This window comes from Calypte anna, chromosome 2, assembly GCF_003957555.1.
Source record: "Calypte anna isolate BGI_N300 chromosome 2, bCalAnn1_v1.p, whole genome shotgun sequence".
Taxonomy (NCBI): domain Eukaryota; kingdom Metazoa; phylum Chordata; class Aves; order Apodiformes; family Trochilidae; genus Calypte; species Calypte anna.
The window spans coordinates 67,853,058-67,984,964 of NC_044245.1; the positions used below are offsets into that span (position 1 = coordinate 67,853,058).

The window sequence follows — 131,907 nt, forward strand, 5'->3', positions numbered from 1 at the left end:
GGCTGGGGCAAGGGCTGCCTGAGAAACACCTCGATGTGAGGCAAATACAGGGAAGAAAGAGAGAGGGACCGGTAGCTAACAGCTGAACAGTTAATTTCTTAGCAAGTAATTTGCCATAAGCCACGCTGGATCTTTAGGAAACCCTCCGGTTTCAAATGCTTACCTTTGAATGGAGCTCGACCTTGTCTAAAGTCTCCTGAAGGGAGCTGAATATCTGCTGCTTGCGTCTAAAGAGTCTTTCCCAGGAACTGCTGAAAAGCTAGACCTGAAATTTCTCCCTCATCCTCCAGTAATGAAGCTGTTTATTTTAGAAATCAACATTTCACATTGTTGTTGTTTTTTTTCTTCCAGTCTCAGCAAGTTCTATACAGAAGATATACTCGAACCTCTCTCTCTCACACACACACCCTTTAAAAACGTGAATTTATCTGAAGATAAAGCAGTTGGTAGGCTTCTTTCCTCTATTGCTAATAATCTGTTTTCCTTGAATTGGATTTTAAAATGGCTTCCTTTGAAGCTTCAAGCTGTTAGGAATGAGCTTAACGTGGGTATAGAGGATGTGTAAAGTCAGCAACCCCCTTTTGTGCTGAAATATCAATAGTTCTTCTAATAAATAACTAAAATGCACGGTACAATATGCATAATTCTTAAAAATCATAGTAGCGAGCATTCACAGGACCTGTATTTCGCACCAGCTCTGCTGTAACCGAGTTTTGCTGCAACAGTGTTTTCAGGAGCACGCTCACCGCAGCCATGGAAAACACTGGTAATACTTTGAATCATGACCTGAAGCGGTCAGTGGCCCACTGGAGTTGCTAATCTGCAAGTTATTTTAAAACAGGTAATTCTAGATATAGATGGTAATTGTGCAGTTCACGTGCCACAAAAAATGTTCGCTTGGAATTGTAGTTACATATTGTTTGCGAAGCATGCTCAGCCAAGTAATTAAATTGCTCCTGGCTTAGACCAGTAAGAACAGATTTTACAGGGAGCACAAATTATGGGATCTGTTCTTCTCAAGGTCCCTATAGAAAAGACAGTCCCGAGAGTGTAATTTCCAGCATCCCCTTTTGGAGCCCGTAAGGCGAACAAAAGAAAGATGTGGATGCTTTGGCATATCAATCAGGCGAAACCGGGTTGGTTCTGCAGATTGCCTTGGAAGAATGCGAAAACAGGTCTAGAGCAATCCACAGGCAGCGTTATCGAGCTACAGAAACGAGGTTGGAAAGATTAGGCGGATCGGCACGTGGATAAAACAAAGGAAAGAGTATATTGAAGAAAAGCGACCTGGAAACGGTGATGAACTTCTACCTGTGCCTCTAGAATAGCTTCTTATAATAGCGGGTCACTGAACCGGGGTTTAGCGGGGTACCGCCCGCCGCGCTTGCGGGGCTTGGGGCAGACTCTCGGGGCAGCCGCGCCCCCCTATCCCCGCGCACACGCTCACACACCCCGCGGTATGAAGCAGGCGGTACCGAGGAGGAGCCGACACGGTACCTTCTGTCAGCACCGAAGGGCCCCGGGCGCGGCGCGGACCTTGCCATCCTTCCCTGCTCTTCCTCCCCCCACGACCTCCTCCTCCTCAGTGGAGTGGGCATGTGCCCTGCCCGCCGCCTCTGCGGCTCTTGTAACAACCACGGTACCGAGCTGCTGGAAATAAGCCGGGGAAACCATCTCTGGCGTGCACATGTTCAACCCTCCCTTGCCCACCCAGCTGCCCTTTTCAGCTCCTCGCCTGTCTTCATCCCTCACCACGTGTAAATCCGCAACGAGGCTACAAAGTGCTGCGAGTCTGCAAGACCTGACTGCTGCAGCGCTCAGGGGAAAAAAAAACCCTTCTCTTCCACCCCCGCCCCTCAAGCCCCCGGGCTCTGTGCATCAGCACCCGCCTTGTCTATTGTCTGGCCGAGGGTCGCCAGTGACCGCGGCGGGACGAGTGGACAGCAGGGAGACGTTCCCCTTGCGAGGAAGTGGTGCCGGGCGTAGCTGCGGGAGCTAAATCCGACCTTTTTAGGCGGGGAAGGAAAATCTGAGCTCGGCACCGCTGGAGCGGCGGGCAAGGATGGCTCGGGGGACACTGGGCACGCAGCAGGGTGGGCGGGGGAGAGGTGACACCATGCAGCCCGTGCGAGAGTGAATGAACGGGGAGTCGGGGCGCGGGGATCCCGCTCGCCGGGGCGGGCATGTGCGGACAGAGGGGGCGGCAGTCACCGGCGTTTGGTTGTGCCCCGGCGGGAAGGGAAAGCTCCCGCCGACGCCGTGAGAACGGAGGCACTGGTGAGGGGCGGGGGCAGCCGGCGGGCTCCCCTCTCCCCGCGGCAACGCCCGCTGCTGCGGCAGGGAAAGCTGCTCGCCTCGGCGAACAAAAGGCTGCGGCGGGAGGGCGGAGGGACGGCGGCCGCCAGCAGCGCGGCGGCGGGGCCGGTTCACACACGGGCGGCCAACAAAGGCGAGGGATGGGCGGGGCCCGTGGCGTGGAAAGAATCTCCGGAGTCGATCCCCGGGTCTTGGGCGGCCGCCCCAACACCCCGCTCCGAGCCTTTGTCCCCGCTGTCAGCGGCGAACCGGGGCGGTGGCGGCACCGGTACCCGGCGGCCGCTCCCGGATAAGCCCCGCCCCTCCCCCTCCTGCCACGCCCCGTGACCCGCGCCCCGCCCACCCGCGGCGGGAGACAATGCCGCAGCCACGCACCGCCCCCGCGCCCCCATTGGCAGCTCGCCGCTCCCGCATGATGTCACCGGCGGGGAGGGGAGCGGCGCCCGATTTAAGGCGCGGAGCCGGGGCGCGGCCGCTGCGGGTGGAGAAGGCGGCGGCCGTGGTAGCAGCAGCACCGGTACCAGCAGCGACGACAGCATCAAAGGGGCAGCCTCGAACACCAGCACCATGCGTGAGATCGTGCACATCCAAGCCGGGCAGTGCGGCAACCAGATCGGTGCCAAGGTACGGGCCGGTGCCCTGCTCGGTGTACAGGGTCAGAGTTCGGGTTGGTGCCCGCTCAGCCGGGCTTCATGCTTCCCGGGAGAACCTGCCTTCCCGTCGGGGAGCGCTACTGCCGCCGGAGGGTCCTTGCGGGGTGGCTCCTGGCTGTCGCCTTGTAGGGGAAAGCGCGGGGCGTCCGCGGAGTGAACGTGTTGAGCGGTGGGGGGGTGGTGGGAGGAAGGGATGCAGCCATGCCATCTATCCGCTCACGCAGGCTCTGGGGGTCCCGGGCATTCAGAGGAAAGGAGCTTTGGCCAGTGCCACACCCCTCGTGGCCAAGGGAGGGGTGAGGGGCGCGGTGGCCGTCGCGTCTGGTGGGGGCCGCCCCCACGCGCGGCGAATCCTCGCTCGCCACGTCGCGGGGCTTTAGCCAAGGGGGGTGGGCGGGGCGTGGCGGCGCTGACCCTCTCCTCTCGTCCCCGCAGTTCTGGGAGGTGATCAGCGACGAGCACGGTATTGACCCCACGGGCAGCTACCACGGGGACAGCGACCTGCAGCTGGAGAGGATCAATGTCTACTACAATGAAGCCACCGGTAACGCCTCTCTGTAACGAGCTCCGTGCCCCGGTGCCGCCCGGGGGACAGGCAGCATGTCCCCAGAGCATCCTGCCCTGGTGGGTGTGTCCCAGCTCCCTCCCCCCCCGCAGCGGTAACATCGTGGCACAGCTTTAACAGCTGCTTTGCATCCCCTTGCATCCCCATCCCAACCACCTCTCTCCAAATTCCCTCGCTCCCTGCATCCCAGGCAGCAAATCGCGGGGAAGTGGACAGGAGCCATGCTGTGCTCCTGTGACACTGGTTCTGCAAGGCTGTAACTCTGGTGCTGGTTCCTCCTGCAGGTAACAAATATGTCCCCCGGGCCATCCTGGTGGACCTGGAGCCTGGCACAATGGACTCTGTTCGCTCCGGCCCCTTTGGACAGATCTTCCGTCCTGACAACTTTGTCTTTGGTGAGTGAGTGAGTGAGTGAGGGGTGGAGGTGTCCTGCAGTGGGAGCTCCTTGCACAGGAAAGGTTGGCAAGCAAGCATGCCAGCGACCCGTGGGACCTGAATCCCAACAGCTCAGTGGGGATGGAAGCGAGGGGTGAAGCCATGGGGCGGGAGGAGTGGGAGGAGCTGTGTTCCTTCCTCCCCGTGATGCTAACGTGGCCCCTCACTTCTGGTCTGCCCTCTAGGTCAGAGCGGGGCTGGCAACAACTGGGCCAAGGGGCACTACACGGAAGGTGCCGAGCTGGTGGACTCTGTCCTGGATGTGGTGAGGAAGGAGTCGGAGAGCTGCGACTGCCTGCAGGGCTTCCAGCTGACCCACTCGTTGGGCGGCGGCACGGGCTCCGGGATGGGCACCCTCCTCATCAGCAAGATCCGCGAGGAGTACCCCGACCGCATCATGAACACCTTCAGCGTCATGCCCTCCCCCAAGGTGTCGGACACGGTGGTGGAGCCCTACAACGCCACCCTCTCTGTGCACCAGCTGGTGGAGAACACGGATGAGACCTACTGCATCGACAACGAGGCCCTGTACGACATTTGCTTCCGCACCCTGAAGCTGACCACTCCCACGTACGGAGACCTCAACCACCTGGTGTCGGCCACCATGAGCGGCGTCACCACCTGCCTTCGCTTCCCCGGCCAGCTGAACGCCGACCTGCGCAAGCTGGCGGTCAACATGGTGCCTTTCCCCCGGCTGCACTTCTTCATGCCGGGCTTCGCCCCCCTCACCAGCCGCGGCAGCCAGCAGTACCGGGCCCTGACCGTGCCCGAGCTGACGCAGCAGATGTTCGACTCCAAGAACATGATGGCCGCCTGCGACCCCCGCCACGGTCGCTACCTGACGGTGGCTGCCATCTTCCGGGGCCGCATGTCCATGAAGGAGGTGGACGAGCAGATGCTCAACGTGCAGAACAAGAACAGCAGCTACTTTGTGGAGTGGATCCCCAACAACGTGAAGACGGCCGTCTGCGACATCCCTCCGCGGGGCCTCAAGATGTCCGCCACCTTCATTGGCAACAGCACAGCCATCCAGGAGCTCTTCAAGAGGATCTCGGAGCAGTTCACGGCCATGTTCCGGCGCAAGGCTTTCTTGCACTGGTACACCGGCGAGGGCATGGATGAAATGGAGTTCACGGAGGCCGAGAGCAACATGAATGACCTGGTCTCTGAATACCAGCAGTACCAGGATGCCACTGCTGATGAGCAGGGGGAATTTGAAGAAGAAGGAGAGGAGGATGAGGCGTAAAGTTGAAATTAGTAGGAGTTAAGTATAGTCTGAGCAGGCAAGTGTTCATTGAGAGGAGGAATCTGTGCAGTTGTGCTGAAGCATGCATTTTTTCATTTGGTGCTCTCCACTGTTGCTTCTGTCAGCAGTTTTGTATCCTTGACTGTCCAATGTAACAGTAGTTGCAAAAATACTTCAGAGTCTTCTGTTGAAATGGTTAACTTCTCAAACATAAAGGCTTTTTGTGTCCTAAACTGTCTCCTCTGCCTCATTTCTCTCTAGATAAAGTTTTCTCTCTAGTATTCTTCTAGTTTCTGTAGCTTCACTTCTCAGTTTAATCCTTAACATCAGAGAGGTTAAACTCAATAAAACAAGTTTTCTCATGCCATGAATTTGGCATCATGGGTAAACTGCAGTTGCTCGGCTTTAGATGTATGAATTTATAGATTTATGATATATGAAAACTGGGGGTTCACTGTTAGACACTCCTGTGTTTAACAGCTCATCTGTTGCTGGGGGTGGGAAAGCTGCCTTAACTGATAGCAGCAAGACCCTGTACTTGAGAACCCTGCAACTCCTGATTGTGGACATACATGGTAGTGAGGTCTGTGAGAAGGTATTGTTACAGTTTATAGTAGAAATAAAATAATATTGGTTGTAAAATTTTAAAAGTGGACAAATTAAGAGTTAGAAGGGGCTCGGGTAGACTAAAACTCTGGAAATAAGTAACTAGTTAAGAATGAGCTAATCCTTACAAGAACAATAATCAAAGGAAAATAAGGAGTGTGTCGACCCCATCGAAAATAAGGAGTGTGTCGACCCCATCAGCAAAAACATTAATCAAAGGAGAATAGTTAGGTAAGCTGATACAATCTACCAAAGAACAAGGTGAAAATTGTATCCAGGTGGTGGGCCAGGTGGTAATGACAGCTGAAATGGTAAACCGTGGATTTACAGTTTAAGATATGACTATCTATTGTTATTTGTAAGATCTATGTGACTGTTTGTCTATTGTTATCTGCATGATCTATGTGACTGTTTGTGACTAAAATTTATGTAACTCTGTACGTGGCCTGTAATGAAAAAAGTATAAAAGCTGAACCAAAAATGAGAGTCTTCGGAACCCTGACTTTGGACGCTAGTCCTCAGGCTTCCCGGGCCCTGAATAAAGCACCGCATAAACTGACTCTGTTGGTTTGTGTTTTGGTTACGGGCAACAGTTTTCTGGCGACCCAGATGGGACTCCGGAGGCGGCTGGGGCGGTTCACGTGCTGATTCACTCCAAGCCGGCACCAGGTGATTCCTGGAGGAGACATCAACCCGTGCCCGACCCCGCGCCTGACGGACAACCATGAGGTAAGCCCGAAGGTGCTTTATTCCTTATAGAAATAAGTTAGTATTAGGTTAGTATTAGGATTGGTTGGTTGGAAGCCTAGGCGCTGGTCGTAAGACACAGCAAGTAGAAAGCTGTGCGGATCCAGCACTTGCCACTCGCGGCGACGAGTATAGGCAAGTTTGGTATTTGGTATTGGGCGCTGGTCGTAATACACGGCAAGTAGAAAGCTGTGCAGATCCAGCACTTGCCACTCGCGGCGACGAGAATTGGCAAGTTTGGTATTTGGTATTGGTAATCGGCCGAATATTGGTTTTGTGTGTGCGTGTGTGTGTGTGTGTAAGAGCGCGCAAATATAAGTGTCAGCATGCTGCCTTTTAAGACCTTTAGAGCTCTGTCTTGTAATAGCAAGGATATCCCTGAGGATTCATCTCGGTTGTCTGTTAAAACATTGGAAAGAGGGTAATTTTGGGCAGGAATTGCGGAGGAAAACCTTGGTTGATTACTGTAATCATGTGTGGCCTGAATATGAAACGGGGGGAATGCAGTGGCCACGAAATGGTACATTAACTCCTGAAATATTAAGCCCTATGATGAGTTCCTTGCGGGAAACTGAGAAAAAAAAAAAAAAAAAAAAAAAAAAAAAAGAGAATGAGAAAAAAAAGAAAAAAAAAGAGAAAAAAAAAGAAAAAGAGAAAAAACAAGGAAAAAAGAGAAAGAAAAAGCATGTGGATTGTTGGAAGTAGAATGTGATAAATGTCCTGGTTGTAAAGAGCGTAAGATACGATTTTCGGAGGAATAGGAGGATGTGTCTTTGTTGGTCTCCCCGAGCGCGCCGCCGCTCCTACCTCCTGAGGCTCCCCTGGTAAATACGGCTAGGGTCCCTCTTCCTTCCTCATCCGAGGAGGGGATAGAGCAGGAAGGATTGGGTTAATCAGCCGAGAACGCCGCTTGCGGAGCGGACTCGGAGAGGGAGGCTGGAGAAAGGAGGCGGTTTTTCGCAGCCTCAGTTGATGGCTCCGCTGCGAGGGGCAGTGGGAGCGGATGGAGGGAAGGCGATGAGAAAGGTTCCTTTTTCACAGAATGATTCAATAATATGGAAACAATCGGCGGGGGCGTACAGGGAAAATCCTGAGAAAGTGGCTCGGGTTGTGAAAATGGTAATAAAAACTTAGAATCTTGATTGGAATGATTTGCAAATGTTGCTGGACACTATAGAAAAGGAGAAAGGGCGCCGGCGGCGTCGGGGGGAGGAGGCGCGGGCCTCTCCCCCGGCCACCTTGCACGGGCGGGCGGCTGTCTGCGTCGGGCGGAGCTCGTCCCGCTCGGGTCGCCAGGATTGACGTCGGGGCCGGTGGGGCCCGGCGCGGCGGCCAGGGAGGTCCCTGAAGGAGAGGTGACGCTGGATTGGGGAAAGGCTTCGGGGGTTTGGGAAACAGGGACCCCAGGTAAATCAAAAGCGGCAGTACCAGTAGTAGTGGAGTTAAAGGAAGGGGCCCAACCAGTAAGGGTACGGCAATACCCCATCAGTCTGGAAGCTAGGAAGGGAATAGCCCCCATGTTAACTCAATTCTGAAATTTAGGAATTTTGCAGGAGTATGAATCTGAATTCAACACTCCTATCTTCCCGGTCAAAAAGCCTAATGGTAATTACAGGTTAGTACAGGACTTAAGGGCAATTAATTCAATCACCAAAGATATACATCCTGTAGTGGCAAATCCGTACACATTGTTAACATCTGTTTCTGAGAAATTTCAATGGTTTACAGTAATTGATTTAAAAGATGCCTTCTTCTGCATACCCCTGGCACCTGAAAGCAGAAATATCTTTACATTCAAATGGGAGAACCCCGACACAGGACGGAAGCACCAGCTCACATGGACCAGGCTTCCCCAAGGATTTAAATCCTTGCCCACCATATTCGGTAACCAGCTGGCCAAGGAAACTGAGGAATGGAAGAATACCCAGGTAAAAGATTCGCCTTTTTCATATGTGGTATTGCAATATGTGGATGATATTTTCCTGGGTACCACAGAACAGGGTCTCTGCCTCAAATTAACCATTGGACTATTGAATATGCTGGGACAGGCTGGATACCAGGTATCCAGAGAAAAGGCACAGCTGGTCAAACAAAAGGTCATCTATTTAGGATGTGAAATTTCGCAGGGGGTTCGTCGTTTGGGAGTAAATCGCATACAAGCCATATGTGCAATTCCAGTACCCTGTAATAATCAGGAACTAAGATCTTTTCTAGGAATGATCGGCTGGTGTTGACTGTGGATCCCCGACTTTGGGCTGACAGCCAAACCACTGTATGAGGTTGTGAAGGAACCGAGATTTAAGTGGGGACCCACGGAAGATAAAGCATTTCGGGAGTTAAAACAGGCCCTCAAGGAAGCACCTGCCCTGGGTCTGCCGGATCTAACCAAGGACTTTCAATTGTATGTACATGAAAGGCAAAAGTTAGCCTTGGGGGTGCTCACTCAGAAACTGGGGTCTTGGAAAAGGCCGGTTGGGTACTTTTCTAAACAATTGGACTCAGTAAGTGGGGGATGGCCAGGATGCCTAAGAGCAGTGGCAGCCACAGTAATCCTGATCCAAGAAGCACGTAAGCTAACATTGGGCAAGCACATGACAGTTTATGTGCCTCATATGGTCATCACAGTATTGGAACAAAAGGGGGGCCATTGGCTCTTGTCGAGCAGGATGCTCCAATACCAGGCCCAATTGAGGGAACAGGATGATGTGGAGCTGAAAATAACAAATCACCTTAACCCAGCAGAATTCCTCAGGTCCACCCAGGAAGAAGGAGAGCTGGAACATGACTGTGTGGAGGTAATTGAACAAGTGTATGCCAGCCGGAAGGACCTGAAGGATGAGCCACTGCCGGACCCTGATTGGGAACTGTTTACGGACGGGTCCAGTCCAGCTTTGTGGAACGAGAAGCTGGCTCGGATGTTGCAGGCACGAAAGAACATCAAGGGTTGGTGTGTGACCCCAACAGGACAGGTGATCCTGCCGGTGAGGATCATGAAGATAGTACTGGAAACAGAACACAATAAGTGTCACTGGGGTGCGGAGGCAATGGTAAAATTTTTGAAAAATGAAATATTCTCAAACCAGATGTTAACATTGGCAAAAAGAGTAAATGCAATGTGTCCGGTGTGTATCAAAAACAACCCAGTGGTAAGAAGGCAGGTACAAATGGGTAAGTTACAGGTAGGTCCCCAACCAGGAGATTATTGGCAAATAGACTTCCCTGAGTTATCAAAAGCCCAAGCATACAAACATCTGTTGGTGTATGTGTGCACATTTTCGGGATGGCCAGAAGCTTTCCCTTGCAGGACCAATCAGGCAAAGGAAGTGGTAAAAACACTCTTGAAAGAGATCATCCCTAGATTTGGGGTGCCGTTGGGGCTATCATCTGATAGGGGTCCTCATTTCACTGCAGGGATTGTGCAGGAGATTTCTGTAATACTAGGGATAACTTGGAATCTGCACACGCCCTGGAGACCCCAATCAAGTGGTAAGGTAGAGCGGATGAATCAAACATTGAAAAAACCAAAGTAAGAAAATTTGTCAAGAAGCAAAAATCCAGTGGCCGCAGGCATTGCCTTTAGCTCTGTTAAGAGTTAGGATTAAACCAAGGGAAAGGATAGGGGTAAGTCCGTACGAAATTTTGTACAGCAAACCATACCATGCTGTTACTTACCAAGGGGACCCTCATCTGGTAGGGGATCAGGTGATATTAAATTATGTATTGTCTCTGAATAAGACCCTTACAGCACTCAGAGGAGCGTTGCAGTGGAACCGACTGTTACCCCTGGAAAATCCGGTCCACGACATCCTTCCAGGAGACCAAGTCTACATCAGGAACTGGTCAGTGGAACCACTGAAGGCTATAACCCGGAAGGAGGTAATATCTCCAGAAGAAGGGACGCCTGCACCTGCTTATCAAGAGGCTTAAAGGTTGAGCATCCTTGCGAAGGAATAATCGAAGGATGCTCAAAAGGGGGGAGTTGTTACAGTTTATAGTAGAAATAAAATAATATTGGTTGTAAAATTTTAAAAGTGGACAAATTAAGAGTTAGAAGGGGCTCGGGTAGACTAAAACTCTGGAAATAAGTAACTAGTTAAGAATGAGCTAATCCTTACAAGAACAATAATCAAAGGAAAATAAGGAGTGTGTCGACCCCATCGAAAATAAGGAGTGTGTCGACCCCATCAGCAAAAACATTAATCAAAGGAGAATAGTTAGGTAAGCTGATACAATCTACCAAAGAACAAGGTGAAAATTGTATCCAGGTGGTGGGCCAGGTGGTAATGACAGCTGAAATGGTAAACCGTGGATTTACAGTTTAAGATATGACTATCTATTGTTATTTGTAAGATCTATGTGACTGTTTGTCTATTGTTATCTGCATGATCTATGTGACTGTTTGTGACTAAAATTTATGTAACTCTGTACGTGGCCTGTAATGAAAAAAGTATAAAAGCTGAACCAAAAATGAGAGTCTTCGGAACCCTGACTTTGGACGCTAGTCCTCAGGCTTCCCGGGCCCTGAATAAAGCACCGCATAAACTGACTCTGTTGGTTTGTGTTTTGGTTACGGGCAACAGTATTGAATTCCACATTACAAACTGTCAAAACTGATTTGACAGGAAAGCTGCAGGCTTTGTCACTGCCATTCAGCAGTCCTTATTTAACTGTTTTCTAGGATATGGAGTACATCCATATGGGTGGCTGCCTGTGATTTGACTTGGTCCTGAGACCTCCTCTGTCCACCAATCATCCTCTCAAAATATGAAAAGTCTGTGCAAAGGAACATGGGTCTTTACTAACAGACAACTTGAACTTGAGACCAAACTTTTTCTTCAGGATTCAAATTCCTGAGTTTTCCCCCAAAACAGCTATTAAGCTGCCCTTAACCGTGAAGGGATTGACTCTTCAGGGCAAAAAAATTACCTTTAGGCTTCAAGAAGTGACAGCAGATTTCTAGATAAATGCTCTGTCCAGAGCATGCATCCAGTCTTGGAGTCGTCAGGTAGGTACTCTGACTAAACAGCTGTCTCCCACATTAAAGTTATGCATTTACAGGGCTGTTGTTTGATGCTCTTGGTCCCTGCAGAAGGAAATGCATCTCTGTCCGGGCAGGTGAGAGCAGTGCAGCAGCACCCTGTCATGCATCTTTGTGAAGGTAAGTGTGGGATTCTTCTGGTGAGGGCGGGGGGATTTGTGTTGCTGTATTTAAAGGATGCAATAATCCTGAACGATTTTACAAGGCAGTTGTAGTTATAAGATCTATAGGAGTTTTCTTACTCCTACAAAAAGAGTAAAATCCCTGCCAGAGTATAGTAACTATGCTGTGTGTTATATTGGTCCTTAGTTCATCCAAACAACACTTAAGGGAGTGCTCCTGTACTAAAAAAAAGTACTGCTTTGAGAACTGCTACCAATGTTACAATTACTGTGGCCCTTGCTGCTCTGAAAGAGCTGCTATCCACATGTGTGCCACCTCTTTTGTGATCCTTTAGTGAAATGTTTGCAAGGCATTACTGGAATAAAGACTTAAAAGGGAGCTACTGTGCGTGACTAATCTTGCCCTGTTTTTGCTCTGTTAATTGACCACTGCCTGCAGACACTGCTCTGTGTCTACCCTGGTCCTTTGCTGATGGGCTTGTTATCCTACCTGGAGTTCTACTATGGTGTGTAGGAAAATGGACACTTGCTAGAGCTTTTCTTCCATCTATATGCTTCATTTCTGGTGCACACCCTTGTAAAGACAAGTGAGAAGCCTGAGCTGTCAGTAAACAAATACAACTGTATATGCCCAAAATAGTACCTGAATTTCTTAACACTTGAGCAGTTCTAGGATTAAGTATTAAACAGATCAAGGTTGTTTTGGTAACTGAGTTACTATGTGCAGCCCCAGGCCCTCTGGAGAAATAACAGCTTATCTGGTTGCCAAAGCAACCTTCCCTTGAGATTACCTGGCTGCATTGCACTTGAAACTGTTTAACATATAGTGACCTGAGAAGGATACTCAGCAAACAGATTTCAACAAAGTTTTACCCCAAAGATGAGAATCCAGTCTTTGATAGTAAAGCTCTTCCTTTCTGTCATGGGACAGTAGCAGGTTTCACTAGTGTTTAGCATGTCTATCTTCTAATTCTTGGTGTAATTACCCTTGTCTAGCCCTTAAATATAGCCATCCAAGTGACACATTTCAGTGCAACTCCCTTACTAGAAAGTAGGATACCCTCCTACATTGCTTGCCCTTGTTTGTATTCTGTGTTTCTCAAGAGGGGAAGAAACTATAAACAGAGATATTCTAGGCAGAGAAACATGTCCTTTCATAAATCCTACACAGCTAATTTGCCAGACATAATCACTAGAAAAAAAATAATATCCAAACCATCATTTCAGTAGGAGGTCAGGGAAATACACAGAATGGTGATACTGGAAGATACAGAGGGGACGTTTAAAATTCCTTTTTAGGAACAGTGAGTAAATTACAAGGAAGGATGAGTCCTGTACTGGGCCTGGGGGCTGCAGTATCAGTTTTGTTTCCATTGGATCTCTCAATTATGGCTGTATCTATCACCCAGGGAACCATACACTATAAAAACTGGATACTGACTGCTGTATGCCAAGTGGAAAAAAAAAAAAGTCTTTAAGTGCTCATGGTTGCACTGTTTCTGTTTCACAGAGAAAGCAGAACCACAGAAATTATTTCAGATTTGGTAATTTGACTGCCTTAGCCTCTATTGGGTGTTGATTGGTATTTTTCTATATGATGAACAACATGTGTAAGACTATATGTCTTGCATGAGGCATCTTATCTGGAAGAAATGAGGTTAGATAATTCACAACCTTAGTGAGGTGCAGTTTAAGCCACTTACAATGATTAATTTGTGTTCTGATAGAAGATACTAATATCAAGCAATATATTTTTGTTTCTATATATCAATAGTGTCCTGCAGGGAAGAGTTCTCCTTTGTTGCCCATTAAAACTGATGTCATTGGGAAAGGGAGTAACCACTTTTTTAGTTCCTTTTCTTTAGTGTGTGGCATTTTTAAGCACATTAGCAGAGTGATTTGGCCAAGGCAAACAACTCCAGCAATGTTTATGCACTGGTAGATGCAAGATGGTAAAGCTAAATAAGGCTGTAAAATCAGATAGGTACTATGTTTAGCTTAAATAGAATTGAAGTGAGCTGCGGTAGCACTGAGATACCCTCTCTCTCTATTTCCCTTCCCTGTTTAGTTCTAGGACCTTCATCTAAGCCATTGTACCAACAGTGCGGTGCAAGTATAGTCCAATATGTGGTCTGTTTCTTCAAAACACTTTAGTATCTGTTGAACATAGAACCTATATATTTTTTCCAACAGATGTTTTCTAATCTGCCAAGTGAGAGCAGTAACAATTCTCTTCTTCCCAACGTATGTCAGGTGCCCATATATATCAAATTTGGTTGCATTAAATGTTTGATAGTCCTGGTGATGTAATAATCTAAAAACAAAACCTAAGGCCCATCCTTTTGACAGATGTATCTTTCCAGAAGGTAGGAGGTGAAGAACACAGTAAATCAAAGTTAGCAGTAGGATTTATAACCTGAAGAAAGAAGGGACTTCCAGAATTCTCTTCAAAAGCAGGCAAAACCCTAATCTTATGTGCAGAGAAATCTTCTCATGGGTGATGATATCACATGCTGCATACTTCAAAAAGGTATAGCACTAGTAAGTCCTTCTAGGTATCTGTGCAAACACTATGTGCTTAAAGAAACTTGTAAAGGCCTGACACAGTCCTTATGGGATACTGCAAAACACAGCTCTGATGCCCAGAGGGTCTGGGGTACAAGAGGGACAAGTTTTCCTATCTGACCAGAAACAGCTGGGGCATCTAGCTATACTTTTGGCAGTAGGAGTAGTTCTCCCCTTGCTTTCTTTATCTTTTGCCCTTTTCCTGTAAGGTCCATGACAAAGTTATGTGTAAAATCAGGATGAACCCTGGTACTGGCTTGGAAGAGGGCAAGTTTCACAGTTGTTCTACTGAAAATATTTTTCAAAAGAAAGCCCCTAGAAAAACATGCCTCCTTGTCTTATTATATTTTTAAAGAAACTCTATTATAGTATGTTAAAATCTGCTTCTCAGTGGGAGGTGCCTCAATTATTGCTTTCTGTTTAATGAGGCCTAATATTTTTGCTTGCTAAAGTTAAGAGGAAGCAAAATCCTTTCTGGAGAAATAATATGACTACCCCTTATTTGGTACACATGCTTTCTCCTGAAGGATCATAGAATCATGAAATATGCTGAGTTGGAAGGGACTTCTCCTTTCCAAGTTAAAGCACAAGGAACATATACTTAGAGATCATTCAGCTGTGGTGCCTAGGAGCTATGGGTAATGTTTTCCCCTGAATTTGCTCTCTGTAGCAGGGAGGCACTGTGTTCTCAATGAGAAATAATCCCTTTCTCAGTTTTCCTGTGTATCTTTCAGTTGCTTCTGCAATTCCACAGAACAAAGCTCATGAGTCCCTTGATGTGCTATGTGTGCCTGAGATAATCCAAGTAAGGTTATTCCCCCCCATCCCTTTCTTCCATTCAAAACAAACCTTTGTAAATAAGTATTAGGAGCTAATCTTGCATGTGACTAAGTTGTTTTTTGTCTTTTTTTTGAGAATTTTCCCCTTTCTAATCTAAATTCATCCACGCTAAGCACCTGCCTTTATATATTCCAGCAAGCACCTGTCCTGGGCTGATTGCTGCTTTTTATTTTTTATTAAGAAGGGAAAGAGCAGAGTATGGGATCTCAGATACTTCCATCTTGGGTGGTTGTTATCTTTAGCTTGCCTACATGAAAATTCAAAATGGAAGCAGCTGGTCACAGGAAAAGTGCCTGAGGCCACGGTGCCTTTTGGAAAAAGACATTTCTTGCCCTGACTCTACTGAATACTTATCCATTTGGAGCCTTCTGAGCATTAGGATCTTAGGCACAGGGAGGGTATGGGGGGGTGGGGATGGTGAAGATGTGAAAGCTATCCCTGCAGCCATTCTGTCAGCGAAGGACACGGTGCAGGTGAGAACTCTTTTTCCTTTCCCTGAACAGTTTAACAAGAAGTGAACTGTTTCCTTGCTTCTAGCTTCAGTCCTATTTCAAGTCTTATTTGTGACTCTGCCAGAAAGAAAAACTGTCTTTTTGAAGTGTATGTGTGTATGAAAAGGCTATTTACTTACAGTATCTAAGCAAAAAAGCAATAATTTAAGAGTAGGTCATTCCTTCCTTTCCTTTCAAAGTCATTTTTCCCTTACAGGCAGAATTCCACTCAGAAGGGAGGAGGAAATCAAATTACCTTTGTTAAATTCTTGTTTATGAATGTTTGATTCTTGTACAGTAGAGATTTTCCAACTGGTCTCAATTTATCCATATGTCATCTTCTATAATCAGATTAATCTTCTGATTTTGCCTCCTTGATAACTTTAAGGCATATTTTCTTTTTGGTAAATAGAAATGTTAGTAGTAACCCAGATTTAGCAGAATGTGAAAACACTTGCTACAGAGGATGAAATGGCTACCCTGGCAAAGGTTGTGAGGCTTGTTCAGTAAACAGTTCTCTGTTTTGCACTGAAAAATGTTTCCACATTTTCTATGAATGTAATAGAAAGATAATACCTGCCTTCATAGTAATTAATTAAGCAGGGTTTTCAAGCAGAATTCAAATGGTCTCACAACAACCTTTACAAGCACTAGATTAAATTCAAGCATTGCCTTCTTGCAGTCTGCTTCTCTGCATCCAGCATAATCCTGGGTTTTATAATTAATAAATGTATGGCTGTTTTTTGGCAATTTCTGCTGCAAATACAGCTCCACCCTAGCAGGCAGGAAGAAATGATGACTGTGGGTTAGAGATTTCTAGGGCCCTGAGAAAAATGGCCCCACCAGAATTGTGTAGCTCTGTGGGCTGGGCTGATTCAATATCCTACAGCTGTTAACAAGGATGGTCCTGTTTCTCTCACCCTGCCTCAGATGTTACCTTTATTATTTTCTTTAGGCAGTTGCAGGGCATGTCTGACCCCTCTACCAGCTAGTTCTGTTCCCTAAACTCCGCTGTCAGGAACAGTGAACTGGGGCTGGGAAAAAAAGCTTTTTCTTGGATTAGGGAGTGTGCCAGAGAGAGAACTGGTGCAAAGGAGAAGGAAAGGACAGGCAGCTGGAAACAGGAGAGAGCAAAGAAAGATGTTTGGTCAGTTCAGCCATGTAGTGTGACAACATCCTGAACTCTCCCTTAAGGAACCCATATTATTTCAAACAGTGTATGCTGAATGCCACCACAAACTACTGCAGCTTGTAGCAAACATCACAAGATGCAATTTAGAGCTTGCTCGGTGCCAGCTTGAGTTACAAGTAACTATCAGATTGCAAGATAAAGTAAGGAGGCTAAGGAACAAAAGAAACAGTGACTAGCAGATCAAAGTCACTATCTGTGCCTCCTTTCTTGATGACCTGCAGGAAATAAGCTACCCTGGAAAACATGATATTGACATTTCATTTATATTGATGCTGGAATCTTAGTCATCTCATGACTGGAGGACCCAGTTTGTAGAGATAGCAGATGTATTTCATCTACTGAGCCATCTTAAAAGGTAGATGCAGCCTGGATGGGGGCAGGAGCCATCTGGCTGCTACTCATCACGTCTGGTGTGCCAAGTGGAAATAATGAGAGACTGCATTGTTTTGCCTTTCTTCTCAGTAAATTGCTGCCTGATGATGATCAACACATTTTTTCCCGTTCTGAAGTCATTTTGTGACATGTGATCATGTTTATTATGGTAGTTGGAAGACGGATGAGTGGGGTTCTGTTTGCTGTGTCCTGTACAACCATGTTCACAGAAATCCTGGGCTCTCAGAAGTTTAAGTTCACTTAAAGCTATAGGGTATGGAAGAAACACACTGGGTTCATGAGGAAAATTCCTTCAAGAGGAGCAAGGGTCATTTTAGAATTGACAGTGCCATAACTGCTCTGTAATGAGAGGTTCTCTCAAAGATCATCCTCTCCCCTCTTTTGTTCTTGGCCAAACACACTTCCCCAGGTACAATAAACACAAGCACAGAGAAATCAACAATGAAACTGCTTTTGCTCATTCATGAAAACATGCTCAGCATTGTAGTACTTAATTGCTTCTAGTGTCTGTAGTGGGTTGTAATTTTGAAACAAAAATAGATTTTCCTTTTGTGGTATTTTATGACTAGAATTAAAAATATGATCGTGATTATTCCACCTTCTTGCTGGCAGAAATATTCTTCTGTCTTGGTGAAATCAGACAGTCCTCATCTGGTGGGAATACTGTAGTCACCAAGTAGAAGGCAAACAATAAGCTAATAAGCAGAGCCTGCTCATCTGAGTACCAACAAAGATTCAAAAAGTCATGTAGCCTTTGGAACACATGCCTGAGGAACACATGACATCACCCATCACAAGTATGTGACAATAAAGCCATAGGCAGACATTTTGTATGCCCAAGAGGCTTTCACATTTGTACACTTGTGATTCTTTTGTGAACAATAGGATATTACTGACTGCCATGAAAATGTGGGATCCCTGCTTCCTCCCTCCTGCATCCATCGCCTTAGCTCTGCTGTTGCCTTGACAACAGGCAAGGCAGGGTTGATGCAGGCAGTGAGCAGGCTGTGGGGCTGCTCAGTTTTGGCTGCTGAGGAGTACAGGGGCACTCCTGGGTACATGCACTACCCTTTGTATGAGTGGGAGAGTTTTGACTTTCATTTACAATTTGGACTCTTAGAATTTATGAAGTTAAAAAAATACAAATAGGGAATTCCCGTATCAGCTAAAATAGTATTGGTAGCTAGGACTTGCTGAAGTCCTTGCCAAAAAGCAGGGCTCCAAACTGACACTGAAGTAATCAATGTTTGAATTGCTTCAGTATGTGTTCATGGATTCAGCTTTGCTGTAGATGGGGGAGTTTACACATACCTCCCTAAGGCTACTCAGTTTTAAAACCTGGAGCTACATCCCTCCCAAAACAATGAGGATCTACAAAGAGATGAGTGCTATAGCAGCTAGGAATTAGTTTCTTAATAAAAGCTCCAAATCCTCAGTGGAATGATGATAAAATTATAGAAGGCCACTATGTGCATGTGGGAATAAGACAGTTCAGGGAATGTCCAGTTGCCTTCAGGAGGGGAATCGGGATCCTTCAAGATGGTTCTTTGTAGATTGTCAAGAATACTTTGACACCTGAAAAGCTCTTCAAAGGCTGTGTGGTTCCCACAGAGATACAGTTCTGTGGCCATTCCACCAGTATTGAGACGACGTAGCCAAACCCAAAAGGATGCATCTAGAAATGCATAGGCATGAGTTGCTTGAGCAAGAACAAAGACTGCCAGTGATTAAGAATTACAGAAATATGTCATTTCCCTGACCCTTGTTCAGGACAATCAGTCCTACCTCTCAGTCTGTCCTCACATGACAGATGCTTGGGTTCCTTAACCACCTTTGTGGCTATTCATTTGAGCCCCTCCAGTATGTCCACCTCCTTCTTGTACTGGGGAGCCCAGAATCATGTGCAAAACTCCACATGTGTCTCACCACAACAGATCCTCTTTCACAACCTGCTGATAACTCTCTTCCTAATACAGCCTAGGTTACTATTGGACACCCAATTTGGTGTCCATCAGGACCCCAGGTTCTTTTTTTGCCAATCTGTTTTCCATCTGGGTAGCACCCAGGCTGTACTGGAGCCTGGAGTTGTTCTTCCCCAGGTGCAGGACTTTGTTGCTCCACTTGTTGAACTGTATGGGTTTCTGTCAGCCAGTTTCTCTAGTCTGACAGGATCCCTCTGAATGGCAGCAGGATGCTCTGGACTATTGGCTGCTCTTCATAGTTTTGTGTCATCATCAGACTTGCTGAGGGTGCACTTTGTTACCATATGTCATTACTGAACATATTAACAGTGTTGGGATCAGTCACTGGGGAACACCACTGTCCTTGTTTCACTGGGGTAGAATTGCTGGCCAGCCATGGATGGAAGGCCATCAGTAGCTCTGAGTCAGCTGGGAGCTTAAGTCAGGGCAGCTGACACCAACTGACTAACAGGTGTATCCCATGGCTTACCTCATGCTCATTATAAAAGGGGGAAGTATGCTGAGAACAGAGGTTTCTATTTTCTGGGGTCCTCTCTCTTGGTCTCCTGTTCCTTCTGCTGCTCCTGGGGGCTAGGCTGAGTGTAAGCTTTATATACTTAATGTTTGTCTTAGTTTTGTTATTTTATTAAATCTGTTTCTATTTCAGTCCATGAGACTTCTCTTCCTGACTGCTAGTGTCAACTCTGTGTCTGGTAAGATCATGGAGCAGATCCTCCTGGAGGCACTTCTGAAGCAGAAGATTAATGAAGAGGTGATTTGGTGTAATCAAGACGTCTTCACCAAGGGCAAACTGTGCCTGACAAACCTTACGGCCTTCGATGAAAATGTCACAACATCAATAGACAAGGGAAGAGAAACCAACATCATTTACCCAGACCTGAGCAAAGCCTTTGACATCCTGGTGTCCTAGCTGGTAAAATATGGGTTTGATGACTGGACCACTTGGTGGATAAAGAACTGGCTTGATGGCTGCACCCAAAGGGTGGCTGTCAATGGGTCCATGTCCAAGTGGAGGCCAGTGATAAATGGAGTCCCTCAAGGGTCAGTACGGGGATAGGTCCTGTTTAACATCTTTATTGGTAACATGGATGGTGGCATTAAGTGCACCCTCACTGATGACCCCAAGCTGTGTGGTGCAGCTGACACGCTGGAGGGAAGGGATGCCATCCAGCGGGACCTTGACAGGCTGGAGAGCTGGGCCCGTGGCAACCTCATGAAGTTCAACAAGACCAAGTGCAAGGTCCTGCATCTGGTTCGAGGCAATCCCAAACACTGATGTGGGCTGGGCCGTGACTGGATGGAGAACAGCCTTGAGAAAAAGGACTTGGGGGTGATGATGGATGAGAAGCTCAACACAAGCACTCAGTGTACACTTGCAGCCCAGAAAGCCACCTGGATCCTTGGCTGCATCAAGAGAAGCATGGCCAGCCGGTTGAGGGAGGTGATTCTCCCCCGCTACTCTGCTCTCATGAGACCCCACCTGCAGTACTGTGTCCAGTTTTGGAGCCCCTATTACAGGAGGGCCATGGAAGTGATGGAGCATGTCCAGAGAAGGGCCATGAGGATGATCAGAGGGCTGGAGCACCTCTCCTGTGAAACAGACTGAGAGAGTTGGGATTGTTCAGACTGAAGATGAGAAAGCTCTGGGGAGACCTAATTGTAGCCTTCCAGTATCTGAAGGGGGTCTACAAGAAAGCTGGTGAGGAATATTTTAGGATTTCAAGTAGTGATAGGAGTATAGGGAATTGATTCAAACTAGAGGAGGGTAGATTTAGCTTAGATGTTAGGAAGTTCTCCACCATGGGTGTGCTAAGACACAGGAACAGGTTGCCCAGAGGTGGTGGAAGCCCCATCCCAGGAAGTTTTTAAGGCCAGGCTGGACAGGGCTCTGAGCAAGCTGACCCAGTGGGAGATGTCCCTGCCCATGACAGGAGGGTTGAAGCTAGATGATCTTAAAGGTTTCTTCCAACCGTGAAAATTCTGTGGTTTTATGATTCTGATTCCCTGTCTCACCTGGGAAGGGATCATGGGGTGAGAGAGTAAACTGCTTCAGTTTAGGCCAGATACAGGCTAAATGAAGAAAACCACCAGTGGCTAGCTTCTGAACTTCGTGCTGCTGATCTCAAGCTCTCAGCCTAGCAGTTCAGTGAGTTTTCACTCCCTCTTGCTGTCCATTTTTCTAGAACATACCTCATCATTTTGCTTACAGGGATGTTATAGGAGTAATTTCAAAAGCCTCTACAAAATAAGCAATGTTAACTGCTCTTTGCTCATCTACCAAGCCAGTCACTTTGTTGTAGGAGGCCGTTGAGTTCGTAAGGCATGACTGCCCCTTCATAAATCCATAATAATTAGTCCCAGTCACCTTCTTAACCTTAATATGTTCAGAATTAGGTTTTGGAAGAACTCATCCCATCATCTTTCTAGGAACTGAGGTGAAGCTTGCTAGCCCAGAGATCCCCCTTCTTGCCTTTGAAGTTAGAGTAATGCTTTTTTGTATTCCAAGTCACTGAAAACCTCACAGATTGGCCTGATTTTTCAAAGATTATCAAGAATGTTTCCACAATGGTATCTGCCAGCTCACTTGTCACTCAGAGTTGCATTTCATCAAGACCTATGGCCCTTTGTATGTTCAGTTTATTTAGATGTTCCCCAAAATGATCTTTCTCTACCAAGAGTAAGTCTTCATTGCCCCAGACTTCCCAGCAGGTCTCAAAAGACTTTGATTTGTAAGGGGGGGATATCTTAGTAGTGCAAAACAAGATGAAGAAGACACTGAGCTACCTCAGTTTTTTCCATGTTCTTTTGTTACTGAGTAATGTCCTCTTCCATATTCAGTAGTGGGTCCATACTTTCTTTTGCTGAAGACACATATACAGAAGCTCTCCTCACTGTCCTTCACATCCTTTGCTTTTACTTTCATAACCTTGTACATTAGGACAGTGACTCTGTGTTACTCCAGGATACACCTGAGTCTACTTCCAGATCCTGAAAGCTTCCTTTTTATGTCTGTGATTACTCAGGAGCTCCTTGTTCATCTACACAGCTGTGTAGATGCTGCCACTTTTGTTTGAATTTCTTGCTTGTTGGCATGAACCATTCTTGAGGCTGAAGGAGGTGATCCCTGAAAGTCAACCAGCTCTCCTGGACTCTTCTGTCCAGGATCATCTCCCATAGAATTCTTCCAGACGGATGTCTGGGAAGGCTAAAATCTGCTCTCCTGCTGATGGCCTGGGAAAAGTGCAAGAGCTTGCCCTGATGTGTTGTCCACTCAGCATTTGTGTATTGAGAACTCACTAGAGCTCTGGTGTACTGAATATGAGGTACCTTGTTTCTTTATCAGCCCACTCCAAAGCTTCCTCATTTGAAGGTGGGTTGTCATCTCCCCTAGTCCTAGCTTAAAGGTGTCCTTGCTAGTTTGGTCAGCTGAGTAGCATTTCTCCCTAATGAAAAGTTTACAGCAGTGATTTGATTAACATTTTATAGTCAAATTCAGTAGTTTATGCACCATCCATTACAGATACTACTGAAATGTATTTCAGATATTCTCCTTGGCACTAGTGTGTGGGGGTGCAGATGTGTATCTGAGTTCAAATACATTGCTGCCATTGTTGATCTTAACCTGTCCTTCCTCCCTCAGTCATCTGCCACGTACTTACAGCTCAGTTTATTTCTACGTGGGAACGAGCAGAGATTCTGGGGGGAGGAGGATCCAAAATCTTCCAAAACTAGGTGTATGGTAGGTGTCTGGTAAGACAGAACATAATTTCACTTATACCAAAGAAGATGCCCCACTCCTAGAAGCATTCAAACTGCTGTCACGTCCAGAAAAAAAGCCATTCTTCAGCAGCAGCATGAAGTTTCACTCCAGTCCTCTGTGTTCCTGAAATTATTGCCCCACATACAGGTTTGGCAGCATAATCTGAGAGGGGGTCTGCGCTGCTTGAAAGGGGCTGTGACCTCTCTCGTCGCCACTCAGTCCCGTCTTGTTTCAGGTGCGTGAGCTACAGGCAGAGGATGCTTGCACTTTAAATCTACTGAAACGCCATTTGAGAGTCCGGAGGTAGAAACATGGGCTTGGGGGTGCTAATAAATCGGCGCAGTGCACGCTGCGCTGCTGTGGAACAGAAGTCAGGGACTGAACTCCCACAGGTTGTGGCAGGAGGAGTGAGCCTGGGAGGTCTCATCATTATATTTCCAGCCCGGGACGCGCCTCTACCGCCTCACCTTCCCGCCGGCTGCAGGTGGGCCCTTCCAGCCCATTGAACCCGGACCGGGACCCGGACCCAGGTTCAGACAATGCCGCAGCCCCGCCCCCCGCCCCATTGGCCGCGAGCTGTTCCCCCCACGACGTCACCGGCGGGGAGGGGATCGGCGCCCGATTTAAGGCGCGGAACCGGGGCGCGGCCGCCGCTACGGGCGGAGGAAAGGGCGGCGGTAACAGCACCGGCACCAGCGGAGACGTCGTCAGAGCGGCAGCCTCGGGCACCGGCACCATGCGTGAGATCGTGCACATCCAGGCCGGGCAGTGCGGCAACCAGATCGGCGCCAAGGTACGGGCCGGTGCGGGGAGGGGGGTGGGCGCTTCCCGGTGCCGGGCCCCGGGGTCGCACGCAGCTCCATCCCGGTATGAGAAACGGCCCGTGGCTTGCTAAGCTATCGCGCCTCCGGCTCCCCTCTCCCTGCCTCCGGGCGCTGGCCGGTATGTGCCTGAGCTCCGGTTCGTCGCTGCCCCACCTTCCTTGCGGGCAGCCCCCGCAGTACCCACCTCGCTGCCTCGCCCCTCTGCAGCCACGGCGCCGGCTCCAGAGGGAGGGAACGAGCGATGTTTCAGTGCTACGGAGAACCCTCCCCAGGGTTCTGGAGGTGCTGCCATCTTCTTGTAGAGGATATAGGGTCGTAAGCCCCAGCTAGACAATGGGAGGCCACCAAATTGAGATACCTGGGGACCACTATCCTTTGGATACACGCTATAAAATACTTAACATGAAATTCGGTTCTTCAGATGCCTGTCACCCCTCTGCTAATTCAGCTGCTGCGGCCAGGGAAGTCCCTCTGCCCTGCCTCACCTTCCTCCCAGGCAGCTGCTCTGCCATGCCTGGGAGTGGCCGGGGGCCCGGCATGCACAGGCGGCGCTGGGGTGTGTGATTGGCACTGGCCAGCTGTGGTTAATGATTGCCCTTTTCCAAAAACTTCCTCTAGTTCTGGGAGGTGATCAGCGATGAGCACGGCATCGACCCCACGGGCAGCTACCACGGGGACAGCGACCTGCAGCTGGAGAGGATCAATGTCTACTACAATGAAGCTGCAGGTAAGTGTGTCTGTGTCCTCAGACGTCCTTAAATAAATAGGGCAGACTTGCCACTTCATTGAGACTGGAAAAATCCCTCAGCAAGAGCTGTCATCTGCCAGTGATGCCTCTGAGAGAGCTTTGTTCTCAGAATGGCTCTGATAACACAGCAGTCTCGATAGAGACAGCACGTCTCTCCAGTGAAATGCGGGGAGGCGGGTGGGAGCCGTGCTGTGCTCCTGTGGCACTGATTCTGCAGGGCTCTAACTCTGGTGCTGGTTCCTCCTGCAGGTAACAAATATGTCCCCCGGGCAATCTTGGTGGACCTGGAGCCTGGCACAATGGACTCTGTTCGCTCCGGCCCCTTTGGACAGATCTTCCGTCCTGACAACTTTGTCTTTGGTGAGTGAGTGAGTGAGGGGTGGAGGTGTCCTGCAGTGGGAGCTCCGTGCACAGGAAAGGTTGGCAAGCAAGCGTTCCAGTGACCCGTGGGACCTGAATCCCAACAGCTCAGTGGGGATGGAAGCGAAGGGTGAAGGGATGGAAGGGTGAAGCCATGGGGCGGGATGAGCTGTGTTCCTTCCTCCCCGTGATGCTAACGTGGCCCCTCCCTTCTGGTCTGCCCTCTAGGTCAGAGCGGGGCTGGCAACAACTGGGCCAAGGGGCACTACACGGAAGGTGCCGAGCTGGTGGACTCTGTCCTGGATGTGGTGAGGAAGGAGTCGGAGAGCTGCGACTGCCTGCAGGGCTTCCAGCTGACCCACTCGTTGGGCGGCGGCACGGGCTCTGGGATGGGCACCCTCCTCATCAGCAAGATCCGCGAGGAGTACCCCGACCGCATCATGAACACCTTCAGCGTCATGCCCTCCCCCAAGGTGTCGGACACGGTGGTGGAGCCCTACAACGCCACCCTCTCTGTGCACCAGCTGGTGGAGAACACGGATGAGACCTACTGCATCGACAACGAGGCCCTGTACGACATTTGCTTCCGCACCCTGAAGCTGACCACTCCCACGTACGGAGACCTCAACCACCTGGTGTCGGCCACCATGAGCGGCGTCACCACCTGCCTTCGCTTCCCCGGCCAGCTGAACGCCGACCTGCGCAAGCTGGCGGTCAACATGGTGCCTTTCCCCCGGCTGCACTTCTTCATGCCGGGCTTCGCCCCCCTCACCAGCCGCGGCAGCCAGCAGTACCGGGCCCTGACCGTGCCCGAGCTGACGCAGCAGATGTTCGACTCCAAGAACATGATGGCCGCCTGCGACCCCCGCCACGGTCGCTACCTGACGGTGGCTGCCATCTTCCGGGGCCGCATGTCCATGAAGGAGGTGGACGAGCAGATGCTCAACGTGCAGAACAAGAACAGCAGCTACTTCGTGGAGTGGATCCCCAACAACGTGAAGACGGCCGTCTGCGACATCCCTCCGCGGGGCCTCAAGATGTCCGCCACCTTCATTGGCAACAGCACAGCCATCCAGGAGCTCTTCAAGAGGATCTCGGAGCAGTTCACGGCCATGTTCCGGCGCAAGGCTTTCTTGCACTGGTACACCGGCGAGGGCATGGATGAAATGGAGTTCACGGAGGCCGAGAGCAACATGAATGACCTGGTCTCTGAATACCAGCAGTACCAGGATGCCACTGCTGATGAGCAGGGGGAATTTGAAGAAGAAGGAGAGGAGGATGAGGCGTAAAGTCCCCTGGTATCAAAAGAACTTTTGTAAAGCAGGCATGTGTACTGGATGACTTCTGACAGTGGTGGTGAAGCATGTTTTCTAGAAACCGTGTGCCCAGTTATCCTCTCAGCATTTGTAACTTTGATGGATTTCTCAGTGTAACGGTTCTGAATCCCAGTTATTCCAATGTTTTTGTTTATTGTTAAGAGCACATAAAGGCATGTATTCTAGATCATGTTTTCTGTCTTTCTTAACACCTCTACTGGACATAGGACATGTATTTGGTCCATGTGGCAAGATGTAAATTTAAAGACATATCCTGCAGCACAGGAGTGCACCCTGATGCACCGACACTTACATATTCACAAAGTTCATGCTTCTCATGCAAATATTTTTCATGTTTTTTTTCTTACACAGCTCAAACCTACCTCTAACTTGAATGAAAATGGAAAGTCAATTAGAATTCCCAAACCAGGCAAGGTCAAACTCCTCTAACTTTTTTTTACAGTTTAAGTCAGCGTAGGAATTCTTCCACTTGTCTGTTGAAGTCTTCTGCAAAACGCAGGTGTAGGTTATGCTTTGCTTTTGGCATCAGAAGCAACCTGAAAAGAGGGAAAAAAAAATCATCAGACACTGATTATGTATTCTGTGAGTATAAGTAATTAAAATACTTGTTGCCTTTTTCTTGCTCTTGGTTACCCAAGTGCAGAACCAAAGTAACTTAAGTACTATCCCTACGTATGTAATTCTGAATATGAACCAGAGACACAGTTGAAGCAACAAGCATACTAAATGAACCGCTTTGGGCAGGATAAACTAAGCTCAGAACAAACTTTCATGTCTTTCTTCTTTTGGTGGTGACCAGTCTTGGGAAACCAGCTGTAGGGTGTGAACATACCCAGTTCTTCTAGCACTTCTGTGAATTTTATTAAGTTTGTTTCTTCAAAGACCAAGCAGCACACAGGTGCAGAAACCTATAGGACTGTGAATGCTGTTAGCTACTGCTGTTTGGCCAGTGTAATGCTAGCTAGCTCTACCCAGGCCATGCAAATACAGAATTTGCTCACTATGAGACAAACAAGCAATGTATCTGCAGTAAAATCAGTAAAAGCTTTTTCTACTTTGCAACTCGATAAGACATGGAACAAGCTTCTTCACATTTTATTGCATAGCAACTTCTAACACTGTTTTCTCCTTTGCTTGTTTTCCAAAGAGAAGCTAACAGATTCTGTGAGGACTTGCCTAAGTCAGCATCAGGAGAGTTTCAGAGCTCAGCAAAACCTAAAAGGATGATGGGTATTCTGAGCAGGGCATGTAACTATCAGAAATGGAATAAAACACCTGCATGTGATTGTCAGGAAGTTCTCTTGTCCTCATCTTTCCTGTGGTATAGTGCATTTCTAAGAAGAGCTGGAGCTGACTTTGAGGTAAATATATCACTCATTTTTTTTCACAAAGATGACACCAATGGAACAGTTCCCCACACTCTGCATTCATAAAAATGGGCTTAGTTCTCTCCATTTTTTTATTAAGTGTTAATCAGCACAGTCTGTTATTAAGTAGTAATAAAGCTCTAATTTGTGTTAGTCTATGAAGAAAATTCAGGTGGTGAAATTCTAGCTTTTTATTGGAAGCATTTCTGGAGATACCAGATGAAGCATATGGTGCCCCAAGATTTTTCTTGTTTATAAAGAAATATCTCTGAGCATAGTTGTACATTTTTTCTCATTCTGCTTTTCTTAAAAACACTGAAAATTCACTCAACAGTTGGAAAAGCAAAATCATTGATGTGATTGTTCACATCAACAAGGTGAGTCAAGCAAACATTGGTGTATCTTGTGCTTTCTGAGAACTGAGAATCTCCATTCACAGCCCACAAACTCACTATCAAATGGGACGTCTCTCATAAGACAGAAATGAGTCTTATGTAATGGCTATTAGAAAGAAAAAAATTGCTTGCTTCTGTAAATGTTAGGGAATGGTTCTGTCCATGAATTAGAAAGTGGAAAAGGACCATGCTTGGTTTCTCTTGGAGAACTTTTAGGAAGGAGTTTATGAAAATATTTATACTTTTTATTTTGCAAGAAAGGCCCAGCTAAACCTTTTGCATTGTAACTTGCTAGGGACGTTTAGAATAGCTCTGTCTGTGGCAGGGAAAACTTATCCAAATATATATATATATATATATATATATATATATATATTTTTTTACTGTGGGTTTAAACCATTTCTTCAACAATGGTTTATAAATAGTACATCACATAACTTACCGAGAGCCTTTGATATGCTTGTGAATGTATTCTGCGTGAGCTTGGGGAACCAAAGGGTCTTTCTCACCGTGAATTATAAATGTGGGACATCTAATATCTGGCAGCAACTCTTGGCAGATACTACCTAGGGAGAAAATTAATGAAGGTCACATTTCATTTTACAATAATATGAAAGACTGAAACTGCTTTTGTAAAGGTCTGTGAACTTCACGGGGATCTAGCTATTGCCTCTCCTTGTGGATGTTACTTCACTGAAATTTGCTTCATTATTTAGCACAAATGAACAGAGCAAATGAAGTACTTCTGTCCCACATTTCCACCAGGCTTTGTTAGTTCAAAGCAAACACATCTCTTTCCTGGCTTTGATTACAGCTTAGATGCTTGTGTCCTTCACATTTATGCTACATTTTGTTACACTGGTTACAAGGCCAAGTTGAAAGATTTGCTACTTTTAGCAACAAGTGTATTTAGGTTATATTCATGCCCTTCCAACTTTGCAACCCTTCGCTGCCTGCATGGAATAAGCACTAATTACAATTTATACTAGACCTGTTTAGATGTTATTCTCCCTGCCCATTCACCTTATAAAAACTGAAGACTAATTTTACGCTCATCAGTTTTAATTTCAGTAGAAGGAATTTTAATGCTTTTTCTTAGAGAATCTTCCCTTTCCCCCCTTCTTTTTTTCCTCAGCCCTTGGTAAACCAGTTTACAAACTCTTTGCCCAACATCCCATGTAAGAGATTCTGTGTGCAAAATATACTCATACACATATATGAGCTTTATGTTCCATGTATGTTTGAGCATGTATCCTTACAGCTACCAGCAGCCATACAGCTAACACTCACACCTTATAATCACACCAATAAAGCACATTGTTTCACAGTCTTTTCCAATTGTTTGGTTCTTTATACAGTCTTGGTTTGCTGTTCTGCCAGCTAAATATCTTCATTTAGAACATTTAAAACTTGCATTGTTTTTCAGAAAAAATAACAAATTTAAGTTACTTACCTACAGACATATTTGGCAGTCAAACTATTATTTCCTACTTTCCAGGTCTTAAAACTGTTTTGTACCATAACCACAAGATTATATTTACTCCAACAACACAGAACAGATAAAAGAATCTTCATGGTTTCAGCATCCTGTAGCTTATTCAGTTTCACTGAGTGTTGGCATCTTCTGAAAATACAGTTCTTATAGGTTTTCACACTAAAAGCTGTCCCATTTAGGGCAAATAATCTTATTTCTCAAAAAAACTTGAGTTGTTTTTAACCAATAGATGTTTTGCTGTCCTCCTTTCACCTCTGATGGCTTTTATTAGCCCATTTACTTGCTTTTGACATTAATATTTTTTTGCAGAGTGTTTAATTCAAAGGAGGTCTTCTTGTGTTCAACATTGCCCCTCTTGACCTACTCCTGGGAAAGAACTGCAGTCTGGTGCAGCTCATCTTTTTAGGAAATGTTAGGCTTCTCCCAATATCTGACCCTGTTAAAGCATTTAAGAATAATTCAGTTCCTTGTTACATGTCTCCAAGTGTGTTCTTTTTCACAGTCACTCCACTTCATGGTGTGTGCATGTAGTAAAAGGATGTAACAGCAGAGTTTCACCAGCCTGAGCTTTGGGCTTAAGAATAAATTAGTTTTAAGGAGGTGTAATCTAGGAAGGGTAAAATAAAATCAGATCATAAGTTGTTACATCTCTCTACTGTAAGAAATTCTAGTACCATATTGCTGGTATTTTATGGGAGAAATACAAAATGAAAGAGTATTTTCCTTGTAGTACCTGCTGCATCCTAACACATTTAATCTTCTGTCTTCTATTATGAGAGCTACAGGAAAATGTATGTAAGAGAACTGCAGACTCCTCATTTCATACACTATATGTTTATTTAGGACTTAATGTGTTCAGGTTAATTAAAAGCAATTTTCCTCTGAACTTAAACAGAACTTCAGGTTATTATTCAATGTATCCTTGGTGTCAGAAGTCTTTGTAGTACAAATTAACCTTTGTAGGTTAATTGAAGAAATCCTCTGAGATAAACATTTAATAATTATTACATTGTCTAGTTAAATTATCATTTTTGGATTTTAAACACCCAGGCTATGTCAATATTGTTTTTAAACATGTTTTGTTACTTATGAGTTCCTAAAATCTGAACTTCCTTTTTTTATTAAAAAACCCCACCCCATTATATGCTGCTAGTTTTGAAATAATGCTTCAGCTGCCATTTGCAGAAACTAGAATGAATACACCTCACTTTGGGTATATCTTAAAAATGTCACCAAGAGGTAATCTTTTGACACTGAGATAAGAGAAAAAAACTTGATCTAAATCCCTCCTTTTTATTCAGCACAAAAGCAATGATTTAATAATGCTTTGTGGTGGAACAAGAGGAGGAACTCATCAGCTAATGCTTCACATAGATGTGTTTTCCTCCTGTACCTTGGTGGTTCTGTGAACCATCTGCAAAGTAATTGCTTTAATCATGAGTGAGTCAGACCCAGCTTTTATGCAGAGTCCTTCCTTTACTGGCTGCTAGGAGTACTGTTTATATCCAGAACTGTCTGCTACTATAATTGCTTCAGTTTAACATTGCAAAAGCCTTACCATCTGATTTTTCAGCAAAACGAGATATTCCATCTACCCAAGCCTCACAGGTTTTTGCAAAGTACTTATGCCCATACATCTCTTCCAGTGGTTTCTTGACCTTTTCACTCCATTTCGAAACATCTCGGATGCCTGCATGAAATAACAGTGAACTATGTTATGCCCTTTCCAGCAACAAGATAAAACCCTGTACTGTCAACACCTAATAGGAGTAAGTTTTCAAACCAGACCACAGATAAGTATTTCAAACTTGAAACTGCACTGAATGGTTTTAAACAATTCTTAGCATGGAAAGGACATAAAAAAAGGTAGTTTTATGGTCTCTGCCGGGGTCTTTCCAAATTGCAGAAGACCATCGTGTTATTAGGGTCACAAGGAACAACAGAAGAAAAATAATAACCCAAGGACACAGTTCTAAAAGTTTTGGTATTTCTTTCTGAAGGGCTTGCAGAAGAGGAGCTCAAGAAGGTACCTGGTATATAAAAAGAGGACTGTTTTACAATAGTGTGCCAGAACTGGCAATTCTTTTTCAGATCCTTCAGCCTTTTGCTTTGGCTCATGGATGGAAGTTCTTCCATGGCTCCTACTGGTATTTTGAGGAAGGAAGCTCTTACTAAGGCATTCCAGCAGGCTGACATCATGGTACATTTGCCACAGTCTTACAGAAAAACAAACAACTCTATTTAGTAGAGCCAGGTGACTCATGGCAGACAGGCTAAAGCTGTACAAATAATCTGACATTCTCGTTATTTACTTATAAAATGTACCTTTTTATTTTCCCCTAAAGTTTTCCGTATTGCTCACAAACCAGATACCCACAAGGTGACTTTCACTAAATTATATTTCAGCTGTACAGCTTTGTATTGACAGCCCAAAACAATGTTAGTGCAGCAGAAGAACCTGAGACATCATTAAACAGCAATATATACCACTAGAAAAGCTTTTAATTAGTTTGAAATGAGAATTAAGGGAAGAAAGGAATGAGGTATTAATTAACAGACAGAACCTGCCCAACCAAATAAGCAAGGCTCCCTAAGCATGAAAGTCTTCTTAACACCATCTGATTTAAAATGAGTTTGCTCACCCCAGGTTAGTTGTCATTGAACAGCTGTTGCCCTTACAGAATCTACTGCTTTATCTTTGTGGCTGGCTTTAAGTTAAGAAGAATAAAAGGAGAAAAGGCAATATTGAAAGGGGATAGATAACAAATAAAGACTTTTCTCTCCTACCCAACCCTTCATTGCAGCTGAGATGCATCAATGAGCTAACTGAAGAAGACTTGTGCTGCTACTCTCTGAGCTCTATCACCTAGAGAGAGACACTGAAAGCCCCAGTCCATGAAGAGACCAAACACCAGCACTGCTGTGGGTGCTCTGTACAAAGTAAGACTTCTTTGTTTTAATTAATTTTTTTTTTTTAGCATTTCGGACTTTCTGCTAATACTAATTTGCAATTCATAACTATGTAATATATATAATATAGTATATAACTTTATAAATTTAAAAGTGTGTAATGAAATAAAACAGCGCTTACAGGCCTAAAAAGCACTTTGCTTACTCAACTAAAAAATGCACTTCTGCTACCACCAATGAAAGTGCTTTAGCATTGGTGAAGGTAACTACACACATGCAATATATACACGTAATTTAGTTGAAGCCAGGCAATCAGATTTCAGAGCTGGTATAACTCAGACTCCAATCACTAAAACCAAACTATGTTAGGTTACATTTGTTGAGACCCTGCATGATTAACTCTTTTAACTTCTAAATTCAAAAGAAAACATGGTCTCTTTCTGAGCTCATTAGCAGGTGTTGCTACTTTCTTTCAGAGTGACAAATGATCAGATTCCATTTCATGTGAATGGAAAAGATAAGAAACCCCCTGTTTTTTTATTTTGCAAAGTTTTGTAGCCACAATAATCAGTGTTAAAGGAATGCAAATTAGTAAGACATCCTGGAATGCTTACTTGAGTGATTCATTTGCTTCCTGAAATCAAATGCAAGTTATTTGCTTGTTTTCTTACTCTATGCATTATATAGGAGGCAAAAACTGTTATGTGCTATCCCAGTGATTTTTCTTTTATTTAAAGATTGTGCAAGATGTGAGAAAGTAATCAAGGCTGGGGTCTATGGTATTATTTAGAAGTAATTTATATGAATTTGTTACATGAAACAAAATTTCTGAAAATTGCTGTTAAGCTATTGTACCTCATGGTTTTTAGCAGCATAAGTTTTTAAGGACTTGACAAAAATTCTATTGTATTACTCCTACAATTACTCCTGAATTAGTAGCTAGCTTCTCACTATAACTTTAATCCATCTCTATACTTAGCAATTTGGTGATTTTTTTGTCCTGCTCCTTTGGGTTTGCCGTGTCCTCAACTGTCTGCACTTAGCTCCAACTTGGCTCTACTGAGTTACATGACTAGTTTCTTAGGTCAAGAAGAAATAAAAAAAAGTTCTTTTAGGTTATGATATTCAGTTTGTACATACCATTATAAATTTTCACATCCTCTTGAGTAACGCTGGCGTTTGCTCCCCAGACAACCAGCTTGTGGATAAGAGTTGGATACTTTGCAGCTGCAATGAGTGCTGTGATTCCACCATCACTCCACCCCAACAAAGAGAACTTCTTAAATTTCAGTGCCTTGGTTTGTACAAGAAAGTTAAATGCAAATAATCCGCTGGTTTAACAAAAATATTAACTTTTTCCTGAAAATTAACTGTACATATTTAGATACAACACTACATAGTTTAACTATGGTTGGCTTTCATAATTACAAAATATAATTTTCCTGCTAAACATAAAAATACTTAGGAAAAGGTCATATATTAGAAAACAATAAATTATACTTGCCCTGCCAACTACTGCAATTATTTAATGAAACCAGCAGTAGCCATATTAGATTCTTGCTGCATTTAAAAAGCCCTCTTGAAATTAAGATGTATTTATTTACAACAGAGAGTAAAGACCTTCTGAGAGCATGATGGTGTTGAGATCTGTAGTTTCTCTTGGTGTAATGTTAGCTTATAGTCTGGGATGCTAGGTAATCCAAGGCCAAGATGAACTTCAGAAAAATAAAATTTTAAGATTTGAAAACTGGAATCCAGTGATCTAATTTACTGATGCTAGAGGAATTTAAAAAAATGTCTGCTCAGTAGAAGCCAAAAAATACTTAAGTATTTGCTATATGATTGTTTCAAATCTTGGTGCTTATTTCACATTTTCTGAAGCTTTTAAGTGTACACTTTAAATGTTACTTTGTGGTGAGTTCTAAATCAAACATTAATAATGAAATTCCTCTTTCTTGAAAAGGAAGATTGAGGGCAAAAATTATGACAGCCAAGACCTTAGTTCAGTCTGACTGGCAATACTTTCCACTAGAACTTGAAACTCTTATTTTCACATACACCACAATCTGTGGCAGGGGGTACCAGCAGGGTACACAGGTTTTAGTGTGTCTAACATTCAGCGGGCAAAGGATGGGAAAGGTAAAAGCATTCAGGGACAAATATATCAGAAGGTTATAACAGGGGTCAAATTCAGTAGATAAGCAGTATTTGCAGTTTTGCAAACAGAAGTCTCAGTTTCTGAACTTTCACAAACAAACATAAAGGCTTCAAAGGGCTTTTTTGTTCTGTTTTCCCCCAGAAATTACTGCCTTTTATATCTGATTACGAAAGGTGTTTTACTTTTGGAGGGAAAAAAATAACAAGTTGTTTTGGTTCTTGGTGTTTTGTCGTTGGAAGACCAGGCCTCTTTTCTTTGGACAGAAGAATGTAAAAATACAGGCAATGAGAGAAACAACTGCAGGGAGAGAAAAATAATTTCTAGGCTACTCGTAAACTCCATGCTCAAATGTTGCATAATTCTATCAGGCAACTCAACACCTAGCAAACTTCTACTTCTATCAGGCTTTTCTGATTTTGGCTTCTTCTTTGGTATTAGGTTCACTATATTCTTGCTCAATATTAGATTCTCCTCTGCTAAGCTATGATTACTAAACAGAAAAGAAACAGGGTAGGGGAAAGAAAAGGACACGTAAAGGAAGAGCTGACAACAAGAAAAGAAAATACTGAATTTTAGCAGCTGATCATAAGTTGGCCTTGGATGAAAAAGTAGTTATCTGTAACCAATTTTTCAGTATCATGCTGCTGAAGGATTATTGCTGACCTTGCAAGTTCCAGGAGTTGAGCAGTGCTTGTAAAGCTTAAGTTTTTGCTGCTGCTGTTCCTTTATTACCAGTAGCAAAATATGGATCACAAAGTTGGCTGATGGGTGAAATAGCTGATTAAAATTTTTGTACTTCATGCAATGTTATTTGTCAATGCCTCATCTGATATCTATTTAGCCTCCAGTATTTCTCTTGTTTGCTAGCCATTATCTTGATATATTCTTTGGGATGTCTCAGGATGCCTTTCCAGCAAGAGGAATTTTATTTACCCTTTACAGCCTTCTAAAAAAAAACAAAAAAACCACCAAAAACCCCCAACCACCCAAAAACAAATGCAAAAAAATGGTTGGATACGGTATGCATGTGTACTTGCCTCAGTCTTGAACGACTTAGAGTATAGGCCTCTACCTAACATGAGCAATAACCTGAGAGCTGGTTGCACAGATTAATTCTGTGGGTGATTTTGTGCTGCCTTCACCTTGTAAGTGAACAAAATCCCTTTGGAAATCTCCTTCTCCACCCAGGCTTATGTTAAATGCAATCAAGTGATCACAGGTGCTGCGACATAAATAATTTGCAACAGTGAATATTATAGCAAGGACACAGCGAGTAAGGGTTGCAATTGATCTACAAAAAGTTGGAGAAGCCCAAGCCCATCTCTTCACTGGGACAGGAACTCTGAGGAGTAAGAACCACTTAAATGTCAACACGAATTATTTACATAATGATTGTTTTAATGCTACTGGCCCTTGCTGTTAGATATTGAGGTGGAATGCAACACAGTGGACTTATTTGCATTATAATTCTTTTCTTTCAAGAAAACCCTTTCACAGAACACATACAGAGCAGTGTCACCTGCATCAAGGTGCTAAATACTCTGCAGAATTTCAGCTTTTGTTATGGCACAGAAACTTTGCAGTACTCACAGCTACAGAACAGGTACCAGAATCTGAATGCACCCTAGAATAAAGGTTCTGAAGGCTCATGTATACAGATAGGTTTTCTGGCTGAGGGTAGGTCAGATGATGTATGTAATCCATAGATCGTATAAAGCCCTCTGAGGGTGTTATTACTTATTCTGGAAATCCTAGTTGGAATGATTCCTTGAGATTTGTGCAATCCTTTATATGCATGCTAAAATAAAAGGAAGTTACCCATGCTTGGAAAGATTTTAGTAATTTGTCATTATATACTTGTATCAATAAACATCTTTAAAAAACCCCAGGATGCTACAACTCATTTCTTTTGGCAGATTTAGAGATTGGTACACTGCTGTCATGTTTGACTGGACCCTGGCTACATTCTATCTGGGGACAGCTCTGCTTTCTATTTTGCATTTATTAGTATTTGGACAGAGGCAGGAAAGGGGGCAACAACCATTTATACTGAAATTTTGTCACCTATACAGGGCAGCATCTTTATTTGCTTTGCTAGTGTAGCAGGAAAAAATGGTGATTTGCAGTACAAAGAGATTGGTTTTATGGTTAGAGGGCAGAACTGTCTTAATCCTGATTCTGCTGTCAGACTTCTTTTGTTTTGCTGCACAGAATGCTCCAAGAAGGCTGCATTTCCATTTTCAAATGGGTTTCTGCAAGGTTACTACTTATTACAGAAACACAGTTGGAGTGACTCTCTGAATCTTCTCATATTTTTGGAATTTTAATGCTTTGCCAACTTCCTTAACGTGGCCAAAACCACTGTATAGCTTAACGTAAGAAAACCAAAATATTATATAAAACTAAGCCAGAAAATACTGTTAGCACTTCCAGGATGTAGTAAAAGAAGAACATATAAACACATTTTAAATAAAAATTTCTGCAAGATGGAGAAGTAATAGCAGCTTTAGGTCATATTCTTTATAACCACAGCAGCTGTATTAGTTATTAAGATCTGCTATGATCACAGGAATCCTTTGATTTCCCACACAAATTATTGAGTAATATGTTGTGAAATGAAAAGTATCATGTTAATTTTTAGAAATAAGTTTCTTGAAATGAGTTGCTCAAGGCAAAGTGCCAAGACTGTATTATCTAGAAAATTTTCTAAGAAACTATCATTACTGTAATCTCCTCAGTTAAACCACTTAGCACAGACGTCAGTTTTTATATATACTTTAACTAAACTTACATGATTCTTGGCTGCAAACATCTTATGGCAGGGTTTTGGAATAAAAACATACTGCTTTATAATTAATTCCCATTGCTGAAGCTTTATGTATATTGCAGAAGAAATGGAAGAATATATTTCCCAGAATAGTGTTCATCTGCCCAGTTTTAAATCATCCCAGTTTAAATCATGCTCAGTTTCATCATGGCCCAGTTTTAAACCTTTGTTCTTTTGCTAACGCGATGACTGCTGGAAACAACCTGCTTAGCAGGTTAACTTTTTACTGCACAACATTTAAGGAAAACAGCTTTTGCATATATATAATATAACTATATTTTAAAATACGTATCCCAAGATAAATTTACCTGCATAAGATCCACAGCATCTTTTGCATCTCTCTCAAAGAAATCTGGAGGAAAATCTCGAGGTGGAGGAATGGACTGTCCATATCCCCGAGGATCCCAAGCAACAATTGTGAAAAGTTGCTTATTCATGGACTTAAGCTGTGGTCCAAAATCAGTTTGACCACTCCCTGAAACATCACAGTTTTTCAAGTAACCACCATGGTAAAACATACATAGTATACATGCACTAAATAGAAACTTGGAAAAGTAGTGTCCTAATTCTGAAAAAGAGGTTATCCATCAACTGAAGTACATTTTAGCTCTAATTGTAACTAAGCATTGCAACTCTTAGACAGGATGTACCACAATAAGAATCTTCAGAACTGCCTCCAAAATACTCATGCCTATCATAACTGGTTTGCTCTGTAAGCTTAAAAAAAACCTTACTTTAAACAGATGCTTTAATACGGAATCTTAAACTTAGTTACCTAGGCAGGGATATATCTTTAAGAGATTTAAAGCACTAGCATGGTCATTTCTGTTTATCTGGACAGCCCAGATGAAACTGAAATTTGAGGAATATACTGACTCAAGCTACAAATTTGTAGGTGAAATGTGCTGTGTAACACACTTGATCTTATTCAATAAAACACTTATATGAGTGTTACTAATGGTGCTTAAAGCTGAGCTTTAAATACTTCACTGCCTGAGGAGACAGTAGTGACAAAAAAGCCCAAAACAAAATTTTGATTTTTCTAAGATGTGCATTACCAAAATAAGTCAAATGCAGCAATTTTCCTGATGTAGAAGAGTTTTTTTCTTGTTTGTTTTTTTTGTGTTTTTTTTTTTTTTATTCATGGATCAGAACTTCAAAGGATTAAGGAAATTACTGCACACTATTGCACTAAGCTCTATATGAACAGTAGCATGAAGGTAAGACTATTTATTCCTATTTGCGTAATGGTCATGTAGTAACAGTATCACATGCTACTTGATTAAAACCAGTTCAGATTTAATGTGTTTTATTCAAATGATGGAAAACAAATAGCAACTTAGCCATCCATTGTTGTATTACAAAAAGGCTGTTTCAGGGCACTTAGGATTTTGGTTTGTGTACTTGGTGAAATATGTCCTCAGATACCTCTTTCTATACCATCAACTGGTTTAAATTATAAAAAGGCTCTATCTAGCATGCTATGATAATCTGACTACATCCTGACATGATCTATTGCAACACCAATTACTAACTAGATTCAGAAGCAAAATATAATGTTTGAAGAATAGCAGTGCAACCTGATTAATATTTACCATGTATTCTTATGTAGGCTTTGTATGAAACTCTACACTATATGCACACACTTGTCATACTATAATTTTAAACAATACACAAGGCTGAGAGCAAATCTGAACACATTTTCCTGGATTTCTTAGTATTTTTCCAGTCAGCAAGAGAAGCAATACTTTTGTTTTAATGTAGTTTACAAATAGTCTAGAAACTAATTAATTCTACTGACCTAAAGGCACTGATCTTGTTGCCACAGCATACGTATGTCTGTTAATACTGAATGCAGTATACAATAACACTGAAAACCTCATTATTGGTATAAATATTGGCAGAAGTATCTGACAGAATGTAAAATTCACTCTCACAAGTTTTCCCAAAATATTAAACCATAAGGTAAAGATAGTAACCCTATTACTGTTTGTAAAAACACTAGCTGTAATGCATACAATAGAAATGTAGAATGATAATATCAAAACTGAAGAAATACATTATTTCTATTTAAGGAGCTGGCATTGGCAACAGGATTACTATTTTAAAAAGCTATTTAGAATGTGTAGGTTAAAGCATATGCCTACTAGAGCAAACTTTGCATTAATTTTCCATCCTCCTCTTGAGAATTCCTTGAAAGAAAGAACCACTTCACAAAGACTAAAAAATGTTGCTGTCAAGAACAACAAATGTTTCCTGCTCTTCAGTTCTTGACATTCTATCATCTTGATCCAGCAACTCAGTTCAGCATGCATTCAACTCTGAGCACAGTAATGGTCCTACTGACAGACTGCCATAACTACTACTAAGTCTGATTGGTACTTTAGAACTGAAAAAACCCAGAGAAGAAAGGTTGATTTCAAATTTCAAAATTATTTTTAAAAAATATTATCAAAAGCAGTGATCTTGATGGACAGATACCACTTAGCAAGCAGAATCTGCTGTCCATGTCAAAAAAGCTATTGAGAATCTTAATGATGTTGCCCTGAATAACCAAAACATAGAAGTACATTTTTAAGAAAAAACTGTCTTTTTTGCTATTGTAATAAACTGCAAGCGCTGCATTGTATCTATTAATTAAATTGGAATACACCTGATTTCTAAAAAGGAATGCATAATTCAGCCTATATAATGAATATAGGTGACCTGATTTTTCTCCCCGATTACTGTGTACCCTGTGCAGCTATTTGCCACCTGTGCTGGACAACTTTGCACAGTTAAGTTGAAAAGTGTGAGTGACAATTACACAAGTTCAGATATTGCATAGAAAGTGCCTGGTGAGATAAATGAAATCCTTACAAACAGCAAACTGGTTGCAATAACTCTGCCTTTTCCTAACATTTATATGTGTAGCAATTTTTCAAATGACAGTGCTCCATAATCAGTTGTTGACCATATTTCAAAATAGTTTTTTGAACTCTAGCTTGAGACCAGATGGTGAAAGAGGTGGTTGCTCTACAAAGATAAGACAAAAATCTCCAGACCTAGCATTCCGGGAAGCAGAAGAACTGCATGGCTTCCTTCTCCTGTTTGCTGATAATGCAGATGGACTCCATTCACTTGGATTTTAGCAGATTTTACCGAAGTACTAGGGATGGGGGAAGGGCAGAGAAATAAGAAAACATTCAGTTAATTCTTATTATTACATGATCATTCAAGGAATACAGAATAACCACTTTTTCTAGATGTTAATGATGCTTATTAGTGGGTCACTTGCCTTTCACATGTGCGAAGAAAACTAAATAAGAAATTTGTCAGGAGCAGAAAAGTATTCAGTTGTGACCACTATGTAATATTTGTGATTTCACAAATGTAGTTAAACTACTCTAAGCTAAAGGAGAGAAAAAACCCCAAACAATTCTAGATTATAAAATAAGGGGAATATAAAAGCAGCTCTACACAGCTACAGAATTGTGTTGAGAGAAATATGTTAGAGAGGAAAAACCTCATTCTGTCAAAGCATAACTTTTGGAAAGGCTGCTATTCACCTTGTAATTACTAAATTGAGCTTCTCCATCTGGCAAAGAAACCACAATCTATTATTATGGTTCCTCATGAACCTCATAAGGAAAATGAAAATTAACAGTAGCTTGTGAGCTCAGGTTCCCAGTACCTAAGTGGCAGCCAAAGAACAGAACCTGTTCAACACAAAGCCATTTGGATTTTACATAAAATATTGCTTGACATAGCACAGCTAGTCATGCCACATGCTTAACTGTGACTTTGCATTATAGGATCAGATCTTCCTACCTGTGCTGATGCGATTTAAGAACTGGAGTACAAACACAGATTTGTGACAAGACACAGTTCAAAGAAACTTATTGTTACAACTTCAGTGAGTTTTCCTGAGTCGTGGCCATCAAGTACATGAAAGGGCCTACAGGAAATCTGGAGGACTTTTTACAAGGGAATGTAGTGACAGGTCAGGGGGGAATGGCATTAAACTGGAAGAGGGGAAATTTAAGTTAGATACAAGGAAAAAATTCTTCATTGTGAGGTTGTTGAGACACTGGCACAGGTTGCCCAGGGAAGCTGTGGCTGCCCCTTTCCTAAAGTGTTCAAGGCCAGGTTGGATGGGGCTTGGAGCAACCTGAGCTGGTGCGAGGTGTCCCTGCCCATGGCAGGGGGTTGGAACTAGGGGTTCTTTAAGGTCCCTTCCAACCCAAACCACTCTGTGAGGAAAAGTGATTCAAGTGATTAGTTTTTTTGTTACTTAAACCTTAAGTCCATATATCATACCTGATGTGGCTCTATACTTCACAACTTGAGTTCTGAATGTAGCATTCAGATGGTCTTCTTACCCCCTTTTTTGAATATCTGACTTAGACCACTTATAAAACATTTTGGTCTGTTTGTTGTTTGGTACTCATTTCAATGGATTATTTTATCAGAGATTTTACTACAGCAAATGAGCACTTGCATTTTCTAATTTTTACAGAAATATGTGTTGTTTTTTTTTTTTACTTATGATTAGTCATTGTCAAAAACACTTCCAGTTTTGAACAAAACTGAAACAATCACAATCCTGGATTTTTTGTTTGTTTTTTTCTAAAAGGTTACCAATATGTAGACAAAGGGTGTACATACTGCTTTCCTGATTCAGATGCTAGATTTTTTTACACAGTTCTACATTTTTTTAGGATTAATGATTAACACTGGGGACTTGAGAACTCTGCTGAGTTTGTGATGCTTTTCTATTCTTGGATTGTGCTTCAGTGTAAAGTCCAATAAAATCTAGGAGTTTCAAAAGTATTTTCAATACTTTCTGGACTAAGGAAAAATGAGTTGTTTTGTTGTTTTTTTTAAGTACTGAGAAACCGGATATGCCTAAAACATATTTGGTTTTCCCTACACGAAGGTTCTGAGAGTCTGCAATCACCTTAGTATGCTTTTCAGCACGATGGTATCACATTTGTCAAGTTTTCATGAAGACTGCATTTTCCATGTGTTACCATACTCAGAAATTATGTTAAAACAAAACAACTCACTATTTTGTTACTGAATTAGTAGCGTTAAGGTTTATACATTTCTTTGAGAAGCACTGTAAACATACTGCCTAAGCTTACCAAGACAGTACAGATGCAGGGTAGGCATGTCTCGTACTTCACCTCATACTCTGTATGAGCCACTGAACCTGGGAACTACCTTTCTCTTCCAGCTGTGCTACAATACAACTTAATATCTGCGTGGGCTAAAAAAAAAGAACGGTTTTACGTCCATTTTCCTTAACAGGATTTGCAGAATAAGCAGTGTTATACATATTACGTATGCATAATGTATATACATATACTCTGCTTGCAACCTCGGCGACCTCTGGTAAACGCCTTATTGGCAGGTGGCAGAGAAGCGGGGTGGTCAGCAACACCTCCTGCCTTGCAGGGGGAAAATGGACTCGCAGAGGGCAAGAATTGCGAACACTGACGAAAAAGGGGAGCGGATCGCTGCTTGCACGGCTCCTGGCAGCACAGGGAAAGCGGCTGAGAATTAGAAAAGGCTCTTATCTCCAAGCGAGACGAACCTCCCCGCCTAGCCGCAGGCACAAGCACCTCAGGCTGCTACCAGAGTCCCCCACCTTGTCACCCCGCCCTGTCACTCCTGCCTTGCCCGTCCTCCCTCCTCCCCAACCCCCTACTTCCGTCCGGGAACACCCACCCCGGCCTGTCAAATGTCACCTTCCGCAAGCCCAGGGCGGAGGGGAGGGACAAGGGGAAGCGGGGAAAGGAAACGGCTGTGGTTTTTTTTACCCGTAGGAGGCAGCCGGTCCCCGGGGCGTGAGAGGAGCGGCCGGGGCGAGCGTCTGCAGCAGCAGCGCCCGGAGGGCCCGGCCAGTACTGCGCCAAGACATTTTGCACGCCGAGGCCACCCCAAAGGGGAACGGAGGACACAGAAGGGGTGGAGAGAGAAGGGGTGGAGAGAGAAGGGGAGGCGGGGCGACCACCCACTTCCCCTGCTTAGAAGGGGGGGGCTCACCGCCCCGCTGTGCCAGCTCCCGCCAGTGCCTGCGGGCGCTGCAGTTGCCCGCTGAGGCGGTGCCCTGGCACTGAGTGCAGCCAGCGGGGCACTGGGCGCTTGGATCACACAGGATCACAGAATCAGCCGGGTTGGAAAGGACCTCTGGGATCATCAAGTCCAGCCCTTGATCCAATACCGCCGTGGTTACCAGACCATGGCACCGAGTGCCACAGTCAGTCTCTTCTTAAAAACTGCCAGGGATGGAATATCCACCACCTCTCTGTAAAGTCTTCCTAATATCCCACCTAAACCTCTGCTGTCAGAGCGTCGGACCGTGCCCTCTTGTCTTACTGGTAGCAGTCACCCTCCGGGTGCTGGAAGGTGGTTCCCCTGCGAGGCAGGAGGGACCCTGGGGACCTCCGTGCTCAGCACACACACAGCCCCAGCCCCCCAAGCTCTGAGGTGAGATAGGGGAGTGCGACAGAGGCGGCATGGCCCCTCCGCTGCCTGCACTCTGATTCCGGACAAAGGTGTCACTGAGAGCAGGGCGACTGTTGCTGAGGGGAGGGTTTGGAGCCCTGCTCACTAGTGGGGGTTAATGGTCACCTGCGTGATGGGAGCAGCACGGTTGGCTGGTTGGTTGATTGGTTGTTTGGTTGGTGGTTGGTTGTTTGGTTGGTTGGTGGTTGGTTGGTTGATTGGTTGGTTAGTTGGTTGGTGGTTGATTGGTTGGTTGGTTGGTGGTTGGTTGATTGGTTGATTGGTTGGCTGGTTGCTAGTTGGCTGGTTGGTGTTTGGTTGCTTGGTTGGTTGGCTGATTGGTTTGTTGGTGGTTGTTTGGCTGATTGGTTGGTGTTTGGTTGGTTGCTTGGTTCTTTGGTTGAATGGTTGGTGGCTGGTTGGTTGATTGGTTGTTTGGTTGATTGGTTCGTGGTTGGTTGATTGGTTGGTTGGTTGATTGGTTGTTCGGTTGATTGGTTCGTGGTTGGTTGCTTGATTGGTTGGTGGTTTCTTGGTTGGTTGATTGGTTGGTTGCTTGGTTGGTTGGTTGATTGCTTGGTTGGTTGGTTGATTGGTTGGTGGTTGGTTGATTGGTTGGTTGATTGGTTGGTGGTTGGTTGGTTGATTGGTTCGTGGTTGGTTGGTTGGTTGGTTGGTGGTTGCTTGGTTGGTTGATTCGTTGGTGGTTGGTTGGTTGATTGGTTGTTTGGTTGATTGGTACGTGCTTGGTTGCTTGATTGGTTGGTGGTTGCTTGGTTGGTTGGTGGTTGGTTGATTAGTTGGTTGATTGGTTGGTGGTTGGTTGATTGGTTGGTTGATTGGTTGGTGGTTGGTTGGTTGGTTGATTGGTTGTTTGGTTGATTGGTTCGTGGTTGGTTGCTTGGTTGGTTGGTTGATTGCTTGGTTGGTTGGTTGATTGGTTGGTTAGTGGTTGGTTGGCTTGTGTTTGTTTGGTTGGTTGGTTGGTTGGTGTTTGTTTGGTTGATAGGTTGATAGGTTGGTTGGTTGATTGATTGATTGGTTGGTGGTTGTTTGGCTGGTTGCTGCTGAGGGAGCCATGAGGCGGTGTTGCCGGTGTCTCTCCTGGCGTCATTTTCCCCACAGGCAGTGTGATCCTTGAACTCACCTGTGACTCCCAGAAGGGAGAAAGCTCAGCCCCATTTGAGGGTTAGAGGTGGCAGCTCAGAGCCCTGACCTTTCTTGCTGCCCCAGGAGAGGAGGGCAGCATTAGGTCCTGCTGCAGGTCGTTAGCTGCAGTCTGGGAGAAGGGGTGCACTGTGAGCACCTCTGTCCTCTGCTTGAGGTGTCTGCAGGGAGTGAAGATCTTTTCCCTGGGAAATCCAAGGGACCAGGCTGTAAGCTGCACCTCCATCTCTGCCCATTACTTGAGAAGCTCTATGGTCTGAGAGAAAACTGAAGATGTGGTGGTTCAGGTCTGCCTGGAGAAAAGCTCCCTGCTCAGCTGGGACAGTGAAGGAAGCTCTAGGGACTACAGCTCCCCTAAGGTGATGCCTTCAGCATGCTGGCTCCAGGCCCTTAGCAGGACTCATTAACATTAATCACAGTAAATGCTTATGGGCAAAGCACACATTCCCTGGGCAAGGGCTTTGGCCTGGCAGGTGACCATACTATTCGGGGACCGTGACCTCTGGAGTGGCCTGACTGTCTTTGCTCACTGCAGCACTTGGTTTTGCTTTCCTCTGGACCTCCTCACAGGCTGCTCATAAAGTACCAGTGAGACTGACCACTTTCTCTTGTGTCTGCTTTCCAAGTGTGGAGAAAAATGACCAGGCTGAGCCACAGCCAGGGCAGTGGTGGAGAGGAGTCTTAAAGGTAGTGAGGAAAACAGCAAAAAGCTGTAGATCTGCTACCAGTCTTCAAATAGCCCCAGTAAACTAGATCTTGTGCCTTATATATGGATGAGAAGGATGTACTCCAGTCTAGCAAGTGCTCAGTGACTGCCTTGAGAGTGAATAGTTGTCAGTGTTCTCACTCCATTGCTGTTTTGTTTTGTTTTGTTTTGTCTGCATGGGAGAGGTGAATGACAGTCATAGTAAGTACTAACACATAAAGAGATTAACTCCATTGTGTGAGTATACTGATTTGGTTTATCCCCTGAGCAGATCAAACCACTTAAGATTAAGGTCTTTACTATGGCTGATTAATAGCAATCCATTGTCAGGATAAGATGCCTTCTCTCTTGCCTAGTGACATCTATGGTAGTTTCCTAGGCTCTTAGGCCACTTTTAGAGACTCTTCTTGGTGGTGAGTGTCATCGTCTACGTTTCTTTCTGGTGGAAAATGACTAGAGGTGACAGCTGACTATTCCATGTTTAAAGAAATAGAAGTAGCTTGGTTTTCTGTTACACAAAGTCTTTTGTTTTTTGGTTTTAGTTTGTTTGTTGATTTTTTTTGTGTGTGTGTGGTGTGTTTTTTTTTTAATTCTGCAATTACTATGAGTTTTTATTTAATGTTTCACTCTGGGCTTTAGAGAGAAAGGAATCAAACTTTTTATATCCATATTCACTCCTATTAAAATGCCAGCCAGTCTGATCTTCCTATACATCGTCTATCTATTAGACCTGAAGGAGATGTAACAACTCAGGACATGTACAGAAGAACTGAGAAGGTAGAAATGGCTCACACAATGTAGGGGCAGCAAAGATGTGATTAGAAAGGTGAAACCAGAAGCCCTTACCAGATGAAAGGACAGAGAGATGGGGAGGTGAATGAACCAGTTAAGAAAGGGTGAAGTTCCAGATGGGTTAACTCCACTGCCAGTGTAACAAAAGCTTGGTGGTCCCTTTGGAGAAAAGGCAGTATCAGCTGAAGTGTTGTACCACACTCCAGGCCTTCAATCACAGCTCTGCATCATAAAAGCCCTGTGTAAATGGATGCTCTACCAAGTGCCTGGATCATGCGACCATTCTAACAGGCAATATCCTGCCTTCTTTGGCCTGTGGAAAGAAAATTTTTGTGCTGTTGGGGCAGAAATGGCCCCAACCTTATTTTTTCCATGTGGGGAAAATGATGGGTGCTATGATGCGTGATAGGAGAGAGCTGCTTTTGGGGAGAGAGTTGCTGTCTGGGACCACAGGGAAATGGCCACAGATGCAGCTGTGGAAGCAGAACTCTGCCAAGGCTAGATGTAGGTGGCAGATGATCTGGAGACAAAGCAAACCAAAACTCAATGGTTCAAACTGTGTTCAGCTTCTACTTAGCCCACCAGAACATCCAGTGAGGTAGATTTGGACATAATGATAGGCAGATGGGACAATTAAGAATTTCAGCTTAACTATTTCCAAGGAAATGGTTTTCTCATAAATTACTGGCTGAAAGGATAGAAAATGCTTTGAGCAAGCCAGACACAGGCTGCTATACATCCTGTGAAAGAGCTGAGAACAAGTGGGCCACTAGTCCTCCTGTCTGATCCTATAAAATAATTTTATTTGTCTGGTTACCTCTGATGGTTCATGTTCTGGGAACTAAATGTTTCTAGCTATAAAAAAAAAAAAAAAAAAAAGAAAAGGAAAAATAACATTTAAAATAGGTAGCTCTGTTCTTTTGCTGATGTGCCCCTGAGCACAGATTTCCCTTTCCCTCTTAAATGCCCTGTCAATTTTTGTTCCCCTTGGTGTTGCCCTATTTTTCCAGGATGATCATCTCTGTAGACAGAAATTTGCATTTAATGTCAGCTTCTGGCAGCTGCTGCTGCTGGCAGGATTTCTCTTTGATAGCCACTCAGGGCTCTGGAGGGCATCACTTCTGCACAGCAGAACTTTGTCACTTGTGATCTATCTTCCCAGCTCCTGCAGCTTGGCTGCACTCTTAGTGCTGCCTGCATGGATTTGTTCCTTATGGAGCTGAACAGCAGTGAAAAGGGTGATTCAAATGCCACTTCCCAGCTCACAAATATTTTCCAAAACTTCTTGTGACGGACGGAACTGCAGAACAGTGAGATCTTTCAGTATGCTTATTGCATTGCAAAGATAGAGTATTCTTTTGACTCCTGGTTGGGTAGGAAATATTTATCTGCAATTTTTGTGCTTGCTCAGGTGGCAGAAAATCTAGAAAAGTCCTAATCAGTTATTGATATAGTGAGTCCCTCGAGATATGCTGGAACATCAGACAGGAATACTAATTCCAGGTCTCCAGAGGCATTAATTTCACTGACACATAGGACTGGAGCAGTGCTTCCATACAAGACACCATGGCTGTAAACACCATGGCATTTGTAAACTAGATGTTTTGAGAAGGAGCTCACTACTCAGGGCAGTCAGGGCAATAATAGGCTTTAATAGCCGTGATCAGCCTCAGGTGTGGTCCCTTGCCACACCCTCTGCTCATGGGCCCACGAGCCTCATTCCAGCTCAGAAGAGGGGTGTTGATCCCTGCCCCAGCTCTTGCTTGATACAGCTGTATCTGTGTCTGCTTGGGGTCCCCCCTGGTACTGCAGGTACTGTTGTAGACTTTACTTCTTGCTGCAGATTTGCTTCCTGAGTCTGTGTACACACTGACTGATTTTCATCTTTTTTACTTTAGATATTTCTATGAAGTGCTGTATCCTGTTATTTTCATGCCTGCTTTGGTATTTGGGCTCTTGTGCCTCTTGGCTGTTGCGTGTTTGTCCCTGACAACATTTTCACGTTAGGACGTAACCTCATTGCTCCAGCTCCACAAAGAGGTAAGATTTGGGCGCTTTTTGGTGAGTTGCCAAATTCTGAACAAATGTGAAAATGCTGCTGGTTCTATACTTTGGGGCTGACCTTTCAAATCACAAAGACTGAGTGGGTTTGGAATGATTTTTGAAGCTGTTAAATGTGGGGAGTAGCAGCATGTGTTTTTGTAGTAAGAGGCCTATTGAGCTGGAATATTGGCCAAGTTGAGAACAACCAAGCTCAGGTTGCAGAGAAAAAGATGCTTTGTTATAAGTGGAACAGCTAGCAGAAAAAGATCCTGGATACTTTGGCTCAAAGAACAATTCAGACTGATGAAGAAACTGAGACACAGATGGGTATTAAAGAATTATTGTCTTTATGTTTCCCTGTATTTTTCTTGTGCTAGTAAAGGATAGCTGACTGTCGGTTTAAGTAGTGTCTGCATAGCTTTTCTGTGTTCATGAATAACTGCATTACAAATCCCAAGTGTCCAAATGCACCTGGATTTTGACACATTTGACATGGACCAATGTGTCAATTTAAGGCAGTCTCATAATTTTAAAGTTGAACATGATCTGTATCCTAAGCAGAGACAGTATAATTTTTATTCAGTTTCAGGGCATTCTAGATGCAGAAACCTGAAATGGCTCAAAATACTCCAGTACAAAAGCAGAAGTGGCTTCTCCCCTTGGAGGCAGAAAGAGTAACATTTAGAAGATAATTCTTGGTATGTTTACAGAAGAGGTTGTATCTATTTTAGGCGTCCTTTTTGGTGTCACATTTAGCTCTCCTAACTTGAGATGTGTGTGGGGCACACAGGGGTTCCAACCCTTCATTCAAGATCTAAGCAGTATTACTGGCTTGTTAAGGTGATTAGTATGGATTTTTGTCTCAAACAGCTCTCATCAAGCGTCTCTCTGAGCTCTGTAAGCTTTAATGCTTATTAGCTGATCGTATCTTAGCTCTGGCAGAGGTTTGTGCCTGTACTGGAGAGACAAGGAAACTGTGCTAAAGAGAAAGGAAGTTACTGACCTACTTAAGAGTCTCGGAGGAGTAGGAGAGGAGAGGGAAACCCCATGCCAGGAGTCTGGTCTCCTTTGTTTCATTCACGGTCAATACTTCCTTCAGTGCAAAGATAGCTTCTAAGCCCTGCCTCCTAGACCCTGCTCTGATCCCAGCTTCCCACTTTACTTCCCCCTGGGAGCTGTACCAAATATAAATGTGAGAGCTGCACTTTCTCTAGTTGTTTGTTGGTGAGGAACAAACCGGCATCAGTCGTCTGACTCCTGCTGCTCATTGGTATGCTAGCAAGGAAGCCTGCAAGAAGCAGGACTCTGTAGCCTGTGAAGACTGGGATGAGGAAGGGGTGGAGAAAATGCTTAAAGGGCACTAGAATCCAGGGCAGATAGCCCTCCCGAGTGCTATTTAGCTCTGGTGTGCCCTTGCTTTTGCTGGTTGATTATTCCTCCTTGGTTTCCCTGTAGCTTCTTCTCACTATGCACAAAGCTGGGCATGTTTCAGAGACTCAGAATCTTACTCTGGTTTCCAGGAGTCTTCAAGGCCTCAAGAAGGTTTTAATTTGCTGTAGTATAATGATGAAAAATCTATTAGAGAAAAGTGAAGAACAACATCACAAAACCATTTTTAAAGGTGCTTGATTAGTCAGAGGCCAAGTTCTTGAGTATTACCTTTCCTTGGCAACTCGCCTCTGAGGAAGAGGAGCTATATGTTGCCAGCTCAGTTCAAAGCTCATGTACCAAATGACTGCAACAGCATCCTATCTCATTTTTTCATTCAGTGTAATTAACTGGTATTATTTAGCAACTATTTTGGAAGCAGTAAAAGTTCAGCAAAATTCTTAGCTGCTTGTACATTGTTGCAGGGACGCAGTAAGAAAATTAACCCAATAAATTGCTCTGAATAACAGGGATTCTGATGCTCTCTGCATTTAAGAATTTTAGCACAGATTGGCTGCTGTGTAATGATGTCTGTACCTCTTGGGTATTTGCTGTACTTGAGTGGTATTTGATCATTTGCTGCTATACAGTGTTCTAGCTTTGTCTCTGCAGAAAAAGCTCCTAGACTTGTTGCCGAGAGTAAAGAAGAAAGCCAAAGCAAGTGATTCCAAGGAATGCAAGAATTCTACATAGGGAACTAATCCTAAATTAGTACTTTCTGTGAGCAGAACTCAACTGGCAATAAAACCACAATCTCAAGTCTTAAAGCTCTTATGCCCTTAAAATGAGAAAATGTAATGTTCTTGTGTGTAAGTGGCTTAGTTCACCTGCTGTACAAGTTCTTCAAGGAAAGACCATGAGAATGAAGTCTGCTGCTACAACCCATAGCCTTTTCCTCCCTGGCTTACAGCTCACCTATGGTAATGAAAAATCTCTGTAAGGTTGCTGTCTTACTGCCACCTCTGCCCATGAGGCTGATACTGTGCCAGTTTGATGCAAATTACTGTTCTGTCCTTATTCTTCCTTCTTTTGCCATGAAGGGTATCTCATCTGCGTCACAATATATCTGTTTCTTCCTTGCCCCCATTAATTTCCTGCCTTTTTGATCTATCATGATAGGTAACTTTTAAAAATCAACTCCACCTTTGGTTTTTTTTGGGGGGGCGGTGGGGGTAGTAGATGAATTTAGCAAACCAGTAAGTTAATATTAGCTGATGTTTGTCTGCCATGTTTAACATTTCTGTAAATTTTTAGACCAGGGGGGACCACTACCTCTTTTCTTTGGACCTCTTGTGCACCATTATCTTTCATAATTCACCTAGTGAACATTGTATGGACACCTACAGCTTTGTTTTTCACTATATCCATCTCAAGAAAAAAGACCAATCTTAATAAAATATATCAAGAGTATCCACACACTCCTTCGGTATTTTATTCAAGTAGTGAACCATCCTTATTATTAAAATATATGCCTGGCTGCACCTTCCAGGCATTGGATCCTATTAGGTGGTCTCCCACAATGTGCTGAATAACTCATAGTAACTTGTATTTTCTGCCCATGAAGCTGAATCTTCTGTGATTCAGTTCTGTAAAGAGGCTGTCTCTAGCTTTCTCTTTTGTGGTGGTTTTCTATACCATCTACAAAGTCACCTAAACTATGAGTACTAGTCTAGAGTTGGACGTGGTATCATCAAAACTAAAATGGCCTGCATTTCCTACATCCCACTCTAAAGATCTAGGGCTGCCCTATGCCTAAGTCCTGTTCCGAGATGCTTCATGTTTGTCCTCTGCATCCTTGTTGTTGTTGCAGAACATAACATCCAAGCTTGCTTTCTTTAATAGAGAAAAAGTAAAGAATATAGTGTATGCCCATGTAAATGATCACAATTCATTCTGTGTACCTGAAATGGAGATCTTATGAGAGAAAAACTGCATGTTATGTAAAGACTATAGGTATGTGAGACTTAAAAGCAAATGGGGGATAGGGAATTGATGTAGCAAAATGGAGGAACCAACCTTACTGGAACACAAACTGACTTTGCAGACCTGTTCAGGAGCCTGTTTCATGAAGTAATATAGTAGCTAGTGGTGGTAACTCTCTGTGGACTGTCACAGAGGAGGAGACTGCCCCACCCCGGGTATTTCTCTATCTCTCTCTCATCATTCTTGATAATGTCTTTTACCTGTCTACTATACTCTAGATTTTATGGAAAATTGAGCATGTTGGCAAATCAAAACAAGAATGCAGTGTGATACATTCTGAGGAATTCAAAGTGTAATATTACTATGCTATATACTGATTCCTTTAAATTGAGGCTAGCTTGGATTGTAAGTAAGTATTGGTTTTAGCATACACTAAAATTAAACACATAAATGCTCCACTATCTCATTCGATCACACACTCTTTGTGTTGATTTCCCTAAGCTCTCTCTCTCTGGGGCCATTTCCACTATTGCCTTGTGCTAATTAGGCTTAAAGAAGACACATATGATGATAGCTATGATTCCAGTTTCATTTTGCTTCTAGTAAAAGGTTGCTGTATCAAAGAGCAGACGTCTATTCTAACTACACTTCTACTAAATGTTACCTTTTTTTACAATAACCAAAATCTAATGAACACTTGATGCTTTTTCTCTAGCATAAAGAATTAGCTGGTCTAAAACATCTGCTGGATATATTTATAGATTTGATGGAAGTAGGAGGTGTCATCCTTCATAAGAAGAGGTTGACATAATTATTCTTAGGGCATAAAAATTTACAGTTCAGTAATTCTTCTCTCCTAGATCTTGCACACTGAGATTACGTCAATACTAGTAAATCAGAGTGGCAATGAACATTTCTATGTACTTGGAGAACTATCACCTACACTACAGAGCTGTTCCAGCATTCCCTGACACAGCCTCAGTGCCATGAAGCATCTCTTGAACAGTATTTTGGAAGTCTATGGCATACCAGTTAACCTCAGCACCCTGGAACATTCCAAGACAGGTTTACCAGTATAAATGCACTCTAAGAGATTCAGAAACTAGTAATGCTCTGAGTCTCTAGAATGAGTAGGAGAATGAGTCTTCTATCATGTGGTAGAATGGCACCTTCCCCTTCCCAAAGCTCTTGTATTCCTAAGTTTTTACTTTGGATGGCATAATGATTGTATTCTTCTTTTTTTTGTCACTGTTTCATATAGCAGATGAGAAACCCATAATGTAAAATTTTTCTATCAAGCAATGTAAAAATCTAACGCAATATTTGTGTGAAAGAAGAGTATTTAATGCTTTATAGAATTGCAAAGCCCAAAATAGTTTTTGCTTTTATTCACCCACTATGGGCATCTGTATTTAATCAACATTATAAAAAGAATTTAAAAATATCATATTGACATAGAGAAATCTGGGATATTACCCTTGTAATATTGGCACTTCTGGCAAAATGTATGAGTTGATTTTATTTTATGTCCAAGTTCTTCAAGGACTGAGTTGGTCTTTGACATATTTTTACTGATACATTAGCTTTGCTGAAATGTCATGTGTTTCTACAGAACTGAACAAGGATACCAACATGTTTCGAGATACTATCTAGAAACTCTGTATGACACAGTCTTCCTGAACTGATATTACTATTGCATTTGGTTGTTATTATCTTCACTCATTTTATCAGAAGAAAGGTGCTTATCTTATTTTTTCTTCTGAAAGACTAATTATCTTGACATACACATTTTGATTTGCTGTAGGTATTCACTGAAAACTGCTTGGCAGGAAAAATGTATTCCAAAAAGAATTCCAGAAAGTTTGTTCAGAATTATTACTTGTTTTTGTAAGGTCTTCAGAAAAAAAAAAATACACTCATTTTTTCTCTCTTCTGTCAACTTACTCCTCATTGATTTGCATCAAGCTCGTAAGGAGATCCAGTCTTCGGCAGCCAAAGAGAGCTTTGGCAAGCTTTCCAACAGTAGCACCTTTGGAGCCTTCCCTCATTACCCACTTAAGCAGCATTTGGTAAACTTTTTCTTTTAGACCATCCCGTTCATAGTCGTGATCAATTTCATCAATCTCAGGATCACAGAAGCCCAATTTACGAGCACAGTGCTTCCACTGTTTAGCCAACATATCTCTCACTAGATTCAGATGTTTCTCAGTCAAGACAGTAGTATCATCTGCAAAAAGGAGAGTGAAAAAAAAAAAAAAGGCATTTTTCAATGTTTCTTCTGCTCCTTATACTCCCTCACTTGTCCTCCCCAACTATTCATTGGTAATATCTGGAGACAGATTTGTAGTGATAAGAGTCAGAAGTGGGTTCCATAGAGGCAGCTTTACCCAGCCATGCCAGAAAAGATATTCTCAGTCTGTAAATGTATATTCAAAGATCAGTTCCTGGACTTGCTTTTTGATTTGAAGCCATCATAGTTTGTCACTTAACTCTGCAAAATTGAAAAGCTCCTGGAGTCTGTGCACAGCTGAATGTTGCCTGTATGATAGGTTTTAGTTTTGGGACGCTATTAATTTGTTTACTTAGGAATACACATGGATAGTTTAGTTGAGTATTGGCCTATGAAAATAAATAACATTACGAAATATTCCAATTTCTACCTAAATGAAGTAGTTGTGGCCCCAAGCTTGTCAGTGTTGAAGAGGTCATGAAACTACAGGAAATATGAGGCATGTAGTATGAGAGAACAGTTATTAGCACAAACCCTTCTTGTTTTGTTTCATCCACTCTTAAGTGTGTAGTAGAAAGTGGCTCAAACATTTTTCTTAGGTATCAGAGGGAGAAAGCTGTACCAGATAAATAAATGGAGAGAATACATGAAGAGTAGGGAGATATTTCTCTTACCAAATATACCTGTTGCTTCATAAATCGCGTAAGTTTCATCTGTCACAACAGGAGAAGTGCTGATGTGTGGACTGTTGTCTTCAACCTTCATGTGATTGTAGGATCCAATTTGAATTCCAGAACTGTTACTTATGTTGTACTTGATGGAATCATCTGTATGAGGGCAATTCATAGAATTTTACAATATGGTATATGGTTCGAAATGTCAAAAAGTAATATAAGGAGGCAGAAGGCTTTGCTAATCAGGGAAGTGATTAAATGGTTATACTGTATTTAATGTATAAATGGCCACTTACTGGCAACTGTGAGCATATTTTCATTATGCAGTGTGACATAAATGTACTTGAGTGAAAGCCCATCCAAGTTGGTGCTATGAAAAAGTGCCAGAACCAAACCTTAGTGTTGGTAGCTACAAGACTGTAAATAGTGTTCCCTGTGCTTTAGGGATGTGTAGAAGCAGCTTTGCTTTTGTTGGCAAATGGTTTCAGGAGATTACTTGAAAGTGCTTTTTGCTTAAATGTTGAAGCCTTTCTTCTGTCTCCCAGATTTACTTTTCATAGATGTAAGGTTCAGGCTTACAGTTATGAATTCAAAGTTCTGTGAGACTACAGAAAATAATTTCTAGTTGCTCATAAGGTTTCTATACACCATGCTATACTATGCTGTCTTGAAGTCACCTCTCTGATTGACAGTGTTTATCATCCTCGCTACCTAGGAGTATATTCTTCAGTCTTACCTATTTTCACGATGAACTACTTGCTCAGTGTTTGTTTCACCAACATTTATCTTTACTTGTTTTGTGGTTTTTTGGTATGTTTTTTTTTTCCCCCAGTATTCTGTACTTTTGGTTCTCACGCAAGAGTAGAATGTTTTCTGAGATATCCTCACAAAAAACCCCCTGTTCCCTTATTTTAAGGCTTGAATCCTCAGCAACAAGTTAACAGGTATTTGCACCGATTGCACAGCTAAATTGTGTACACCTGTGTTTGCATCTGTAGTTTGCTGTATGTGATAATTTAAACACCTAATTTGGTATCTTTTGCTTACACACTTGTCCCATTTTCATACATAACATGAAATTGACTATTCCAGTCATCTTAGGTGGTAGCAGTTTTCTCTTGACAATGTTTTCTGAACTCTGTTTGGATAGTCAATCACTGAATGTTCTAACTCCAGTTTAAATGGTAAATAATGGGTCTAAAATTGAAATACACAAAAGGAATGGATTTTATGTCTCAAAATAGTAGGATTTTTGCATCCTTCCATTTTTGAGCTGAAGGAAATATCTTCAGATTTTTAACTAAAAAAAAGAAAAATTTCAGGTGTCTGCTATTTTCTGGTCACAAAATTAATCTAGCACAAGAGGTACAAATGATTTGTCCATTTTAACTGTAAAAGTTACTGTTCTTTAAATTTCCTTTCCCAAGCCTCTACACTCTGCTTGCTTATCATGTTTGGGTCATCATCTAAGGACTCTAAAAGATGTATAGTCAAGAAGACAGAAACCTGCTGTTTCAAGTTTTCTTTGCAGTTGTAAACCACTTACAAATTGGACAAGCCTTGAAAGGGTTAATTAGAGGGTTCAGATTACCACAGCAACACGACTTAAAAGGAGCAAATATTAACAGGTCCTGAAGGACAGGACAGAATTTCAGGAGTTTAACAGAGTTGAACTGTAGACACCTGTGCCCCAAGGAATGCTGATCAGCACAAAGCCTGCAGCTAGAGCTTTGCATTACAAATCCAGAGAAAGGAAGGACAGGTGCCCCAAATGCATGTGTGATTCTGGAGCTGGGTCAAGTCACAGCAACTTGACTTCTAATCTAAGAAAATAACTGGTTTAGGTTTACAGGGGATCTTATAATGTCTTCATGTTTGTAAAAGCTCTTTTGTGTAAAACCTGTTGTCCTTGATCCACCAAGTACACTTTTAACAGTATGTACAGGTCCTGCTAGAGACATAAACTAGTTTTACATACCAATACTGTTAACTTTCAGCTGTGCTTAGAGGTATTAAGCAATAACAAGTTATTTCCAGTTTTTGTGCTTTGCTGGCCAGGGTGCAAGGCACAGCCTGTTGGCTGTCAGGACAGATGAAGGCTACAGCACTTACCTGTGCTTACGTTGGGTGCAGTAGGACAATAGGCAAAAGTTGCCCTTGTGAAAGAAGTGGACTCCTTGCTACCTAAAAAACCCAGGGAAAACCAAACCATGTCAAAAGCATTATACAAATAAAAATGAGTGTTGTATCCGTAGCAGTATGAGTACATAGCTTGTGCTCTTAAATACAAAGAGATGAGAAGTTTTTAACAGGATTGTATCTCCTTGAGTAATTCTAGCAATGACCTGATGGTTTTCCTCAGTGACTAACAGCCTTAACCACACGTGGATCCTGGTGAGGGCAGTGGGCTTCCATGAGACTGCATAAATACCTGCCTAGTGGATGGCAGTGTGGGGTCGCAGTGCACCACAGGTATTGACTGAGCTGCCTCGGATCTGGGATTCAAATTGGAAAAACTCCAAACTTCCAAGTCAGCACCTACTGCTTACTGCTGAGACAACTGCAGATTGTATCAGCAGACTGTAGACTAGATGTAGAAAAGACATGGGATGCCAGTGTATCTTTGCTGGTGGCAGCAGTGTCAGGCAGAAATGTAAGTTTGTGCCCAGGACATTAATCAATTTGGATGCCCACAAATGAGCTCTGCAATTCATGATGGGGCAGTAAGAGTGACTGGGTTACAGTTACCTGACAATTCAATGGAAGAGCTGGAGTGCAGCTCTTCTGCATCTCAGCCTGATACCTGCCACACTAACGCATGTGGCCTCCCTTTAATAAATGTCCTTTTTTTCTTTCAAGCACAAGATTTTACTTTATCAGTGATGTTGACACATCTAATCTCTGCTTTCTGATGTAGCAGCTCTCAGATTCATTTTAGGAAATAAACTCACATAAACAACTAATCACAGCCCCTGCATAAATAATTTAGCAGAGTAACACCTTTATGGCATTCTGCCTGTAAACAGCTAGGCATCCTTGATTTCCTTGTGACATGAGCTGGAAAACAATGCCACACTAAAAATATCCAATATTTAGTAGGAGCAGGCTGATGTATGTGTTACCTCTGGTTTCTAAAGTTATTTAATAGGCCTTTAGTTCCCATTTATTGCCTTTAGTTCCCATTTATTTATACTTCTTGTCAATGCTCAGTGCTCTCTTCCTTCTTTGTATCCATACCTTTCTACTCCATAGCTCAATAGCAAATACTGACAGAAGCTGCCTGTCAGCACCAGAGCTCTCTGGTAGAAACCCATTAAGAGCCTTAGCTGCCTGTTGGCTTCCTAAACTCAGGAGTCTCTTACTTTGGCTGCAAATCAAGGTAAAAATACCCATCCACATTCTGAAATGCTACAAATGTTGTTTCTGCACAAGCAGAACCTACCGGTATGAATGTTACATTTTTGAGAGTCAAAAGTTTTCCTTTGTTTTCCTAGAATGATTGGTAGCAGCTCCTGGTTTTGGCAGCTGCTGTAGTAGTATCTTCTGTCTGCTGGCTGAGTAGCTGAAGAGTTAGGCACTGGGTCTGATGACCCTCTATTTCACTGGTGCTTTAGAGATGGTTCACTTCAAGTTAGCAGCTTGAAAGCAACATAATGGAGTCAAACCTAGAGTGTTTTCATGACCTGGATCAACTTCAACTAAACAAAGAAACTTCATGGAGTAAATTCACCTTTGCTGTCCCACAGGTCACTGTTAGCAATAAGCAGGTTGTTGTTACATAAACTACAAAACATTCCTGGCCACTTCATGTTTAGTGAACAAGTGTGTCTTCAGAAACATAGGTGTTGGGGGGGAGGGATCTTACCTGTATCGTTGTCTGTGCTCTTTGGGTACCAGTTTACACTGGTCTGTGATTGCAGGTTTGGGCCAGATTCAGGTACAGCAAGTTTACTTATGCTTAAGGCACTGACTGAAGATGATCTATAATGACCCTCCGTGTTTCCTATTTGAAGACTGTTAGGGTCTGAGCCATGAAAATAATCAACATCCCCTAGTTTTGGTGCTTTTCCAGCTGGCTGTGGCCAAAAATATGGATTTACGTTAGCTCCTGTTTTTTCAGCTCTTGGATACAGTTCACTCCATTGAGGAGTAGGAGAAAATTTTGCAAATGGATCGTTGGAAACTCTTCGTTTTCTTTCTTCTTCTCTCATTTCAGGGGTGTATCTTACAGGTGAAACTGCTTTATCCATCCAGCTCCCATATTTATGGTAGTTGTATTCATGCTGAAGTTTTCTTTCCAGATTATCAGCAGATGAAAATGATGTCTCACAGCTCTCAACAGGCTGGTTCTCAGGAGCGGCAGCAAACAAGGCTTCATTAATCTGACTGGTCCTGGGACCTTGAGAGCTGTGTAGAGAATTAGGCTGATCTGAAAGGGAGGAAAATTAAATATTTGAAATACATTGAAGTGCAAATATGCAACTTGTGATGACACTAGAATCTAGTTATCTACCTTTAATATTATGGTAATATATAAAAAGTGAAAATACAACACTACTTCCAGCATAAGCTGTGTTTTATTTTATAAAATACCCTTACTGGGAAGTAGTATAGATTTTTTTTCTAGGAAGTACAGGCTTGTCTAAGCTTTTGGTGTCAAAATCTGACTTAATCAAGTGGTACTGGAATTCACTACATACTCTGCTTATACTGGCATCAAGTTCTCAACCACTGAAACAAATAGTTCCTAGGGTCTGGTTTAATAGTGTGTCTTCATCAGTATTAACTGGAGTTTAATCAGAGTAAAACTGAAAGGTAACAGGATGGAAAATAACACCCTTGTAACAGCTGTTACTTTATGCAGCATAAATAATTTGTCATTAAACTCATGTTTGCACATTATTATGTAAAATATCTTGTCTGGGTATTTTGTCACTAATTGTTTTTGTCTAGTTTACTCTTCATAATCCTGAAGAATAATTTTTTACAAGTAACGCCTACTATACGAAATAGTCCGTGTCATCTACATGTTTCAAAATCATTCTCACTGTCACAGAAAGCTCTACTTCAGTCCTGAACTAGATTGAGTTATGTTCTGGATCACACTGCAGCATTACAAGACTAAACAAAAATATAAAAATCTGCTTGTTCTTGTGTTTTTAAGGATAGGACTACAACTGTTTTCTTAAAGTTTCACAGTTGTCTAGAAAACATTGTACATTGTCAAAAGCAAGGGACTTTATAGGCCACTGTTAAATTGGAATAAAGTGTATGTATGTGTTTCTATTTAGCTCACATAATACCAGAGAATTGTTTCATTTTTCTTTATTTTCTTTTTTTTTCTTTCCCCCAATTTACACTGATTAAGTCCATATTAGATAGGACCAAGCTAGTTTCTTTTGATGGCTGTATATTACTACACCATCAATCTGACTTGCTCTGCTTCTTTTGTTACCACTGCTAGAGAAGGAGTGGGAGGAATAAGCTAATACAGAAACAACCTTATCAAAAGTGACAGCTATTAGCAATTCAGTATTAGCATAAACCATACGGTATTAATTTTCCAAAGCAATCTTAAAATCCACAACCAGATTCTGTGAGATGTAGTTCACCACCATTACTGGAGTAATATGCATTGACTGAAGAAAACAGTTTTTGATAGGCTGTCAGGATAGTATCTCTCTGCAGCACAGATTCACAATAAATCCTTTTGTATATAAAACACAGGAGCATCTGTAATCTTCTGCAGTTATATGTGATTATTTCTGCTAAGAAAATGTAATTATACTAATTTAAAGACATAGCAGTGGGGCTGCCCTACTAAGCCCATAATTTCTACTGGAGAAGTTATGGCAAACCTAGTCTTGGGGAAGATGAATTAGTTGCATGTTACAGTTTAATATTATTCCTACAATGTCTTTCAAATAGTGTGAGCAAACTTAACACAACCTTTTTTCTACTTAATTAGATACTGTTTCTTGTAAAACACTGTTGCTGATATGATCCTATATCCTTTGCCATTAAGAAACTTTGGTAAATAATTCCAGATACACTACTACAAATTGTAACTATACCATCACATATTAGTGACTACAAGGGTGGGAAGAAAGAACAAAATAATTATCAAAGTGACCATTAAAAAGCCTAATGTTAAGTAAAATTTTTGGCATGGGAGAGGAAGGCAGAGAGTGTAAAATGAAATGGGTTCACCCTTTAGATCATGGAGAATCTGAAATGGTAAGTATGACTTTCAGGAGCCTGAAAACAAATTTAATCTTTTCAGTGGTTACAATTCTCTCTGAAGTCCTGAACAGTCTCTTAATAATAACCCCTCAGTGGTAAGACTACTTACTTTGTACATATATGCAACTTTATCTTTGGCAGAATACACAAACTATTGATATGCTAGTAAGTGACTTACCTGATTGACCATTACTGGTATCTTCTGCTACAGCATCTATTTGAAGGGATTCCATGCTATTCAGCAGTTCATTTGACTCGGGCCCCATTGTCTGCAAGTAAAAAAGAACAAATGGTCAAGATGAATGCAAATGTTTAACCAAAATGTTTGACTTGCAGAATAAGAAACCACACAGCTTCACAGTGAATTGACCTGGATGAACAGATTCTGTCAGTCTGTGGGAAGACAGCCCACACAGCCTGACAGAAAATACACATTGCATTGCAAAATCTCTTATTCAGTGAAGGGGGAAAGGACTGCAGTGCACCTGCAGCATATAATACTCTGAGTTCACAAAACAGTACCCTTGCCTTACATGAGTCTGAGCTTAATCCAGAGAGTCATTTTGGATTGTCTGTCTTGTACTTAACAGCTAGACCTTCTGCAATCTCAGTGAGAGAATGCTGCTGAGGTAAAGGTAGCAAACATTGTGTCCTTTTTTGTGCATCTGTATTTAGTAAGTACATTCACGAACAGGGAAGAGATGAGGAAAAAGATTTGCACTCCGGTATGGCCACACTGACTTTCATGAAGAGTATTTTATGATCAGGGAGTTCAGAGCAAATACTCAGGAGGATGCAGTATGATTTCCTTGCAGTAAACCCTAATCCTCACTAAAGGATGAAAAAATCCTTTTCTGTTCTTTTGGTCTTCCCACTATTCAGACTTAACTGTAAGAAAAAAAAAATTAGCTGGAAAATTTATTTCTCAGTTTCCTCCAGTGATTCTTACTCTCAAAATAATTTCTAGAAGTAGTATTTTGTATTGGGTTTTTTTAATTAAACCAAAGAAGTACATTCACAGGTTAAAAATCAACAACTGTTGAACTGAAAAATCAATCAACTCTTCCCCCCAAAATCTACTTTCATCTGAAAGCAAAAGATGACATTCTGAAGTGCATCACAACCTTAGGTTCTTAGACTTTCCTTGAGAAACTGAACTGCATGAGCAGGGGGAGTGCACCAGACAACTTCCAGAGGTGCCTTTAAACCTCAGCCAGTCTGTGATTCTGTGATCCTTTTAGTTAAGAGGCTGTAGACTCTGGTTCCATGATTGCCAGTGTGGGGCAGGAGGTGGTTAATGGGGGTGGGAGGAAGACTATGCCCAAATCCTCTAACTCTTGTTGCTACTGAAGCTGTACTAGTAGTGCACCACGTTGGTTTCCCTTGAATGCTGCGTTATGTGCCCTGATTGGAATGCATGTTTTCCTTCCTGAGAAAGTAATAAACTCCTGGCATATTTTCTAAATAGTCCTTTGAGAGGTGTGTATATATATGCAGAGAGCTAATACAGCTAGAATAATTGGACATGATCCTGTCTTGAGGTTGCTATTGTTAATTAGATATATATCCTTCATATTGTGAGTGAGTTCAGGCAAATCAGTCCAGGAACTTTGTTTCATCAGTTTCAAAACTCATTGTTTTTTTGAAGAGTCACTGGTGCTTCACAAACATCACATGTTCTTTAAACCAGAAACTTTCATTTCCACAATTTTAGACTTGGTGACCAAAGGACGCATTTTAAAGAGAACTGTAAATGAAAGGTTTTGCAAAAGAAGTAATTTTACTTTTCTTAGTTAAAATAACTGGGTATGCATTTTTCTGAGCTTTACTGCAAAGGTTAGATCCCTAATGTCAGGAGTTCTCACTGTCAGTACTACTAAAGTGGAGTAAATTGATAAAATAGGTAAGAAAAATGATCTATAACAAGCCCAATTGTTCAAGAAGTTCTCATTCCCTTATTTTCAGTCAGGAAGTAATTATTTTAATCATAATTTAGAAACATACAGCCAGAAAAATAAGATAAACCAGCCTGGGCACTCAGGAAAAAAACATCTGATTTAAAATTTTCCGTGTTGTTATATCTTCCTAGTTTCAAGCAGGCTGGGACTCATTAGGCATTGTGTAAGCATGGAACAAAAATTACCAAGAATTCAGATTCCTTTTAACACTTTTTTATACTTATTTTAAATCAGATTCTGCCACTTCTGAATATTCCACTTCTGTTTCATGAGTGAAACTTTCTGGATGTATCAGAAGCTCTTGCAAAATATTATCATAGAATAAGAGTATTATTCAGGTGGGAACAGACCTCAGGGGACCTCAGTTCCACTCCCTGCTCAAAATAGGGTCACCAATGGGATTAGAGTTGGTTTGAGCTGCACTCAAAGCTTTGTGCAGCTGGATGTTGAAAACCTCCAACTATGATTCTATAGTGACTGGACAACCTCCTTAGGTAACTCTACTGCCTGGTTGTTCTCACAGGGGAAAGATTTTTCTCTTGCATCCAGTTTGAATCTTTCTTGTTTCAACTTATGTCTGCTGTCTTTTGTCCTCTTACCCTGCACTACTGTGATGAGCTTGGACTTATCTTCTTAATGAACTCTTCATACGTAGGAGCAGGCTGCTACTATTTATCTTCCCCCCAAACCAAAACGTCTTGGCTGGAATAGCCCTGGTCTCTCAGCCCCATCTCACATGGCAGGACTAACAAGTGCTGAGCAAATCTGCTGCCTGTGACACAGCCTGGGATCATGGTGGCCTTCCTGGTGGCCAGGTCACTCCCTGCTCAACACCATCCTGAGGTTTGTCTCAGCAGTGTTGCTCCCACCCAGGCAGGCTCCAGCCAGCACTGGAGTCACTGGTTATAGCAGGTGCAGAACATTGCATTTGTCCTTTTGGTTTTCACAAGGTTTTTGTCTCCCCCTTTGCTCTAGTGTGCAGGCTTGCCCTTGTGGCTGTATTGACTGGTCCTTCTAGTTTGGTGTCACCTCCATGCCTCATGAGAGTATGCTCCATCAAGTCCTTAAAGTCACTGATAAAGGAGCAAACCAGGGAAGGGCCCAGTATAGCAGACCCCTGCAGTAGCACAGTTGTTAGTGGCCTCCCAGGTGAAGTAGGACCTATTAAACACTGCCCACTGAGACTCACCATCCAACTTGTTTCTGTCTTCCCCTCCAGTCAGTGACATCCAAACTTGTATCCAAGAATATTTTGGGAGATAGTGTTAAAATCTGCCTAAAGTTACAGAAAATCACATGCATTGCTCTCCCCTCATTCAAAAATCCAGCAATTTTATCACAGAAGGAAATCACGTCAGTCAAATATTATCAGTCTCAAAGAGGCAGAATCTGCCCATACCTGAGGTTGGGGACCTGGAATGTGGGGAACTAATACATCAGTATGCTTAGAAAGTTACTCACTTTTAAACTCTCCAGATCATCTTCAATATTTTTTCCTAGCTCTTGATAGTAAAATGGCTTGTATCTTTGACTAATTTCTGAGAAAAAAAAAAAAGACAAAAGAAATTAAATTCAATGGAAAATAAAATTGACTGTTAGCAATCTTGATGCATAAGGACAGAGCGAAGACTTGTATGCAGTCAGAAACAGGAAATCTATACACATATTTCGAATCTGTTCACATAGTTCATTTAACCTTAATATAGTAACAAGAACGAGATGTTTTCCAGGGATTATTTTGGTGTTATCACTGTATTGCTTTTCAGGATAAGAACTATGTCTGTAATGTGAAAGCATCCTGACTTGACTGGCCAAAAGATTGGGTTCTGCATTTTAAGAAATAAGATAGATTCATCTGCATTCAGCTATCTGATAAACAACTATCTTGTCTCTGCTAAAGATGGATTTATGGAAATAATCTACTAACATGGTAAAAATCAGTATTCTGCATATGGCAAAACTGGAAGATAAGATCCAATACAAGCATAAAATCAATCATTAGCAATAGACTACTCTGGTTAAACATAGAAATAGATGGTTTCCTCCTGGTGTACAAGTTTTCTCTGAGTATTTAAGTATATGCCTGTTGTATATGAAGCTCCTGGTACCCCTATCTAAATCAAAACATCCATTTTCTGTTACGTGTAGGGTGTTTCTTGTGAATTGTTTTTCTATTTGCTTTTCTTTTTTTTGTTTGTTTGATGGGGGAAGTTGTTTTTTTCTTCCTTTTTTTTTTGTTTTTTTTTGTTTTGTGTTCACGCTACATATTGAGGCACAAAGAGGAAGTGATATAGAATTTTGATTTATTTCTTGAATGCTCTTAGTCTTCTTCCTGGATTAGTTTCAATAGGGTGTTTTCTCAGCCATATTCAAGATATGTCCCTTTTCTATAAATTTCAGCAAGGAGATTATACTACACTGAAGAAAAATTACATTCTTAACTCTTTTCATGACTAGTAGGTCTCAAACCTGTAAATCTTGGACCACACCCCAGTTTTATTCACGGTACATGCAGCAGGCTTTACTGGGAATGTGATTTGATAGTTCTATTTTCAAAGCAAACTTTTTTATTTTCAGATTAATAGAATCAAGTTTGTTTTGTTGTGCTACAGACTATAGACTGACATGTAACAAGAAGAATCCCAAAGCAATGCCTTACCTGCAAAAGTTGGCCGTTTCTCTGGATTTTGCTCCCAGCATTGTTTCATTAATTCAATAATTTCCCCTGGACATTTAGTAGTGATCTCTGTTATGTCTGGTCTGTTTCCATTCATGATGCCAAAGCAAATTTGGGCTTCATTTATACCATCTGAAAAATAAAATTTCCTATTAGATCCAATTCATAAGCTTTGCTACTTTTCTGTAGGTAAAAGAAATAGTAGAGCAGCTCCCTCTGTGTTTCTGGGCACGTAGAAGATTTCAAAGGAAGATGCCTGATTTACAGCTACAAATCTTTCACATAAGTGATTTTGAATCCATTGGCCTAACTAGGGGTTTATTTTATGATTAATTGATTTACTTTTATGTGTAAGACATGCCTGGTGTGAGTAAGGGTGACCGACCTGGCTTTCTGGAATCTAAACCTCAGTTACGCTCTGCATTGGGTCCAAACACAAAGATGGCCATTTAGGCAACATTTAGCTGTTCAGTTAGCAAAGAATCAATTCTAAATAATAAACACATTACTCTAGAATTCCGCAGTCTGTTCTACATGAACACATTGCTGCATATTGAGAAATTCTCACTACACAGCTGAGAAGTGGTAGCTGAATGTATGACCATTTCTGTTAAAAGAAAAAATGAACATAACTAGCTTGCCTCTGGAGATAGTGTTCCCCAAAGTTTTCATCCTGGTCTGCCTCAAAATCTGTCTAACTACTGCCACTAAGCACAGGTTTATGCCCACACTGTATGCATGTGAATAGATTGGGCTCACTCCCAGATTGCAATTCAGATGTTCTTGTCCACACTTAGAAATGATGCAGCTAATGCATATCAATGCCCATGAGGTGCCAAATAGGTGCTATTCTTAGGCACAGATGATTTGATCAACTAATTTTAATTTTATAACTTTAAATTCTTAACATTTGTAATTTAATTTTGTGATACTGTCCTTCTGGAAGTAACTTACGTTCATATGGTTCTTTGCTAGCAAAAATTGCCCAGATCACTATGCCAAAGCTGTAAACATCTGATTTCTCCACAGGTTTTTCATTAACAGAACGTAAATGCTCTGGGGCCATATATAAAAGAGTCCCAGCATTGTTCCGGCGAGTGCTCTTAATTTGTTGTTGTCGGGCAGTCTCTTCTTGAGTCAGCCTGCTCCAGTTCTTAAAGGAGGCAACACCAAGATCTGCAATCTGAAAGATGAGACACATCAGAGCTAGTGCTGTGATGGAGAGGAGATAAGCAAGTATTTCCTGCAGTGCTCAGTTTTGTAATGAATAGTTGGAAATAAGTTATCTAAAAATTAAACACTGCAAGAAATGCAACTACAGGAAAGGAAAACAAAGTATTTGTTGGTATTTTTCCTAACAAACACTGCCAACTGGGAAGGATTAGGCTGAACCTTCATTATTAACTTGACCTCACTTAGAAAAACAACACAACATGGGGAAAAAAGTTTGTCTCCTTATAATGACAATCACATTCAAGATTTGCTTGCAGTGCTTGTGGCAGAACAGAAGATTCCTATGAGAAGCAGCTAAGATTTAAATCCAGAAGTAATTTATGAGATGGGCAGATAACTTTGTCATTGTCCTTTCCATTTAGATTCCATTTAACTCAACTTCTTTAGATCTTCCTACAGAAAGGGGGATGAAGAGGATTTAAAATGATGTGATGTGTATGGTATAGAGACATGGGAGTATGGAATAACAGGGTTACTTGGATACTGTGTGCTTGAGAAGGTGACCTTCCTGGAACTTTAGGATGCAGTTTTACAGCTAGAGTAATGGCTGATGGTGAAGAAAGCAATCCTTCCCTCTTTCTTCCACAGCCTCCTGCTATGTGCTCTTTCTGCTTTTCCTGTTTCAGCCCTGACACTTACATGACACTGGGAAGACCTAGTGCAAGACAATTTTGAATTGCTGAATCAAGTGCTCCCCAACAGAAGGGTAGCACTGCCAACAGGGAAACTGTAATCTGCTGTAACTGGCTTCCTAAATCAAGGCTGGGTGTTCAGTTTCCCATCAGTACTAACACAAAGGACCAGAGGGTCAAAAGGAGAGGAACAATGGAAGAAAATTGGACTGACTGCCTTAGACAGAGGCAACTGTAAAACTGAGTTGTGTAATGCAAAGACTTCAGAAAAAAACCTGAGGTGACACCTTGCTTCACTTCCAACTCACTTTTCTCTCTTGTTGCCTCTACTAGTTTATTGTTCCTCTTGAATTTCTGAAGATTAGAACTAAATTTTGAGGTGATGTATTCAGAGAAAAAGGAAAATGTAAGTGACACACTGCTGAGGAAGTAGGAGTCCAAGTTCATGTCTACAAGTGAAAGGTCTAGCATGATAAGAGGAAGGTATGATATAAACCTTCCTACGTTTGCAGCTTCCTAAAACAACTCTTTTCCTTTATAAAAACTGACTTGGACACATTCAAGCAGATAAACCATACTGCTGCCTTAAATTGATCAAACTGTTTAAGTCTGATCGGATTCTGAATTTGATTCTGGGTTCCAGTTCAGTTTGTCATAAAGCTTAATGGTAGCCTAGTTGGCCCTGACCCTATAAGCAAGTTGAAACCCAAAAAAGCATCCAGTTTACATTTAGGTAAACATCAGGATGCTTTTTAAATTTTATTTTTGGCAAAACCAATATAGTTTATTACTCTTTAGGGTGCTCATACTGCACTAGAATTTGCTACTATATTAGCCTTGTTAAACTACTTTTCACTAATCCATGTGGGAGAAATATCAAATGACAGTTTTCTTCACAGGAATTTACTTTGTAGTTTCATATTGTAATGGAGTGATTATTTCAGCAACTCACCTTGACTAGAGACAAGACATTTGATGAGAACTGCTGCGAGTCCTACTCAGGTTTATTCAGCAGTAGGCTCTGTATCTATATGTCTTGATCCAAAAGCCCAGTACAGTTAATAAATGGGCTTCAGAACAGGCTTATGAACCATTCTTTGAAGTAGTTACCTGCTGGGTTTTTTTGTTTTTTTGTATTTTTGTAGCTGCTGGTTGTCAATTAAAATGATGACTAAGGGAAAAAAGTTGGAGACAAAAGAGGAAAAGATAATCAGCAAAAGAAGGAAAAAAATGGAAAGGAGGTAAAGTCAGGAGGAGAAATTACTGCAATAAAGGACAAAAGACAATCCATAAGACACTTTATTTGGTTTCAATTTCTGCACATTAAGGTTTGGTTTTTTATCCTAGCTGTTTTGTTATTTGTAGTTCAATTAATTCTTAACAATATTATTATTATTAAAAATACACTTAATGGTTTATTATTTTTTTTTCATAGATGGGGGAAGATAATACAAATCTCAGGCTTAGAGGTTGTATAGGTCATCATACTTCAGTCATCTACTGCTAAGACTCTCTCTGTGTTAGCTCACTAGACTACAAGGAGTTCATGTACCCATCAGGAGTACTAACCAACACACCTGAACGGGGTTCTTTAACCAAAATCACCAACTTTCTCCATTTACATTCTAAGAGGTACCTTAATGTGGAAATCTGTGTCCACAAGGATGTTTTCTGGTTTTAGATCTTTGTGTACGAATCCTTGCTCATGCAGATAAAGCATTCCTTCTGTGATCTCCAGCACAAAGCGCCCTTTCACTGACAAAGGCAGTGAGAGCTATAATAAAGAACAAAAGTACCATTTATTCAAAAAAATGCTACTACAGCCATCAAATTCAAAACCAGTCTTTCAAAAACTTTCTTTTTCAGTCCCAGAATACCATTCAACCCAGGCTGAAAAAGTGCCAAAGTCTTTCTTAGATCTAGATGGTTTTTTTTAAAGGCATTCTAAAGTAACTCCATATTTACAGAAGTTTTCTTCAGAAAATTCTCCACATATCTCTACAAACACTCCTGCAATTCTGAACCTGTAACTGTGGTCTGCTCCTCTGCAATGTGCAGAAAACCTGTGTCTGTCTCCTGCCATCTCTAGAGGAGGCAGAGCTGCCACTGGTCCTTAGATACAGAAAGAAAAGTGAGAAACTAAAGACTTCATCTTTGGACACAGCAGTAACATCCTGTCCCTTTCAAGAATCTTATCAGCCCTAGAGTGGCAAAGATTGAAGCAATTCACTGCTCACTTTCTGTAGTACTTTCATCATGTTCCCTCGGTCCACATACTCCATCACAAGTGAGTAGTTTCCATCTTCCAAAATTATACCTAGTAGTTTTACCACACGGTCATGCTGCAGCCGCTGCATAATCCTGCCTTCTTCAAGGAGGGAAGCATTATATCTGTAAAACAAATTGCACTAAGCTTGGGTGGCAGGCCAGAAAAAACACAGGGATCAAAATGCTGTTAACTCATAATCAAAATGATGGCCAAAAATGTCAACATCCCTAGAGCCACCATAAGATGAATCATACCTTCAATGTTTTTTTAAACTGATACACCTTTGTTCATGCCAGGTTATATTCCCCAGGTCTCAAATGCCTTGCACAGAGACTGTCTGCTCTGTCTGATTTAGGCCTGCTTGAGAAAGTGTCCAAATCCCTGAACTGGGATTGGATGAGGACAGGGCATGGCTGAAAGAGCCTTTGGACAAGGATGACCAAGACACATTCTACTACCCCCCTGTGCAGGAAAATACACAGGTCTCTTTCCCAAAGGGATGGTATTCATCATCACATTCAAAATGGATTTAATAAATGGGATCTACTCACATACTACATAGTGATATCATTTACTAACTGTTAACTGGGGTAGGATGAATTAAAAGACTAGCTCTTTACCTGGGCCTCAGTACAACTTATCAATTGTCACACATCTGGGAGATTGCTAAGAGTGTTAAGAAAGGATGGTATCCACTATATTAAATCATTTTCTTTTTAATATTGTTGCTGTTCTAGTTATCAAGCAAAAAGGATATAAGAAAATCTTGAGATTGATAATGCTTTCCTACCTGGTTACTTAAAATTGCTTTCTCCTGTGCTCCTATAGCACTAGAGAAGAAAGTGACTGCTTATTTTGCACTAGGCTAAGATATTAATTTGCTTAAGACTTTTTGGTTCAAACCTTTAAGGAATAACAAATTTATGAGCCTGTGTAATGAGACAGTAAAAACACAAACCCCAGAATAAACCAGGCTAGATTTTCCATGCTAACTGTGTCCATCACAAGAAGCCACTCTAGTTTGCAAACTACTATAATCTTTTAATTTGCTTTTCACAGCAAAATAAAAACTCAGCTAATTTATTATAACCCAGACTACAAGAACATGGGGTTTTGTCTCTCTCTAGTGGATGACTTGTGGAAGTTTCAGGATTGTTATGGCTTTAAGGTAGTGGAGCTGCAATATGATCTGAACCCACTGAAATCAACAGCTAATTCAATCTTTAAATTAATCAGTGGGCTTGGCTCACTACTTTTTCTCAAGGGACAGAGGGTTACATTCTTGGTGTTAAATATGTGCAACTGGGGTTCTTCAGATAGCTCATGTGTTCCAAGTAGACATCTACAGTTGGACAACTGCACTGCAAACTGATCTGCAAGCTTGCAAATGTCCTGTGCCCACTGAGGTCCTGCATCCCTTAAGTGTGCAAGAGTCCCCTTGATTCTTTGCAATTCACAGTGGAGCTGAACTTGCAACAGAAAATAGGAACTTCACTGGAGCTATCAGTAAAACCAAAAAAGTTGGCTCATGAGGAAAAAATTGAAGGTTTGCAGGACAAAAGTATTGTATTGTCTTAGAGTATTTTCCCCACATACAGCATCTCCAGGATCTACAGATCTGAAATTATTACACTTCATTTCTATTTATCTCCATAGAGCTTAGTGGATTCCTTAGACTAACTGAAAGATAAAAATCAGAATGAAGATTCATAACTTACTCAGTGCGCTTGGGTCCTGTGTATACTTTTTTTAACACTACATATCCATGTTTCTTGTGAAAGCACAAAGATATTGTTCCAAATCCTCCAGCATCTAAGTATTTTTTTTCAAGTAAATCCTGGGTGTTCATGTGAATGTCTTCCAGTGACATATTTGCAGTCTTTGTAGCTTAGCAAGTAAAACAAAATCAAGTACTCTTGTGCTTCTGGACCTGTAGTATAGTGGAGGAAAAAGAAATGTCACTATCAGGCACTTAGCTTTTCCATTAAATGAGCATCTGTGTAAGGAATGGGACACAAGCACATACTCATGTGATCCTTATGAAAAGGGCCTCACCTTGAAGCCAGCGATGCTGTGGTTCCCACAGGATCAGTCCTAAAGACCACGATGATTTATCCTGTCAACCCATTGCAGTTGTATTAAGGCAATGTAAAACCATTTCTTCACCTGAGGATTTCAAGGTGCTTTTAAAGTTTTTATCCATCCAATATTCAGTAAATGAGTACTGTCCCTACACTTCAGACGTGTAAAAACTGAAACCCAGAAGAATCAACCTCTGGGGCCACAGTCCCAAAGGCATAATGATTCTGATAGGCATCTCATTTTCTAAGTTGTCTGAACATGGGCCTGTCAGGTGCCCAGATACTTCTATAACTTTAAGCTACCTGTTAGGCACCTTTGCAAATCCAGCTCTAAAGGGTTTGCTTGAAATTAAAACTAAATAATAAATAAATAAAAAATAAAAGGTTTTGCCGGAAGGTGAAACAAAGAACATAGCCTAAGGGAAACTTATTTTCACAGCTGTTTGAATTTAAGGAGACAAGTTCTAGGAGGACTCTAGTCAGCATACAAGGCAACTTCTTCCTTTCTCCTCAAAAAGAAGAGGAACAAAGACATTGTGAAAGCTTGTAGTAACTCCTAATTGTACTAAGAGAAAAAAAGAGATTGTGGGATCTTATGAAATGGGTAGATAAGCAAACCCCAGTGGATGCCAAAATAATTTTAAGCATTTGGTAAAGCTGTGATGCTCTCTTGCCCGACATGTCTCTCAGCAGGTAAAACCTTAAAGGCAGTGGGTACCTTCAGCACATTGCAACAAGCTGTTTTACTAGCACAAGTGCAAGCCACAAGCTCTATTTTTTTCCCTCATTGAACTTTTACTTTAAGCATCTTACATTGGGTAAGTTAAGAGTGCTGAGAAAAGACAAAGTCCAAGTGACTGGCAGAGTTGTTCAGTTTCCATTCGTCTTGGTGACTATGTCATAGCCATATGTCAGTCTTGGGTGACTATGACATAGATAATCAGAGCTGGGAGAATGTTGCAATTTCAAAGTGCCACCATATCCACAACAACAAATTGGCTCATTTGGGTAATTAAGAGTGCTAACTAATGTTACAAAGGGATTCCCAGTTTTTTTTTCACATCAACAAGTGACTGCTAATTCCTGTAAACTACTGTGCACCTGTTATCATCAAATATCAAATTGAAAATATTGCTTAATGTTGTTATGAACATCAACTGTAGTCTAATTACTGCAGCCTGGAGCCTGGGAACTAAGGAGGTGGTGAAAGTGTCTTTAGAAAGTAGGTGTCTGAGAGAAGAGTTTCTGTGTAGATTTGTAAGTCTTCTGGTTGGTTCAATCCTGACAAGCTAAATTGGGGAAGAATAAACAATCCAAAAAAAAAAAATGTTGTGTCTATAAAAGAGGGAAAGCAAGAGAGCAAGAGTTAAAGTTTCCTCTTCCAAGTGTATGTATGCTTTATGGGCTGTTACTTAGACAGGGAACATCCCCTCCATATTTGGATAAGAGTGATTTCTTTGGAGTCTTTTTCTTTAGCTTTCCTGACTTTGAAAAGATGTAGTCTTTGTTTTGCTGGCAGAGGACTAAGGATATAGCTGCATTACTACATTACACCAGTCAGAAGGTAAGCTCAGCTGTGCCTAACAATTGTTAGGGGGGAGGAGATTAATTCCTTTTTGGGTTTGGCTTTTTTCCTTTACAGTTAAACAGCTGGGTAACAAATTACTCATAGTAGTGCCAAGAATATCCACTGCTGGTCTCATAGGTAAGCTTTTACCTCCCTGGAAGTTTCCAGTGATGGTTCTCTGGCTTTCTTGAGGTGGTGCTACTGACTGTTGTGCAAATGGGGTGAGCATCACAGGTACAAATGCCTGAATTCGGCTGTGAGTCATTAATGTGGCATGAACTAACTTCTTGCTTCTTTATCTGGGGTCTCCATTTCAAGAACTGGTTCGCTCACACATCTAGTGTAGTTGTTCTATGCTGTCATCATGAATCTAGGCAGTAGTTATTCTTGTAAGAATTGCATGTGCTGCTCTTGTGAATACAAATTAGATGTATATTTTTGAATGCTGAATTTCTAAAGCTATTGCTGTCTTGGGCACTATATAGAACCATATAAGCTGATTAAAATCAGCCCTGGCTCAAATTGCAATAATGCAAGACCTTCATGAGATAGTTGGTGAAATGATCTGGGTAACATTTAGATTGAGGGAATTTTATCGTAAGATGCGAAGGAAACCTCCTTCTTGGGCATGCTCTACTATTAGAATACTACTAGTTTTTGTTGTTATTAAGTAGTAAAGTGCTTTGAGTACAAGTTCTTTAATCTTAAGATTTTGTAGGAAGGGGGTCAATATCTGGCCAGGTTTTTAAGCAAAGACTGCAGATTTCAGTAAACTATTCAACATGAGGTACTGGCTGATGTTACCTAGAAATATCAGATGACACAGAAATGACACAGGGAACCGCAAAGGCTCAAGTCCACTCCAAACTTACTGCTTTTCATTGAGATACATGGTGATTCAAATGTATCCTGAGTACCTGTGCTACACCAATAGCAGACATTATGTATCTGTGGTTAAAAGAACAGAAATGTAGTTGGTTTAGCCTGACCTTTCAGGAGCTGTACACGCCTCTAGGGGTTAATTTGTGTTCTATGAGGTAGCACGTATCTGTGTACTTGGTCGATGGTAAAGCATTTTTTCTTCTAATATACTATTCTGAACATCTGTGTTAAGGTGGGTTCATACTTAATAAGTGACAACACATACTACAAGAATTCTGAGCACAGGTTGTTTGAAAGAGAGGGATTTTTGCCTCCCAGTAATATGTTTGAGCTTTTTTATAGAGGAATAAAATTGTAATAAATAGGGTTGTGGCAATTTTTTTTTTTTTTTTTTTTTTTTTAATACTATGGTTATATTCTCCCTGCTGACCCCTACAAGGCCCATAAGCTCCCAAGAATCATGACCTGGTCATTAGGTTGCATGGGCCCTGATCACCATCCAAAAGTGGTTTGCACCACTCTAAATTGTTACTGATGGAGGCAGCTCTTCCATTGCCTGCATGGCTGAGAAGGACTGCTGGGCACATTAACACAGTAACTGTAGCCCTTTTGGTCTAATGATTCTGCAATGAAGGGGTTCTTGAGAGGTGTAGCAAGGCATAATCAGAGAATTTAATCAAGTTTGCAAGCACCAAAACTTGAGGTCACTTGTCGGGAATGGATGAGACTACCGGGCAGGAATCAAAGCTGGTATCACTGATATAGGCAGCAGGACATACATGGAGGAGTCCCTGCAGCTGAAGACAAAATTGTTGTAACTCTCATAGCCCACTCTGTCTAAACCTTTCCCTTCTGCTAAGGTTTTTCAGCATCTGTGTCTCTTCACTGAGAAATAATTTACGTTTTGGGGTTTTTTTTGCTTGTTTGTTTTGTTTTCTTTTATTTTGGAAATAGCAAAGAAAATACTCGTGACAGATCAGTAGCAAGTTGGATCCCATGAGAATGTGAGGAGGAGCCAAGCAAAGGTGTTTCACAGGACTAGAGGGGTGGAAAGGTGGAGAGGAGATAGGGGAAGGGCCTGCGCCGTGGCTTGCACTGGTACAACTGTGTCAGAGTCCGTTCTGTTTTGGGACAGAAGTGGTCACGAACGCTTACTCTTGTATAGGAAAGGGAATAGGCTGTCCCGGCAGACGCAGCTTGTACAGCTGTGGCTGTCAGAGAAAGGCATCAGTCGGTACCGGGCCCGCAACCCGGCTAGCAGCCGCGGCGCCCCGGGCATCTGCTCGCCCTGGCCTCGGCAGGAGACTTGCGACCGGGAAGCACCAACGCGGGCTTTCTCTGGCCTAGTTCCTCGTTAGCCGGCCTGACACGTTTCTTCTCCGCCTCGTCCTTCTCGTCCCGGCAGCTTCCTGCCGCCGAGGCCGCCTTTCCCCGCACACGCACCGCTCCCTACCCCGCAGCTTCCCGTCGCGGCGCCCCGGGAGCTCTTCAGAGGCCAGGAGACCCTTCCCATGGCGGCCGACGGCAGGCGAGGGGCGGAGACGGCGGGATGCCGGGCCACTGCGGCCCGTCATCCCGCCGGCCCAGCCCGGCCCCTGCCCCGGCAGCCCCTCCGGGACGGGAACCCAGACCCTGCGGCACTGGCGCAGTCGCAACATGGATGGGGTTTGCGGGACGCTTTCAGTTTTGCCGCGGGCAGCCCAGTCCCCTCTCCTACCCCTTCTCTCCCTCTCCGCGGTGCCTTACCGTGGCTGTGGGCTCTTCTCCGTCCCGCCGCCTCCCTCGGGAGGTACCGGCAGCGTGAGGGTGCGCCGTGACAGTCCCGCCGAAGCAGCCCTGCCCGGCCCCGAGATGTCGGGAGGAGCTTTCGGTTCTGCCTGCCCGCCCCGTCACGCCTTCTCGGAAGCGGAGGAGGTGGTACAGGCTCGCCCACAGGTGCTGCGGAGCTGCGAAGGGACTCTGTCCGTGTACACCAGGAAGAGGGATGTGAGCCGAACCGGCAGGACGTACCGGGCGGGTCCCAGCACCGCTGCCTCCCTCTGCCAGCTCCGGAGCCGCCGGCGCCTGGAAAGGAGTCAGCCCCCGCTTGCTTCCCCCCATGGCGTGTGCGCGGTGCGGGCAATGAATGAATGGTACCGAGCGCGTTACTGAGACTGACAGGAACCGGGAGTTGGGTGCGTGGTGGAAATGCATTTCTTTGCCGTGTTTCTGGTGTCAAAGAGGCAGCTTTTCTTTCAGGAAGGGCAAGGGGAGAAGTTCCTGCTTGTCGACAGAGTGACAGGTAACAGTCTTGGGGACGGCTGCAGAAGTACCTAATCTGAAAGGAATGCTGTGGTTCATCCTTCTGTGGAGGTCAGGTGTGTCTAGGGCATCTCTAACATATTTTGTGTAGTCTGTCATTTGTCCTAACAGCAAATAAGATTCCGTAATAAGATAAGTAAATATAAATAAATAAATAAAAATAAAGATAAATAAGGATAGATAAATTCCATAATAAGATAAATAAGATAAATAATATTCCATAAGATTCCATATTAAGATTCTGAACATGAGCCAGCAGTCTGCCCAGGTAGCCAAGAAGGCCAATGGCATCCTGGCCTGTATCAGGAACAGTGTGGCCAGTAGGTCCAGGGAAAGGATTCTGCCCCTGTACTCAGCGCTGGTGAGGCCACACCTCGAGTACTGTGTCCAGTTCTGGGCCTCTCAGTTCAGGAAGGAGATTGAGGTCCTGGAGCGGGTCCAAAGGAGGTCAACTTGGCTGGTGAAGGGACTCGAGCAGAAGTCCTGTGAGGAGAGGCTGAGGGAGCTGGGGCTGTTCAGCCTGGAGAAGAGGAGGCTCAGAGGAGACCTCATCACTCTCTACAGCTCCCTGAAAGGAGGGTGTAGCCAGGGGGGGGGTGGTCTCTTTTCCCAGGCAGCTCTCAGCAAGACAAGAGGGCACGGTCTTAAGTTGTGCCAGGGGAGGTTTAGGTTGGATATTAGAAAGAATTTCTTTACGGAGAGGGTGATCAGACATTGGAATGGGCTGCCCAGGGAAGTTGTGGAGTATCCATCCTTGGAGATATTTAAAAAGAGACTGGATGTGGCACTCAGTGCCATGGTCTGGTAACTGCAGCGGTAGTGGACCAAGGGTTTGACTTGATGATCTCAGAGGTCCCTTCCAACCCAGCCGATTCTATGATTCTATGATTCTGTAACTAATGTATTCTATTGTTTTCATTACAAACATTTTTTTCTAATATAAAAAGAATGGTTAATGGAGCTTCTTTACATAAGACTGAGCCTTTTGCCTTTCCTCCAGCGAAACGATCAATGTCTACCTTCTCTGCCACCACCTTTCCCATTCTGACGAGCTGTTGCATTCCCCTCCGTGCTTTGTGGATGTCATGGAGTTCATGGCTCAGTATTGCCAGGCACTACCAGAGCAGTAGCAGTAGATTCGTGTGGGGGAGCACCAGCAGCCCACAACTTGTGTTTGAGTGAGGAAACCTTTCTGAAGCTGAAGGGCAAGCCTGATAGTGATGAGAGAAGTGGTCCAGAAGCCTCATGTTTCTTCCAGATGGAAACTGGGGCTCCTGACTGTCATAGATCTTGAAGAAGCACAATGGCTACAGAGGGTTTTATTTAGTGCTAGACTCCACAGTGGATTTAATGGATAGGATTCCTCAGCTGTGGAGGCCTTCTGAGGCTATGTGTGTATCCATCCTATTCCTGCCACATACAAATAAAACATTAACAAATGAAATAAGCCCATTCAGTATTATGAGGCCTTTGAGATTTACATGGGTGCACTGGTGTGTAATGCTAATATGTTCTGTACCTCTGGCCCTCTCCAAGTACAGAACTTGAATTTTGTTTCTTCCTATGATGGTCTACAACTTAGTACCTGAATTCTTAAAGCAGTGGTGTACCTTATCTGCCCTTCCAGTCTGACTTGTGCCTTTTGCTGGCCAGAATGTTCATCTGTGAAGGGCAGGTGACCCCTACTTTTCAGCTTTCTCAATGGTGTTTCCTTGGAAAGGCAGATGGGAAACAGTGGGGTGCAGGCAGCTCTCTCTCTCTCAATCTCTCTCTCTCAAAAAAAAAAAAAAAAAAAAAAAGGCTGAGTGCAATCATTTCCACTCAAAAAAAAAAAAATGTTGGCAAGGGAAGTGGCACATGCCTAGTGCATCCTCATTCTCCCCTGGTGCTGAATTAGCTGGTATTTCACTTCATATCTATTCACACAGCGAGTTATCACAATATGGATATTTTGGGATATTCGGGATATATATATATATATATACTGGGATATTTGTCAACTAAATAAAGGAAAAGCAAATCCAGAGATGGTATCTCTGGGGGGCTATTCAGGCAGTTACAGTCTTCTATTGCAATGCCAAACATTATGGAAATCTTTTGATAATGTTATGCTTCTGAGATATTTTTAGTTTTGGCTATTTTCTGCTTTTGAGCTTTGTGTTGCGTATTTGGCTAAAGATGTGATCAGAAGACAAGTAGTAGATAGACAAATATATAAGACTTGCATGTTTGAAAAGGTCTAAGTCCCATTAAATGGATTTACCAATGAGTGCTACTCAAGAAAAGACAGAAATTATGTTGGTGCATAGAGGTTAGTGTTGCCAGTTATGACACTCCTTCTCAAAATGATGAAGGAAAATAAAAAATGCAGTCAGAATTTACAGAGAAATCTCTTAATTCTGATTGAAAAGAAAGGAATATTATCCTCAACTGTATGGTAATACCAGTAGTCTTAATGCTATTCATTATTACACATTTATGTGAGCATAAGTGTTCCATTTTGGTATATAAATAAAATTAGTTCCCATTAGTTCTCTTTTTACTTTAACTGAAACTTTTACTAATCTTGACCAAACTTTCACTTGCTTTGTACTAGAAATGTCAGCCAATTTATTAAAACTGACAGAAAAAAATTACACAGAAATAAATACATAGAATTCTAAACACTTTTTTCCCCACATTTTTACTTTTTCAAACATGTAGCTGTTTTTATTGTCAGCAGCATAACACTTGCTGACAATTTCTTGTATGTGAAATTTGCAGGTTTCATTGCACCACTGAAAAAAATGTAGGGGCTGGTAGAAAAACTCCACAGATCTAGACCAAGGCTACCTGGAATGGCTACCTATCTCATTATTTCTAAGAACTAAAATCAAATTGCAGTAAGCTTGTGCTGTAGCAGAAAAGAGACTTCACGCAGGGGTATTTTCCTGGTGTTAAGTTTGGAGGTTGCATTGTAGTAAGCTTTGCCTTCACAGGCCTCCTTTTCTTTTACTCTTTTCTTTCTGCCTGCAGTTAGCTGCCAGGTATCTCTTTAGAGACTTTTCCCTCTCCATGGGAATTCATGTGAGCAGGGATCAGTGTATCCTTACACAGGTCTCCAGCTCTGCAGATGAGTAATGCTGAAGTGTTAATGCTGGGCTCAGCACCCTGCTCAGAATGCTGGGGAGGGGAATCATCATTCAGAAAAAACCTAAGGAGGTATCTGTATCTTTAAGTTAAAGGATTAGCTGGTCTGATTGATACCACTGCTGTCCAACAATTGTCAAGATATTATATTGATTTTTTGGGATTGAGATTATTAGGAAAGGAGAAGAGAAAGTAATAAGAATCCAAAAGTCATGGAATTGATTCTCTGTGCACTTCTGGTACCCTGTTCTCAGTAATGAGATAGTAAGACTGGAGGAGTTCAGAGAAAAGCAACCAAGGTGATCAATGCCTTCTATTGGAAGAACAACTGAGCAGTTGTACTTTGGCCTGGGGTAATGTAGGAGAGGAGGTGATGCACATTTACAAAACTCTAAGCACAGTGCAAAAGAATGGATGGGACTGACCATTTACTGTTAACTGGGAGGAAACAAAGATATTGGGAACCTAGTGCTTCACCCTCCCTGGGATTCTTCTCCACTCCAATGTTTCATCCAAGGAAAAAGCTGACCTACTGAGCTTTGCCAAAAAGTATTGGCTGCTTCGAGCTGGCATGAATTTAAGAGAGGTCAGAACAAAATTCAGAGCAAATATCTATTTGGCTTAGTAAATACAGAGAAAACATATATAGCTCAGGAAATCCCCCAAACTAAATATAGTTGGAGCTCAGGACATTATTCAGGAGAATAGCTTGCATGTCTTGGCCCGTAACCACTGTGGAGAAAAAACTTGGGGATGGACAATACTTGTTCTGAATTCACACAGCCACTCCTCATACTTACATTAAAAATACCCAGTCTAATACAGGCACCTATTGCTACCAAGAGTGTGTGAGCTGCTACATGTGTGCCAAGTAGTACTGAGAATTGTGTCTTCATTATATAGGTCAGTTTGTGATTTTTCATCTAATAGTTAAGCCCACTAAGCTCTGTGATTGATTCAGTGCAGCAACACTTGGTTTGACAGTTCAACTTCTGCTTTCATATCCATTTCCTTATTTCTTCAATAGTCTAGTAACTGAACACTGTGGATATTCCTCTCCTATACAATTTCAATATTTGCATTTGTCCTTCAGTATCTCTTCAGGTAACTTAAAGTTGTTTCCCTGATGCCTTTGAGACAAGAATCTGCTTGTCTCAATTTACATGCAATTTACATCTTAACAACTTACATGCCTAATGTTTCCCATTTTATTCACTTTCACTTTCTTTTTCCTATACAAGAGTTATTAAGCCAAAGCAGATTTCTTGCTGGTTTAAGCCAGAGACTTTGATTAATAGACACAAAAGAAGGCATCTGCAACAGCTTAGGGCAGCACTGCTTCCAGGGGTCTGTCTCTGCTGGAAGTGGCCCTCCGTATGTTGACAAACAGGAGCATGTGAGTCTTTCCCTGAAGTAGCAATTCCCAATCTGGAGTTTATGCTGCCACTTCAGATTCCGGGCTCAGCATGTTTATTATCCAAATAGCCCTAAAGGAAACATAAGGGTGAGGCATAACAGGGCTGCAACAAAGAATGTATGTATGGCAGATGCACACTCTGTATGCAGAGCCCTCAGTGACATGTGACAGTGACCCAGAAGACTGTTTCTTGTTCAGGACACATTCTTCTAATATCAAAATACAAAGCCATCTGTGAGGTTAACTGACCAAAGCAAGAAATTGTGTAGCCAAGCAAGAAACCCACACTTTGCCATATGCACAAGAAGGATTAAAAGCTCCCAAGCATAAAAATAAACCTGCTAAAGTTCAAAGTAAAAATCACAGAAGCAGACTAATTTTGTCCAAGTCCTGGCTTATAGACAGACAGTGCTCTTGCAGATTTTTGGGTAGGCATTCTGCCTTGCTGACTGCTGGAGGTGTCAGAGAAGATGGACCCAGTCTTCCAGACCCAAAGAGGAATACTAACTGGAATGAAGTGGCAGGGAAACAGATAGGATTCCTTGTTGTCTGTGCTTAGGATAACATAAATAGAGAACTACCTTTGATTTTTAGGAAACTGCATACTTTACGAATGGGAGCTACATTCTGTAAAGAAGGCAAATATGTGCACGTATTGCTGTACAGTATTTGGAATTATTTATTTATTTATTTATTTCCGTGTTGGTTTTTTGTTTGGTTTTTTTTCTGGTATCTGTCATAGCTTTAATACTGCTTTCTAAATATATGGGGAAGTTTAGGGCTGTCCATGAGGATTTTCAGCTAAGTCTCTGTACAATTGTACATCCTTTTGCATTATTCATGATCTGGCTTCATAGCTCAAAGGCACAATTGTAGAGCTCTCATTTAAAAGAGCAGAATCTGGCATAACAAGGTTGAGTGTGGGCAGCATGTTCCCTGGCACATAAAATGAAGTGGCAACTGGTCCAGAAAGTGTTAAAATAAACATGTCAATGTGCTTTACTGTTTCATAAGAAGTAATAGTATAATCTGCAAATAAATACCACTTGTGTTATCAAGCACTTCTAGACAGGATGCTACAGTTTACATGAGCAAGAATAATTCTTCCCAGAGTTTTGTACCCATCACTGAAAAGAATCCCACAGGAATCAAGATAAATACTTGTCAGCAAATAAGTACTTGTCAAGGTAAATAAATTGTCAGTTAGGCTGCTAACTTTAGTAGTCAAGATACTTATAATACATTCAAATTACGAGATCAACATTCAGATATTGAGATAAGGCACCAAAAAGAATGAAGAAAAAAAAATCTTTCTGTAGTCTTGCACCTGAACATTACTTGAAATACCAGTCAGGAGAGCAGTTTATGGGTTCTTCCTTCCAAAGGGTTTTCAGACGCTGGGCCCAGGCAATCAACATCTCTTTCCTCTTCTCCTCAGAGACATACTCTGGAGCGAAGCAGATGTGAGGTGCAAGGACTTTGACACCACAAAAGTGCATGATTCCATGCTGGACTCAAAGGAGAGAAAGAAATGCCTCAGGAAATAGTCTTTCAGTTCATTAATATGGAAGATTCAAATCTGAAACTAGTTCTCTGACACAATATACAGCAGGTTTTCTAAAACTGTGCATTTATTAGATGAAGAAAAATGCAAAAGTTCATTGCTGATTCTAGTCACTATTGATGGGTAGGCACTAAGGAGAATGACATACAGTATACTGGAAAATAAGGTCAACTTCATTTATTCTGCTCTGTGGAATTTATTTTTAGTGTTATTAAACTGACAGAACTGTTCTCTTTGACTGCTGTATTCTATTAAATTTGGAAGGATCAGAGCCGAAGTTCATCGTAGTGTTTGAATCTCCATGGATTGTTCCTGAGCCATGGTGTATTTTTCATTTACTTCAAAGTATTTTTTTTAAGCTTTTCCCTCTGTCCTAGCCAAACAAACCTGAATGAAGGCTAGTGTCTTTCAAAGTGTCAAAATTTGCCATTTTCCCTTTGTGTATTTTTGAATTCACAGCTGTGTTTCACATTCTTTGTCATGTTGACTTGCAAGCTCTGCAGCTAAATAGCCTCACAGACAGCTAGTAATTGCAATGGGTAGGACATCAAATATTTTAAGCACATCTATTGTATTATACAAAGAAGTAGCTGGCACAATTTGTCTTGCCACCTGAATTTCTCAAAGCATGCTTGCTACTTCTGATAAAAGGGTAGCAATAAGAAAAGGCATGCTGACTTCTGTATGCTGATCATTAATGGCAGGATAATGTGTAACTCCTCTCCTGCCCCCCATTCTCTATCAATCAGCTAGCTATGAGGAAAAGCTGGAGAGGGACTTTTTTACAAGGGTATGCACTAACAGGATGAGGGATAACACTTCTAAGCTGAAACAGAGCAGATTAATATTAGATATTAGGAAGACATTCTTTCCTGTGCGGGTGGTGAGACACTGGCACGGGTTGCCCAGGGAGGTTGTGGCTGCCCCCTTCCTGGAAGTGTTCAAGGCCAGGCTGGATGGGGCTTGGAGCAACCTGGGCTGGTGGGAGGTGTCCCTGCCCATGCTTGGGGGGTCGGAGACTAGATGGTCTTTAAAGTCTCTTCCAATCCAAACCATTCTGTGATTCTATGAAAAGAAATCGTGTGCTAGGGCTAAAGGAAATCCTGTAACCTCGGAGAAGCTTAAAAGTCTGACAAGTATCAGCTTTTGCCAGTCTTCAATCTGGATGAAGCAGCACAAAACAAGTTTAAAACACAATGGGCTTTTAAAGTAGTTTCAGGATTTTAGGGTCCAATTTAAAACCTTCAGACTCTTGGAACTGACAACTTAATTTTCACCATGTTATATTTAATACAAAACAATATTACAACTATAAAAAACAATTTTCATACTAAAAATTATACAAAACCCAACCAAATATTCATATATTATACCTGCATGGGCCACAGGAGATAGCGAATATCACCAGAAATACCTCCTTTTGCATACATCTCTTCACTTCCTCCGGTGGTAAAAGAAAAAAGGGCTAATTTGTTCTAGAATTAAGAAAGCAGCACTTGAGTTAGGCATGTTTAAAGAGGAGTGGCTGAACAGTCCAAGAGATATTCAGGGGAACCTAGACAGCAGGTTCTAGAGGAGGTGGTGTCTTCTTCTTTCCCAGACCTTGTGGGTATTGGCAGCTCAAAGACAGGGACTGACAACATACAACAAGACTGTGGACTATAAGCTTGTAGATTTCTGAAATTCAGACAATCTGAAATGTCTTAGAATTGTTAAGAAGATAAGAAATATCAGAGATTTATACGGAGTGAACATAAATGTAAAATGAACATTGGTTATTTCCAGATGCTGTAGTCGTTACCAAGTAAGATCCATCATTCAGTGGGCCAAAATTTTTCAGGGATATTCCCAGTGCCATGGAGAGTTAAAAAATAATGAACTGTTATCTAGAGAAACTGATCTTTCCTAGTGTATAAGCTACAGAGAAGAAAAAGTTGAAAGGAGATGGTTGGGACAGAGGCTTGTGCACTGGGTTTTTCTGATTATGTTTTATAGTTTAATTCCAACCTTTGATATCTAATCCCAGAACAGGATCTTGTCACCTAGTCCAGTTTGTCACTCATTGCAGATATGTGCAGTCCTACAGTGGTGGGAAGAATGACAGACAACAATTTTAGGGAAGTGATAGATTTAAACTGTTGGCAAATTGTGTGCCATCCCAGTACATTCTGATACACTTACCAATTATAAAGCCCATTTTGTAGGCCCACTAAAAATCTCTAGTGGATTACTTAAATCTTTAGGAATCACTGCATTCTCTTCATTGTACTAACTTTCAGACTGTTTTAACAAGCCAGAAAGTTATTCAACATTTTATCAATGCATTATTTCAGAAGAATGTAGAGAGAACTTTTAACAAATATAATGGAAAAGAAAGACCAATACCCTCAAGTGTATTGTGCAAATCTTGATCTTAATAAAACAACCTCAAAAACATACCTTGAGCAAACCAGAATCATAACAGTTTGGAAATTCATGGGCAAATCCTTGGACCAAGACTCTGTCCATCCAGCCTTTCATGATTGCTGGCATGCTGAACCAATACAAGGGGAACTAGGCAAAAAGTAAATAATCTTGTTAGCACAGAAAGGTCAGGTACTCTAGATCTTGTCTACAGGCCAAATCCTATTATTTAATCTGTTCAGATCTCATACATGCCTTCTTCCAGCTGTCTGTCAGGAAAGGCAGGAACAATGCTTGGCAAAAATAATTGAAATGCTTCCTGTTCATAGTAGTCTCACGTACATACTTGAGCATCTATAGCATAGTAACACCCTGATGAATGTGAGGGCTTCCACCCAAATTAAAGTTGGAATTTGATGAAGCAGAGAGGTGCCATTTAATTCAAACTTAAGACTGTACAGAATTGTGTCTCCTACTGCTGAGATGCAAAAGGAACATATGATCTAATGAAGAATGTGGTCAAAATGCATATAGAAAACCTGATTACCAAGACTGACATCTGATCAGTTCTGATCTGACAATCTGCTGACAAATGCCATGGGATTCTGACTTTCACACAGTGCTGACATGATAACCCTGAACCACTTTATTGAGAAGAAAACATAGGGCCCCCTGTTTCTACGTCATCTTTTTAGTCCATGGGACTAGAGACTAAAGCTATCATGTCTTATTTGCATTATCTTGAGTGCTTTATGGACTCATTCTAGGATGCATCGCTATCTCTAAAGCTCTGTACACACTGCAATACAGAAGAAGAAATTCTATAAAGGCTTAACCCCATGTGGTTTAATTCAGGATGGTAACAGTGTAGAAACTGAGTGATCACTATGATCTCCAGAAGTGGTGACTTTAGTCTGTAGTAAATTTTAAATTATTTTATGGTGTTTTCCAGAGGCATTTTTTTCTTTTCTTTTTTTTCTGCACCAGAACATACTCCACTCCTTATAGTATTCTACAGACAGAAAATAGAAAGAAACCACTTCCTTCTGGGGATGTTTTACTATATTTACCTCACAAGCAATAGTGAAAAGATTATGAAGACTTACAGTGAAATGCTTAACTGAGAAAAGGTTCAGATCCTAAATTTCATTTAGAATAAAACAGTGGAATATATATAGGCTATGCCTTAGTCTGAGAGTATGCAGACACACAAAGAAATATAAAGTCAATATTGCTTAATACAGGACTGCTGATACTTGTAAGTGGTAAGGGCAGAGCTGACAGCAAAGAATGGTGAGGGGATGTGTAGTGAAATGAGGCAACCAGGTGCCACTAATTACCAGGTAGTGGGCATGAGCTTGTGTCAAGCCCACCTGTGCCTGATTAGGGTGGGCTCCCACTGCGCATGAGCAGGACCAGGGGGCCAATAAAAGGTAAGACCTAAGACACAAGCTCATGCTCACTCCCTAGCAATTAGTGGCACCTGGTTGCCTCATTCCACTACAGGGATGTAATGATCTGTTAGCAAGTCCAGCTTCTACTTCTGCAACTTGGCAATAAATGAGGACAGTCCAGTCGAGGAAGTCCAGATTGCCTGAGCCTGATGGCTGCTCCCAGCTGCTCACCCAAAAAATAAGCCTTGCCCTGCTTTCTGCCAGCCTGCTTGACATCTGTGGTCATGTATGTATTTGAGCATCCAGATTTGACCCAGTGTTGGTGAATACCTGGATTTGCTGTTGTTTGAACCTGGATAACTGTGTGATTGAATTACTGGGCTTGCTGCTCTAATGACTCAGAGAATTTTACTAGTGATCTGCATTTGTTATTGTACCGTTATTTATAGATCAAGTGTTTACTCCAAAAGCTGTTCGTCTGCTGTCTGTTCGTGTATCCCCAATTTATAACTTGGTGCAGCTGCCTTAGACACCTATCTGTGTGCAGATCTGTGTTTGCTCTGCGTGAGCTCCAAGGCAAACAGATAGTATTGGGCTGCCTGATAACACGGAACAATTCTCGTATTGAGAATAATATTATTATTTTGCACTCATTACTTTCTGGGGTGAGTTTTTCCATGTGATTGATTTAGAATGCAGATAATGTGAGGAATAGGTTTCACAAAACCTATGCAATTAAGACTACTTTTGAATGTTAATGTTTAAGTGAAGCACTGCCTTCCTACTCAAAAAATGTCAGAGTGGAGCCATTATTTGTGTGAAAAACTCATAACTGTGCCAGCACAAATAATGCTCACACATCACCTCTTATTTTTGATATTTTTAAAAATCCACACCATGTCAGAAAACACCTGACCCTTTGATTTCACTACACTGGATCCAGACTGTTTTACACTGGTAATAGAGCTACTACCTCTTTTTACTCAGGCTGGATTCAAAGTTCCTAATGAAGTCTATAATCGTACTATTGCTTTTCTTTTGTATGACCCTGTATATTACAACTGAAGTCTTTTAAAGTACAACTTAAAATAATGACCTGAAAGATCAGCAAGTCTGCTTCTTGCACCTTCTTTTGCTCTTCAATCAGATCTTTGGACAAACTTCCTCTCTTGTAAGCTTCCCATGCCTCCACACCATAATTGAACTCGGAGGAGTTGTGCAAGAAACCTGTGGGTAGAAGTGAGCAGTTATTCTTTGCCCTGTTTCTAGCATTCTAACCAAGTAAGAACTAAATACATGTTGCAAGCAAGAGTTCTAAATTGAGTTAGTGCATTCCATTTTCCCCTGCTTCCTTTGTTGTTTGAATTTTTTTGTTTGTTTGTGGGGTTTTTGGTGGTTTTTTTTTTTTTTTTTTGATTTTCAGCATCATCATAGCTGATAGTAATTTGATTTTAAATTGGAGAGGAATGTAGTGTCTCAGAGTACTAAAACTTTTGCTCTTCTGGAACAGCATATGAAGTGCAATAAAAGGGCCTAAGCTTAGATATAGACTCTGATGATGCAAGTTGATTATTTAAGAGGATTTAAGATAATTCTGCCAATTACTCTGCCTCTGCATTAGGGATTAATGAAACCATCACGTGTTGATGCAGAAGTCACGGACCCTACACATGACCAATATGAACAAGCAAATGCCACTTTATTTCCTAGACAGCTCAGTTTATGTATACTTTCTGACTCATGTGCAAGCCACTTGTTGATTGGTTAGTTTGTTCTGTCTGTGTGCCTAAAGCAATAATTTGATTGGATGAGGTCTTCTGATCACAGGAAGGGTTCTCTTGGCCTATGTCTTATCTTGTCCTGCTTTCAGTCAGGTACGCCCAGCTTTGTCCTGCTTTTTGTGTTTGGTTCATCAGCCTTGTAACAGTAGTTGAGCTTTGCAACATTCTTGAGGTCTGTTGTGCTTGCAAGTCCTTCAGGTCTGCTGCTTGCACAGACCTCAGGTTTACTGATTAATCAGTTCCACTGTTTCTGGATTGTTCATTATGTGTCCCTTGCTTTCTAAATATCCCACAACCATGCAGCTGCTTTTCAGCTTCAGTAACTGGGAAACTCAGCAGGGACTGGGAAGCCTGTATTGGCTCTGCTGACTCCACTACAATTGGCTGAGCTGATGCAAGTATGGCTAAACCTGAAAAAGTCCAGTAAGTCTGCTGATTCAACTAGTAGATCATCAGTCTCTAGCAAAAGAGAGAGGCAGAAGCATCATGAATTAAACTCTAGAAAGTCGTATAATGGAATCTGAAGGCATTTATCACCCACAAGAAACAGAGACTGATTGTGCACCATCCTGATGCATTTCTGCCTCTTAGTAAAGTCACTATGAGACAAGGTTCATATGAAGGACTGGATTTTGAGAAATGCTTATGTCAGGTCATTAATAAGTTTCTTCTTGTTTTTGCCAGTGCTTGCATTACATCTGTGATTAGCTTTCTGTTTGATTCTTGTTTTAAATTAACAGTTTCAGCTCTGCAGATTATGTTGTGGCTTTGTGTTTCCTAACCTGGAACAATACTGTGACTAAGTGCTAGTAAGAGAACAGTGAAAACATCACGAAAGTGTAACAAGAGCATCACTGGTTTTCTCATGTCTTAACTGCATCATCTAGTCATTTTCAGTAATCATATACTACTAAGGTAGTCAGGAGAAGGTGCCAAGACAACTCAAAAGCCCCACACTTAGGTGTCTGGAGCTAACTTGCAGAAAGTATTTGTAATCTTGTTTGTTAAGAGAAGGTAGATCTTAGAACATCTTTGCAGCTGATTGCTAATACTGTAAAAATAGTATTTTCTCTCATTCACTTTTGTCTTAAGGCCAAACACCATCAAATCAGAGCTAAAAAGATATTTAATTTTTATGATTTCTAGTGATAAGTTTTAGTTAAATAAAGATGATACTTGTTGGGTTCCTACACTGTAATTTCTTAGTCAATGGTAACAGAAAATAAAAAGCTGTGTCTTGTTAGTTGAGGGATGTTTATACTAAATAACAGCAGCTATCTTTTGAAGTGTAACCTAACAGTGTGGTTCTGGACTTTTACTGCATCAGGATAGACAAGCTGAAAGTTTGTTTCACTGTTATTGCTGAAAAAGGTGTATTTTGGCTAGTCTCACCAACAATGTCATTTCTTGTTGCTCTTGGCTCAAACTGCATTGCATATAAATCAGACACTGTGACACTGCACCCCTGCTTGCTCAGCTCTTCCACAGCAACCCTCTTCAAAGATCCATTCAAGGACTTAGGCTCTTGATGTGCATAGACTATCAGGACATTCTTCCCTGGAGGCAGAAAGAGAACAAAAAGATACCTTTGAGTATAGGAGGCTGATATAAAATGGTTTGTGGAGCTGGGGCCTGGTCCTTCATTTTTCTGTAGTGTGGTTTCCAAGCTGCAAAAAACTAGGCAAAACAGAATGAGAGTGGCAGCACTTGACTCCTGCTCAGCAGCAATGAGTGGTTTATGAGGAACTAATCAGTGAATGCCCCTCACCCAGGAATTTTGTGCTACACTGGGCTTTCCTAGGTCTAACTCCGTGCACAATGGATGAGTTTCCATAGCACATCACACCACCCTACATCAGCACAACCCAGTCTCTCTCTCAAGTCAGCATTTGTGTTCATTTGACTCCACTACTCCCCCCACAAAGATTCACCCAGCCATGGAAAAAAAACCCACAACTGTTTGCTGGTTTAGCTTCCTAGGCTAAGTCGGACAAGCTACACTGCAAGTGTGAGAGGCAGGGTGGGATCAAAGCAGTGCCAGCTTAGATTCCCTCAAACCATTGTGAAAACAAGTTCTGAGAGCTCAGAGCATCTCTCTTCTGCTGTGAGGGATCTTCCAGTTCAGTGCTGCACAAGTGACAACACTGGGGTAGATGTTTAAGATGCCACTATACAACTTCAGCATCATCACAGGGACTTCAATACAAAGCAACAAGATTTCTTCTTAGATGTGAAAGTGAGCAGTCTAGTGTACCTAGAACAACTGTCAAAGTGGATTTAAGGTAAGCTGAGTGGCAATATTGGTGTATTGGGATGGGGCTTCTTGAACTGATGTAATAAGGTGTATGAGAGAGCTTTCTTGTTCAAAATATTATCACCCATGCGGGTGATAATCACCCATGCGCCATTCGGTTTTAATAATTCTCTGAAAAATCATTCATCACTGAAATATTTTTATTGAAATACTTTTATGAGTTTATGGTAGTTACTTATAGAGAAGGACATTTCCAGAGATTATTAAAAATCACTGGATCTGCAAAACATGCAGGTCTTGGTTTGGAATTGCCAACACAAAAACTAAGGAATTTCTTGAATTCACTTTCTCCAGGGGACACAGAAGATGAACAGCCCAGAGCACAGATGGGTTTAAGGTGTCAGAGAGAATGAACAGAACCATAGCAGATCTGAAGAAACAATATGTCAGCTTTAAACTAAACTATGAGGGGTGATTATTCCTCCAGTGTGAATAGGGTCCATGAAACAACAGCTTTGCCAAAAGACCATTACAAATTAATACTCAGATGCTATCAGCAATGTAACACATGTATAAACTATGTAAACCCCTGCTCCATAATTTACTCTGGAATAACAGGAGCAGTTAACCTCTTTTCTGTTTTGCTGTCTGCAAATAGGCAGTTCAGTGGCTGGAGATAACACAAGGCCACAGATGCAGTAAAATTAATTCTGCAAGCTGCTGGTTTGCTTCCATTTCCGTGAAATCAGGGGCACTCAGACAGTCCATGGAGAGACTTGAGTTTTCATGGGTATCACTTACTGAAGTAATTTCAGTCATTTCAAAAGGCAATGCCTTAGTATCCCAACCAAACATTATAGATATGCCACATACCAGCCTGCTGAGACCTGAAGCGAGCAGCACTCTAATCAGTGTTTGCTCTTACCTGCCATTTTCTGGAAGCACTCAGTAGCTTCTCCCTTGAGAATCTGAACTCAAAGCCTGCGAACTCAAACGACAGATTTGCTCAGGTGAGAAACATCAGGAAAAGGTGCAAGGAAAAGCACCGCAGCAATACCTCTGGTCTGGCAATGCCCCTCGCCGGGAGGAAGTGAATGGGCCGGGGGGAAAACACCGGGTGAGCGCCTCTCTATGTGCATACACGAGCGTGCAGAGTAATGTACACACGCATACATACTATACATATATATACATATACTCATACATAAGGGCGTTCCGGGCCGTGGCGGCTGCAGGCCCCGCCGCCCGCCTCCCCTCCGCTTCTCCCGGATCTGGGCCGATAGAGCCCGCAGCGCGGGTTGACCTTCGAGCGGCACCCGCTCCACCTCGGGACCCAGCTGCGTGCACGGATGGCCTCGCCAACCCTGGCTGGTCGCAGCTCCCGGTTTTCTTGATCCCCTCTCAAAACCGGGTTCAGAACGCCTCCCCCTCCCGCCTCCCGGCCCTGGCGCTGTCGGCACCACACAGATCCGGGCCGCCCCCCCGGGCCCTACCTGCAGCCCCCCCTTACCCGGCGTGGACCTGAGGCGGGGCGGGGACGGGAAGGGGAAAGTGAAGGTGAAGGGAAGGGAGCGATCGATCGACCCTCCCCGTGGACCTGCCCGGTCCGGCCCAGGGTCTGCGCCAGTGCGGGGCGGGAACCGGATCGGCACCGCCCGCTGCTGAGGCTCCGCTAAAGACACGGGACCGGCTGGGTGCGCGTCAGGCGCTGTTGTTACTAGATGTGGTAACTATCGTGAACATATATATATATATATATACACATACACTAGCTGGCGGTATTTATAGCGGGTTCTGCTCACCTCGGAGTACCGCCGGAGGGAAACTGGGGCGGCTTATCGATGAGTACCCCTTCATCTCCTCGAAGCATTTGGTGAGTCCTCATTTAGCCGGAGGGGCCAGGTACCATCAGTCGTGGTTTTCAGGTGGAAAATTGGAGGCAGAAATCAAGTGGCTGGGACTAAAAGCCTGGGAAATAAGTGGCCGAGCTTCCCTTGCAGTGAGGGGAGCAGAAAACCTCTGTGCAAACCTTGCACTATCTGCTTTTTTTCACCTGCTGTCCTCTATGCTGTTAGGTTCAGGGATGACATGCACCCTTCAGCTGGTTTTGCTGACTTCTCAGGAAAAAGGTGCTGCAGGCGCTGGCAACAGCCCTGCCTGGAAATGAGCAGCAACAGCAGCAGAAACCAAGGCTACAGCTGTCACTCATCAACATATAGTGAGCATAAAGCATGAGCCCAAATTCTGCTTTGCTGCACTGTCCTGGTTATACGGGGAAGCAGCATGGTGAAGAACTTCTTAGAGACTGTGTCTAGGGAAGAGTAAGGGCAGGTAAGCCCGTATGATACCGACTCCACTGCTCTCAGTCAGCAGCTATCTTCAGCTGAGGCCTGGATATTTAGTTGGTTTATGTAGTAACCTCCAATGTACCTCTCTGTCAAGCACTTTTCCCAGTCTCCCTGTGAATTCCTTTCCTTTCCCCTTTTCCCCTTTTCCCCTTTTCCCCTTTTCCCCTTTTCCCCTTTTCCCCTTTTCCCCTTTCCCCCTTTTCCCCTTTTCCTCTCTATTCCCTGTTTGTGTGGGATTTTTTTGTTGTTGTTTTTTTTTTGGTTGGTTGGTTGTTTAGTTTTTTCCTTTGTATCTGGTTCCTATCAGCTTCATTTGGTGCCCTTTATTTACTGTACTGGAAGAGACACTGACGAATCAGTCTCTGCTGATCCCCTCTGTCCTTTGGTGATTTTGTGGACCTGCATCCTGTACCTCTTGAATCAACTCTTTTCTGGAGTGAAGGTGTTCTTCAGGGGGTCTTTTTTCAGATACTGCTCTGTATGTTCAGTCCTTCCTAGTGCTCTTCTGTGCCCTTTTACAATTCTATATAATTTCTTGAAGTGAGGGCATGAGATCTACATACAGTATTTACTGTATGGATGTGCTTTGGGATTTACCTAATGGCATACAGATTTTCTGCTCTCTGGTCCTAATAATTCCTACATGCTACAATCATTGAGCTGATGTCTATATGTTCTAACTATCTGTCATAATTAGTGTGTTCTAATTATCTGTCATAATTAGAAGATTTTACTGTGTGATAGTAATAATCTCAAAGCTTTTTAATTTAAGTGCTAGGCCTGGTTGGTTTGTTTGTCAACCATAAGCATCTCTTAGTGTTCAAAGAGATTAAATGTGACTTTTAATTGCCTGGTCTCCTGAGTGATGTCAAGAACACTGTGCTAGACTTTGTTCCGTATAAGTTAGAAACAACCCTTGTGCTCTGTAAGTGACTCACCTATAACAAAAATTTGACACAAGGTGGTAGCTTAAATACTGTTCTTCACATATATTCCAGATACACTTCTTTACTGTTATCTAAAATAATTTTATTTGTAGCCCCAAAAGTACCTTATAGTGAAGATAAGTACATTGCTTTTTTTCTCTGAAAAACTAATTAAGGATGCTTTTCTGTTGATTTTATTGGGTTAGGGAGTAGGACACATAGCTGAGGAGGGCAGGGACCCCTCTCTTCTTGTAATATAGTTGCAATATTTGCCTATTGGACTCCTTAAGAAGTCTAAGAGATAGATTTAGTTCTTTCTTCAGCCTGAGGGAAACCAAACACCCCTTCTTAAAGAGTGACCTACCACAACAAACTGCAAACTATTCTGGAGTGGGTACATGATCAGTTCCTGTAGAAAGTGTTTTATTGTAGAAAAATATCTTGTGTTTCAGTGATGGAACTGAGATAATGCAGGAATGCTTCTGCTGCTTAGGCACTGGAATGACCTTGGAACATGAAGTTTCCAGTCCTTATGCCAAGTTTGCTGAACCCTTTAACATGCAACAGCAGTTCGGTGCATACACAGCTTTACTATGCTGTAAAAGAAAAGACCACACTCTTTTTACATAATGTTAGAGATTAACTAGGTAAGAGTTTTGAATGTAACAGGAGCTAATTTTTACCTAACTGTCATTAATATGATTTTAAGTCTGTCTTTTTTTTTTTTTTTTTTTTTTTTTTTTTATTTCTTTCCTTAATTAAACATCCAGCCTAGAAAGAAAATTAGTTGTGTTGTCACAGTTCCCTCTGAGGACTCATTCATTCCAAGAAAGCCCAGTCAGCATTGACTGAAATAAAAGAGAAAGTTCTCATGAACAGGAAGCTGTGGTTCATGTGAAGGTAAACATTTAAATTGGAACCTAAGAGACTGCACCTGGAAATCTCAAGCACGTGTCTGTAGAAATTTTCATTGGATATCAACATTACTTTCCTTTTTTTTCTTTTTTTCTTCTTTTTGGTTTTGTTTTGTTTAAATATATAGTTTAGTTCAGATAATTTTGTTGCTATGCTTCCAATGATATATTGGATATCTTTAGATATCTTCCATAGGCCTGGAGTATGGTCATATGAATAACCATTACATAAAAAAGCAAGGCTGAGGTATGTAAAATAAGGGACAACAGAAGACCCAAGAAGTGGGAAGTATGATGAAGGCAGCAAAGTAACCCTTATGGAATGATGATCAGTTATAGAGACATTTACAGCAAAATAGGATCCAATAGTTTAACATGGGACAAGATGGTTTTCCAAGGCAAAAACTTAGCACATACTGGTGAAAAATATCTCCTTACTAATAACAAGGCATATTTGACAGCTTCCCTTAATCCCCTAATGAAATGAAGTATCTTGCAAGATTGGAAAGTCATGTAACTAAAAAAGGGAGAGAATAATTTTTTTAAAATCAAAAATTGGTTCTGTGTTCTTGTCCCCAGGACAGAAACAAATTTTACTGACTTCTTTTCCTTTCCCATGCTGAGATGTAGGGACATGCTGCCTGAAAGCTCTTCCTTTATTAGTTGACAGCTAGGTTGACAGTTTGAATAGCCTTGGCCTGACAAATGGTGTTCTGAAAGCAGACACATGTCTATTTTCAGTTTATTTTGTTCCTAAGTATTTTATGCTTCTTTTAAACCAGCTGTTATCTTTAATGAGTCCATTAATACTTTCTTGAACTGTTAAGTTCCATGAGCTGTCACCAATTGTAAGTCAGTGTCATGGTTTAACACTGCCCCGGCAATTAAACCGAGTGACAGATGCTCTCTATTAATCTCTCTCTCCTCCCTGATAAAGAAAGGAGAGAGAATAAGGAAGAGAGACTTATGGGTTGGAAACTAAACTACACAGCTTTAATGAAACTTACTAAATATATGCAAATATATACAAATATATACAAATACAATATATACAAATATACAAATATACAGGAAAATTGATACCCCGTTCCTACCCCCCTCCCCCAGTAACTCTCACGTCACCACCGAGGCTGCAGGGCAGCCCTGGGAAAGTCCAGGCTGGACTCCTGGAGTCGGCAGCAGTCGGGAGCTGGAGGCAGGAATACACAGATATGGGCTGGCACGGATCAGAACCACAGGCAGAGGAATGGACGGAATCCTCCCAGGATGCCAAAGGAAACAGGGAACGGGTGAAGAAAGGGAAGCAGGAAAGGCAGGAAGGGCAGGAGGCCGGAAGCTGGAAACCCTTGTGATCCCTCAAATTTATATTGAGTATGACATGTATGGGATGGAATACTTTGTTTGGTCAATTCTGGCATCTATCCTGTCCATTCCTCCGCAAAGGAGGACTGCAGGTGGGACCTCTTTCTTCCTTCTGGAGGGTAAAATATTCCTCAGAGCTGAGCAGTGTCCTTGGCTCTGCACACCAGTCTCTAGCAGTAACTATAAACATCAAGTGTTATCAGTTCTAGAAGCAGACACTGACTGAGAAACTTGCTGTTAATTTCAGCAAGTGCAGCTACTTACAAGAGACTTAGCTAAAAGCAAAAGTACAAGACAGAAAATCACCTTTATCCTGGCCCAAACCAGGACAGTCAGTCATATTCTGTACACAAACAAAGCTCCATTTTATTTGAAGTACTTTTAAAATCCTACTTGTTTTGCCAAGAAGCTTTTGTATTGTATTTTTAATATTAAATATCTGCTCTTAAGTTACCAAGTTTAGTAATAGAAAATGTCCATGTGGTCGTAAGGTGTATATAACTCATCTAGAAACTGGAAAGAACCAGTTCAGTGACCTGGAATACTTGTCCAGTGTCTCTGCTTTCAGAGACCTAAACTTTCTTAGCACATAACAGTCCCTTTGTCCCTGTCCCTGACAGGACATCAAAGTATTGTCATTGCTTTCAGAAGCCCACTTCAAATATGCTGTAGGTGGTGTAAAAGTAATGACATATGAGATTACAGTCAACTTCTCTCTTACTCATACTCCAAACCCATGTAACTGCTCTCCACTGAGGTGGCATGCAGGTGAGATTCTTCTGTCTTAATTTTAGCCATGTAAAAGTTAGGGCATCGAGTCTAAACTGGCTCTAGAGCTGAAAGAGTCACTCTCAGATGCAATTCCTTTCACTTGCCTTTGATGCTAGTGGAAGGACACTCAACACTTGCCTCACAGCAAACATCTGGCAGCACCCAGGTGTCTACCTGGAGATGAATGCTGTCCTTGCCTCTTAGGATACTTGGATCCCCACAGCCTTTTAAGCCATAGCTATTCTAAGTATGTAAAAGCTCCAAGTTCTCAAAGTGCATAAACCTCAGGTATATCATGTCAAAGGGTAAGGACATAAAGGATATTTTCATATTTTACTACCACATTGAGGCTAATTACTGCCTGGCACTGAGTGCTATATGAGCATGACTGTAAATTAATTGAGGTAGTATAGTTTGGGATGAGTCAGAAGCTCTAAACCAGAAGGGTCTCTGCTAGGAACTGTTTAGAAAGGGCTTATTGCTGTGACTCTGCCACCAAAATTTACACAGTAAACAAAGTACACCAATAGTGGTAGGAAAAGGGTACAGATAACAAAGTGGCTGCAGGAAGAAGTAGCAAGGTAAAGCGGCACCAGAAGATGACACAATGACATTAATTAAATGAGTTTTCCCGGTCAAAACTGTGGAGTACTGGCCACTGTCTGTGGCGCTACTTCATGGGTCATACTGCTTTGTGAATAGACAGAGACCCAGATATGTCTGAATAATATTTCCTACACTAGTACCCTGTAAAAAAAAGTTTAAAAATTGTCAATTGGTGGTAAAAAAAGAAAACTAAAAATGATCAACCCAAAAGTATATGAATACCCGAAAACAAGGAAGTGCTTTTATTTACATTTTCTTGTAATATCTCACAAGCATTGAAATAAAAATTTTGAGTTGATTGTGGGAGAAAGATAAAAAAATCTTGTATTTCAAATACATCTAAGCAAGAGGAAATAGCTAACACAATTTATTACCTACAAGTTACGTCCATTTATGGCTGAACTTTAAAATCTGCATGCTAATAATGTGTTATTGGACATTATAACTCTCAAGTTCAAGAACTAAACTAATCTGAAATAGTCAGATTTGTTGCTTCAAGCCAACAGTGAATAGAGTCACCAGCAAATAAAAAACATTGCAGATGCCAGTGTAAAGCATAAATACATACAGCACTTAAGTTGATTGATTCCTTCAGCAACTGAACTGGATTTCTTTTCTTTCCCTCCCACTTTATCAAGTGACAGAGCAGACTACATTTCAGTCTGTAATATCTGTTGTATAAATCCATATGGAAATGCTTGTGTAATTGCTGTGCATGAGGGTGCATTTTCTATATACAGATTAAAAAAGGTGGGTTAAGGTGCAAGATACGGTGACCTATCTTAGAAAAAAAAGACATGAGAGTGTGACTGCACAGGAATTACTTTAATTACTTTTAATGTGTCTTTTCCCCTGAGTTAATAAAAGTTTATTTATTGTACACATGGTTCTGTCTGTGGAGTAGCACATTAAGGTTTTCAAATGCCAAGTACCCAGAGGATACCTGCTGTGCCCTCTAGTGCCCAGTGCAAGGGTTTGTCTTTATGTCAGAAGTAAAGCCTTCAGAAATACTTTTGAATCTTTAATGCAAATTCTGTCATAAAGGAAATGTTTTAAGAACTTTTGTCGCCAATGATAGGAACAATTAAGGAAAAAAGATGCTAAAAAATCTTCAGTAAGAGAAATCCTTCTTGATATTAGTTTTCTGTGAATATTGCAGAGAACACGGCCACTGGGAGAGCAGTTCTATCCAGTCAGAGCAGGAAGAAAAAAGAGAAATTGAGAAGTAATATCCTACAGAAAATATCTTTGCATCAGTCTGTACCCTGATACGTGTCGCAATAACACTGTAGTTATTCCTAGGCTTCTTTTGTTAGGTAATAAAGATAACAATTGCTCTCATATCAATCTCTCTCCTAAAAGCAGAATAATCAAAGGGCTTGTGCAACAGGAAGGAAGGAGAAGGACTGTATGACTAACAGTCTCACTATAACCTGTTTTTCTTCTCAGTCTGGTAGTGAGAAATTGAAAATAGTAAACCCTGGGGCTAACAACTCTATTAGTAATCTCCTCTGCACTTTTTGTTTGAGAAGTCTGGCTAAGATGCTCCTTTGAACACAGACTGGAATTTTAAATCTGACTATAGACTCAGACTTCACGTGTAAAGCACAGCAGATCTATGATTTTCTGTTGCACCTGAATAACAAGGATCTCTGCCAAGCACGACTGTTGTTGTTTGCCCCGTTTGTGATGGCAAAAGGCAATAGAGGGAGGTGTTTGCACTCTTCCTCAACTTCTTCTGGAATTTTTCATGTAAATATTTAGCAGAATGAATATTAGCTGATATCTATGGAGGTAATAAATAGGCAATTTGTTTTCCTCTGAAGGGCACTTTATGGAGTGCTTTAACTCAAAATGTCAATTCATTAGCTATGGTATTAAAAAAAACCACTTAAACATAGCTTTCTGAGAAGGTTCTGTAAAGTCTGCTGGTATTCTACAGCTCTACTAGTTTGATTTTGAACACTAGTTCAAAGCAGAGTTTTAAAGGGTTTTGGTTTGGTTTGGTTTGGTTTGGTTTGGATTTTAGGGAGAGGTGGAGGAGAGAGAAAGTAGATTTTTAATGCCAGTAATTCTCTTATATGAAGCAAAAAAACCTTGAGAGACCTGTTTCTTTAGTCATTGCACTTCAAAGTTACTTTCTATCCCAGATGTCAGATTTATATTTATCTATTGTGGAGAAAAAGTGATATATCAACTTGACATTCTGTTTTTGTATTCAGGTTGATGCTTCCTTAGATTTCAACAAGGAGGCTGGAACATGACTCCATAAAGTTGATAAACTCCAGTTAGGGGCCATCAGGTACATAAAGGCACTGTCTCTGGTGAGTTCAGTGGTGTGTGACATACTGTATTTCAGAAACAACTAATTTTAGATATTCTTCCCAAAGGGATTTTTGTAGGTACCTCTTACATGCCAGAGTACTTCTCTAAAACATCTTCTGACAAGTGACCCCATGCAGCTGCAATCTACTTGGCAAGAAAGCCAGCAAAATGAAAGGAAGGACCCACTTGCCCAGTGTGCCATGAACTCACCCTGGCAAGGCCCATTATGGGACAGACCCATGACTGTAACTCAGTTATTGCTTCCCAGTTACTCTCTTTAGTCTTCCATCGACTTAGGATCAAGCTATAATAATGGGATCATGTCCTGTACATGAAGACATCACCCTGTGATCTGAATGCTAACCATGAAAATAAAAGAGTCATCGAAGTAAAAAAAAGTTTTAACACACAGCCTCCCTCCCAGGCTCATGATGAACAACCTGTCACTGGAAATAGCCAGGCAGTGACCCTCAGCTTCAAACCAAATCCATCTGCGTAGCCAGTGTTCAAAAGAGCAGTTGTGCAGAGGACGTAATTCCGGGGAAAGGTTTCTCTGAATTTCTGCCACCCGAAGACTCATTAAGCTTTCAGCAGGAACACAGCAGCATTTAGTTGTCTGTAGCATCCTGACACCAAATTACGCAGCTAGAGCGATAGAAAAGGGAGGACGGTGCTTGCCTGGCCGAAGCCCAGAGGAGGGTGCTGGAGAGCCGAGAATCGCTCTGTTAAAGGCACTAAAACTCCGGGAAACGCAGTAAATTCAGCAGTAGATCCACTCCCACACCGTCGTGCTTTCTCCTGTCACAGTGAAGCTGCAATCAGTCAAAATCTTTCTTATGTCAGATACTTTATGTAGGTGGATGCTCATCATGCACATGTCTTCTTTCATGACTCCATTGCTTCAATTCTGAGTAATTCTGCTGAGCAGCTATTTTGTTACTTCCACCATGCTGTCTTGGGTGATTTTTATATGTCAGACAAAGAACCTAAATATCTTCAGTTTCACCTGTACATTTAACAGTTTACTTATAGAGCAGATATTGTTGTCAGTATTTGATACAAACGAAGAATAATAATTCCTACTTGATGACAGGCAAACTGGAGACGTGGCAAAAGATACAGCCAACCTCCAGTCTTCCTGCAAAATTTCATCCTTTTAAACTGTTCTGCTGGCTAACCTGTTATACTTAAAATCCAAGTGGAGCAAAATTTTTGACTTACAATTTGCCGGGGAATGTTTTAGGTATTTAATTATTGTGTAGGATGAAATGGAAGGACGGTCCCTGGAGCCAGAGCTGGGATCCAAACCTATCTCTGCACTAACAGGGCCAGCCACCAGGCTACAGCCTTGCTCTGCAAGAGCTGCTGTAGCAGCTCTCTTCCTCAGGTTGAAGTCTTTTCAGCCTGAGGTGCCCTACATTCACCCCCTCTCCTGCTTTTCTGCAATCATAGAATCATAGAATCGGCTGGGTTGGAAGGGACCTCAGAGATCATCGAGTCCAACCCTTTTACCAACGTTGCGGTTACCAGCCCATGGCACTGAGTGCCACATCCAGTCTCTTTTTAAATATCTCCAGGGACGGAGAATCCACTACTTCCCTGGGCAGCCCATTCCAATGCCTGATCACTCTCTTGGTAAAGGAATTCTTTCTAATATCTAACCTAAACCTCCCCTGGCACAACTTAAGACCATGCCCTCTTGTCTTGTTGAAAGTCATCTGGCAAAAGAGACCAACCCCCACCTGGCTCCAACCTCCTTTCAGGTAGTTGTAGAGAGCGAATATAGCATGGGTCTTGATGATTGAGGTGCACTGAGGGGTAAAACTTGTGACAAAATTCCTGTCTTACTCATTGGGCTGTAACATAGAAAGGGAAAAATTAAGAAAGCGGGCTGTAGCACACTCAGAAAAAGATATATGCTAACTTCTGGGTATCAGATGGGAAGGGGGGGCTGTGAGTAGCATTTCACTTGGGATGTGCTGAAATGATTGGGGAAGCAGGTGACTCAAGATATTCCTGAAATTACTTGCTCTTCTGTTACTGTTTCCTAGGTGCAGGTAATCTGTCTTTCTGTGGCCCTGTGACTCCCGACATACACAGGATGCCTCTTTGCCTGAATGTCCATGTTGGCTCTTCTCTGTTGACTGTCTCAACATGGGCTGCAGCCAGCAAAGGGTCTGTCCTAGGGAGCAGCTGGGGTTTGGTTGGGGACTCCCTGAAAAATGGCTGCTTGTATCCCAGCCTCTCAACCCTTGCAGGGTCAGGGCTCAAGCATTGCCATGGACTGCTCATGCCTGAAGGAGGTCTGGGCTATGGTGCTTCCAGTTTTTGATGCATTTGGATAAATACAAGCATTTATAATACTATAAATATGATGCAAGCCTTTGCACAACTGGAGCATTACCATATCTTCTTGCTACTCCCACCTCTCCACCGCCCAAACTGTCATTTGAGGTGTGAAAGAATAGTTTTAACAGAAATGTAATAACTGTTCATAAATGCCTCCTTCCTGAGCACAGAAAAGAGAACGGCATTCCCAGAGGAGGAGGTGTTATTGCAATAGTTATGCAGAACCTGGCCTGGTAAACTGCCTTGCAAGGTGAAAAAACAAACCCAGCAATATGAGGTTTTGGCAGATCATAGAATCACAGAATTGGCTGGGTTGGAAGGGACCTCAGAGATCATCGAGTCCAACCCTTGATCCACTACCGCTGCAGTTACCAGCCCATGGCACTGAGTGCCACATCCAGTCTCTTTTTAAATATCTCCAAGGATGGAAAATCCACTACTTCCCTGGGCAGCCCATTCCAATGCCTGATCACCCTCTCTGTAAAGAAATTCTTTCTAATATCCAACCTAAACCTCCCCCAGCACAACTTGAGACCATGCCCTCTTGTCTTGCTGAGAGTTGCCTGGGAAAAGAGCCCAACCCCCCCTGGCTACACCCTCCTTTCAGGGAGTTGTAGAGAGTGATGAGGTCTCCCCTGAGCCTCCTCTTCTCCAGGCAAAGTTGATGTTGCTTAAGGTGATATAAAATTGCATTTTCATACAAGTTGTTAATTCAATGATTTGCATGAACTTAGTGTTTACTCTTTGAGAGTTCTGGTTTGAGAAATATTGATTTTGTTCCTATAATGTGAACTAAAATCACCTCAGCCTGGCCCAATACTTTAGATTGGTTTTGTGCTTGATCTGCATGGCATAGTCTTGGTGTATGGTTTGGAGGGATCTGTCCCATGTACTAAATGGCATTAATCATATAGCTGTAACGATACTTTTATCTTTTTATTTTTATGTTCTTGTGGGGTATTCCCATTTGTGCCCAAACCTACACAAAAGGCACAAGCACAAAGTTATTTTCCTGCAGCACCATAACCAGTCGTGCAGATCCAACAGCTCTGTCACATTTTAGAATCACTTTCTTCCTGTACATCTGTGTGGCCTGGCCTCTTCCCCTGCTCCTTTTTGGTTTTCTACCTGCAGTATTGCAAGCCCCAAGAGCAGTGAACAGAGCTGAGAAATCCCCCAAACTCATTTATCCGTGCGGCTACTCAGTGTAGCTCTTGTAGCACTCAACATTGCTTCTCCCCTTGGGTTTTCTAAATTTTTCAGTGGCCTATCATCATTTAACGTTCTGAATCACATCGCCTCACAAGAGCAAATAATTTGTTCTGTGATTAATTGCTGTGTTGCATGGGCTCAGCCTGAAGAACAACATAGCAGCTGCTATACAGTAGTCAAAGCTGACAACAGAACTCCAAGTGGAAAACTGAAAGATAATTTCCTTTCCCTCTCCCATTCTTCCTCTCCCTTTCCACCTTCCTTCTTTCCCTACCAAGTGAAATGCTTCAACTCAGTACATTTCTTGATGAAGAGACATTGTGATCTTTTTATTTTTACTCTATACCATAACAGAATCCCTCAATACTGCAGTTTTACCTATTGGGAAGATAGCACAGCAAGTTATGTTTCTTTTTTTTATCTATTCTTTTTTGCCATTTCTATCTCTCTAACTACTACAGTAGCAAAGCTTTACCTGGAAAATTGTGCATTAATGTTTGCTGTAGTGATTACAATTACAGAAAATAATTTTTGTTTAGAGGCAGAACAGTCAGGGAGATACGTGTGGGACAGGGAAACAAGAACACTTAATCTCTACCACTGACAATCTTTTTGGCCAGAGGAAAGTTGTATAGAGTCTTGTCCAGAGTGTTCATTCAATTGATATGAGTTAGTTTATCTCAAATTTGCATGCCTATCTTGAAAAAAGATCAGGGATGCCAAAGGGCCTCACAGTTCCCATCCAGCAGATTTACCAGAAATCCATTGGCAGTAAGCAGTTTTTGAGAGCAAGCTCAGATTGGGCACCCAGGAATGAAAGGCTGTTTTTTAGAAAAGGGATTTAAAGCATTAGAGTTATTGAAATGCTTACTATCATAAATGCTTTTTTTAAAAGGTAGAGTAGTGCCCAAGATGTGTCCTTTAGATGAGTGAGGGAAAGAAGAGAAGCCAAACATCCATGGCTGTTTCCCAATCTCTTTTCACTCTTGCTTTCTCTCTGTCCCAGGTGGTTGCAGGGGAGACACAACCTCTGTTGCACCTCCCCTGCTCCTGCTGTCAGTCTGGGAAATCACAGCCCACAGGTGGTATGAAAGATGACAAAATTGTGCCCCCTGTGTGAGAAGGGAAGGGCCCAAGGGTGGTGAAGCTTGGCTGCTCAAGGATAACTTTGCTGTGATGGAGCAATTTTATGTTGTTTCACAGGAGAGCTGTAAATTATAGTGGTGGTTTTGAGTTGATTTTAGGAGGTTTTGCTGCCACACAATATGGTGATCTTTTGACCCGTGTTGTTTTTTTAACTGTAAGAAAGGATTTTAAAAAAAATCAAAACATCAATGGAAATATGAGAGAAGAACTGGAACATGCATTACAGGTTCCTCGTCTTTGCAAATGTGTCATACAATTGAGCTTAAAAAAAAATAAGGTAACAGAAACCTCTGTGGATAACTAGCCATCTGCTTTATTAGAGGTATGGTCAGAGTTAAGCAGGGACATTTATCCTGGGACTAGCAGAAACCAATTTCTTCCTTTTTTTGTTTTCCACCAAAACTTTGACCATAATGCATCTCCCTTGCTCTCTTTGAAACACTTACACTTCATGGCAGGATTTATAATTTTACCAGTAGCAGTACAGGCAGATGTACATAATTTTGAGTACCTAATATGATGGGGTACAGATTACACTTAGTTTCCTCTGGGTGTTGCTGCATTAAAAATCACAGAACAAATACTGAACTGCTTGTGTAACCTCCTAAGTATCAGTGGTTACACTACAGAGATATTTAGTCAAACCATTCTTCCCAGCACTATGTTCTGAAGTGCACCATTGTTTTCAGGCCTGACGGAAACGTGCCAGCTTCTTGCTGAGCTTTACGTGTGCTGGGGCATGACTTGGGCTAGGGCTGTGTGAATATATTGCCTGCAGCGTGCGATAATTCTCATGGTTTCATCCCTTGTGATGTAGTGACTCATTTCTTTGTGTGCATGCACTTGGCACGTAGTGCTCCTAAAGCTCTTACGGTTTCTGATGTGGGCTGATACTTGACTTGCTAATGCCAGGGTCCTCTCTTCGTGACATTGATTTTGGAAAGTATTTTTTAAGACAGCTTTCGGTTTCCTTTACCTTTTCTTTCTCGATGTGCCATCCTGGAGCAATATAAAACCTAAAATCATTCTTTCACTATGATTAAAGGTATCTGGAGGGGACCTGCATCTTAATAGTTCTTTGTGTATACCATAGCATTGATTATTTGCTTTCCCATTTCCACAGTACAATTGTATTTTTAAAAACTGCCCACTTACAATTACAAGCTAGTATTCATATAAAAATTCATTAATGTTGTTTGACACAGATGTGGGAATGCATATTAGTTTGTGATTTCAAGACCTGTCTATGCAGACACCTTATTGACAATTTTTTTGTGTCTATATCATCATCATAACTCAGCATCACATATTGTTCATCTTCCTCTAGACCCCACCACGGGCTCTTCTTGAGGTGGCAAATCTCTGTAATGAGAAGGAAATGGCAGTGGTCTAGTCAGATGTCAAATGTGCATCACTTTTTCCTTGCTCACAGCAGAACTTGCAGGTGATGGCTGTGCAGAGGAATAGTTCAGCTTGAAAGTGTCTGACACAACCTACCTAACCCCCCTGCACCAGGGGACAAAGACATTCTCATGGAAAGGGGAGGATGGCTCAGAGCCAGCAGCATCTAGCAGAAATTATAACACTTGTAACAGTGCTGCCAAGCGTGAGAGATGCTTCTTGAGAAGGTTTCCTCTGGCTTCCCCTAGGTTTAGAGAGATAAACAGATCCAAGGGAGAATGTGTATGTTTGGGCTTTAAAAACTAACTCTGCTTGTCTCCAGATCCTAAGATCATACAATATGATGTGCCAAAACTTATTAATAGTGCTGGTTCTTAAACTGTGAGTGTGTGGAGAAAAATGACAGTCTTTAAGTAATTTCGTGCAACTGTGAATAAGACAGAAAGTGAGCTTTTATTTCCCCATGTGTGTGATATTCCAAATAGAGACCTTCACTGTTCTCAGAGGTAGTACAGGGCTCAGAGGAAAATAGCTGTAGGCATGAAAACCAAGAATAAGTCTTCAGTAAGACACAGAATCAAAACCAAACAACTTGAATGAAACTAAGACTGTGAGTCTTAGGTAAATCTTCACTACTGATAAATAAATGAAATCATTGCTTCATTAACAGAAGGGATTACCCTGACTTGGGCATGAATCTTTACTTAACATCAACAGTGTACAAGGTTTAAGTGTTTGATAGCTTTTACTTTTTCATAGCCTGTGTTTATTAGGCCAATGTATATAGTTCAGATACTGTTTCTCTCACAGACATAAAAATCTTCAGTTTTACTGGCAGCTTATTCAATATCGGAAGTAATTATACAGCATTAATTAAAACAGCTATGCAACTGTATACGTAACTACTGCAGACAATCCAGGCATTGCTGCAAACATAGACACTTCCTTCATAAAAGACAAGCCAAAAGATGTTATCACAGATTTTAATGAAGTTATATTTCAGTGTCTGTATTCCAAAAATTTTCCTTGGAAATGAAGCTATATTCAGAAAAAGCCTCACATCTGTATCTCATCTTTCTGGTTTGAAAGATGGAGGGATGAGCTGACCTTGTTGGGATTTGAACTTCCACTGTCAGTAAATCTAACATGAACCTAGTGACAGAACTTCAGCTGATGTACCTCACCAATATCTGATGCTGTAGGATTTGATTAGTGGGATGTGACAGTTTAATATTCCTCTTTAACAATATTAAGACCCTTGGTGGTAGTCTGCATTATAAAACAAACAAAAACATTTTCCAGCCTCTTTCAGTCATCACTTCTATGGAGGAACTGCTGCAGAGGAGTTCAGCTCTGTTGTATACTTTTCCATGCAAATATTAGGAAAAAAAGCCCACTGCAACATGCTTTTTAAAGTGTTTGAGTTAATACTGAACACCGTGAGTGTGAAAATCCGATGTAGTGATTTGATTGCATCAGACTGCAGTCCAGTGGTGTAGCCACTCACTTTACAATGCTGATCTGCAACAGCCCTCACAGGAAGACCTTGTGAAAAAGGAGAAATTGTTTAAAAGCCCTGTGCTTTCTTTCTTCCTCTGTTGGGCTGCTGTAACAGTATCTAAATCCTGCTGCATACTTTGGGGGTTGTTTGACTTTTATATTTGCCTGGCTGAGCGTTATGCTGAAGAAGGCAGAAGAAAAGGGACTTTAAGCTTACTTAGTGCAATGAAAATAGTGGAGGCTGCTTGAAGGGATTAGAAAGAGACAGATCGAGAGGGGTCTGGCAGTGATGTGGAGGTTGCTCCCAATGTAACAGTAGCATGGCACCTCAGTATGTGTATTGCACAAACTTTTGAAAAGGAAGCTGTGAGGAAAGCAAAGGGGCCACATACATAATGAAGCTACCTTATGAGTAATGAATGTACTACCTAACCCTTGGGCTTTCCTTTCTCTGGGAGCTGTTCCAGCCCTCATTTGCTTTTCATCTGTGTTCTGTGACTGGACATTGTTTCATTTTGTTAGGAAAACACCTCCCATCTTGGTGGCTCAGAACATCTCACGTGTGGGTAGTGCCACTAAGTTCACTACACTGACTTACTGAGCCAGCATGTTAGCCAGCACCAGCCCAGTGCCAGTATTTGCCCAAAGATGTCAAGGTTCTGTATCAATATCAAATGGTTTGTGTATACCCTAGAGTGCTAATAGAATTCTTGGCATGGATATGAAGGAAAGGCACATCAAACAGATACCACATAGGTTCTGGAAAATGGTAAGCTGCTTGGTTAACTTCATCGGTGTCTGGTACTTGGTCATTCCCTTCAGTATTTCAGGGCAATGAGAAAATGAATGTTCAATGATACCTGAAGTGAGAGCAGATTTTGGTAGGAAAAGACTGTGACTCTTTTTTCCCACAGACCTTTTTCCTTTTGGTTGTTTCTGGGACTTTCTCCACCTGGAAAGTTTTCCTCTGTGGCTTGCAGCTTATGTCAAGCTTTCTCTCCAGTGCCCATCTGGCACTTTCATGAGCTAAGCCAGCTTTCTGTTTCACCTCAGTACTTGCACTCAGAAAAGTTTTCAGAGCAGAGCAGTTGCAGATATAATGGTAAGGAGGTCCCTCTTCTTCACCTGGCACAGCACAGTAGATATTTTTTATGCTTTTGATGTGAGTAGAAAATCTTTGCACAGTCCATTTGACAGGTCCAGTGTGGCCACTCAGGGAAGCAGGAAAGGAGGGCGAACCAGGAGGGCAAAACAAAGGAGGGCAACCAGGCTGGTGAAGGGACTCGAGCACAGACCCTATGAGGAGAGGCTGAGGGAGCTGGGGCTGTTCAGCCTGAAGAAGAGGAGGCTCAGGGGAGACCTCATCGCTCTCTACAACTCCCTGAAAGGAGGGTGTATGCAGGGGGTGGTTGGTCTCTTTTCCCAGGCAGCTCTCAGCAAGACAAGAGGGCATGGTCTTAAATTGTGCCAGGGGACGTTTAGGTTATATTAGAATTTCTTTACGGAGAGGGTGATCAGGCATTGGAATGGGCTGCCCAGGGAAGTAGTGGATTCTCCATCCCTGGAGATATTTAAAGAGACTGGATGTGGCACTCAGTGCCATGGTCTGGTAACTGCAGCGGTAGTGGATCAAGGGTTGGACTTGATGATCTCTGAGGTCCCTTCCAACCCAGCCAATTCTATGATTCTATGATTCTATGAAAGGTGCTGGCATCTTCTGTTGGCTCCATTTGCAAGGTGTCAGCCTTTCACATGGAGGGGCTTTTGTCCATTTTTGCATTTTGTGTCTCTTCGGTTGCCACACAGCTACTTTTTTTCCAGAGTAAGCAACACATTGTGGCTGATGAAAGAAGATTCATGTCTGAAGTTGTTGCTGACAACTGGCAGATGCATTGTGGAAAAAATCCCACTCGAGGGATTGGAGGTGTCTAGGAATTAATTTGCCCTTAGAATAGGATGAGTTGAAGAGGGGGAAGCAGAGCCAGGGATGTAGAGAGAAGAGTCAAATCTGTCAAGGGGTTTTGGTGTAGAGGCATTAGAATAGGAGTAGCTACTGGTCTCACCCATAAACATGCTCAACAGGGCAGAAGTTATTTGAAATTATGATGTAAGCATATTTCATTAAGATCATGTAGCATTTAATCTTGTTCTGGCCTTTAGCACTCGGCCATGCTGCCTGGCAATTTGGAGTAAGTTAAGTGCTAAAGATCATTCTGATGATGATAACCTCAGGCTGTTTGTCAGGATAACCAAAAGGTGCATTCTGAGGACTGACTCTCTAAAAGAGCTTGACTTGGGTCATTCCCTAAGGTAAAACAAAGCATGGCATTTCGGCAGAATTTCAACCTGAATCTTGGGGTATTTTTCTCTCAGATTTCAGTTGCATTCAAGTGCAAAATGGAATGAGACTGTAGGACAGGGACTACAGTTTACAATTTAAAAGGCTTGGTATTAATACCTGTGTATTGATCTTGATGCACTGCCTGGTACAAGTAAGAGTCATGTTCCTTTGCCATGGATCTAAATATCTCATTATATTGTATGTTCACTGCTTATTTCATCAACCTGAAGAGAAGAAGAGCATAATATTCTGTGAAAGATTAAATCTAGATTTAAGTTTCTCCAGACAACAGTAGTGTGTGTAAAGTCATGTCCAATCTCCTTGCTGATATTAATTTTACAGCTTTATTGTGTGTGTTTTTTTGGTTTTTTTTAATGTTTCTTAATGCAAAATCGAAAATAACTTTTATTTTATTCTGAGCAGTATGTTTACCTTCTAGAATTTTTGATTATATGGATGATAAAAGCTCATTTTTTTCTTTGGTAATGAAGCTACTATTAAGCTATCTGGACATGCAGAAAAGAGAATGTTAGAGTTGAGATTCATCATCTTCATTTTTTATTTCTTCCATTTTCATATTCTTCACATAAAAGTCACTCCTTGATTAAGACTATGACAAGATATATTGACAGACACCCACATGAAACTGTTAATACAGACTTTTTTCCCTATGCCTCTTTCCCTTCCTCCTAAAATAGGGGGAGAAAGTAATAACTTAGTGTGAATTCCTAACTATGGCATAAGGATCTAGTAGAAGATTTTTAACTCAAGATGCAGTGTAGAGACAAGGAACAAAGTGGGATGCCAAGTGAGGACCTCCAGGATCCGATTCATTTACAAGTCCAGATATGTATTTCACTGTTTGATTCCTCATTTCATCATTAATACAACAGAAAAGGCAGAACTGGGAAATCAGGTAAAAGAATTCATACTATGTAATGTGCACCCACTGAGTTCCAGCTACAAAATTTACCCTTCAAAGCAATGATCCAAAGAAAAATAAACCTGGTTGCACTACTTCAGTGTAAACAAAAGATGTCACTATCAGATGCAAAAATGATTGGACTAATTAATTATGGTTCTGAAACTACTCCAATCATACCATTCTGATATAATAATAAATATTTTTAGTTTCTCTTTTCAAGGGGAAACACTGATGACACCCTGAGAACCTACTCTATCTGGAACAAAAAAAAAACCAACAAAAAAAACCCAAACAGCGAACCAAATTTTGATTTTTTTTAAGCTCTTTCTTGATAGGAATATTCATAGAAATGCTTCCAAGTTCCTGTAAATGCCCTCACATTTCACACATCATATGTGAAGCTGTTCTTGACCCTAAAGAAGATGTGAGTGAATCATTAAACCAAAATGAAAGAAGAATATAGGGAATAGAAACTTTTCAACTTTTGAAGGCAGAACATCATATAGAGTGGAACAAAAAGGTACATTTTGTTGCAGTAGATAATACAGGAAAAATAAGACCAAAAGAAAATATTACTTCCTGCCCTCATCTGTGTTTTGATGTGGTTAAACTAAATGCAGTAGAGCAATGTCTGGTACCATATGGATCTCAATTTTCATGACCCCATTAAGATCCTTTTGCCTCTTCTGGAAGTAGGACTGGATTCATGTGTTGCAGTCAGGCTAAGCAGCAGGGCAGTGTTTTCACAAAAAGGGCATGATTAACAACAAGCTTCTCCTGCCCTCTTGTTCTGAGTTGCCTCCTCCAGGGATGTCCTGGGCTGAATCTGGTAACTGATACCTGGGCCAACTTTCTCTCCTTCAGAGTTTCAGCTCTTCCCTCTGCTTCTCAAGTGTGATAAAGCAGAACGTGGTCCTCAGGTTTTCCTCAGTCTTTATTGAGGTCAAACTCCCAGAAGCCAAGGCTATTTTCTCGAAACCAGTATTTGGAAGCAGTGTCCTATCTGCATGCATGATACTCTTCACTCCTGCTTACCGCTTACACTTCTGTCTAGACATCATCTTCTAGATTATTATGATTCTTCTACACATTTGTCAATTTTTTGCTTTTTGGTTGTTTGGGGTTTTGTGCCTTTTTTTTTTTTTTTTTAGCCTGAGCACAAGATGCATGAAGGTGATAGTTCAATAGAAGAAATGTATTGTCCCCCCCTTAGCCCCTTGGGGAATCTTTTCAGTGCTCAGTAAAACTAGAGATTTGCATTCATTTCTCTGTAAGTCCTCTCTGCCCTGGGTAACTTCCCCAGTTAGGGGGAAATCCACATTCAGCCACAGCGGGGGGACTCCCAGACAGCTGGACAAGAGGACAAAGGGGTTAAGGAACCTAGAAATTGCTTCAGAGAATCAAAGGCAAATATGTAGGCAATCTTCAGTGCACACCACTGGATGTAACTGGACTTGGAAGAACTGTAGACTAGAGAGCTAAGGCTCCTAGTTGTTCCATGGTGAAACAAGCTGGCCACCTTGGGCTCACTCCTTGGAAACAGCAAGTAGGGAAAGTTAATGAAAGGAAGCGTTTCTGAAAGGAAACTGATAGGAATTTTTGCCTTGATAAAGCACTGGGGAAAAGCTCAGTAAACATGTCAGGATTTCACCAGATGATAGAAGAGAAAGAGGACGTCTTTAATGTTTGCAGAATTAAAAACAAAAGCTTAGGTTGACTGGTTGGGATGCAGGAATTTTATTTGCCACACTGGACAACAAGCTGGTTAGACATCATGCAGGGAAGATATCTCTATGTTTGTGGATACATAGGCAGGTACAGTACAGTAGGAAGCAGGCTGTGTGGATCAACTGTTTATGAATATGCCTAGAATTGGAACCCATTCCTTCTGTATTTATTTGCAGGCCAAATTTTACTGGTGTTATGCCACTGATCTGCCATATCACTAGGTCAAGTTAACTGTGGGCATCATCCTACAATGTGTTTAGAATGAGAATTTGTACATCTACCTCCATTTTGCTCTGTGAAAACTCAGAAAAATAAATCTTTTGGAACCTCGGTTTTTAACCTATCCAAACCAATGTAAGTTTTTCTATTTCTTTCACAGGATCTTTAGACCAGTATATAATTTTCTAGCAAAATGATAGTCGAAGCTATAGTGGTTTGATCTTACTGTAGATGATGGACTAGAAAGAATTCAGTGCTGTTTTTTCCATCTCACGAAAACTCAAGATAGGTGACAGCGGAAGATGTATTAACAATATTCAAATGTTTATAAAAATGTCCATCAATTTTGGATCCCATAAGAACTTCTCTGAAAGGTGAAAAGCATGGATTCCTTTTATTTTCTTTACTTGGGCATCTTCTTAAACAAATCAGGTATGTCACTCATCAGAGTGTACTGTTACATTAATTATAGCATGCCACACAGAAAACTCATTCATTTAAATTCAGAAAAAATCTAAAAGTCAAATTGCTTCTGCTTCTTAAGAAGTTTCTATAAAATGTAGAATATTTGTTTCTTAAGCTAATTCTATCATTGCCACCTTTTCCTAAAATTTTCACGTCTCTGTAGTAAGTGGTGACATGGTATATTTTAGATGTTCTTTGGTAGCCAATTCACATTTTTATTTTCTAGCTATTTTAGGATGTTCCTCTCTGGCTGTTTTTACTACTATACTGTTGTAAATTCTTATGTACAGATCAAGAATCTGCACTGGTTAAATAAATCTCTACCTGTAGAAGCCTTTTCTTTGGGTCATGCAGCAGCATAACCAACTCACCTGGCACTCATCATACCATATTCCAATAGTGGCACAAGTGTATGTATCTCTGATTTTAAAAAGATACCATTAAACAATCTGCTCAGATAGAAGTGTAAACCAGCTCTTAATTTGTAATATATTTATTTATTACTTATTTATTTCTGAGGGTATCCAGATTGAAAATATATGTTGTATGGTGTTTGTTCTGGAAATTAGAGTAAAATTTATTTGCAGTAGGATTTGTGCAACACTTTGCTGTTGTGGTAGATTCCTCACAGTATATGCATTTTACTGGACTGTGATGGAATAAGGGAGCTACTGGTGTATCTACTCTACTAAATAAGTATGATTAACCTGTATATTTTGGTACACAATCATCTGAATTATGCAAGCATTTACAAATCTCAGCCAAGGTACTTGAGAAGCAAATTTTATTTGGAAAAGGTGCAATTTGTGGAAGTGTCATAGTGTTTAGGAATACTGTAAAGTACCATAGCATTAATACAAAGACAACATATTATTTAATAGTATATTTGTTAACTTCCATATATTTCTATTAAAATGTGAATTTTTACTGAGGTACAGCAAACATTTGCTATCCAGGTGGTTCTCCCTTCATCAAGCTTTTCATCTTGTGTAACCTAAAAAGATAACAGAGGAATACAGTCTGGTAAAGCAAGCAGGAACTTGAATGGATCTTAGATTCAAGGACTCACAAGAAAGAGTATTTTAAAGGGAAACATGAAGGTGCACGGAAGTAGGATGGAAGAAAATATAAAAGCATAGACCTCAAAATTTGACCAGTGGCTGTATCACAAGTAATTTGAAAGAACACTCTCATATTTAGGATTTCAATAGCAAACAGCACAGTAAATAAATTAGGGCTAGACTGTGACAGGTCCTACAAACAGAAGACTGGTAGGCTTATACTTACTATGATAAGAAAGCAAGAATAGGAGATATCTCTAGAAAGGAAATAAATTCAAAATACCAAGGTAGGAAGTTTGTCTTTGCTGAAGCATCTGCATGGTGCAAGGCTGCATCGCCAAAGCTAGGAAAAAAATTAGCAAGGCAGAATGATTAATCATATTAAGCTTACACTGATGATTACATATCCACAGTGTGTTGTCAGAAGGACAGGCTGGGTTGTTAGCTTGGCTAAAATGATTCATGCCTAGAATTGAAAAGTGAATTTGTAAGTGATGAGCATGAAGTTGCTAAGTGCACCAGGGGAATGATTATTCAGACATCAGGGGCAGGAGAAAGGAACCAAACCCAGGGTTTGGCAGAAGACCTCATCCCCCTTGGAGTGCTGGGGTGGAATGAAGAGGCCTCCAAAGAGCTTTGTGAGCTGATAGAGTGGGTGGAGGAGAATTAGGAGAGAATGGAGACCCTGAGGCCAGTGAGTGTCAAATTTTTATAAATGATGTTTTAGTTGTGTCAAGAACAACCAGCAGACCAAGAATGGGAAGCCTGCAGTGCTGGAACTGTAAGCTTCAGTTAAGAAGAAGCCACTGGAGACTATGGTGAAAATGGTTTATTTAGATTCAATTGCCAGGAACTGGAGAAGGCCCGAGATGTAATTTTAAAAACAGCCCCAGACAGTGCACTTATATGTGCCATGTTCAAAATGCCTGGACTATATGAAATCATTATTTGGGTTTACTTGCTGAGTGAGACCACATTGATAAATAACTCTGAAAGAGCTTTTCTGTGTTTCAGGTATAAAGCCTGCAGGACACAGCTGTAGCTAGTTAAGGGAGAAGACTGGTACTATAGGATGAATTAGTTGAAAGAAATGAAAATGCATAAAAAGAATAAAAACTGAGTAGCTACACTGGTAAGAACAAAACCCAATCAAAACAAAAAACCTCACCAATCCAAAGCAAATGAGTCAAAACAAACCTAAACTAATAAAAGTACATGGTGAAAAGGAAGAAAAATAACACAGATATTGGAAATTAAAACTAGCAATAATTGACAGAGTTCAAATGAATACATTTTAAAATCAACAGGAGGAGCTATGTTGGCATTGCACTAATTCTGAAGAGGTAAATTTGCTGCTCACATTTGTATCAATTTGTTGTATGTGAGTATTGGCCATAATTTTAGGCATTTTGTCTTACTAATCAGAATTAGATTTACCTACTCCATAACAAATCTTCTTCCAACAGAGATGAAAGAGAAAAAGCTGTAGAAGTTACAGAATTAAGGATAGAATATACTCCAAGTTGTTTCTGTTGGGAGAAGAAACAGACAGGAAAAAAGGTTAAGAAAAAGAGAGCAGGAATAATGCAAGAAAATGCAAGATAGACCAGGGGCTGAAATAGGATAGGATTGTGATGGCAAGAGAATTAAATGAGGAGAGCAGATTAAAACTTCTACTTGTGAGTGAGGAGGAGAAAGCTAAAGAAAAGGCATGAGCAGCTGAAGGGAAGCTTAAGTTAAGAGGACAATCACAGCATATTTAATCACTTGAAAGAAATTGATGGGCTTCTGGTATGTTTTAGCACAGATTCTACAACATCCTGAAAGTACACCACCAGAAAGGAGACCCATCCTGTTAGACACTTGATAGCTGTAAGGACTCATCTTAAAACTGGTGCCCTGCTTTTTTTTCAGTCAAAACAACTTATTTCCACAAGTATTTTTCATCTCCATTGCCTTTGGTAGAAGACCAATTTTCCCTTCTTTATTCAGACCAAAAGTCTTTTGGAAATCAGCGGAAGATTTGTTTTGAATGTGGTCTGTATCTCAGATACAGAGGTAACATTTTAGAGACAACTTCAGGATAGAAGTCTAAAGGGATAGATCTGAATGATGAAATGAAACTTTGAATTACATGGAACATGGCAAGAAAGCAAACCAAAACCAAATAATAAGTTCTAATTGGAATGCACCCAAAACTAGCAAAATGCTTCAGTCAGGAGCAAAGGGTGAGAAAGGCTTTGGGAAGTTCCAGCAAAAGCTGAGATTTGATTAAAGCTAATCTTGAAGTTCCCCCACCCACATGTCACCTGATATTCAAAAATATGCGCAGAAAACAGAAACCATATGGAAGATTTTAGTTTCAGCTGCATTTCCTAGCCTTGCTTATAGGACCAAGTCAAAATGACAAAATTTATTCTCATTGGTTTGAAAGCAGGAATCTCTTCTGAAAGGCTGCCAGATGAGGAAAGATGCATTTCTTAAAAGGCTGCCCTTTAAAAGATGAACCCATAAAACCTGTTGGGAATTTTTCTTAATTTCTGCTTAAGTTCCTACTTTCATTCAAAAGAGTGGATGTCCAGTTATGCTTTGGGAGCATATAATAAGATACATTTCTGATTGCAAAGGTCTTAAGGTCAGCATAAGCAGACCAAGAAGGGTAAGAGAGAGGAAATAGTGTTATCCCCGTTTTTCTGAGGTGCAGTTTTAGCATAGCCTTTGGATGTGCTTACCCTTTGACTTCAATTGGTACTATTGATACTAAAGGTACCTTTAAATAAAGAATTCTACTTTCACCATGTAGATTAGATGTTTCAAAGTCTTCATGCATTCCAACTAAACTATTGTTGTCTCTGAACTAATTCATATGAATTTCTGCATTGTAGATCTACTGAAATACAGGAAATAATACCAAGTTTTATGAATCTCAGATCCACCCTTCCTGTCATCCAACATGGGACATGAGAACTGGAAGAAGAGCTAAGATCATGGTACTAATCTTAATTTTTTGGTTATAGAAATCATCTTTTTTAATTAACTGAGATGAACCCTTGACAAATGAAAAAGTAATGCAAAGCAAAAATTCTGTGATACTGTAGAGTATCTTAAATGTTTAATCAAAAACTGCAGAACCTCTCCCCCCCAAATGATGTATAGAAGTAGATATGCCAAATATGAAAACTCAAATCTCTAGATTCCTCTCTACATCCTTAATGACTGAAAGGATGGGTGTAAGAGATCTGCTGTTCAAGAAAACTGCAATGTTTAAATACAGCTTTCCTATGTAGCTTTACAGAGATGGTTAAGTAAAAGATGTCATGTAACAGTGAGACTGAGCTGAAGAGGTTTGTGTTGTCTTGATGACTGAGATTGCCCTTTGGGGAGAAAGGCTTAAGTTCTGCCTCTGTTGTCTTTCAAGCTGGGTGGCTAGACACCATGAGAAAAAAAAAACCCAAAATGACAAAACAAAAAACCAAAGAGGATATTCATTCAGGATAGCAGAGGAAAAGCACAGGAGAAAAAATTGTAAAGAGCTAAGGAAGGGGAGAGTTAGAATAGCTACATTTTCATGTAAGATCTCTTAGCAGGAAGTGATTAAAGGAAAAAAGAAGCAGAAACATTGAGTCTGAAACTAATTGCAGTTGGAAGGGATCTCTGGAGGTCACTTAGTCCAAGCCTCTGCTCAAAAGGGGGGAACATGCCACAGTCAGATCTGGTTGCTTAGGCCTTGCCCAGTTGAATTTTGGTTACACACAGTTTCTCTGGGTACCTGTTTGAGTGCTCAACCACTCTCCCTGTGGTCAGATGTGAAACTCTAGAGGGCTATGTTGGATGTTGGGAGAATGCTACAATTATTTAATTTTAAGAGGATGAAAGTTGTGAATGAGGTTTCAGGGCTGGCAGGTCAAAAGCAATTTTGTACAAACCCTTGAAGTATGGAAAAGAAAGAGTTGAGATTTTTCTTTAAAACTCCTGTGAGCTCTAGGGATAAGTGGATTTAAGTTTTACTTACATTGGTAGATAGCTAATTCTTTTGTGATTTTGCAAATGTTACCTCTTTCGATGGGTGACCTGCCAATATTTCTAACCCAAGTTTATATTCCCATCTGTCCCAAATATTCATGGTCAGATACCTTTCCTAGTGTGTAAAAGATTCTGGGGAATGAGAAACAGAATGAAAAAGAAGGATTTAATTTAGCCAGAATGCCTTCTACAGTGGGTATTCTGTTCAGAGGTTCTTTTTGGCTTTCAAAACACAAAATGGAATGCCTTATAGTGTGCAAACATCACCCAAAACCAAAGTCAATAAAAATACCATTGATTTTGGTGGAAGCAAAATCAGGCTGACACTTAGTGGTTTTGAAAATTGTAACCCAGAAGTGACAGCTGAAACTACTCAGAATATTAACTGTGATGGAAAAAAATGGATAAGTAATATTATTTGAGACTGGGAGTTACATTTTACTATCTAGTAATGTCATGTACTTATGTAGATTTTCTCACCTGTGTGCCACATACAGAGGAACACCCTGCTCAAGGCAAGGCAGAACAACTTTGTTATCAAAGGGTGTCTCAGGGGGCACAAAAGAATGAAACAATAGCTTGAAAGTCTTAAGCATACAACAAGCATGCAAAGCATGTAGCAGACTTCCATCTAAACAACAATCTGGACATTTATTCAGCTGGTAAGTAAAATTTATAGTAGCAGTAGTACATTTCAGGTCCTAGGGAGAGACTTTCACCTTGTGTAAATTATAGATTACTTGCTAGAGTGTGCCATAGTTTCTCACAGGTTTGTGCATTTAGGAATCGTTGTCAGGGTGTCAATAAAATAGGAGCAGTTGTGTTTTGAAGTCAAACTCCAGTCAGGCTGATGTTAGGATGCAGCTAAGGTAGGTTCTTGGTCTCAGAAACAGCATGCTTTTCTTCTGTTTCTTAATCTAGAAGTAACTTGAAGGCCTGTCCATTTCCAAGAAGTGCAATGCTTCTGGTTTTGCTGCTGTTCACATAACTGTCACAATTTCTCCTGCATTTTTGCTGAAATAGCAACCTTCTCTCTGGTCACCCACCAAACTTACATCACACGATAGGGTCACTACATGCCCACTAAGAGAGTTCTGTATCTACAGCCAACGAGAGTCAAGGGCCAGTTTAACTGTGACTCTGTTCCAAAGTCACCATTGAAAGAATTCCACCTTCTGTAGGAAGAGCTGACATCATCACTTGCATTGGTTACTAAAGAAGGGGTTTCCCCCTTATTTTATCTCTGCTCAAGGCCAACTAAAGGAGGCAATATTTGACTCATTTCTGTTTGAAGAAGTTCAGTCTTTCACAGCAAGGACTTCCACAGCTTGACTCGATGTAAATGGGAGCACTTCCTTTGTTTCACATTTTATTGCAGTCACACCGGAAGCAGTGAGTTTGCATAGAAAATATTAAGGGACATAATATGATCTTCTGGAGAAAAAATTCAAGAAGAAGGGAAGCCATTGTGATCTCTAGAGATGTCAATTTTACAGTATGTTAAGCATGAAAATAAGCACATTTATGATGGGAAATACAAAGATGACAAACATGAGACCCCATTACTGGAAGTACTTTACAGAATGGAAGTGCCTTTGAGATGTTAAGTTTGTCTGAATTTAAAAAACTGAGCTTCAGTGAGCTCAATAAGCAGTAGATACTGCTGAATATATCCGATCCTTATTTTGAGTTTCAGAACAAAAGAGCAGTTGTGCCTGGTCAGGGTGGTCAGATGGAATGTCTTCTTACCCTTTTTGAATGGTGGCTGGGAGCAGATGCCTAGGGGGGAATTAAGAGGAAAGTTACATAGCAAAAGTTTGCAGAATCATCTTCTGCCCATGGGTATGTGCAGCTCATGGGCCTCCATTGCCAAATGCCTCTGCAGTGATCCTTTAAGTATTATTCCATTTGTGTGTTGAGCCCATACAACACCTCTGTACACACACTCCTTTGCAGCAAGAATTTATACTGTTTAACTCAATGTATAAAGAACCACATTCCTTTGTTCCACCCTGCTCTGTGCAAGTTTTATCTGATGACCCTGAGATCGTTTATTGGGGAGAAGACTAGGGACAGCCATTTCCTATTCACTTTGCCTATGGCACCTTCATTAGTCAACCTCTAATCACATCCTTTGTCTGCCACCTCTTTTCCATGATGGAGTCTTCTATCTTACACAGAAACATGTTCCACAATGGTGTAGGTATCCTGTACCTGTGAATTATTCTCAAGCTCCAAAGCTTCCAGATTAACAGGTAGTTTGGAAGGGACGCTCACTGCCTTTTTCCCATAGAAAAAATTTGATTAATTTAAATACTTTATGGAAATTATTCATTTGGTGGTAAAAGCATCAAAGTTTTAAACAATCTTCATTGTCATCTTTCTTCATCACATTTCTTCCCATAAGATGGTTTAGAAAGGAGATACTTTGGTTTTCTTGAAAGGCCAACTTTACTTCTGTAATAGAAAACTAGAAAACAGTTCTAGTTTAACAAGAAAAACAGTTTAACTAGAAAAAAATCAGCCACTCTCTGGAAAAAAATGTCCAAACTCAGACTTCTCTGCATGAGTGCTTTCATTCCCTGTGGCTGAAGCCTGGATTCTTGGAGGCCAGAAATGAAGGTAAGAGGCAGACTTTCATAAAAGGGGAAGCAAGCAGTCAGTTGTAAATAGTTTTTGATCCATTAGAGAATGAAAGAGTGTAAGGTCTGGAGCTATACTTCAGGAGCAAGAAGGGGACTGGGAGGAATGGTGAGATGAGTGAGAGACAAAGATGAAAGGGAAGGATAAAAGGGGAGTTGGATAAACATGTACTGCAGAAACAGGATAATCTTGCTTCCACATATTCAGAAAACCTGTGTTTTGGGTGTTGGATTGTAATTACAAAAAGGCTCACAGAGGCAGCAGCAATGTAGACTTCCCAAACATTGGCACAGCAATCTTACTCTGAGAGATCCCTTTCCTCCTTTCCCTCCCTTCCCCCATGGTTGACTGATCTCCTCTGTGTCAGCAGCTTCTCAGAAAACTTCCAGACCTATGGGCAAGGGTTACAGCTCTACTGATTTCAGTGAATGTTGCACTTGGTGGACCAGAGCTGACTGGTTACCTTTTGGTTTACAATAGAACATAAACTGTATTGGGAGTTTTGAAGACCAGAGACATATAGTAGTTTGATTTTCACTCAGGAAATTGATCCTTTTTACAAAAGGTCTATTTCAGATTTCTTGTAGGGCAGACAGGCACTAAATGTTCAGCCATGGACAGGACTGTCATAGCTCCTGGTCCCCAAGAGTCAGTACTTGCCTTGTTCTGCTTCATGATGAACTTCAGAAAACATTATTTCCTGTTAAGTGTGTTTTAAAAATAATTCCCGCTGTCAAAGAGAATATACCAAAAGAGAGGTCGTGTGTTTCAGAGAGCATCAGTCACAGCAGCAGCTACCTAACGCAGGGGACATACATACCAATACCTACAGCTTCCACTACTCCTTTCTGCTGAGGACTTCTCTTTCAGAAAAGACAATCACAAAGCAAGATTGTGGAAATGCTAATTGCTCATCTATTTATGTTGCTTCTGCTGTTCCTGTATTTGGAGAGGTCAACATATTTGATTAATGTAGTGTGGGTTTTTTTGTATTTTGCAAATACATCTGTCATAATCCTGATGACCCCAAGATGTGGAGTGAAAGTGTTAGGGTACATCTGTTGGGTCCATGAAGTTCTTTAGGTCTAGCAAATCTGCAGTTGTTTATTATCTCTGGCTTTTCAGGCATGTTTTCTGGGCACTGAATCTCTGGAACCACTTCCAGGAAAAGGGGTCTTGGGGTCCAACTGCCCCAGCTCATTGTTGAAAGCAGGTTTGTTCTAGTAGCTTTTGTCTTTATTATTTCTTTCCTACTGTGATATTTTATGTTCAGTCTTGCAGACCACCTGCTGCCATTAAGTCACAGCCATCCTATTATTTATTCTGTGGTGCTTCTCATTTGCATGGAAAATTATTCATGTTAATAACTCTCCATTGTTCATGTCTTATCTTCCTAAGTCATGTCAGAGCTACACAATACAAGCCCTGCTGTCAAAAGGCTTCTGTACACTTTAAAGCATGAAGTAATTTGCCTTCACTGAATTCAAATTAATTCAAGGCTTTTAGAGACTTAGGTAAAATCAGCCAGAATTCTTAGGTTTTTTTAATCTCCCTCAGGTCATGTTGTCCACCTTTGCCTCTTGACAATGTCTTTGACCCAGATACTTCTGCCTGTGTTACTGCCAAGCCTTGGCCAGTTGCAGAGGGAGGCAGCTTGTCATTCTGCACAACAATGGAAGATGAACCAGCTTGGAGTCCAAAAAAAGGTACTTTCTCAGCTGAGGATGAGGTAAGATATGAATTACAGATGTCACTTGAATTCAGCAAACCATGCTGAATGTGCTGCAAAGGTTTGCCTGTTCCTGCAAATTGACAGGGCAATTGCTGGTCGTGTGAAGATACTGAGGCTTTTACATTCGGTGCCATTTCCCCCCCATTTCTACACATAAGATAATGAACTGGGAAAAAAATATAATTTAAGAGTTAGACTCATGAAGATGTTTTCCTCGTCTTCAAAAATTGTTGACATGCTCATATTATGAGAAAAATAGTTAATGTTTGGTGGGTATAATCCAAGCTACAGAAGTGACACTGATACAGGATGCAAAGTCTTGTACATAACTGCAGAAAACTGTAACATATTTTTACAGTATAAGGGAGTGCTTTAAAAACCATCAAAGGATCTTTTCAGTTGCTGTTTAAAACCATTCTTGTTTCTCAGTTTTTAAGCACTATCACTCAGCACTGGTTTTGCTTCCTAATGTTGATTTCCTTTCAGCTGAGCTTTTGTTTCACGAAGTTTGCAAAACACACCTGCCTAAACACTTTGGCAATATGGAGCAAATATGAAAATGGCTTAGTATCTATTATTTCATAACTGAAACCCAGTCAAGTTTCTTTTGTATTTTAGTATGATATTGTAAGCCACACAGGAAACATATGTTCATTTCTACAGTGGCTTATTCTAGAATATTTGGTCAGATATTATCAGCTATATAATATATTACAATTACTCAGTGTTGGCACCACTCCTAAATACAGCCCATCTTCATGCATTATACCTCCTTTAAGGTACTAAAAAAGTATAAATTAGTTTTCTTTTCTTCCAGACAACAAATGAAGTAACCACCAAATCAGATGAAACAATAACAAAAAGAAAAAAGACACTGTGAAATTTCCTGAAATGTCTTACTTCTTTCTTTACAAAAAGGTCAAGTGAATCTTTATGACAAAAGTTGTTTCTTTTCTTACTGAAATCAATGGCAAAGCTTCATTGACTTCAGTGGCAGAATAGGCTGCTCCCATTAGGTTGTAAAAATACAAATCCTGACTGTGCCTTCATGGACTTCAGTATAAAATCGCATTAACCCTAATGAAGTCCAACTAGAGGTTTTTATTTTATTCCTTCTAGGTGTGTTTGAGTCTTTTTGAACAAAGTTCCTCATGAAGAGACAAAAGTATATTTGCTCTCAGAACCAGGTTTAAACAAAAAAAACCTGTTTTTGTTTAAAAAAACAAAACTTAGTAAATCTACTGATAAACACAACATTCAGCTGATGTCATCAACATTGCCAGATGGATTTCAATGGAAATATATTGCTTTGACACAAGTAGTGCTCTGGAACACTACACAATGTTCTCAGGTTAAGGGGAAGCTTAGACAGAAGGATGACTAAAAAATTTCTGCTTTCAGAGGCAAATAGATCTCTTTGCTTCCCACCTCCCTCCCCATTCCAACTCCCCCAACATTTTTATTATGATATTTTTCACAAATCTTTTCCCGGGATTCCCCAAAGCCCAAAATGCTCATTAAAAAGCCTTAGTTTGAAGGAAGGTCCTTTTGTGGATTAGTAACTGGTTAGAGGATGAAAAGCAAAGGTAGGAGCTAATGATCATTTCTCACAATTAAAGGAAGTTGCAAGAGGAAGTGTCCTGGTTTGGGCCAGGATAAAGGTGATTTTCTGTCTTGTACTTTTTGCTTTTAGCTAAGTCTCTTGTAAGTAGCTGCACTTGCTGAAATTAAGAGCAAGTTTCTCAGACAGTGTCTGCTTCTAGGACTGATAACACTTGATGTTTATAGTTACTGCTAGAGACTGGTGTGCAGAGCCAAGGACACTGCTTAGCTCTGATGAGAACATTTTACCATCCAGAAGGATAAAGAGGTCCCACCTGAACCCTCCTTTGGGGAGGAACAGACAAGATAGATGCCAGAATTGACCAAACAGAGTATTCCATCCCATACACATCATACTCAGTATAAATTTGAGGCATCACGAGGGCCAAGCCATTGATTTCCTACTTCCAGCTTCCGGCTGCCTTCCCTTCCTGCCTTTTTCCTGCTTCCCTTCCTTCACCCGGCATCCTGGAAGGATTCTGTCCGTTCGTCTGCCTGTGGTCCTGATCCGTGCCAGCCCATATCTGTGTGTTCCTGCCTCCAGTTCCTGACTGCTGCCAACTCCAGGAGTCCAGCTTGGACTTTCCCAGGGCTGCCCTGCAGCCTCGGTGGTGATGTGAGAGTTATTGGGGAGAAGGGGGGAGGAACGTGGTTTCCAGTTTCCTGTATATTTGTATATATTTAGTAATTTTTCCTATTTATCATTACTGTTTTCATTATTTTTCATTATAGTTGTGTAGTTTAGTTTCCAACCCATAAGTCTCTCTCCCTTATTCTCTCTCCTTCCTTTATCAAGGAGGAGAGAGAGATTAATAGAGAGCATCTGTTATTCGGTTTAATTGCTGGGCCAGTGTTAAACCGTGACAGGAAGTTAGGGGAAAGAGACCGTGCCAGGCCCTGCATTCTCCAACACATTCACTGGAAGAGATGGTGGTTAGGCAAGGTGATACAAAGTTGTTTCCAAGAGTCAAAAACAAAAGCTGCCTAAGAAATATCAAAGAGATCTCAAATTATCAACTTAGTGGGTAGTAAAATGTCAGAGGAAAGACAAGGCTGATAAATAAAAAACAGTGCTTATGGGAAAAATACAACTCTGATAAGTGCAAACAGTTCTGAATGAGCAGCTGTCAGTCAAGAAAGGGATCTTGGACTCACAGTAAATGTTACCATCAGAACAACCAGCTTAACATTCAGACCAGGGACTGGGTGTGCCCTTGGCTCATGAACCTGACCAGCTGGTTGCCAGAAATTTCAAGATATAAAAGAGGAAGGAATCCTCTGTACTCACCCTGTTTCTCATAGGTGTCCACTGCTTGAAACTGTTCAGAGATGTAGAGCTATAAGGATCTTTACTATGACCTTGAACAGCTCTTCTGACATCACTACATAGAATGAATTGTTTCAGAGAGTAGATCTAACCTGGAGTCACAAAGGAAAGTTAACTATAGAGAAATATGCAACCTGAGAAGCAAAGTCCCAAGTCCTGTGTGTAATCAAATCCCAAACAAAGGACCAAAGGATCACAGCAAACACAAAAGCCTCAGAAGGGACCACAAGCAGACCCTGAATTAACCTTTGAGAGGTTAGAAGCTTGATGGGCATTGCTGGGGCTTTAGCACAGGGGATGACCAAGACGCCAAAATACCACAATAAAACATAACAGAAACATCTGAAAGAGCTCAGAGACAGATCTGAGCAATATGTCCTGCAACTGTAAGGTGTACAATAGGTGCAGAAAGAGACAGGCATCAGCTTGGTGAACAGAATGTATACAGGGAAGGCAGAATCAGCAATTCCAGTAATTCTTCCCTTGGAAAAAGAGACTGGCTGAAAAGAAGATCAATGACCTGTCAGCCTAAAAGCAAATGGGACCTATCTCCAGCGTAGTAATCTTTATCTTCTATGGCATAAATTTCCTGATGACTGTGCCTGTTGTGCTGGACAATGCATATGGGTTATTATAATGTCTGAAAAAGTCTTTAGTTTAATGACCCATAAGTTACAGCATGTGCAGTGGAGTACAGGTTTACATCAGATGTTAATCTGTACTTGACTGGGCCACAACAGTGGAGTAATTTGTCAGAGGCTGATATTTTGCTCAGCAGACACAGTGTTCAGCAGGAGGTGATGTTTGAAGAACAGGGAAAAACATGAGTATAGAGGGAAAACAGGGAAACATGGGAAAGCAGGTATAGAGGTAAAGAGTCCTGGCATTGTTACTGCTTCCAGAGCCTGTCTTGATTCACATCCCCAAAGGTATTAAACAGTTGCTGAGAGCACTTGCAGCCAGATTGAACCAGGGCATCTTCGGTGGCCATGTACTTGGAGAGAATACACATTTTTTATTATAACTTGCAGAAAGCATGCAGACAGGGGGCACTGTGTCTGCTGCTTGAGAACATCCGAGTACTTTACACCTCTACACCCAAAAAAAGGCATGTTCCTTGGCTGTGCTGTGCTTCCCTTATCTCCTTTCCTCAGCTGTCCCACAGTGCTCACAGACAACCCATTGAAGTGTTCCGGATATGCAGAATCCCAGAAGCGCTGGAGCCATTCTGCCAGACTCTCCTGGTAACCAGGTAACTTGTAGGCAGTTTTGGAAGGACTCTGTTGCCACGATCAGACAGGTAACTGCCAGCAGGACAAAGTAACTAAACCAAGTGAAAACTTGGCTTGGAAAATCTGTCAACTAATGCTGGATGATGATACTGTTTTATAAAGAGCAAGCCACCAGTCCAAGCAACAGTGCAAGGGCCTCAAGAGCAACCGAATCTTGAAGAATGTAGTGAATATATTGGAAAAGCAAGTATTTGGATTGTGGTTTTCATTAGTAGTATTCAAGAGCTACTCTCTTAGATTTTGGCCAAGAAAACAAGATAAGGAACTGAGAACTGTAACTAACTGGTTTCGGTTTTCCAAACACAGGAAGTCTTCAGACATATTCCATTAAGCAGAAGCTATTGGGAAAATGTTATTAAAAAAAAAAAAAAGGATTCTGCCCAGTGCTTTGGTTGGAAGCACCCTGTGATTCCTGAGTGCCACAGTTACATTGAGCATCACGAGAGGGTGGAGAAATGATCAGATACCTTCTGGCACTGACCACAGCTGCCTCTGGGGCTAATTCAAAGGTTCCTGCTGATTTTGGTGGGTCGCACCCCAGTGCCTCTCAGCTGATGGCAGAACATCTCAATGATGTTCACCAAATTTCAGTGGGAACTTAAAAAGTGCCTCTTTTCTCTTTAGAGTTTTCATGGACTGAATAAGAGAAATGGATCACATAGTCTATTGGCTTCCTGTACAGAGGTTTTGTGAAGGCTGTGTTCCCCTAGGATTACATGTATATGCCCTGGAAGCAGAAGTTAGACCATGATAACATTTTTTGGAGGACAGTTTGACACGTGTCCAGAGAAATGAACACACATGGAGCTTATCAAGGGAACACATTTGGATATTTTCAGTCACACTCAGCGATGGGCTATTCTTAGTAACAAATAATATACATGTGCCTTGCAGCATGTTTTTTGACAGCCTTGTTTCTGTTCTCTAGGGATCTCATATTTTACCATGTTTCCAAAGAATTCTGGATTAAAAGAAAATGTCTTATTCTTCTTATAACATGGCAATTTCTTGCAGTGAAAGACAGAGCTGCTGCTAGAACCAATGTCTTTCTTATATAACTGCTGGAGGTAAAAGTGTGAGGTTAACCTGGTAAAAATGAGCAAGTCAAAGCAGTATACACAGAAGGTTAGAACTGACTGATATAAATGTTAATTACATCTTTTTCAACCACTTAGTAAAATGAGAATTTTCAAAGCTTATTATTTTTTCCACTCTCTGTTTTCTAAATGTTTAAACCAAGCACCCCACAGCAAACAGTCATGAATTTTAAGGTGGATTAATTTTTTTTTTTTGAAAGCCTGAAGTACCTACAAACAAAAGCAGCCACTGTCAGATTTAAAGACACAGAAGTGCAGTAATTTAGCACACGGTTGCCATGACAGCTAACCTACCTCTAAACTATCCTAGATGCTTTTCTCAGCCATTCTGTAGTGTTCTTCCCCCTGTCTGAATTGTTGGTTCCTTTTTTTTGAGACCTGCCTCTTGCAATGCCCTTTTTCTGACACTCTGGCCTCATCTGCCAGCTCAGCCCTTTCATCCTGGGGTACACCACGTTTTGTTGATATTATCTATTAACACAAAGGGAAGGGAGAGGAATATGGGACAGGAGATAATCATCATCCAGCTACCCTGTCTGTTGAGAACAGCTTCTTGAAAGCTGATTTCTGCTAAAGCAAACGACAGTGTAACTCTACTTGCTTTCAGGACTTAAAGCTTGCTGCAACATCATTTATTTTGATGAAGTTACTGCAGATTCACAGTGACATAACAGAGGCCAAATTTGGCCGTAAGATGGTGAATTTATTAAATGGCGAATGAATTTTGCTCTGTGGATACAGGGCAGAAAATCAGGGTGCTATCTCTTCTATCCAGAAAATAGGCTTTGTTATGCTTCAGCAATGTTTATTACCAAGCAGAAATCTTAAAAGAAAAGGCAGTGAGTCCTCCAGGCTCTTTCCCTTCCATTGATCTCCCTCTCAGCACAGTCAGAAAACAAGCCCAGAGCTACTCTATGAATTTTCAGTCATGAGTTATTTCTGGTGAAATTGTTCCTTCCTGTCAAATCACTCTATTACAGAGGAAAACCATTCCACTGACTATTTCTGACCAATGGTCCTTTTTTATCTCTCTTGTTGCCACCTCTGAGAACTAAGTTGTGACGCTGCTTCAGGGGAACCCAGCCCAGGACTTATCAGTTCCTGACAGGTCATGGATAGCCAACGTGCCTTCTGCTGATGGCTGAATGTGAACTCAGGGTTTACAGAAAGTGAAATCAGAAGATAAGAATTAGAGAGTATTTACTGACTTATTTTTAATATAGTATTCTCAATGTACTGTCAAAGCAGAAGTTTTGTATAATTTTTTAAAGAAGGTTTAGTTTCGGTATCGGTTTGATTGTTTGTTAGTTTTCAGGCAGTTGCCTGAAGACTTGGTATTGCCAGAGACATTTGTGTGCAAAGTAAATAAGTGGGGCTTACTCAATTTATTATCCTCATATCACAAAGAAGTAGAAAAGTCCCTGTATTTGTAGGATTACAGGCCATGCTAAAGTGATTTACCTTTACAGGGATACTGGAAGCTATGAGATTCAGCAACAGTTTTTTGCTCTTGTTTTCTGAGTTAATTTATTCACTCCAGGCATCTCAGGATAGCTTGCTTTTTAAAATGGACCTCCAAAAATATTAAATACGGTGCAGATAATAAGCACAAAGAATAGGATCTTGATCAATGACAACTAATAAACACTTTATGATGATTTAGGCTTGCTGAAGACCTGTCCCTGCAAATACATTATGCGATAGTTTATTGAACAACAGCTGAAGAACTGAAACAATCAGGCAAGAGACACGTCTGGCAACAGTGTCGAGATTTCCACTCTAGACTAGTGAGGAGGGAAAGGAGTTCATGTACATCATAAGCACTTAAGAGAGAAGTGGATTTCCTCCCACTGCTTTTAATCTTGGAATGTTACACTCCCCCACTCTAGTTTTTGCTCTTTCACTGCAAAAAACTGTATGCATGCAATACAGTTCTAATAAGGGAGAGCTTCACCAGGGTGAAGCCGGGATCCTTAAGGGAGTCACAGAACTTGAAAATAAAACAGAGAATCACACTTCCCATTCCGAAGCACGGGAATGTGTGACGCTTTCCATTCAGAAAAATGTCAGATGACTAAATTGTGTTTCATTCTATTGACTAATATAACATAAAAATTTCATGTTAGTTGCCCATAGAGAGTACTTTTCAGGGCCCTTTGCAAAGATCAGAAATGCTGTTTGTATTTTACAGATGGAAAAACAGTTTTGGGGAACTGAACTGACCAGCCCAGACTTCCAGCATATTGACAGCAAGGCCTTCCAGTTGCCATCAACTTCTTAGCACAACAGATCCCTGCAATTATCAGGGTTATTATTTGTCTCACAAAAAGAAACTACTTTCCAGTGTTGCTGGCAAGAAATTCTTTCATCTGGGGGCAGAACTTGTGTAGTCCTTATTATGGAGAGCTGTGATTCATACGTTTTGGACCTCAGTTGTATTTTGCATGGCATGAGAATAAAGTAAATTACATTCTGGAGAGTTCTGCCAATGAAATATTAAAGCCAGTAGCTGTGATAAAGCTCACTGCTATGCTTTTCAGCAGTATTGAGGGGGTAGGGAATGGAGGACTGAAGTACATTAAGTCAGGTGGCTATCCTTCCTGGCCTTACAGAGAGACTGCTCTGACATACTTGTGGCCACCCCAAACTCTGTGGAGCCTCATGGGGGGACAAGTTCAGGAATGGTTCAAAAGCCAAAGCAGTGTCTTCCTGGTGTTAACCTGTTCTGTTGAAAGCTGTGGCAGGGCAGGGCATACTGTGAAGTTCATGAGGCTGTTGAGGTGCGCCGTGATGAAGCCAGTGTCCTGAGCCTAAATGAACCAGGTTGAAGCACATGTTGGCTTCCTACTGCCCTGCTGGTAGAGTTCCAGGGGGGAGACCCAGGTATGCAGGAAGCAGCAGGGTCTGGCTCACAGACAGAGCTTCCCTTAACATGGGTAGAGATGTAGCTCAGCTGTGCTTCCAAGGCTGCTCAATTCTAAAAGAGCAGAAGAAGCCTGGCCTCAGCAGTCCATGGTGCTTGCTTTCTTCTTACAGCCCCAGGGTAAGATTAATCAGTAAATCTTTTGCACCCTGCCTCTGTGATGATCACTGGATGCTGTCATGGAAGCTGGTGCTGACCTGCCTGCAGGCTGCAGACTGCTCAAAAGCTCTTCCTGCCTCAGCTGCCCTGGGCTGCATTCCTCCAGCGGCACTGCCCTTGGGTTTGTTTCCTTCCCCTGAAATTTAAGCATCCAGTGATGACATTGGTGTTTCATTGCAGGAGCTTTCCATCTTCTTAGGCAGTTAAACTAATGTCTTAATTTCTGCTGGCTTTCAAGCATATCATCAGCATCTGTGGGAACAGCACCGGTTTCTAAAGCTGTAGCAATCCAGTGAAAAAGCCACTGCAGAAGTAGTCTCTGACTCTGTTCGTACTGATCTGACCCCACAGGGAGCTGCTGTCACACACTGCCCACAGCTTTCTGTGGAGTTAGTTCACTGAATGAGTTTGGTGTGGGGTCAGACAAGAGTCAGGGTTGTTCAAGGAAAGGGTGACAGCTGTAAAGTTGAAGGTAGTGTGGAGGATGTGTGACTGCCTCTTTGGCAACAACCAGCATTTGATAAGAGCAGGTTGTGACATTGTCCCCCCAGAGTTTTTGTATTGGGAACCACTCTCTCTGTGTGACAGTAGCCCATCACTCATCTATCCATCATTTCAGAGTTCATCCATCCATTTCCATAATTTTAGAGTTCATCCATTCGTTACTTGATACGTGGCTTGGCTGCCTGGTGGTTTTACCCTGTTCTCCATCTTTCACCTTTCCATTGTCTACCTTGGGCTGCAGATGCCCCTGACTTGCCTGGTCATACCGAAGTGTGCCCAACAAAAGAGCTTTTGACGTGACAGAAGTTGGAGTGACAGGTGACATGTGAGTACCCATATGGTAATGTTTTGTTGATTTTTGTGGGGTTTTGTTTCAGCACAGGATTTGTTTATG

At 41.8% G+C, this 131,907-nt stretch overlaps 5 protein-coding genes across 8 annotated transcripts; 2 read left to right on the forward strand and 3 right to left on the reverse strand.

Annotated features, from left to right (window-relative positions):
* Positions 1–2,756: 2,756 nt before the first annotated feature.
* On the forward strand, positions 2,757–5,448 carry LOC103527400 (tubulin beta-2 chain). The gene is made up of 4 exons (XM_030446505.1): positions 2,757–2,940; positions 3,405–3,513; positions 3,819–3,929; positions 4,155–5,448. The coding sequence occupies exons 1-4, from the start codon at positions 2,884–2,886 to the stop codon at positions 5,213–5,215; spliced, it is 1,338 nt and encodes a 445-aa protein (XP_030302365.1). The 5' UTR covers positions 2,757–2,883; the 3' UTR covers positions 5,216–5,448.
* An 18,157-nt stretch (positions 5,449–23,605) lies between these two features.
* On the forward strand, positions 23,606–26,386 carry LOC115597778 (tubulin beta-1 chain). The gene is made up of 4 exons (XM_030446504.1): positions 23,606–23,744; positions 24,394–24,502; positions 24,773–24,883; positions 25,112–26,386. The coding sequence occupies exons 1-4, from the start codon at positions 23,688–23,690 to the stop codon at positions 26,170–26,172; spliced, it is 1,338 nt and encodes a 445-aa protein (XP_030302364.1). The 5' UTR covers positions 23,606–23,687; the 3' UTR covers positions 26,173–26,386.
* BPHL (biphenyl hydrolase like) lies at positions 26,327–43,331 on the reverse strand. Its single transcript, XM_030446506.1, has 7 exons — positions 43,177–43,331; positions 40,417–40,520; positions 37,681–37,847; positions 33,528–33,681; positions 31,036–31,167; positions 28,425–28,548; positions 26,327–26,756 (listed from the first exon to the last, which is right to left on the reverse strand). The coding sequence occupies exons 1-7, from the start codon at positions 43,275–43,277 to the stop codon at positions 26,669–26,671; spliced, it is 870 nt and encodes a 289-aa protein (XP_030302366.1). The 5' UTR covers positions 43,278–43,331; the 3' UTR covers positions 26,327–26,668.
* A 9,972-nt stretch (positions 43,332–53,303) lies between these two features.
* On the reverse strand, positions 53,304–76,193 carry RIPK1 (receptor interacting serine/threonine kinase 1). 2 transcript variants are annotated; one of them, XM_030445615.1, is made up of 12 exons: positions 76,116–76,193; positions 71,558–71,769; positions 69,808–69,961; positions 69,207–69,344; positions 66,660–66,888; positions 65,688–65,837; positions 64,490–64,566; positions 61,249–61,339; positions 58,693–59,256; positions 56,940–57,011; positions 54,828–54,980; positions 53,304–54,150 (listed from the first exon to the last, which is right to left on the reverse strand). In XM_030445615.1, exons 2-12 carry the CDS (start codon positions 71,707–71,709, stop codon positions 53,864–53,866), a joined length of 2,067 nt encoding a protein of 688 aa, XP_030301475.1. In that variant the 5' UTR covers positions 71,710–71,769; positions 76,116–76,193; the 3' UTR covers positions 53,304–53,863. The 2 variants fall into 2 exon arrangements, with proteins under 2 accessions (XP_030301475.1, XP_030301476.1); XM_030445616.1 differs by lacking the exon at positions 69,207–69,344.
* Positions 76,194–82,191: 5,998 nt separating this feature from the next.
* On the reverse strand, positions 82,192–92,265 carry NQO2 (N-ribosyldihydronicotinamide:quinone reductase 2). 3 transcript variants are annotated; one of them, XM_030445617.1, is made up of 7 exons: positions 92,106–92,265; positions 91,538–91,593; positions 89,751–89,915; positions 87,674–87,804; positions 85,220–85,333; positions 84,154–84,255; positions 82,192–82,724 (listed from the first exon to the last, which is right to left on the reverse strand). In XM_030445617.1, exons 2-7 carry the CDS (start codon positions 91,542–91,544, stop codon positions 82,551–82,553), a joined length of 693 nt encoding a protein of 230 aa, XP_030301477.1. In that variant the 5' UTR covers positions 91,545–91,593; positions 92,106–92,265; the 3' UTR covers positions 82,192–82,550. The 3 variants fall into 3 exon arrangements, with proteins under 3 accessions (XP_030301477.1, XP_030301478.1, XP_008490814.2); XM_030445618.1 differs by having other exon boundaries at positions 91,538–91,600; XM_008492592.2 differs by lacking the exon at positions 91,538–91,593.
* Between the last annotated feature and the right edge of the window lie 39,642 nt (positions 92,266–131,907).

Bases quoted from the DNA above. Each gene is read 5' to 3' on its own strand.
- NQO2 (XM_030445617.1), bottom strand. The intron at 84,256-85,219 runs GTATGTTTTTGA...TCTTAATTCTAG, and splicing joins ATGATTCTGGTTTGCTCAAG to AACAAATTAGCCCTTTTTTC. The intron at 82,725-84,153 runs GTATAATATATG...CTTTGAGTCCAG, and splicing joins ATCTCCTGTGGCCCATGCAG to CATGGAATCATGCACTTTTG.
- BPHL (XM_030446506.1), bottom strand. From the start codon at position 43,277: ATGTCTTGGCGCAGTACTGGCCGGGCCCTCCGGGCGCTGCTGCTGCAG. The intron at 37,848-40,416 runs GTCTGGAGATTT...GTGATGTTTCAG, and splicing joins TCTGCTTCCCGGAATGCTAG to GGAGTGGTCAAACTGATTTT. The intron at 28,549-31,035 runs GTAAGGCTTTTG...TTTTCTCCCTAG, and splicing joins TTTTGCTGAAAAATCAGATG to GTAGTATCTGCCAAGAGTTG.
- LOC103527400 (XM_030446505.1), top strand. From the start codon at position 2,884: ATGCGTGAGATCGTGCACATCCAAGCCGGGCAGTGCGGCAACCAGATC. The intron at 2,941-3,404 runs GTACGGGCCGGT...TCGTCCCCGCAG, and splicing joins GCAACCAGATCGGTGCCAAG to TTCTGGGAGGTGATCAGCGA. The intron at 3,514-3,818 runs GTAACGCCTCTC...TTCCTCCTGCAG, and splicing joins CTACTACAATGAAGCCACCG to GTAACAAATATGTCCCCCGG.
- LOC115597778 (XM_030446504.1), top strand. From the start codon at position 23,688: ATGCGTGAGATCGTGCACATCCAGGCCGGGCAGTGCGGCAACCAGATC. The intron at 24,503-24,772 runs GTAAGTGTGTCT...TTCCTCCTGCAG, and splicing joins CTACTACAATGAAGCTGCAG to GTAACAAATATGTCCCCCGG. The intron at 24,884-25,111 runs GTGAGTGAGTGA...TCTGCCCTCTAG, and splicing joins TCCTGACAACTTTGTCTTTG to GTCAGAGCGGGGCTGGCAAC.
- RIPK1 (XM_030445615.1), bottom strand. From the start codon at position 71,709: ATGTCACTGGAAGACATTCACATGAACACCCAGGATTTACTTGAAAAA. The intron at 59,257-61,248 runs GTAAGTCACTTA...CCTCCCTTTCAG, and splicing joins TACCAGTAATGGTCAATCAG to ATCAGCCTAATTCTCTACAC. The intron at 57,012-58,692 runs GTAAGATCCCTC...TGGGTTTTTTAG, and splicing joins GAGCACAGACAACGATACAG to GTAGCAAGGAGTCCACTTCT.